We start from the raw sequence: 131,025 nt of genomic DNA on the forward strand, positions 1-131,025 counted from the left end.
ATCTTCAACCGCTTAGTCCAATCAAGGGTCACGGAGAGCTGGAGCCTATCCCAGCAGTCACAGAGCGTGAGGCAGAGTACACCAGGACAGGACGCTGGTCTGTCACAGGGCCACAAACAGACAAACAAACACAGACACACCCACTCACACACCTACAGACAATTTAAAGATACCAACCACTGAACCTGCATGTCTTTGGAGGTGGGAGGAAACCGGAGCACCCAGAGGAAACCCACGCAAACACGGGGAGAACATGCAAACTCCACACACAAAGGCCACAGGCGGGATTTGAACCCATGACCTTCTCACTGTGAGGCAACAGTGCTAACCACTAAGCCACCGTGCTGCACCAGCTGAAACCCATTTCACTGAAATAACACAGGACTCAGTTACACTTAGAAAAAAATGGATTTGTTGATTAAATCCAACAAAAAGATTCTTAAAAAAAAATTTGTTGCGCGTTCCACCAGATTTTGTTCATCAGGTGTTGCTCCTCATTACACTCAAAGCTTCTCATTTAAACCTTGTGTGACTGGAACATCTCTTTGCTTTTTCAGAATCAGAATCAGAATCACCTTTATTGTCATTGCACAGCAATCAACACAATGAAATTTGCTTGTGCATCCTCAGAAACAATGACCATCCTCAAACACACTCAGCCATACAGATACTTCAATAATATTAAAAAAAAACATCAGGAGATTGGGGGGGGGGGGGGGGGGCAAGCTCGGAGACAAACATAACTCATATTGCACTAATCCCACATTGTCATTATCCCATATTACACTTATCCCATGCTGCACCATGTCCCATATTGCACGTATCCCTCTAAAACATCAATTAACATTAATAATACCCAACTTAATAAAACCCCTTAAATAGCTTAAAAACAGTAATAAATATACCTAAAATTAAAATTAAAAATAGTTAAAAACAGTTATTGCACATGTCCGCCCTTGTTTTAATTAGAATAATGCAATTGTTCCAACTGGAGCTTGGGCGTGTCTAACCCTTTTTCAGCCTTGTGGTGGGGCTTTAAAGGTCCGATGATGCCTGCCGGATGGAAGCAAAGAAAAAAGGTGGTGTGAGGGGTGTGTTCCGTCCTGCAGAATACTGCTTTCTCGGCGGAGGCAGCGAGTCCTAAAAACATCATCCAATGAGGGCAGAGGGAGACCAGTGATCTTTTTGTGCCGTTCTTATGACTCGTCTGATGGATTTCTTGTCGTTTTCAGAGCACTTTGCAAACCATGCTGTAATGCAACAGGTTAAAACACTCTCGATGGAGCAATGATAAAAGGCCTTGAGCAGCTCAGCTGACAGGTTGTTCTTCTTCAATGCTCGTAGAAAATAAAGCCTCTGATGCGCCTTTTTGACCACAGCAGATGTGTTAACTTCCCATTTAAGATCCTTAGTGATCCAGGTGCCCTGAAATTTAAAACAAGAGACCCTCTCCCTTCATAAATAAATCCACCTTGATTATCCTCGTAACCCTGCGACAGACTAACGGCCTGTCCAGGGTGCACGCCGTCACTCAGCCAGTTGACCGCTAAGACAAGTGGACGCCTTCCTAACGGATTATTTACCAGTCCAACACAGATTCTGAAACATCCAGCAGAATAAAGGACTCAATGTTCAAAAATGCATTTATTATAGCAGCTGGCATTAAAAAAAACACTCGTCATGTGACATCAAGTGATCACTGCAGGTTCATAAATATTTCAAATTGTCGACATAGTAATAAAATTTCAACCCATCTGTCATTTGCTGCCCGTTCTTCCCTCACAAAGTGATGATGAGCGTCTTGATTTTACATCTTTTGCGTCCATCTTTAGTTTGTCCATTTTGACGCAGTCTGGTTTCTGGGACAGCTTGATATGTTTCCATGGCAACACAGTCTCACCTGTTACCTGTTGGGAGAGATTTTTAAAAAGAATCGCTGTTACTCAAGCACACAATCAATTTTGCAGCATTAATTTAACACTGCAGTGTTAATATCTCCACTACTGTGTAAGTCAACTCCATGAGTTGATCAGCTTGAGTTCATTTAACACTTCTTTGGAGCGGTATCACGGGTGGTCCTCTTCTACATAATGTTAAATAAACATAGGGCCGATTCACTCAATTATTACCTCCGCCAAGGAGGTTATGTTTTCGTTCGAGTTTGTTTGTTTGTTTGTCTGTCTGTTTGTCAGCAGGATAACTCAATAAGTTTTGAACGGATTTTGATGAAATTTTGTGGAGTGGTTGGAAATGACAAGAGGAACAAGTAATTAAATTTTAGTGGTGATCCAGATCACGATCCGGATCCAGGAAGTTTTTAAAGGATTCTTCACCATTGCGGGATAGTGGGAATTTTGACATTCTAGTTTCTAACTCCACAAAAAACAAGGCAGAAAGGCTTGAGAAAAATTAGGGTGTAACAAGTCAAATGTTCTATCAAACAACAAAGTTTGGTGATGATCGGATCCGGATTCCGGATCTGGTGATCCAGCATATGCAAAAACATAGGGAAAATAGAAAATGTGCCAGTGTGAGGTGACAAATGAAGCTAGAGATGCACAACTAACACCAAATTGTAGCTGAATCTGTACTGATTCAGTAAGGTGTCATCAGATTTGATGTAGCTTCAAATGTTATGGAGCTAGATCCAGAAGAAAACCGCCATTACCGAAAAATCGTTTTTATACAATAACTTATATTTATAGGTTATAAGGTGCAAGTTGCAATAAACTGTGATGCCAGGATACATGCTATCCAGTCACAGCAGATGAAACTTTTTTTACTACTGAGCAAACATCGTTAGACTTTTTTAGGTTCAGTGATTCCACGGCGTGTAGATGTTATGGCGTCAGTGACCCCATGGCCTTGGAGGAGGTTTGCACTCTCTGAGTGCTTCTAGTTTGTTTGATTTAATATGTAAATGTTTCTGTGGCCTGTTATTTGCCAGGAGCACAATTCACAATGGGCACTATATGAAACAATTAAATAAACCACAATTTAAAAATAAAGTTTGCTTTTTTTGGTCATCACTTGCTGTTTTCAATTCATTTTCGAATTGTGTACTTTTTTCTTATATTTTAGCCTGGTCTTTGAGCTTGGACAAAGATTAATATATAGATATGATCATTCATTCATTCATTCATTCATTTTCTATATCCAGTTCCTAATTAAAAGTCACAGGAGGCTGGAGATCTTATATTTAATTTCCTCATCAGAATTTTGGAACCGGGACAGAGCTGTGAACTTCACAGCTTCATGTGAGCCGGAAAAATGTTGCAGTCCTCAACATACATCAAACACGACTTCATCAAGCACAAACCATCAAGGAGTGTCAAAGTGTGTGTGAAGATGGCAGTGTGGAACAAACGGAACGGTCAGTATTCCACTGCCGGTGATCAGGTTTAAAGCAGTGCCAGACATTAGAATGCTCAACAGATTCAACTGTTTTGTCCCAAATAAATATCATTATGTTGAGATGCGTGATTACTCCACCATTGATAAACCGAGATGGATCATGCTTGAATGGATGGACTTTGTTGGACTTGCTGAAGGAGAAATCTCATCTCAGTTTGAGAGAAATATGGCTAATCTTGTTGTCCTGAAGCCACTCCTTTGATATCTTGGCTGTGTCTTTAGGGTCATTGTTCTGCTGAAAGATGAACCGTCACCCCAGTCTGAGGTCAATAGGGCGGATAGATGAAAACTTCATCTTCACCAGCAAAGCTATCACCTCCCACCTATCCCAGATTCCAGAGAAGTTTTAGGGTGCGAGTAAAGCTGCCTCAAGAACAGACGGCTCATTTACAGCAGTATTTATTATCACTGCAAGTTGTACAACAAAACTTTCTTGGAACAATCCAGATTGCAACATTGGAGTCAAAACTAAATAAAATATAAGATGTAAGATACGTACATGAGAGTCTGTTATTGCAGATTCTAATCCAATTACATCTTTTCCACAAATCTGATTGGTTAATCAGATTTATGGTCTGAGATTTCAGACTATAATATCAGGTGTAAGGACACAAAGTATTCGACCGTTTCACATTTAATGTATTACTCCGTGCCCTGACCGGTCACACGCGCTGCTATGCAGATGTCAATAATGGCGCTGTTAGCTGAGAGCAAGAGAAAGTTGCGTACTGATGACGATGTTGAAATGGGTGAATTTAAGCTGCCATACGAAAGTATTTATGTGGATTCTGATACAGAATTATCATTTCACATTTGATGGATTTGATCAATTTTCACATTTGTTGGATTACTCTGTGCCCTGACCGCTGTTGGAGCAGTGCTGCCTCGGCTCAACGGTAAACCTCGCTGACTGAATTACCTACAGAAAATAAACCATACAAGTGATGGAATTGGATTAAAATGGGAAAATGTGGCTGATGATTTGTGAACGTTCATGCTGGATTACAGTCACAAATATCCATTTTAAAGCTCAATTTGCAACCATATAAGCAGCATGAACGTCCACAAAGCATCAGACACAACAGGTTTATTAGAACTCCATTAATACACTATCTATGGTTGTGTATGTATATAAAAGTTTAATTTGCACATGTAATAAATAAATTTGTACAATAAAAACACTAAAAGTGTTGTGTGTTGGGGGGGTTTGGCTGGACATTTTGGTGTTCTTTTCTTTTCTTTGCTCTCCAGGTGGTATGCAAACTGATTTGTTGTCTGTGGAGAAGGTGCTGGCAGAAGAGTCCTTCACCCTCATCAACGTGATGTGCAGCACCTGTGGATGGTGCTCACGTGCAACCTTAAAGACTTTCAGCTGAAGCAGATAATGAGATGGCGTCCTGCATTTAAGCCATGTGTGATTCAAGCAGAATTGCCGGGAACTCGACCTTGTGATGTTCGTTTGTGAGACGCTGAGGACCGCGCCTGGGTTTGACACATCATGCTTGTGAAGGAGGACGGGTGAGGGACACATGCTGTCAGCACACATCAGAGGTGATTTGATTGTCTGAATAATTGTTAACAGTAATTTGGTATTTTGTTATGCAGTATATGTGAATATTGATGAGAATTGTGCAGCTCGCTTCTCACGGCCGTGGCATGCGGACTGATGATCCTCCACCTGTTGTGAGAAGCTGCTCATTTATATAAAGCTTAAATTCAGACCTGAATGTGTTGCTGATAGTGTGTGCCTTTTATATTAGTTGTAGCTGCTGACTTACCTCACCTTTTCTATCCTTCGCAGAGTCGGTTTGTCGTGTCCACCTGGGGGGTGTTTGGCGGTGAACATGGGTCCAGAAGCGCCGGGCTTCGATCCTTTTGGGCGCTGGAGAGCGCGCCGTCCTTCACTCCGCCAGAATGACGCATTTTACGTTTGTACACTTTGTATTGCACAGAAGGGGGAAAATAAAATTGTTTTGTTATTGGAACCGCTTTCTGGATGTTTTGGCGCTGGGTTCCGTCAGACGCAGGTCCGCTCCTCAACCCCCGTCGACACATAACAAAAAGCACAATATAACTATAACACATAAAACATTACATAATTAAAATATAAATAAACCATTTTTTCTAAAGCTGGCAGCAGAAATTATAGCAAGACCACTGTGTCACATTTTTAACCTTACATTGACTTCAAATGAAATACTCTGGATTGGAAATTGGCCCTTGTTATCCCTCTTCTAAAAGGGGGGGACCCTAGTATTTTAAACAACTATAGGCCGATATCTAAACTTTGTGTTTTATCAAAGATACTTGAATCACTAAAGTGAAGAATTTCTGAACAGCAACTCAATTTTGTCACAATTTCAATCAGGGTTCCAAAAAATCATAGTACTGTAACTGCTACGATGAAGGTTAGAAATGATATAACAGATGCTCTTGACAAGAAACAATGCTGTATGTCTTTGTTTATTGATTTTTCAAAAGCTTTTGACTGTGTTGATCATGCTATTCTCATCAGACCTCTCTTCATTGGCTTCCTGTTAATTCTAGAATAGAATTTAAAATTTTTCTTCTTACTTATAAGGTTTTGAATAATCAGGTCCCATCTTATCTTAGGGACCTCGTAGTACCATATCACCCCAATAGAGCGCTTCGCTCTCAGACTGCAGGCTTACTTGTAGTTCCTAGGGTTTGTAAGAGTAGAATGGGAGGCAGAGCCTTCAGCTTTCAGGCTCCTCTCCTGTGGAACCAGCTCCCAATTCAGATCAGGGAGACAGACACCCTCTCTACGTTTAAGATTAGGCTTAAAACTTTCCTTTTTGCTTAAGTTTATAGTTAGGGCTGGATCAGGTGACCCTGAACCATCCCTTAGTTATGCTGCTATAGACGTAGACTGCTGGGGGGTTCCCATGATGCACTGTTTCTTTCTCTTTTTGCTCTGTATGCACCACTCTGCATTTAATCATTAGTGATCGATCTCTGCTCCCCTCCACAGCATGTCTTTTTCTTGGTTCTCTCCCTCAGCCCCAACCAGTCCCAGCAGAAGACTGCCCCTCCCTGAGCCTGGTTCTGCTGGAGGTTTCTTCCTGTTAAAAGGGAGTTTTTCCTTCCCACTGTAGCCAAGTGCTTGCTCACAGGGGGTCGTTTTGACCGTTGGGGTTTTACATAATTATTGTATGGCCTTGCCTTACAATATAAAGCGCCTTGGGGCAACTGTTTGTTGTGATTTGGCGCTATATAAAAAAATTGATTGATTGATTGATTGATCAGACGCCTCTCAGCAAGAATTTTAACAAGAAAAGGTCAACACATTGACTTGGAGTCTGGTTTTAAATATTTAGGATTTTAAGGACCATATTCTTTATCTTACTAAAAAACTGAAACTTCTGTTATGATTTTATTACAGAAATAAGTGCTGTTTTTATTTTAGCACAAAAAGGAAATTGGTGGAATCAACCTTCTTGCCTGTAATTGATTATGGAGACTTGAAGGAGAGAGCATATCTCACCCATATTGGCCTCTCTTCATTGGCTTCCTGTTAATTCTAGAATAGAATTTAAAATTCTTCTTCTTACTTATAAGGTTTTGAATAATCAGGTCCCATCTTATCTTAGGGACCTCGTAGTACCATATCACCCCAATAGAGCGCTTCGCTCTCAGACTGCAGGCTTACTTGTAGTTCCTAGGGTTTGTAAGAGTAGAATGGGAGGCAGAGCCTTCAGCTTTCAGGCTCCTATCCTGTGGAACCAGCTCCCAATTCAGATCAGGGAGACAGACACCCTCTCTACGTTTAAGATTAGGCTTAAAACTTTCCTTTTTGCTAAAGCTTATAGTTAGGGCTGGATCAGGTGACCCTGAACCATCCCTTAGTTATGCTGCTATAGACGTAGACTGCTGGGGGGTTCCCATGATGCACTGTTTCTTTCTCTTTTTGCTCTGTATGCACCACTCTGCATTTAATCATTAGTGATCGATCTCTGCTCCCCTCCACAGCATGTCTTTTTCCTGGTTCTCTCCCTCAGCCCCAACCAGTCCCAGCAGAAGACTGCCCCTCCCTGAGCCTGGTTCTGCTGGAGGTTTCTTCCTGTTAAAAGGGAGTTTTTCCTTCCCACTGTCGCCAAGTGCTTGCTCACAGGGGGTCGTTTTGACCGTTGGGGTTTTACATAATTATTGTATGGCCTTGCCTTACAATATAAAGCGCCTTGGGGCAACTGTTTGTTGTGATTTGGTGCTATATAAAAAAAATTGATTGATTGATTGATTGTTGTACATGAATGCTTCTACTCACTGCCTCTCGAGGCTTGATAGTGGGTACCATGGGGCACTAAGATTTATTGCCAACTGTCGTCCACTTACCCACCATTGTGATCTTTACTCCAAAGTAAACTGGACCTCACTATCTGCCCGACGTCTGGTTCACTGGTATATCTTCATCTATAAAACCATTCTTGGTATTCTCCCATCATATTTGTCAAGTCTTTTAATAAGAAAGCAGGGAAGCTACAATCTCCGTTCTATGGATGTCCTACAATTTGTTGTCCCCAATGTACGAACTGAAATGGGCAAGAAAAGTTTTAGATTTTCAGCATCAAACACCTGGAACAAATTACAATCTGAACTTCAGCTTCAAGCTCTTGTGACACACACACACACACACACACACACACACACACCCTCCTCTCTACCATTTGGCGTCACACACACACAGACACACACACACACCCTCCTCTCTACTATTTGGCGTGACACACACACACACACACACACACACACACCCTCCACTCTACCATTTGGCGTGACACACACACACACCCACACACACACACACACACCCTCCTCTCTACCATTTGGGACACACACACACACACACACCCTCCTCTCTACCATTTGGGACACACACACACACCCTCCTCTCTACCATTTGGCGTGACACACACACACACACACACACACACACACACACACACACACACACACACACAGACACACACCCTCCTCTCTACCATTTGGCGTGACACACACACACACACACACACACACACACCCTCCACTCTACCATTTGGCGTGACACACCCACACACACACACACACACACACACACCCTCCTCTCTACCATTTGGCGTGACACACACACACACACACACACACACACACCCTCCTCTCTACCATTTGGGACACACACACACACACACACCCTCCTCTCTACCATTTGGCGTGACACACACACACACACACACACACACACACACACACACACACACACCCTCCTCTCTACCATTTGGCATGACACACACACACACACACACACACACACACACACCCTCCTCTCTACCATTTGGCGTGACACACACACACACACACACACACACACACACCCTCCTCTCTACCACTTGGCGTGACACACACACACACACACACACACACACACACACACCCTCCTCTCTACCATTTGGCGTGACACACACACACACACACACCCTCCTCTCTACCATTTGGCGTGACACACACACACACACACACACACACACACCCTCCTCTCTACCATTTGGCGTGACACACACACACACACACCACACCCTCCTCTCTACCATTTGGCGTGACACACACACACACACACACACACACACACACCCTCCTCTCTACCATGGGCGCCAATTTTTGTTGGGGCAAAAACAACCTTTTCTCAAAACACAGAAAATCTCAGGTTTCCCCTCGTGAGTCCGTGAACACAGAGCAGCAGTAATTTAAATTCAAGTTAATCCTACCAGGTTTATTAAAACAGCAGAGCAGGTCAGTCATCAAAAATCACTCATCTTTGTGCAAAAATGGGAATGGAAGTGCCCGGCTCAGCACTCGCTCCTCTGTCTCTCCTCCCCAGTCACGTCGACATCTGGGCTGCGGTTCCCCTGGTTCCCCCGCTGAGCGGGCCGGTCTCCACGCGGCTAGGTGGCCGCACACTTGACTCATTAACCTCAGCATTTGAACTCGTAAATAAATCTCTTTTCTGCTCCCTGCTTTTGGGTTCATCCTTCGTTCACGCCGAACCATAACACCTGTGGTGCTAACTTCAGTTATAATGAAATGTTTTGAAAGAATTGTGGTAAATATGCTCAAATCGGATGTCGCTGACAGCCTCCATCCCCTGCAGTTCCCCTATAGGCAGGACCGCGGGATAGAGGATGCTGCCATCACTGTCACACACGACTCACTAACACCTGGAGCACCCACAAGCCTATGTCACAGTGTTATTTGCAGACATTAGTTCTGCTTTTAACACAATGCAGCCTGACTTGATTATACAAAAACATGGTGAAATGGTTTTAGTCATTTTTGACTAGTCGGTCACAGCAGGTCACGGTTAACGGTTCACTTTCCACTGTTACAGGTGTGCCTCAGGGTTGCATGAGCTCTCCAATTCTTTTTACATTATATACAGACGAATGTAGGGGCTCTCACCCTTCTAATTATATAATCAAATTTTCTGATGACACCACTAATTCTCACACAAAATCTGATCCCAGTGTGTACTTCAGCGAGATCGACACCTTTAAATCCTGGTGTGATGATCACCATTTGGTACTTAACAAAACCAAAACCAAAGAGATGGTTTTTTGACCCTCGGGGGATCAGACTACATGACCCTGTGCCCATTAGCAACAGTGTCATAGAACAAGTGCCTTCATATAAATATCTTGGCCTGATGATGTCTAACAACTTGAGCCGGAGGTGAACACGTGGACTTTCTGAGCAGTCGATTAGCACAGAGACGACATTTCCTCAGAAGGCTGCGTCTTTGGTGTGAGCCCACGGATCAGGGCCATATGCTACAATGCAGTTTTTGCAAGTATTGTGAGATATGGCATGGCCGTGTGGTACGGCTCCCTCACTGTCCAGAATAAGACCAAAGTCCACAGAATGGTATCAACAGCATTAACACGAGTGGAAAAGACAGACCAGCAGCCGCTTCAGGCTCTGTACAAGGAGGTGTGTTAAAGAATTTTAAAGATACTTATCAGTTATTAATGTCTTTGATCCTGTCTTTGATTATGCTTTTCATATATACGAGGTCTGTTAGAAAAGTATCGGATCTTTTTATTTTTTTCAAAAACCTGATGGATTTGAATCATGTGTGCTTGCATGAGCAAACCTTGAACCTTTGTGCACATGCGTGATTCTTTTCACGCCTGTCGATTGCATCATTTGCTTGTAAGCAGCCTTTGTGTGAGGATGGGTGGAGTCTCTCGTCGTTTTTTCTTTGCAAGGAAAATGGCGGAACGACTGGAGCAGCGCGACTGGATCAGATTTTGCCAGAAACTGGGCGACAGCCAGATGGAAACCATTCAGATGATTCAGACGGCTTTCGGTGACAAACCTCTGGGCATCACACAGATTAAGGAGCGGTACAACCGGTTTAAAGACGTCCACACAACGGTGGAGAGCGAGCCATGCTCTGGTCGGCATCAACATGCTGAAATGAACAGATCATTTCCAAAGTGAACGCTGTGGTGATGTGGGACCGTCGTGTGACTATCCGAGAAATTGCACAAGAGGTGGACATCAGCACTTTTTCAGCACATTCCACTGTGACAGAAGATTTTGCCATGAAAAGAGTTGCAGCAAAATTCATGGTCACGAAGCTGATGGCGCAGCAAAAGCGCCACCGTGTTGAAGCCTCACAGGGCATGTTGGGACATGCCCACCTCGTCCACAATTTCTCGGATAATCACACGACTGAAAAGTCACTGAAAGCCGTCTGAATCTTCCGAATGGTGGAATATTATCAACTGTTCATTATTGATCAGCATAGTTCAAACATAAATGAACAAACCATTTGATTATAAACAGAGGCAACAATATTATTTGCAGTACACATCTTGACCTCATGACCTTTGAACATATCATGAAACATCATGTCAGGCATAAAAATGACTTAATTAAAATGGTCAATGTCTGACATGTTTTAAACCAACATGTTACACCCGACTTAAGCACATGTTATTTATGAAAACCTTAAACCAAAACACTTTACTGATTTGAGAGTCAACACTTCTGTCAGCAGTTCAACATCTTCAATACAATTCATCATAAGCACATATTTCAATCATTAATCAAACCGTATAATATTGTATCATTTCAAAACCATCATAAATCAGTTGAACACCCGTCAAAGCATAGATATACACATTTTCATTCATTTGACATAATGATAAAACCCTTAAACACATTATGGCACAAGTATACACTCTATTCAACTTCATTCATTCAATACAATATCTAGTTCATTTAAACCTGCATGATGTACATACTTCAAAACATTTATTACTTTTTGTAAATAATGAACACAAAACCTTTCATTCAGTTTGGTAACTTTTAGCATTGTTAGCATGCAAAGCTAATTATGAGTAAAATAGCATATATTTTCATTCATTCTTTCCAATGTAAATGCAGAGACAGTTCCTTAAAAACAGAAATATACTGTATTTAAAATGTGTTTAACATGTAAAAGAATAAAAGAAATGCATGATGCTGAAATTGTGTGTGTGTGTGTGTGTGTGTGCGTGTGTGTGTGTGCGTGTGTGTGTGTGTGTGTGTGTGTGTGTGTGTGTGTGTGTGTGTGTGTGTGTGTGTGTGTGTGTGTGTGTGTGTGTGTGGGCGGAGCAGCTATTCATTTGTTCTTTGGGTGGGGGGGGGTCACTCTCTCACCTTTGAAGACCCCTGCTTAATGGATGCTGCCCCTGCACCCCAAGACTTTGGACTGAACCCAGGAGACTACTCTTCCAAGACTAACCTATGCAACCTCCTGAAGATCCATGATGGACTGCTTGTTTTTATTTCAATTAAGACTCTGTTTTGTTGCTCTTCTGTTTTGTTTTGTTTTTGTTGTTGTTGTTGTTGTTTGTTTGTTTTATTAAACTGCCGCCCTCTCTGTGGTGCTGGTATAGCCTTTTGTGTAAAAGTTGCTTAGTCTCACCTATGTAGTGTTCGTTTCAGTTTTCCTGACATCTGATAGAATACACTACATTGCTCTGTTTGTAACTAGAAATCCTGTCTGTTGTGAAAGTGTAGTGACACGGACCCACAACAGGGGGCGCAAATGAACGGTCAATAGATGAGCCAAAAATTAACAATTTAATGTTGTGAAGGAGCACAACGAACATACAATCTCAGAATATGATTACAGTCAATCCACAAAGGTGACGTGTGGGCAGGCTCGAGGATAGAAGACGTCTGTCCTGAGAAGAGTCGGAACCACACGATTTCCGCTGCCATCGAACCTGGTGAATACTGGAGCCGCCAAATCCCGAATTCCCATGTGATCACCGTCCCCGACTGTCAGATCTGGTACTGCTGGCGAGAACAAAGACAGTCAAGTGTGGGTGTGTGTACACCCCATAACAACAACGGTGGGAATGCCACCTCCACCTCTCACTCAATATGTAGCAGAGTACCGCAGTGATTCCTCAGGGGAAAAGAGTGCAGTCCAGCACTCAATCAGCTCCCGCAGACAGAGGATAACAGGTACTCCTGCAAAGACTCACAATATACGAGGTCTGTCCATAAAGTATCGTACCTTTTTATTTTTTTCAAAAACTATATGGATTTCATTCATATGTTTTTGAACCCTCGTGCGCATGCGTGAGTTTTTCCACGCCTGTCGGTGACATCATTCGCCTGTGAGCACGCCTTGTGGAAGGAGTGGTCCCGCCCCCTCGTCGGATTTTCATTGTCTGGAAATGGCGGAATGAAAAGGACTTTTTTTTCCATCAGAATTTTTTCAGAAGCTGTTAGAGACTGGCACCTGGAAACCATTAGAAAAATTTATCTGGCTTTCAGTGAAAATTTTACGGGCTTCACAGAGAATAAGGACTTTAACTACAGGTTTAAGGACCCCTTTAAAGGACGGTCGGTGCGCCGCGCTGCGAGCTGCGACGATGCGGCACAAATCACTGGATCATTTCTAAGCTGATGGCTCTGTGGATACGAGACCATCGTGTGCTCTTTCTCTGGTTATCACAAGACCTGGACATCAGCCATTTTCCGGCAGATTTCACTTTTAACAAGAGATTTTGTCATGGAAAGGCGCGCGGAGGCTTCACGCGTCACGACCGATTCGCTGATGAAGCGAGACAAAGGAACACCTCCGTTTCGGAGTGTTAGAGGACAAGTTGGGACATGCCTATCTCGGCTATCAGTGCTTACCAGTCGAGTGAGTATAAAAGAACTTGTGGAGAGCTGGACATGTCCAAACTTGTCCTCTAACACTCCGAAACGGAGGTGTTCCTTTGTCTCGCTTCATCAGCGAATCGGTCGTGACGCGTGAAGCCTCCGCGCGGCTTTCCATGACAAAATCTCTTGTTAAAAGTGAAATCTGCCGGAAAATGGCTGATGTCCAGGTCTTGTGATAACCAGAGAAAGAGCACACGACGGTCTCATATCCACAGAGCCATCAGCTTAGAAATGATCCAGTGGTTTGTGCCGCATCATCGCAGCTCGCAGCGCGGCGCACCTACCGTCCTTTAAAAGGGTCCTTAAACCTGTAGTTAAAGTCCTTATTCTCTGTGAAGCCCGTAAAATTTTCACTGAAAGCCAGATAAATTTTTCGAATGGTTTCCAGGTGCCAGTCTCTAACAGCTTCTGAAAAAATTCTGATGGAAAAAAAGTCCTTTTCATTCCGCCATTTCCAGACAATGAAAATCCGACGAGGGGGCGGGACCACTCCTTCCACAAGGCGTGCTCACAGGTGAATGACGTCACCGACAAGCGTGGAAAAACTCACGCATGCGCACGAGGGTTCAAGCATGTCTGACGTAAAAACATATGAATGAAATCCATATAGTTTTTGAAAAAAATAAAAAGGTACGATACTTTACGGACAGACCTCGTACAGATCGATGTGTAAAACACAAACGGCTGAGTATATTACCTCCAATGAAGTATGATATCTCGGCAACGAGGTGGAGATGACGTCTGGTCTTTATGGAGTGGGATGATGTTGAGTAGATGGGTGACAGCTGTCAAGAGATAATAAGTGACAGCTGTCACCCCCGGCTGTGTCCGTGGCGGCAGCGCCATCTCGTGCCTGAAGCCCGCACTTCAGGCAGGGCGCCCACTGGTGGTGGGCCAGCAGTACCTCCTCTTCTGGCGGCCCACACAACACTGTCCTTAGGTTGAACTAATTTCTGTCTCAAGGTGTTAACCGGTTTAAAATAAACTGGGATTTGTGCTGTCTGAAAATCCTCTGTAGTTTTTTCCCCTACTCCTGCTAAATAAGGGAGAGACACTCCTCTTCTTCTTGTCTCCATCTCCTGTCTATCTGGTCTCTTTGTTCTCCATAATTAACTTTAGTCTGTGAAGAAGATTCCCCATTTACATGAACAAATTGTAATCTATTAGATAAATATGATTCAAACCACCGCAGCGCAGTGCCTTTAATACCTATGGCATGCTCTAATCTCTGTAATAAAATTTTATGGTCAACAGTATCAAAAGCAGCACTGAGGTCTAACAGAACAAGCACAGAGATGAGTCCACTGTCTGAGGCCATAAGAAGATCATTTGTAACCTTCACTAATGCTGTTTCTGTACTATGATGAATTCTAAAACCTGACTGAAACTCTTCAAATTCCTCTGCACATGATCAGTTAGCTGTTTTACAACTACCCTTTCAAGAATTTTTGAGAGAGAAGGAAGGTTGGAGATTGGCCTATAATTAGCTAAGATAGCTAATTATAAAACCGAACTAAGCTAAGAAAACAAGATGCTCAAAAGAAAACCGAAATGTTGACCAAAGCAAAATACAAGAAAAGAACTCAACAGAATCAAACTAAGGCTGGAGTGACTAAGTGAACATGAATGACCAATACGAGGATAGCAGAAACAAGACTGATAATGATAACATGACCTGACCAGACAAGGATAAAAATGCAGAAGGCAGAGATGCAGATGAAGATACAGGCAGACTAATGACAGATTGCCCTAAAGGGCCGGATCCTGACAGTCCGGGATGAAAATCAGCACCTCCAAATCTGAGGCCATGGTTCTCGACCGGAAAAAGGTGCCTTGCCCTCTTCAGGTCAGTGGAGTGTCCTTGGCTCAAGTGGAGGAGTTTAAGTATCTCAGGGTCTTCTTCATAAGTGAGGGACGGATGGAGTGTGAGATCGACAGATGGATCGGTGCAGCGTCTGCAGTGATGCGGTCACTGTATCGGACCGTCGTGGTGAAGAGAAAGCTGAGGCAGGGGACAAAGCGCTCATTTACTGATCTATCTACCTTCCAACCCTCACCTATGGTCATGAGATTTGGCTCATGACTGAAAGAACTAGATCGCGAGTACAAGCAGCCGAGATGAGTTTCCTCCAAAGGGTGGCTGGGCGCTCCCTTAGAGATAGGGTGAGGAGCTCGCCACTCGGAGGAGCTCGGAGTCGAGCCACTGCTCCTCCACATTGAAAAGACCCAGCTGAGGTGGCTCAGGCATCTTTGCCGGATGCCCCCTGGACGCCTCGCTGGAGAGGTATTCCGGGAACGTCCTATTGGTAGGAGGCCCCAGGGAAGACCCATGACATACTGGAGGGACTATGTCTCTCGGCTGGCTTGGGAAACGCCTCGGGGTTCCCCCGGAGGAGCTGGGGGAGGTGTGTGTGGATCGGGAGGGTCTAGGCGGCTTTGCTTGAGCTGCTGCCCCCGCGACCCAACTCCGGATGAAGCGGAAGGAAAATGGATGGATGGCATATCAGGAGAGTGGTTCCGGAGCCAAGGCTGTGCATGGAGGCGAGGCCCACCAGATCTAACTGTATCGCTTCACCTCCGCACAAGCTCCAGTTCCTTCCCCCACAGCGAGGTGAAGTTCCACACCCCAGAGCTAGCCCCTGCCGCCCGGGTCTGATCTGCTGAGGCCCTCAACTTTCACCGCCACCCATGGGACAGCCATAGCCGACGCCACGAGGGGGCATTTGGGGGGCGACGCCCCTCACGTCATCAACCTCGCCCCCTCGGATGTTAGAGTTATCAAAAAAATAAAAAGAAAGAAAAAGAAATACTGGAAAATATAGCAAAATATTAGTTATTCAATAATATCACGTATTTAACAAATAAACCAAATTAATTAACTAAAGTAATTAATTTTAAAACAAATGGATATGGCGTGTGTCTGTGTTCAAGGGATTTGATAGGTTGAGGGTGTTGTGAAAGTGTAGTGACATGGACCCACAACAGGGGGTGCAAAGGAACGGACAATAGAAGAAGTCAAATCTGAACACTTACTGTTGTGAATGCCACAACTACACACAGCAGATTCAGAATGAATACAAAGTCAATCAATCAAGATGTCGTGTGGGCAGGCTCGACGATAGGAGACATCCGTCTGGAGAAGAACCGGAACCACACGATTTCCTCCACCACCGAACTAGGAGAATACTGGAGCCGCCAAGTCACGAGTTCCCCCAGGTGGCCACCGTCTCCACGTGTCGGATCTGGTACTGCTGGCGAAGAGCAAAAACAGTCAGCAAGTCAGGTGGGAAGACACCTCCACCTTAACACCAGAAAGCTGGCACGTGCAGTAGTAAGTGTACTTATCAAAGGTTTGGAGTGAAGACGTCAGTCCAAACCCAGCCTCCAGCTGCAAGCACTCACAAACCCATTGCAAAAATAACACAAGCAAATACTGTCTGTGGTAGACAAAACAATGGCTGAGAACAAATTACCTCCTTGATAGGACGATATCTCAGCGACGTGGTGGAGGTGTCGTCCTGCTTTATCAGGGTGAGGTGTAGATGATTGGTGACACCTGTCATAGCCGATGAGTAACAGCTGTCACCTCGGCCGCTCTTGTGGGGCGGCAGCGCCCTCTCGTGCCTGAAGCCCGCACTTCAGGCAGGGCGCCCTCTGGTGGTGGGGTAGCAGTACCTCCTCTTCTGGCGGCCCACACAACAGAGGGTTGCGCTTGTCAGTGCGGCAGAGGGCGGTGCGTTTCTAACGCGTCGTGACGTCAGACGCGTCGCTTTGGAAGCAGCAAGGGGGCAGAGATTGCTACGTCACACTCTGGCTGTTTCCACAATCTGAAAAAAGTTCAGCGACCGCCGTCTTGAACTTCGGTCGCCTGAACCACAAAAAACCTTTAAAAAACAGCAGTAGAACAATTCTCCCATCACCCTGCTGGGAGAAGCTTATTTCAGCTACTTTTCTGAGTGACACCGACCAAGGGAGGACTGACGACTTGGTGGGATATCGATCGAACCGCGACAGCGGGCCGACCCGCACGGAGAAGCCGGCCTTCAGGCATCATCACTGGGCAGAGCGATCCAGGCCGCCGGGGTGATGGAGCAAACCCACTCACTCCGAAATCTCCCACTTTTTGGATATATGCGAAGTCCCAGTTTGCCCAACGGAGTTTAGTTCTGCAGCTTTACTGAGGTGAGAATAATATTAAAATAAAATGTGACGTTTACTGAACTGTGAAGGTTAAATGATCGGCTAACATTAGCTTAGTCTTTTAGCACAGTTGATCTGAGTGAACACTTTAATTTGTAGATGGTTCAGTCTTTTTTATTTTTACCAAATAAAGCTACAGCTTTTTTCAGACACCACAAAAGCTCAACTTTAAATAACTTATTTTTTCGGGCGTTTTTCCATCAGTTTTTTTTTTTTGCCGTTTTTCCCCCTTTTTTATGTATAAACTGTTTAGTGTTTCTTTATATTTAAAGAAATATTTTTATTTGTCCCAATCAGGAACATTTGCTTTGCAGACAACCAAACTTCCACTGATGAGCTGAACACCACGAAGTCCAGTCGAAAGAAAACATCTCTGCTTTTCAGCAACACCACCAGAGTTAAAAACTGCAGAAGAGACCTTCATCTGGTCCCAAGAATCCAGCAGAACATCACCTGCTTCTAAATAAAAGGCTCTTTGAACAGCAACTATTTTATTATTTTAAAAAGCTGTTTCATTTTATATTTTAACAATAAATGAACGGATCATTAAAAATGTCCACAAATCAAAGTCAAAAGACATTTGCACAAGTAGAAGCTCTCCACTTATTGTGCTCAAATTCATATTTTAGAAATGACTCTGTCCTGATAACATTAAAAGCAATTACATATTTTGACGAAATTACAACTTTAAATGACTATAAAAAATTCATCATGAGGTTTATGTCACAGAAATCCTACTTTACAATCACACTGCAGTCATTGTTAAATTATTTCCTTTTGCATTTATAATAAACATTTGTATTTATTTAGTGTTTGTTTTTCTGGTTGAAATAAGATATAAATAATCTACCAGACTTAAAAAATATACATAATATAAAGTTTCCATGTTATTTTATTTGTCTAAAAATAAATGTCTGAGGTTCCTTATGTTAAACAAGAAATTATGTAATATGAAATAACAGGTGGTTTTAATTTACAGATGAAAGGTTTCTAAAGAACCATTTATTGATTATTTAGCTATTTTAATTACAAGTGTTCTAAACTTTTTTAACAGTAATCAGAAATTTTGAGGTAACAACAACAATAAAACATTTCCAATGATTTTTCTTCAGAACACTGCTCTCTAAATGAGCAGTCCTGTCACACGTTAATGTTTTGTACAGATCAGTGGTTTCTGCACCAATCGGATTGGTCCAATCCATTTTGTACAGATCAGTGGTTTCTGCCACGAGTCTTCCGTGTTTTGACCCGACGCGTCATTCCTATTGGACAACACAAAGGTACGTCACAGCTCAGAGTGTCGAAAGTTGGCGCACCTCATCTCGACGGAACACCGGCTCTGTGTGGTATGCAGGAGATCACTTGACCGAGGGTCTATACGTTCAAATAATAATTAAAAAAAATACTGTCATCACTCTTTACTCTTACTCAATCAGTCTCTTACAACGGTGTAGCCTAAATACACGAGCTTTCCAGGAGCGCACCCAATTCATTCCGCACGCTCAGAGGCATGTCTCCTCCGGTGCGCACTTTTTTTTGGGGGGGGGGGGGGGGAGCGACCTCGCCCCCTGTGATAAACTCATCACCCCCTTAATATTTTTTTTCTGGTGCCGGGCCTGGGGACAGCGCATCTGACACCAGCATTTTCCCCTGCAGTTCATGTGCCCACAGGGTGGTGATAGAAGATCCATGTCGTCTTTTCAGGCTGTGCCCGACTGGGCTCCATGGCAAGCCCAGCCACCAGGCAATCACTGACGGGCCCTATATCGAGGCTTGGCTCCAGCCGGAGGCCCTGGGCTTCCTCCAGGCCAGGTCACATTTCCTCTGTCTCATTTTGTCATGGTGTCTTATGAACCATTTTTAGTCTGGCCTCTCGCCTGAGACCATTTTGGCATGGGAGACCCTACCAGGAGCACAAGGCTCCAGACAACACAACTCTCAGGTTCAAAGAGACACACAAACTACCACAATAAGGTGATGGTCCTGGAGAGGACCCTGAAAACTTGCAAAAACAAATATTCCAAATAATCCGTGACTGCTACGTTTAACCTGCGTGGATCTTCATAAACGCAAACTGTATTTAGACATTTTATATATATTACTCTGGAACAAACAGGACAAACAATGTTGGAAAGGACAATAAGCAAGACATTAAAGAACAAACTTCACTTTCCCCCAGAATGATATGAACAGGAAACGATTGTGATTCACAGCAATTTCCATTGAAAATAACAGAGAAATGGACTTCCGGTATGGCGGTGAGGCAAGAGGCTCCATAAATTACCACCTCCCAGTGGGTCTGACTCCTCTGTTTTATTTTACCTTAAAATTACTGTCAGAAAGTTGCAAAATATACGGGGTGCAGATAATGAGGAGAACAAGAGGAAACACACAGTCCAATGCCGAAGAGGACGTTTTATCCTCGTGCAAGAGCAAAGACAAAGCAGCATGCTAACCCAGCGTGTTAGCCTAGAAGCTATGAAAACTAGCATCATTGCTGAAATATAAGAGGTTTGTTCTGACGTGAGAAAAGAAGTCAGGGAACGCACGGGGCAAATTGAGAACTTTCAGACTTCAGAGAGGAGATAAATCAGACGCTGAGTGGTATTAACACGGACCTAAAAGCACTGGGAAACAGGAGGAGAGGAGACCGAGCGGAGAGTTTCTGACATGGAGGAATTGAGAGCTGAAATTAAAGAAGTGCTCTCCCACACACTTGAACTACAGGAGCAACTCCAGACCCACTATAGTAAAATATGAAATGGAGGGAAATGGAGCCTGATTATCACAAAATGGGGGAAAAATGTAACAAGATAGAGCAGACTGACCCAGACTGACTCCAAATATGATTATATATGATTCAATTAATTACTTTTATTTAATTATTATTCAGCAAAATGGGGCGAAATGGGGACTAATAACGAAATGGGGGTAAACTGTAACTAAAGAATGAGCAGACTGACCCACAGGCTGAAGTTTCATCTCTTGAACACCAGATGGTGCACCTGCCCCTACCAGGCCCCTACTACATGTACTGGGCACATCTCACGAAAAAACAAATGCCAAGCATGACATAAAAGTACTTATTTGGAGTCAGTCTGGTTCATTCTGCTCCATTTCGTTACATTTACCCCCATTTTGCGATTATCAGTCCCCATTTGCTCCATTTCATCATTTTGTATTGCAGTATGGCTCGCTCCAGACTTAACTCATGGATCTCAAGGCGTGTTCATGGAGAAACAACATCTGCAGCCACTGAATATTAGGAGAAGAAGGAGACAAACATCACAATTTTCATGGAGGGATTTATAAAAACTGATCTCAATCTCCCCAATGCCGTACTCGGAATACAGCAATGCCACCATTCGCTAAGGCCTAAGCCTCCGCAGAGCGGCAACCCCAGATCGGTAATAATCTGCTTCCTTGAGTTCAATCAATCAATCAATTTTTTTATATAGCGCCAAATCACAACACACAGTTGCCCCAAGGCGCCCTACACTGCAAGGCAAGGCCACACAACAACCATGCAAAACCCCAACGGTCAAAACGACCCCCCGTGAGCAAGCACCTGGCCACAGTGGGAAGGAAAAACCCCCTTCCAACAGGAAGAAACCTCCAGCAGAACCAGGCCCAGGGAGGGGCAGTCCTCCGCTGGGACCGGCCGGGGCTGAGGGAGAGAACCAGGAAAAAGACATGCCGCGGAGGGGAGCAGAGATCGACCACCAATGATCAAATGCAGAGCGGTGCACACAGAGCAAAAAGAGAAAGAAACAGTGCATCATGGGAACCCCCCAGCAGTCTACGTCTATAGCAGCATAACTAAGGGATGGTTCAGGGTCACCTGATCCAGCCCTAACTATAAGCTTTAGCAAAAAGGAAAGTTTTAAGCCTAATCTTAAAAGTAGAGAGGGTGTCTGTCTCCCTGATCTGAATTGGGAGCTGGTTCCACAGGAGAGGAGCCTGAAAGCTGAAGGCTCTGCCTCCCATTCTACTCTTACAAACCCTAGGAACTACAAGTAAGCCTGCAGTCTGAGAGCGAAGCGCTCTATTGGGGTGATATGGTACTACGAGGTCCCTAAGATAAGATGGGACCTGATTATTCAAAACCTTATAAGTAAGAAGAAGAATTTTAAATTCTATTCTAGAATTAACAGGAAGCCAATGAAGAGAGGCCAATATGGGTGAGATATGCTCTCTCCTTCTAGTCCCCGTCAGTACTCTAGCTGCAGCATTTTGAATTAACTGAAGGCTTTTTAGGGAACTTTTAGGACAACCTGATAATAATGAATTACAATAGTCCAGCCTAGAGGAAATAAATGCATGAATTAGTTTTTCAGCATCACTCTGAGACAAGACCTTTCTGATTTTAGAGATATTGCATAAATGCAAAAAAGCAGTCCTACATATTTGTTAATATGCGCTTTGAATGACATATCCTGATCAAAAATGACTCCAAGATTTCTCACAGTATTACTAGAGGTCAGGGTAATGCCATCCAGAGTAAGGATCTGGTTAGACACCATGTTTCTAAGATTTGTGGGGCCAAGTACAATAACTTCAGTTTTATCTGAGTTAAAAGCAGGAAATTAGAGGTCATCCATGTCTTTATGTCTGTAAGACAATCCTGCAGTTTAGCTAATTGGTGTGTGTCCTCTGGCTTCATGGATAGATAAAGCTGGGTATCATCTGCGTAACAATGAAAATTTAAGCATACTGTCTAATAATACTGCCTAAGGGAAGCATGTATAAAGTGAATAAAATTGGTCCTAGCACAGAACCTTGTGGAACTCCATAATTAACTTTAGTCTGTGAAGAAGATTCCCCATTTACATGAACAAATTGTAATCTATTAGACAAATATGATTCAAACCACCGCAGCACAGTGCCTTTAATACCTATGACATGCTCTAATCTCTGTAATAAAATTTTATGGTCAACAGTATCAAAAGCAGCACTGAGGTCTAACAGAACAAGCACAGAGATGAGTCCACCTGTCCGAGGCCATAAGAAGATCATTTGTAACCTTCACTAATGCTGTTTCTGTACTATGATGAATTCTAAAACCTGACTGAAACTCTTCAATAGACCATTCCTCTGCAGATGATCAGTTAGCTGTTTTACAACTACCCTTTCAAGAATTTTTGAGAGAAAAGGAAGGTTGGAGATTGGCCTATAATTAGCTAAGATAGCTGGGTCAAGTGATGGCTTTTTAAGTAATGGTTTAATTACTGCCACCTTAAAAGCCTGTGGTACATAGCCAACTAACAAAGATAGATTGATCATATTTAAGATCGAAGCATTAAATAATGGTAGGGCTTCCTTGAGCAGCCTGGTAGGAATGGGGTCTAATAAACATGTTGATGGTTTGGATGAAGTAACTAATGAAAATAACTCAGACAGAACAATCGGAGAGAAAGAGTCTAACCAAATACCGGCATCACTGAAAGCAGCCAAAGATAACGATACGTCTTTGGGATGGTTATGAGTAATTTTTCTCTAATAGTTAAAATTTTGTTAGCAAAGAAAGTCATGAAGTCATTACTAGTTAAAGTTAATGGAATACTCAGCTCAATAGAGCTCTGACTCTTTGTCAGCCTGGCTACAGTGCTGAAAAGAACCTGGGGTTGTTCTTATTTTCTTCAATTAGTGATGAGTAGAAAGATGTCCTAGCTTTACGGAGGGCTTTTTTATAGAGCAACAGACTCTTTTTCCAGGCTAAGTGAAGATCTTCTAAATTAGTGAGACGCCATTTCCTCTCCAACTTACGGGTATCTGCTTTAAGCTACGAGTTTGTGAGTTATACCACGGAGTCAGACACTTCTGATTTAAAGCTCTCTTTTTCAGAGGAGCTACAGCATCCAAAGTTGTCTTCAATGAGGATGTAAAACTATTGACGAGATACTCTATCTCCCTTACAGAGTTTAGGTAGCTACTCTGCACTGTGTTGGTATATGGCATTAGAGAACATAAAGAAGGAATCATATCCTTAAACCTAGTTACAGCGCTTTCTGAAAGACTTCTAGTGTAATGAAACTTATTCCCCACTGCTGGGTAGTCCATCAGAGTAAATGTAAATGTTATTAAGAAATGATCAGACAGAAGGGAGTTTTCAGGGAATACTGTTAAGTCTTCTATTTCCATACCATAAGTCAGAACAAGATCTAAGATATGATTAAAGTGGTGGGTGGACTCATTTACTTTTTGAGCAAAGCCAATAGAGTCTAATAATAGATTAAATGCAGTGTTGAGGCTGTCATTCTCAGCATCTGTGTGGATGTTAAAATCGCCCACTATAATTATCTTATCTGAGCTAAGCACTAAGTCAGACAAAAGGTCTGAAAATTCACAGAGAAACTCACAGTAACGACCAGGTGGACGATAGATAATAACAAATAAAACTGGTTTTTGGGACTTCCAATTTGGATGGACAAGACTAAGAGTCAAGCTTTCAAATGAATTAAAGCTCTGTCTGGGTTTTTGATTAATTAATAAGCTGGAATGGAAGATTGCTGCTAATCCTCCGCCCCGGCCCGTGCTACGAGCATTCTGACAGTTAGTGTGACTCGGGGGTGTTGACTCATTTAAACTAACATATTCATCCTGCTGTAACCAGGTTTCTGTTAGGCAGAATAAATCAATATGTTGATCAATTATTATATCATTTACCAACAGGGACTTAGAAGAGAGAGACCTAATGTTTAATAGACCACATTTAACTGTTTTAGTCTGTGGTGCAGTTGAAGGTGCTATATTATTTTTTCTTTTTGAATTTTTATGCTTAAATAGATTTTTGCTGGTTATTGGTAGTCTGGGAGCAGGCATCGTCTCTACGGGGATGGGGTAATGAGGGGATGGCAGGGGGAGAGAAGCTGCAGAGAGTTGTGTAAGACTACAACTCTGCTTCCTGGTCCCAACCCTGGATAGTCACGGTTTGGAGGATTTAAGAAAATTGGCCAGATTTCTAGAAATGAGAGCTGCTCCATCCAAAGTGGAATGGATGCCGTCTCTCCTAACAAGACCAGGTTTTCCCCAGAAGCTTTGCCAATTATCTATGAAGCCCACCTCATTTTTTGGACACCACTCAGAGAGCCAGCAATTCAAGGAGAACATGCGGCTAAACATGTCACTCCTGGTCCGATTTGGGAGGGGCCCAGAGAAAACTACAGAGTCCGACATTGTTTTTGCAAGACGAAAGAGCTAGTGCTCCGGTCAACCTGGAGTAAAAGGGATATCCAGCACAACGGGAGACATGTCTCCTTTGAACAGGATAACAGGAGTGACACTAGCTTGGCCAAAACAAAAGTCTATACCCCGGTAAGAAAAGCACTGAAAGAAAAAGAAAGCCCGAGGCGCCAGCGCACATCCACCGGCGCGGCTCCACCTGAAGCCCGAGGCGTCAGCGCAGTTCCACCGGCGCGGCTTTACCGAGGCCCGAGGCGTCAGCGCACATCCACCGGAGCGGCTCCACCTGAAGCCCGAGGCGCCAGCGCAGTTCCACCGGCGCGGCTTTACCGAGGCCCGAGGCGCCAGCGCGGAGTTATCTGACCATGGGTCCGAAGAAGGCACTGACGGCGGAGGAGGGAGACGATATCAAGAAGTCCCTGGACTTTTTGTCTGAGGAAATCTCTGTGGTTAAAATGCAGCAGAAATCCATTATGGAGCTGGTGGAAGAAGTGAAGGCTCTCCGGATCCAGAATGCCGAGAAAGACCGGCGTCTGGTGTACCTGGAGAACCGTGTTGCGGAGTTGGAACAGTACACAAGGATGAACGACGTTATTATTACAGGAATTCATATCAAACCTCGATCCTACGCACGGGCGGTGTCAGAAGACAGCGGAGGGGAGGCCAGTGAGCAGGAGGCCAGCTCAGTGGAACAACAGGTGGCTGACTTCCTCCAATCTAAAGGTATTCAAATGGACTGTAATAACGTTGAAGCATGCCACCCCCTGCCCAGTAGAGAGGATGGAGACAAGCGAGCAGTTATAATGAGGTTTGTCAACAGAAAACATAAAATGGCATTGTTAAAACAGGGACGGAAACTCAAAGGAACAAACGTATTCATCAATGAACATCTGACCAAAAGAAATGCAGACATCGCCAGGAAAGCTCGTTTCTTAAAAAAGCAGGGAAAAATTCAACAGACATGGACCAACTGCAAAACATTTATCAAATTGAATGGAACACCAGAACAAGCGAAGGTTATGGTAATCAGGAACATCGAGGATCTGGACAAATACGACCAATAAGGTATGAGGACACAAACACATCACAACACCATGACACAGACCAGAGGAACCTATTCATCTACTACATCATCTACATCTGGAGACAAGAAGGATATAACTCAAAGGATTGCGGATCATGGAAAAGTAGAACTGAGAACATTTAAATACACAGACCACAATGTACTGGACTTGGAGCACGATATAGACCCGGACAATAATTTCTTCTCAAATATCAATGACAGTTGTTGCTATTATACAGATGAACAGTTTAATCAGATCATTAAAACGGATAACAAATTATCAATAATCCATTTCAACAGCAGAAGTCTATATGCAAACTTTAACAACATTAAAGAATATTTAAGTCAGTTTAAAAAAATATTTAACATAATTGCTATATCAGAAACATGGATCAATGAAGATAAAGGAATGGATTTTGAACTGGATGGATATGAATTTAATTGTGTAAACAGAAAGAATAAGAGTGGAGGAGGAGTGGCTGTGTATGTGGATAAGAACATGGATTATAAAATAGTAGACAATATGACAACTGTGATTGATAACTTATTAGAATGTATAACTATTGAAATATGTGAAGAAAAAAGCAAAAATGTATTAGTCAGCTGTATATATAGAGCACCAGGATCTAGTATTGAAACATTCACTGACTGTATGGGAAAAATGTTCTCAAAAACTAATCAAAAAACTGTGTTCATTTGTGGTGACTTAAATATTGATCTGCTCAATCCAAATAAGCATAAAATACAGATGAATTTATCAGTATAATGTACAGTATGAGTTTATATCCAAAATCACCAGGCCAAGCAGAATTACATCCCATAGTGCCACCTTAATTGATAATATATTCAGCAATGATATTGAGAATAACACTGTGAGTGGATTATTAATCAATGACATTAGTGATCATCTACCAGTTTTCATTGTTTATAATAGAAACCATCGGCGGAATCAGCCAGAGGAGAAAATAAAATACAGGCGAGTGCGGACAGAGGAAAACATGAACACACTAAAGAAGGATTTACAGGAGCAAAACTGGGAAAAGGTATACAGTGAAAGTGATGTTGATAGTGCATATGAAACTTTTTTACAAATATTTACATCATTATATGATAAAAATTGTCCAATTAAACAAGACTACAGAAAACAAAAAATCCAAGCTCGACCATGGATGACGAAAGGGTTACGAAATGCATGTAATAAGAAAAATACACTGTATAGAGAATTCATAAAACTAAAGACTAAAGAGGCAGAAAATAGATATAAGAAATACAAAAATAGATTAACTAATATTATACGGGTATGTAGGAAGGAATATTATAGTAACATATTATATAATAACAAAAACAATATTAAAGGAATATGGGATATATTAAATAGCATTATCAAAAATGGTAATAAAAAACAGAGTTACCTTCAGTATTTCATTGATAATAATGTCAAGAAGGAAAATAAGGATGAGGTAGTCAACGGTTTTAATAATTTTTTTGTAAATATTGGACCAAGCTTGGCAGAAAAAATTCCCGATTCCCAACCTGAGGATTCGGATAATAATCTCATAGAAAGAAATCCCTGTTCAATGTTCCTCACAGCAGTGGATGGAAAAGAAATTATAGACATTGTGAATAATTGTAAATATAAAACATCTACCGATTTAAATGAAATTGATATGGTGGTGGTAAAACAGGTCATTGAATGGATTGTAGAACCATTAACATACATCTGTAACTTATCATTTCAAACCGGTAAATTTCCCAATCAAATGAAAATAGCTAAGGTTGTGCCGCTGTATAAGACTGGGGATAGACACCACTTCACAAATTATAGACCTGTTTCTTTGCTTCCACAATTTTCCAAATTATTAGAAAAGTTATTCAATAATAGATTAGACAAATTCATAAATAAACATAAATTACTTACTGATAGTCAATATGGATTCAGAGCACATAGTTCATCACTTGCATTAATAGAATCAGTTGAGGAGATTACAAACGCCATAGACCACAAATTACATTCAGTTGGAATATTTATAGACCTTAAAAAGGCTTTTGATACAATCAATCATGACATATTAATCAATAAACGTGAACAGTATGGGATTAGGGGGTTGGTGTTGCACTGGGTGAGAAGCTACTTAAGTAACAGAAAACAGTTTGTGAAGTTGGGGGAATCTACATCATCATGCTTGGACAATGCTTGTGGCGTCCCACAGGGGTCAGTATTGGGTCCAAAACTGTTTCTAATTTATATAAATGATATTGTCAATGTTTCCAAAATATTAAAATTAGTATTATTTGCAGATGACACAAGCATTTTTTGTTCAGGGGGGGATTTGCAGGAGTTACTGAGGAGGATCAGTATAGAAATGGGAAAATTGAAAATATGGTTTGACAGAAACAAATTATCATTAAACTTAAGTAAAACAAAATACATGTTTTTTGGCTATTGTAATACAGACATACAGGTTCAGTTACAAGTCGAGGGGGTAGATATTGAAAGGGTACATGAAAATAAGTTTCTGGGGGTGATAATAGATGATAAGATAAACTGGAAGACTCATATAAAACATATACAAAGTAAACTGTCAAGAAGCATTTCAGTTCTAAACAAGCGAACATATTCTGGACCACAACTCACTCCGCATTCTTTACTGCTCACTGGTTTTACCATATTTACAGTACTGTGCAGAGGTATGGGGTAATACTTATAAAGGTACAACACAATCACTATCAGTAATGCAGAAAAGAGCTATAAGAATTATTCATAATACTGGCTATAGAGATCATACAAATCCACTATTTTTACAATCCAAATTCTTAAATTCACAGACTTGGTTCATTTTCAAACAGTACAAATTGTGTATAAAGCAATAAACAATTTACTTCCAGCAAATATTAAAAATATGTTTTTTAACAGATCAGGGGATTACAGTCTGAGGGGGAAATTTAATTTAAAGCATCAGTGGGCACGAACAACATTAAAAGGTTTCTGTATTTCTGTCTGTGGGGTGAGGATGTGGAACAGATTGGGAGTGGGGCTCAAGCAATGTCCAAGCATGAACCAGTTCAAACAGCGGTACAAAAATATGTTTTTTTCTAGGTATAGGGAGGAGGAAGGGTAATGAGGGTTAGGGTGTTTTTGTTTTTTGCTTCGGCTTGTAAATATATAGTATTTTGTATGTAAGTAGGTATGTGTAGGTGTATATTTATGTTTGTGTATATATATGTGTATATATGTGTGTATATGTGTATGTATATGTGTATGTATGTTGATATATATATGTATATATATATATATATATATATATATATATATATATATATATATATATATATATATATATATATATATATATCCACAGAACAGAACAAATTATATATAATGAACAGAACAGGTGACAAAGGGCCACCCTTACTACCAGCAGTGCGAACCAAGCTCCTGCTGCTGTCGTACAGGGACCGGATAGCCCTTAGCAAAAGACCCCGGACCCCGTACTCCTGGAGCACCCCCCACAGGGTACCTCGAGGGACACGGTCAAGCGCCTTCTCCAGATCCACAAAACACATGTGGACTGGTTGGGCGAACTCCCATGAACCTTCGAGCACCCGATGGAGTGTGTAGAGCTGGTCCAGTGTGCTGCGACCAGGATGAAAACCACACTGCTCCTCCTGAATCTGAGGTTTGACCATCGGTCGAATTCTCCTCTCCAGTACTCTGGAATAGACCTTACCGGGGAGGCTGAGGAGTGTGATCCCCCTATAGTTGGAACACACCCTCTGGTCCCCCTTCTTAAACAGAGGGACCACCACCCCGGTTTGCCAATCCAGAGGCACTGTCCCCGATCTCCAAGCGATGTTGCAGAGGCATGTCAGCCAAGACAGTCCCACAACTAGGGCTGTCACAATTAGGAATTTCTGGAGACGATTAATTGTCAGACAAATAATTGAGATTGATGATGAATATATTGTCTATTTTTTTCTTTTTTTTCCCCTTCTTTATGCTCTACTATTGTAATATAATTACACAACTCTGAAAGAACGTTTGGCTTCTGTGAGTGGAGAAACTGGGAATGGTGCAACATTTTTATTTTTAATCTTCATTTTACATACAGTCCCAACTTTTTCTGAATTGTGGTTGTTTCTGTTGCATTTCTGAAATTGTTTCTCCTCATCAGTCACGTTTTGTGCTTAAACACTGCATTAAGCTCAAGATTGAACAAATAAATATATTTGCAAAGTAACAGCTGTTAAAGTTCAGAGTTCTCACCTGCTTTTTGTGATCTGTGCGTCTGAACATCACCACAGCTTCTCCATGTCAGGGGTTTTTATTTATTTATTTATTTTTTGTGGCTCAGTTCATTCATATATTCTCATTTTTTAAATATGTTTTTAAAGCTATTTGACCGTTTATTTCATCTCATGATCTCATAAATTCAGCATACGACGCGCACATGGTGTGAACAGGACGGTAACGGCAGAATCACACCTTTAGAGAAAGTTCAGAGAGAAGTAAAAGCAGCTTCTCGTTTTTTTTTTTTTTTTAACGTTCACTCAGGTTAAAATCCTCTCTCTGCTCCGCGCTCGTTGTGCACTGATGGTTCTCAGACTGTAAAGTGTCGTGCCTGCATTCAGGAATCTCCCTCACGCACCCCCTCCCTCGCAGTCTGCAGCCTGTTGACTCCGCGCGCGCGCGCACACACAGACAGCTCCGCATTTTAGACGGCTTTTGAAGAAGACGGCTAATGTTTTAATCGGCCGTCTTATCCAAACGGCAGGACGGATCGCTCTTCAGCCTCCATGTTATTGTCCCGCCTTAAGACGAGAGCGAGGCTGCAGCACAATGACGTCAGATTCTGAGTCGTTTTATGCTTTGTGGATAAAATAAATAATTCACGGTAATCGCGAATATGAAAAATAATCACGATTGACGAATGTTGTAATAATTGTGACAGCCCTACCCACAACATCCAGAGACTGAAGGTACTCAGGACGGATTTCATCCACCCCAGGAGCCTTGCCACCGAGGAGCTTTCTAACCACCTCGGTGACTTCGGCCTGGGTAATGGATGAGTCCGCCTCTGAGTCCCCACTCTCTGCTTCCTCTTCGGAAGACGTGACGATGGGATTGAGGAGATCCTCGAAGTATTCCTTCCACCACCCAACAACATCCCCAGTCAGGGTCAACAGCTCCCCACCCACACCATAAACAGTGCTGGTGGAGAGCTGCTTCCACCTCCTGAGGCGCCGGACAGTTTGCCAGAATCTCTTCGAGGCCGACCGATAGTCCTCCTCCATGGCCTCCCCAAACTCCTCCCAGACCCGCGTTTTTGCCTCTGCGACCGCACGGCTGCGGCACGCTTGGCCTGCCGGTACCTGTCAGCTGCCTCCGGCGTCCCACCTACCAACAAAGATAAGTAGGACTCCTTCTTCAGCTTGATGGCATCCCTTACTTCCGGCCACCACCAGGTTCGGGGATTGTCGCCGTGACAGGCACCAGAGACCTTGTGACCAGAGCTACGAGCGGCCACATCGACAATGGAGGTGGAGAACATGGTCCACTCGGACTCCGTATCTCCAACCTCCCCTGGGATCTGGGAGAAGCTCTCCTGGAGGTGGGAGTTGAAAACCTCGCTGACAGAGGGTTCCGCCAGTCGTTCCCAGGAGACCCAAACAATACGTTTGGGCCTGCCAGGTCTGACCGGCTTCCTCCCCTCCCAGCGGATCCAACTCACCACCAGGTGGTGATCGGTCGACAGCTCTGCCCCTCTCTTCACTCGATTATCTGAGACACGTGGCCAAAGGTCAGATGATACGACTACAAAGTCGATCATCGACTTCCGGCTCAGGGTGTCCTGGTGCCACGTGCACTTATGGACACCCTTGTGCTCGAACATGGTGTTCGTGATGGACAAACTGTGACTAGCACAGAAGTCCAACAACTGAACACCACTCGGGTTCAGATCGGGGAAGCCGTGCTTCCCGATCACCCCCCTCCAGTTTCTCACTGTCACCGCCCACGTGGGCGTTGAAATCCCCCAGGAGAACAATGGAGTCCCCTGTCGGAGCACTATCTAGTACCCCTCCCAGGGACTCCAGGAAGGTCGGGTACTCTGCACTGCTGCTCGGCCCATAGGCTGTGAGAGACAGAAACTAAAAAAAATAAAATAAAAAATAAAAAAAATCACCTTGCATGATTTTTAAATAATTAATTTGCAGTATTTGACCCCCTACCAACCAGCAAGAATTCTGTCTCTCACAGACCTGCTAGTCTTTAAGAAGCCCTCTTATTCTGCACTCTTTACTTGTATTAATTGCACCTGTTTGAACTCGTTACCTGTATAAAAGACACCTGTTCGCACACTCAGCCAATTACACTCCAACCTCTCCACCATAGCCAAGACCAAAGGTCTGTCTAAGGACACCAGGGACAAAACTGTAGACCTGCACCAGGCTGGGATGGACTACAGGACAACAGGCAAGCAGCTTGGTGAGAAGACAACAACTGTTGATGTAATTATTAGAAAATGGAAGAAACACAAGATGACTGTCAATCTTCCTCGGTCTGGGGCTTCATGCAAGATCTCACCTCGTGGGATAAGAATGATTCTGAGAACGTTCAGAACTACACAGGAGGACCTGGTCAATGACCTGAAGAGAGCTGGGACCACAGTCACAAAGATTACATTAGTAACACATGATGCTGTCATGGTTTAAAATCCTGCAGGGCAGCAAGGTCCCCCTGCTCAAGCCAGCACATGTCCAGGCCCGTTTGAAATTCACCAGTGACCATCTGGATGATCCAGAGGAGGCATGGGAGAAGATCATGTGGTCAGATGAGACCAAAATAGATCTTTTTGGTATCAACTCCACTCGCCATGTTTGAAAGATGGGAACAACCCCAAGAAAACCATCCCAACTGTGAAGCATGGGTGTGGAAACATCATATTCTGGGGGTGCTATTCTGCAAAGGGGACAGGACGACTGCACCGTATTGAAGGGAGGATGGACGTTCTATTTGTACATCCCACTGAACTTGGAATTGAACGTGGAACCAAAATCCTCCCTGGCCACGCCCCATTTAAATATGTAATTTCATGTAAATAGGTCCTTTGAGCAGAGATTCCCCATGACGTCACATCAGACAACATGAACACAGAAAAGAAATGATACCAAAGGATGACTGGAAATGACATGGAGACACACTGGGACAGTTTATTCAGTACACTGTTAAACGGATTAATCATGAAACTGGAACAATGTTTGTGGGAGTTACAGAGCGTGTGTGTGTGTGTGTGTGTGTGTGTGTGTGTGTGTGTGTGTGTGTGTGTGTGTGTGTGTGTGTGTGTGTGTGTGTGTGTGTGTGTGTGGCCGACATGCAGAACAGTGCGCACATACTGACGTTAAAAAGGTGAGGCATGCCTCCGCTGACAGTGTGACATCACAATTTACACACGCGTTTATGGACAAATACTGAACACAGGAAGTCTGTTAAGAAGCTCTGCAGCTCACCATCAAGCAAAAATAAAAAAAGACATAAATAATAATAAAAACATATTTGAATGCGCACATACACAAATGTGTCCGTGCTGTTTTTTGTTTGGAACAATTACACAAACTATTTAAACGCAGTCACTGTTGGCGCCATTTTACGCATCACTTTGCACGTGCTTTTATGTCCATCCATATAATTGCAAACGCGTGGGTGTGTTAAATTATTTGAACATTGATGGAATGAAAATGTTTCTTATTAACAGAAACAAATTCATCATGTGGTGGCGCCTTTATAGCAACATGTGTGCAGTTAACAGCTCAAATTACATTCTGGAAACCGGCTCTCGCTGCAAAATGTGCTGTAATGTTGGAATGTACCTGATCACATTCAGATGATTGTGTTCCACACAGTTGGTGGCTACTCAGAGTTGACTGGCACACTCCTGACTTATCAGCCAGCTCACACTTGAATGCCCTGTTGCCAGGATGCCCAGTGTGGTCAGCACCTGTGTGGGCACAGACGACCCTGGCTCCTTGCTGTATTGCGCTCTGGGCTGACCGCAGTTCTGTGCGCAACTCCAGTCACAGTGTCCTTGGTAATCAAAATCAGTTTATGAGCCAATTATCCTCATTTGCAAGTAAATCCTTGCATTCCCTGAATACACGCTCACGTTGGACTGCAGCATTTGTAAGGTCCTCTAACAATACTAACGCAGCCACTGTTAGCGCGATTTTACGCATCACTTTGCACGTGCTTTTATATCCACATATATAATTGCAAACACGTGGGTGTGTTAATTGTTCATCAGTGTGTCTCTGATGTTCCTCATCACTCTGATGATGTCTTGTTTTCACACTATTAACGGTTCCCTGCATCACCTCTACATATCCACAGTGGAACAACAGCTGTAGAAACGTACGTATGCCACCCTGGATTTTTGCATGATGCACCGCACATGTCCGTGCTCACCTCACTTTTGATACATCTGCATGTAGGCGTGGAGACGGACGTACGCCAGGTTTTTATGCGTAAGCACGTTTTGTACATGAGGCCCCAGCTCTATACCATTATTAAAATCCTGTTTTAACTATGTATGTTCTGGAGGGCGGAGAACCACCACCATCTTGGAAACATGCTCTTATCTCCATAATACCAAAGGCAGGAAAGGATGTGACTGAATGCAGTACATACAGACCTATTTCAGTGTTAAATACGGACTATAAGATATTCACAACTATATTGGCAAAAAGATTGGAGAAGATTATCCCTGAGCTCATAGATACAGACAGACAGGATTTGTTAAAAATAGACAAACACAGGATAATAACACAATAACATGCTTTTGGAGGGCGGTATGCATTTTCAGAGGCCTGATGTCCATACCCAGTCGTCGAATATCTGTCATTCTGGGCGACAGCATGGACGGAGGGACTCAGAAAATGCATACCGCATGACAAATGCATGTTATTGTATTATTATCACTTACTGAGATACACAACATGTAACGCATACATAAAAAGTTGGCTCACTTTAACTTTTGTCGTGTCGGCTGGCGTACGCTGCTCTCCAAATTCTACAGTGCGTCCTCATCAAGCTGGCTGCTTTGGCTGCAGTTCATTGTCGTACTATCATCCGGAATCTCCATATTGGGACCAACACACACTTCTCGCTTTTTTATCTTTTCCTCTGCGGACAGTTTTTCCCCCCCCCCCTTTGCGGACAGTTCTTGGGCTGTGCGCTATGATGTCATTTGTTTACGCACAGTGGGCGGGTATAGCCAGGTAGCGTCGATGTAAATCTACACTACTGGCCTAGCAACGCCTCGGCAAAGTGATAATAATGTACGACGGTCGCTCCATATCATTAACCAAGACTGTGAAGTCCATCGCTCTCAGTCTTAATGCAGAAAAGGCATTTGACTCAGTCAGATGGGAGTTTTATATCTGATTTTAAAATGGTTTGGGTTTAATACTCAGGTAATAAAGTGGCTCACATCCCTGTATGATTCACCTATAGCCAGGATAAAAGTGAATGGTGATTTATCAGACTCCATGTGCCTGAAACGTGGCTGTCAACAGGGCTGCCTGCTCAGCCCGGCACTGTTTGCCATTGTTTATTGAGCCGCTCACACAGGCTCTAAGAGAGCATGAGCATGTAACGGATATTACCTTACACGGCTCAGAACATAAGATCTGTCTATATGCAGACGATGTGTTGTAGCCCTCACTAAACAGGGTAGTAGTTTGCCAATATTAATAACTCTGTTGAACACATTTGGCTCATATTCAGGTTATAAACTAAATCTTCATAAAACACAAATCCTTACATTTAACTATGAACCAAGTAAAAATATTCTTAAACTTCTAAAGGGTAACTGGTGTAACAATATAATTAAATACTTAGGGGTCCAAATACCCAAGGGTATAGAAAACATATATGTCCATAACTACACTCCACTAACAACAAATATTAAAACCGATCTGAACCTCTGGTCACTTCTGCCAATGAACATGTACAACAGAATTGAGCTGCCCAAACTACTTTACCTATTCTCTGCATTACCTATTGAAGTGCCCATGAAACAGTTCACTGAACGGAATAGAATGATCTCAGTTTTTATTTGGGGAAAACAGAGACCAAGAGTAAAATATGAAACACTACAAATAGCAAGAAATGAAGGTGGTGTGGTTCTACCTCATCTAGAGAGTTATTGTAAAGCTGCACAGCTCAGAGTGCCGATCGCATGGTAGTGTGACCCAACATGTGACGCCAAGTGGAAAGAGACAGACCAGGCTGAAGTCCAAGTGCCTCTTCCCTCTGTTATCCCGTGTTATTATGGTTACTCTTACCTAAGGTGTCTAGCCTGAATAAAACACCACTGAACATCTGGTTTAAAGAACTCAGAGATAAAACAACTGAAGAGGATGCTAAAATATTCTGGTTGCCAGCATATGACTCAGAATTTATCCCTGTCAACATGGATGGAAGGTTCAAACTCTGGTGCAAGAAGGGCATAACTGCTTACTAGGAAATATCCTCTGAAAAAGGTCTTGACACTTTCCAACAACTATTGAAAAAGTACAGTTTAGGAAAAGATTATTTTTTAAGGTACCTCCAAGTAAGACACCACTTTAATACAAATATTATCTCTAAAAGACAGGATAGAAAACCTGTAATTAGCATTTGTTTGGAAATGTGTAAAGGAACACTGACAAAGAAGCAGATTTCAAAAACTTACATAGCACTACAAAGGGGAAAAAAAAAACCTGTCCGCTACCTACATTAAACTTAGATGGGAGAAAGAAGCAAAAATAAAACTAAGCGAAGCTGACCGAATATTTGTAAGACGATGGCAACCACCTCCAGCTCTGATCAGTGGAGGGAATTCTCATGGAAAAATGCTGTGAGTTTTTTTTAATTATTACTCCCAGAGTGAAGGAACAACAAACTAGAGACTGAACAGAGCAAATGTTGGAGGAAGTGTGGACATACATCAGCAGGCCACGTCCACATTTTTTGGAAGTGGCCAAACATCTCCCCCTACTGGACAGATGTCATTAAAACTGCAACAAATCATGGGGCAACACCTGGAGGAGACTTTCACTGTGTTTTATTTGGGCAACATTCCAACTGGACTGGGAAAAAAAGACAAATACCTCTTGCAAAAAGGCTATAACACGGAAATGGCTGGAGCTTGAAGCACCAAAGTGGATAACCTGCTCTCAGACATTCCCCTGAAAAATGTGAGAAGTACTGGGAAAAATGGAAATGTTTTCTTGACTTGTAACGACATCTGATTTGGCTTAAAAAACACCTTGTGGAATATGTGTAACTTTCATTTCATTTTCACTGACCGTTACTACTAGATGGCTCTTCCTATTTTTGTTGGTTTGTCAAATGTTTGGTTGATTTATTTGTTGTTTATTTTCCATGTAAAACTGAAAAATATAATAAAAATGTAAGTAAGTAAGTCCCTTCGGCTGCTCCCTTGTTTTCACTCGGGGTCGCCACAGCAAATCCAAGGTGGATCTGCGTGTAGATTTGGCACAAGTTTTACGCCGGATGCCCTTCCTGACGCAACTCCACAGTACATGGAGAAACGTGGCAGGGGTGGGATTTGAACCGGGAACCTTCTGCACTGAAACCAAGTGGACTAACCACTTGGCCACCACACCCCTGCCAAAAATATAATAAACTTAAAAAAAGAAAATAATGGAGAAACAACCTGAGCTTCTCACATGTTTACAAACAAACACAATAACAACGTCTAAAAACCCAGCTCATATATTCACCAGAGTTTTAGGCACAATATACAAAGAGTTTTATGGTGTGATGTTCATGCTGTTGTCCGTGAGCAGCGGTTAAAGTGCAGCCTGATCAGAGCGACTCTGACATCTCACAGAGCCGTGAACTTGATGAGATTTTGTGGGATTTAAAACCTCAATAAGGCGAATACATGAAAATAAAAAATAAAAAAACAAAAGGATATAAGGGGCTTATTGTGTATTATTTCCCAATAATAAAAGAAAAGTAAAATATAGCGCAACCAAGAGGAAGAAGTTTGTCACTTCAACTGGTTGAGTTCTTTTCCAATCCGAGTGGTGGCGCTAATGCAACATCAGCTACTTTACCAAACACTAATTGGAGAAACAAAGAGAAGGTGCCATATTGTGACAGTAGGAGGAACTATGGGGCTTCAAAAGGACACAGCCGTGGGGTTAAGGTGGCCTTCAGTGCCATTCTGGTGCCTGCCTGAGCCCGAGGTAAATGTAGAGTTGATGGGCACAGATAAAGGAGCTGCTGCTGGCACCTTGAAATGTATTTACGTGAGTAGGAGGATTCTATTCTAATTTATATTGATGGGTCTAAAGAGGGACAGTCACAAAAAACTGACTTTGGGATGTTCATTGCTGAACCACAAGTTAGGCAGAGTGTGCGTGTGACTGATAACCTTTCTGTGTTCTCTGCTGAGCTTCTTGCGATCTTGTGGGCGGTGCAGTGGATAGAAGAGCATTGGCCCACACACTCCATTATCCTCTCTGATTCTGCAGCTGCATTGTTGGCCCTTAGACACAGGACATCTGAGGTGCGCCCGACTTACTGTTTTAGATTTTGTGCCGTCTCCGACAAATTGAGAACAGGGACTGCAGTGTCCTGTTTGTTTGGGTCCCTGGGCATTCTGGTGTGGTAGGGAATGAAACAGCTGATGCACTGGCCATAGAATCACTCTGCAGAGGCACTGACCTTCACCTCGCACTGGGGAAGCACAAGTGTTATAGCATGCGAGGTCTGTCCATAAAGTATTGTATCTTTTTTTTTTTTTTAACTATATGGATTTGATTCATATGTTTTCACGTCAGACAAGCTTGAACCCTTGTGCGCATGCGTGAGTTTTTCCACGCCTGTCGGTGACATCATTCGCCTGTGAGCACGCCTTGTGGAAGGAGTGGTCCCGCCCCGTCGTCGGATTTTCATTGTCTGGAAATGGCGGAATGATTTGGGGGTTTTTTCCATCAAAATTTTCAATGCTTACCAGTCCAGTAAGTATCAGTGAAATTGTGGAGAGCTGGACATGTCCAAACTTGTCCTCTGACACACCGAAACGGAGGTGTTCCTTTGTCTTGCTTCCAAAGCGAATCGGTCGTGACGCGCGAAGCCTCCGCGCGACTTTCCATGAGAAAATCTCTTGCTAAAAGTGAAATCTGCCAGAAAATGGCTGATGTCCAGCTCTTGTGATAACCAGAGAAAGAGCACACGACGGTCTCGTATCCACAGAGCCATCAGCTCAGAAATGGTCCGGTGGCTTGTGCCGTGTCATCGCAGCTCGGAGCGCGGCGCGCTGAGCGTCCTTAAAGGGGTCCTTAAAGCTGTACTAACAGACCTTATTCTCTGTGAAGCCCGTAAAATTTTCACCGAAAGCCAGATAAATTTTTCAAATAGTTTCCAGGTGCCAGTCTCTAACAGGTTCTGAAAAAATTCTGATGGAAAAAAACCCCAAATCATTCCGCCATTTCCAGACAATGAAAATCCGACGACGGGGCGGGACCACTCCTTCCACAAGGCGTGCTCACAGGCGAATGACGTCACCGACAGGCATGGAAAAACTCACGCATGCGCACAACGGTTCAAGCTTGCCTGACGTGAAAACATATGAATCAAATCCATATAGTTTAAAAAAATAAATAAAAAGGTACAATACTTTATGGACAGACCTCGTATGCAGCAGGTATTTCCAAAATCAGTGGCAGGAAGAATGGGAGGGGGAGCACAGGGGGAGACTTTATTTTTCTTGTCAGCCATCAGTTCAGGTCAGTAAGCAGCTCCGGGTGCTGGTATAGTCTTTTCAGCACCACAGAGAGGGTGCCAGTGGACCTCAGTGTGCAGTTCATCTCCACCTTAAAGACACTAACCACACGTTTGAGGACAAGGAAGTTAAAATATTAGCCAGAGAGAAGAAATGGTTTGAGAGAGGGGTCAAGGAGGCATTCTTTGTGAAACGTTTGAAACCCAGCCTTAACCGGGGAGGGGGTCTGAGACACGCTTTATCCCCTGTTTACAATGGGGTACTCAGGTCAAAGGAGCTTCAGTCTTTTGTTCATGGTAATGAGTCATCCACGTCATCAGGAGAGTCTTCAAGGGAGCCATCAAGAAAGGCATCCATCCCATCATTAGGAGGGACAGCTGCCCTGTCATTAGGAGAGTGCTAACTAGAGCACAATAGTTGCTAATTAGAGCTATTGTTTAGTCACTAGCCCAGGGGTGCCCAAGTTCGGTCCTCAAGTTCTACCTTCCTGACACTCTTAGTCGTCTCCCTGCTCCAACACACCTGAATCCAATGAAAGGCTCATTAAAAGTCTGCTAACGAGTCTTTCATTGGATTCAGGTGTGTTGGAGCAGGGAGACGACTAAGAGTGTCAGGAATGTGGCTCTCGAGGACCGAACTTGGCCACCTCTGCACTAGCCTATAGCAGTCTGCCTCTCAGTAGGAGGGGTCTGGTTAGGTTTAAAACTCCAGCTTTTGTTGGCTTCTGTTCATTTGTCTCTACAAGAGTCAGACAGAAGTCAGACTTCCAGAGCAAGAATTTTAGCTGAGGAAGCTTCTGCGATTTGAAGCGAAACGTCCTCGCGTCAAGCATCCCAGTCCAGTCGAAGATTCAAGCTTCTCTACTATGGAAACCACCTGGACAACTGAGAGCCTACACAGAAATAGTGCAACAACGGAATTATAACAGAGGGCAGCATTGCGCACGCCAGCGTATAGCCTGCCGGAATTCCACTAGAAGAAGAAGAAGAAGAAGAAGAAGAAAGGGGGAGATGATGACGTCTGACGCATGAATGTGCGTCATTATGCTCACTGCAGTTTTCCCTCTTCGGTGTCGTCGATCTGAAGCTGGAGAAAGAAAAAAAAACTTTTAAAGCTGACCACTTTGAAGTCGGTCCAGAGCAGAAGTTGATTAACGACAAAGTTCTGTATTGAGGTATCATGAACACTTGATCTTTGCTGCCACTGCTGTGCTGAAGTCTCCGCTAACAACGTGCAGTCATGAACATGCTAACGTTAGCTTGAAACGCGTCGCTGTGACTCTGCATTAAGTTCATTTTTCTGCAGAAACCTTCGTCTTTCTTCGAATTTTGAGAATACTACCGACCCTCGGCGGGAGTGAGGCCACTGGTTGGTTTTGTTTTTGTTTGCTGTCGCTTCACTGAGCTAACATATTAGCATGGTTAGCTCAGGCGGAGAAATGATCCGAAGTGGCTCGTCGATCGACAGAAAGAACTAACTTTATTAGTAAAAGCTTTAATGTGTTATGAAGTTAATTCATTACTTTGACTGTTAATTTAAATGATTCAGAGGCTGTCTGGACTCCGGAACCCGCGTCACGCCGTGTTTCAAAAACAAAATACTAAAACAGGATGAAAAAATGAGAATTTAACTTATCGGAAGAAACTGATAAAGGAAGCCGGGATTGAGTTTTTGGGAAAAAAAAAAATCAAAAGACCACATCCGTCTACAAGAAAATAATTCGTAATTCATTTTATTGTGTAAAATAAGTATGCATAATTGTATACAATGAGGCATCATAACAATCATAAAATATATTAAGAACCATTGTTAAAACCTGGTGATCTTACTATAATACAAATAACCTCTCTATATATATATACTCAAAATATAAATGCAACACTTTTGGTTTTGCTCCCATTTTGTATGAGATGAACTCAAAGATCTAAAACTTTTTCCACATACAAAATATCACCATTTCCCTCAAATATTGTTCACAAACCAGTCTAAATCTGTGATAGTGAGCACTTCTCCTTTGCTGAGATAATCCATCCCACCTCACGGGTGTGCCATATCAAGATGCTGATTAGACACCATGATTAGTGCATAGGTGTGCCTTAGACTGCCCACAATAAAAGGCCACTCTGAAAGGTGCAGTTTTATCACACAGCACAATGCCACATATGTCACAAGATTTGAGGGAGCGTGCAATTGGCATGCTGACAGCAGGAATGTCAACCAGAGCTGTTGCTCGTGTATTGAATGTTCATTTCTCTACCATAAGCCGTCTCCAAAGGCAGTACATCCAACCAGCCTCACAACCGCAGACCACGTGTAACCACACCAGCCCAGGACCTCCACATCCAGCATGTTCACCTCCAAGATCGTCTGAGACCAGCCACTCGGACAGCTGCTGAAACAATCAGTTTGCATAACCAAAGATTTTCTGCACAAACTGTCAGAAACCGTCTCAGGGAAGCTCATCTGCATGCTCGTCGTCCTCATTGGGGTCTCGACCTGACTCCAGTTCGTCGTCGTAACCGACTTGAGTGGGCAAATGCTCACATTCGCTGGCATTTGGCACGTTGGAGAGGTGTTCTCTTCAATCAATCAATCAATCAATCAATTTTTTTATATAGCGCCAAATCACAACAAACAGTTGCCCCAAGGCGCTTTATATTGTAAGGCAAGGCCATACAATAATTATGTAAAACCCCAACGGTCAAAACGACCCCCTGTGAGCAAGCACTTGGCTACAGTGGGAAGGAAAAACTCCCTTTTAACAGGAAGAAACCTCCAGCAGAACCAGGCTCAGGGAGGGGCAGTCTTCTGCTGGGACTGGTTGGGGCTGAGGGAGAGAACCAGGAAAAAGACATGCTGTGGAGGGGAGCAGAGATCGATCACTAATGATTAAATGCAGAGTGGTGCATACAGAGCAAAAGAAAAAGAAACAGTGCATCATGGGAACCCCCCAGCAGTCTACGTCTATAGCAGCATAACTAAGGGATGGTTCAGGGTCACCTGATCCAGCCCTAACTATAAGCTTTAGCAAAAGGAAAGTTTTAAGCCTAATCTTAAAAGTAGAGAGGGTGTCTGTCTCCCTGATCTGAATTGGGAGCTGGTTCCACAGGAGAGGAGCCTGAAAGCTGAAGGCTCTGCCTCCCATTCTACTCTTACAAACCCTAGGAACTACAAGTAAGCCTGCAGTCTGAGAGCGAAGCGCTCTATTGGGGTAATATGGTACTACGAGGTCCCTAAGATAAGATGGGACCTGATTATTCAAAACCTTATAAGTAAGAAGAAGAATTTTAAATTCTATTCTAGAATTAACAGGAAGCCAATGAAGAGAGGCCAATATGGGTGAGATATGCTCTCTCCTTCTAGTCCCCGTCAGTACTCTAGCTGCAGCATTTTGAATTAACTGAAGGCTTTTTAGGGAACTTTTAGGACAACCTGATAATAATGAATTACAATAGTCCAGCCTAGAGGAAATAAATGCATGAATTAGTTTTTCAGCATCACTCTGAGACAAGACCTTTCTGATTTTAGAGATATTGCGTAAATGCAAAAAAGCAGTCCTACATATTTGTTTAATATGCACTTTGAATGACATATCCTGATCAAAAATGACTCCAAGATTTCTCACAGTATTACTAGAGGTCAGGGTAATGCCATCCAGAGTAAGGATCTGGTTAGACACCATGTTTCTAAGATTTGTGGGGCCAAGTACAATAACTTCAGTTTTATCTGAGTTTAAAAGCAGGAAATTAGAGGTCATCCATGTCTTTATGTCTGTAAGACAATCCTGCAGTTTAGCTAATTGGTGTGTGTCCTCTGGCTTCATGGATAGATAAAGCTGGGTATCATCTGCGTAACAATGAAAATTTAAGCAATACCGTCTAATAATACTGCCTAAGGGAAGCATGTATAAAGTGAATAAAATTGGTCCTAGCACAGAACCTTGTGGAACTCCATAATTAACTTTAGTCTGTGAAGAAGATTCCCCATTTACATGAACAAATTGTAATCTATTAGACAAATATGATTCAAACCACCGCAGCGCAGTGCCTTTAATACCTATGGCATGCTCTAATCTCTGTAATAAAATTTTATGGTCAACAGTATCAAAAGCAGCACTGAGATCTAACAGAACAAGCACAGAGATGAGTCCACTGTCCGAGGCCATAAGAAGATCATTTGTAACCTTCACTAATGCTGTTTCTGTACTATGATGAATTCTAAAACCTGACTGAAACTCTTCAAATAGACCATTCCTCTGCAGATGATCAGTTAGCTGTTTTACAACTACCCTTTCAAGAATTTTTGAGAGAAAAGGAAGGTTGGAGATTGGCCTATAATTAGCTAAGATAGCTGGGTCAAGTGATGGCTTTTAAGTAATGGTTTAATTACTGCCACCTTAAAAGCCTGTGGTACATAGCCAACTAACAAAGATAGATTGATCATATTTAAGATCGAAGCATTAAATAATGGTAGGGCTTCCTTGAGCAGCCTGGTAGGAATGGGGTCTAATAAACATGTTGATGGTTTGGATGAAGTAACTAATGAGAATAACTCAGACAGAACAATCGGAGAGAAAGAGTCTAACCAAATACCGGCATCACTGAAAGCAGCCAAAGATAACGATACGTCTTTGGGATGGTTATGAGTAATTTTTTCTCTAATAGTTAAATTTTGTTAGCAAAGAAAGTCATGAAGTCATTACTAGTTAAAGTTAATGGAATACTCAGCTCAATAGAGCTCTGACTCTTTGTCAGCCTGGCTACAGTGCTGAAAAGAAACCTGGGGTTGTTCTTATTTTCTTCAATTAGTGATGAGTAGAAAGATGTCCTAGCTTTACGAAGGGCTTTTTTATAGAGCAACAGACTCTTTTTCCAGGCTAAGTGAAGATCTTCTAAATTAGTGAGACGCCATTTCCTCTCCAACTTACGGGTTATCTGCTTTAAGCTACGAGTTTGTGAGTTATACCACGGAGTCAGACACTTCTGATTTAAAGCTCTCTTTTTCAGAGGAGCTACAGCATCCAAAGTTGTCTTCAATGAGGATGTAAAACTATTAACGAGATACTCTATCTCCCTTACAGAGTTTAGGTAGCTACTCTGCACTGTGTTGGTATATGGCATTAGAGAACATAAAGAAGGAATCATATCCTTAAACCTAGTTACAGCGCTTTCTGAAAGACTTCTAGTGTAATGAAACTTATTCCCCACTGCTGGGTAGTCCATCAGAGTAAATGTAAATGTTATTAAGAAATGATCAGACAGAAGGGAGTTATCAGGGAATACTGTTAAGTCTTCTATTTCCATACCATAAGTCAGAACAAGATCTAAGATATGATTAAAGTGGTGGGTGGACTCATTTACTTTTTGAGCAAAGCCAATAGAGTCTAATAATAGATTAAATGCAGTGTTGAGGCTGTCATTCTCAGCATCTGTGTGGATGTTAAAATCGCCCACTATAATTATCTTATCTGAGCTAAGCACTAAGTCAGACAAAAGGTCTGAAAATTCACAGAGAAACTCACAGTAACGACCAGGTGGACGATAGATAATAACAAATAAAACTGGTTTTTGGGACTTCCAATTTGGATGGACAAGACTAAGAGACAAGCTTTCAAATGAATTAAAGCTCTGTCTGGGTTTTGGATTAATTAATAAGCTGGAATGGAAGATTGCTGCTAATCCTCCACCCCGGCCCGTGCTACGAGCATTCTGACAGTTAGTGTGACTCGGGGGTGTTGACTCATTTAAACTAACATATTCATCCTGCTGTAACCAGGTTTCTGTTAGGCAGAATAAATCAATATGTTGATCAATTATTATATCATTTACCAACAGGGACTTAGAAGAGAGAGACCTAATGTTTAATAGACCACATTTAACTGTTTTAGTCTGTGGTGCAGTTGAAGGTGCTATATTATTTTTTCTTTTTGAATTTTTATGCTTAAATAGATTTTTGCTGGTTATTGGTAGTCTGGGAGCAGGCACCGTCTCTACGGGGATGGGGTAATGAGGGGATGGCAGGGGAGAGAAGCTGCAGAGAGGTGTGTAAGACTACAACTCTGCTTCCTGGTCCCAACCCTGGATAGTCACGGTTTGGAGGATTTAAGAAAATTGGCCAGATTTCTAGAAATGAGAGCTGCTCCATCCAAAGTGGGATGGCTGCCGTCTCTCCTAACAAGACCAGGTTTTCCCCAGAAGCTTTGCCAATTATCTATGAAGCCCACCTCATTTTTTGGACACCACTCAGACAGCCAGCAATTCAAGGAGAACATGCGGCTAAACATGTCACTCCCGGTCTGATTGGGGAGGGGCCCAGAGAAAACTACAGAGTCCGACATTGTTTTTGCAAAGTTACACACCGATTCAATGTTAATTTTAGTGACCTCCGATTGGCGTAACCGGGTGTCATTACTGCCGACGTGAATTACAATCTTACCAAATTTACGCTTAGCCTTAGCCAGCAGTTTCAAATTTCCTTCAATGTCGCCTGCTCTGGCCCCCGGAAGACAATTGACTATGGTTGCTGGTGTCGCTAACTTCACATTTCTCAAAACAGAGTCGCCAATAACCAGAGTTTGATCCTCGGCGGGTGTATCGTCGAGTGGGGAAAAACGGTTAAAGATGTGAACGGGTTGGCGGTGTACACGGGGCTTCTGTTTAGGGCTACGCTTCCTCCTCACAGTCACCCAGTCGGCCTGCTTTCCCGGCTGCTCGGGATCTGCCAGGGGGGAACTAACGGCGGCTAAGCTACCTTGGTCCGCACCGACTACAGGGGCCTTGCTAGCTGTAGAATTTTCCACGGTGCGGAGCCGAGTCTCCAATTCGCCCAGCCTGGCCTCCAAAGCTACGAATAAGCTACACTTATTACAAGTACCATTACTGCTAAAGGAGGCCGAGGAATAACTAAACATTTCACACCCAGAGCAGAAAAGTGCGGGAGAGACAGGAGAAGCCGCCATGCTAAATCGGCTAAGAGCTAGTAGCTACGCTAAGCTAGCGGATTCCTAAAAACACGCAAAGCGAATAATGTGTAAATAATTTAGAGGTGATTCAGCAGAAGGAGTGCTTTAGTTAAGGCACGTAAAGATTACACTGGGAAACAAATCGTAATCTAGATAACTAGATCAATCTAACTGCGCAGATCAAACAGCTAACAGATACAGAAAAACACCGCTGTGCTCCGGAACAAGAAGTGATACAATACCGCAGTGAGAGCCGACCACCAGTAGAGTCAAGTAAAAAAGTAAAAAAAAAAAAAAAAAAAAAAAAAAAAAAATAAAAAGGTAAAAAAGTAAAAAAGTCTTGAAAAAGACTATTAGTTCAAAGTCCAAAGCAGCAGGTAGCAGTCTCTGTGTAAACAGTCCCAACAGAGAGCCAAAATTCTGATGCAATCTCACCAGGTACCAGGTGACAAAGACCCTCTTCACGGATGAATCCCGGTTCACACTGTCCAGGGCAGATGGCAGACAGCGTGTGTGGTGTCGTGTGGGTGAGCGGTTTTCTGATGTCAGTGTTGTGGATCGAGTGGCCCATGGTGGCGGTGGGGTAGGGGCAGGCGTCTGTTATGGACGAAGAACACAGGTGCATTTTATTGATGGCATTTTGAATGCACAGAGATACCGTGACAAGATCCTGAGGCCCATTGTTGTGCCATACATCCAAGAACATCACCTCATGTTGCAGCAGGATAATGCACAGCCCCATGTTGCAAGGATCTGTACACAATTCTTGGAAGCTGAAAATGTTCCAGTTCTTGCATGGCCGGCATACTCACCGGACATGTCACCCATTGAGCATGTTTTGGATGTTCTGGACCAGCGTATACGACAGCGTGTACCAGTTCCTGACATTATCCAGCAACTTTGCACAGCCATTGAAGAGGAGTGGACCAACATTCCACAGGCCACAATTGACAACCTGATCAACTCTATGCGAAGGAGATGTGTTGCACTGCATGAGGCAAATGGTGGTCACACCAGATACTGACTGGTATCCCCCCCCCCAATAAAACAAAACTGCACCTTTCAGAGTGGCCTTTTATTGTGGGCAGTCTAAGGCACACCTGTGCACTAATCATGGTGTCTAATCAGCATCTTGATATGGCACACCTGTGAGGTGGGATGGATTATCTCAGCAAAGGAGAAGTGCTCACTATCACAGATTTAGACTGGTTTGTGCACAGTATTTGAGGGAAATGGTGATATTGTGTATGTGGAAAAAGTTTTAGATCGTTGAGTTAATCTCATAAAAAATGGGAGCAAAACCAAAAGTGTTGCGTTTATATTTTTGTTGAGTATATATATATGTATATATATGTGTGTGTGTATATATATATATATATATATATATATATATATATATATATATATAACCCAGTCCAGTCGAAGATTCAAGCTTCTCTACTATGGAAACCACCTGGACAACTGAGAGCCTACACAGAAATCATTCAATCAATCAATCAACTTTTTTCTTATATAGCGCCAAATCACAACAAACAGTTGCCCCAAGGCGCTCCACATTGCAAGGCAAGGCCATACAATAATTCTGAAAAACCCCAACGGTCAAAACGACCCCCTATGAGCAAGCACTTGGCCACAGTGGGAAGGAAAAACTCCCTTTCAACAGGAAGAAACCTCCAGCAGAACCAGGCCCAGGGAGGGGCAGTCCTCCGCTGAGACTGGCTGGGGCCGAGGGAAAGAACCAGGAAAAAGAGATCGATCACTAATGATTAAATGCAGAGTGATGCATACGGAGCAAAAAGAGAAAGAAACAGTGCATCATGGGAACCCCCCCACAGTCTACGTCTAAAGCAACATAACCAAGGGATGGTCCAGGGTCACCCGATCCAGCCCTAACTATAAGCCTTAGCGAAAAGGAAAGTTTTAAGCCTAATCTTAAAAGTAGAGAGGGTATCTGTCTCCCTGATCTGAATTGGGAGCTGGTTCCACAGGAGAGGAGCCTGAAAGCTGAAGGCTCTGCCTCCCATTCTACTCTTACAAACCCTAGGAACCCTAGGAAATATAATACAAATCATAATTCATTTTGAATGCGTTAACACTTGGTTAGAGAACCACTTCGTTTGGCAAACTAATCCATAATACAGTTGCTCTATTGGTAAAGAAATCTTTTCTAAGGTTCAGTCTTCACCTTTTGACCTCAAGGTTTGGCTTCTAGGGCCATATCTTCTCATTTCAAAGAAGATTTCATAATTTACATTTTCATAGCAATGCAAAATTTTGTTCATTACTGTTAAATCACCTCTGGTACTTCTATCATCTAAAGTAGTTAAACCTAGTGCGGCAAGTATGTCCTCGTATAGTGCAGCAGATAAGAGACTATTTACAGAGGAATGCTTCAAATGGTGAAACAAGCACGAAAGTCGGCACAAATAGTCCTTAGACGTTACTGTTTTGGGGGGGGGGGAAAACGCAAAAACGACTAGCCACTAGTGTTTTCAGTAGGCAGCCAGGTAGGGGTTAATTGATGAAGTACGCAGGAGTCAAAATCTTAAAATGTTCCAGTCATATTAAAAGCTATACCACATTTGCTCGAGCAAAAATATTCAAAAAGGTATAGTTTGGACTATCTATGACTGAATGTTCAGCAAGAATGGTGACAAAGGTCAGTTTCAGTTTGTACAGGGGTCAAAATTTAAAGTTGCTCTAATTATTGTAAAATGTGATGCAAATTATTGGATGAGTTAAGGGGTTTTTAAAAGGAATAGTTTGCACCATGTGTCATGCTTAGTTAGTAGATAATTATCAAAGCTAAGATGTTTTTGCTAGCAGATTAGCTTTTCAGATATGTTTTAAAACCATCATCAGACCAATTATCTTCCGATAAATTTAGTTCGGATAACTTTCAGTCTGATATTTTTTTGCTAGTAAAGTGAGCAAAGTTTAACAGTCAAAAACATTTGGATAATTTAAACAAATTTTTGTTTGTTAAATTTTTGCTTGCGTCCGATTTGCTTTGTCCTTTGCACCCCTCGTGCTGTTGTGGCGCTGAGCTGCATCGTCTCGGCGCCACAGGTTGCTTCTACTTGGCGTCATGACGACACGATGCAACTGGGCCTGCTTGGAGTTGCTTCATGTGGCGTCGTGACGATGCAGGAATGTCTGCGCCATGTGCACACAGCAAGGGGGGCAGAGAGGAGGTGATGACGCAGAGGAGGATCTGCAGGCAGTTTGGCTGCAGCCACACTGTGCACTCTGATTTCTCTTCTAGTTTATATTTGTCTTTGTGCTGAGCTGCAGGTGTGCGCTCTGAGCTCTGTTATAGTTTATCTGTCTTATTTTGACCACGAGCTGCATGTGCATGCGAAAGTACTGTCCGTGAGTAAATGTGGAGATGTCTGGAGTTATACTTGATGTGGACATGTCCTGTTTCTGACAGTCAGTCTGTGAGCAGGACTTATGTCCTTTTTTGTCCTTATTTGTTTTTTGTTTTTTTTTATTGTTCACGTGTACATGCGAATGAATCATCCATAAGTGGACTGGAGATGTCAGGACGTTTACTTTATGTGGACATGTCCCAGGGCTAGAAATAGTATGCGCATGTGCTAGTTTGTGCATGTATTATTCGAGCGGTGCACATAAATTTATACTGCACTAGCACTGGTAGAAGTAACTTTATCCAAGTTTTATCAACTATAAGCACCAGTAGAATGAACCAGTAAAGGAATACATAAGGAAAAAAACTATTTCCAGTGTGTTGTCTTCATTTTCCCTGCGTTTTATGACTCTCACACATGGAGCGAGTTGCTGTGCTCTATTTGTTGTTTGCGAGCGCACATGTAAACAAAGAAAATAAAAATAAAAACTTTATGGCTGCGGTTCTCTCTCTGTCTCTGCCCTCAAACTCTGTCATCATTGTGTGATAAACCAGTTACCATTTGTTTTATTATACATCTGTGTAGTTAACAGTGATGCCGGTAACGTTACTCTAATCTGACCACTTTTTTTAGTAACGAGTAATCTAACGCGTTAATCTTTCCAAATCAGTAATCAGATTAAAGTTACTTCTCCATGTCACTGTGCGTTACTATTATTTTTCATTGTGGGTCGATAGCAGCATTAAACTTGGTCTGTGGGCAGGAGGTCGGGGTTCGACTGAACTGCCCACTTTAAGCGAGCTGTGAGCTTTTCATCCACGTTTTTTTGCAGCTGCTCGACTCGTCGTCTCCTCTTAAGGCACGGTGATCAGCACACCTGCACTGAGCTTTACAAAGACATTTTTATACTTTTTTCCTCCTTTATTTAGAGCTGAGCTGAGCCGCTCCGTATCGTCTCGTTAAAAACAGCTGATCCTCCGCGACGCGTCAACAACTAAAACTATTTTCCACTCAAATGCACCTAAACTCTCTTTCTGAGGACCACATGATGTGAAAACACAAAACTTTCTTACCTGTAAATCTGGTCACGTTTTCTGCATAAATAAATGTTATCCATTCTTTGTGCTCAAACGCCAAAGTAGGGGCGAATCCAGATGGAATGGGGGCGTGGGGGAGGGATGTGCCCCCCTCACAACACCCCTAGATTAAAGGTCCAGTTTTGAAGCCTTTTTTTTACTACTAATACTACTTAAAATAATATTAATTTCGACAAGTAAAATATTTAGAGAGAATTTAAATGTTAGAAAAATGCTAGAATGAATTTAATAGTTACATTTATAAACAATGTAGGTTCGAAATTGCAAGTTTTACTGTTACAGTGCTGTTAAATAAAAAAAACAGTTAAATATGAGGTCAAGAAAGAGGTCTTTATTTTACTTTTTATAAAACAAGTATTTATTTTCATTGAAGTCAAGAAAGGGTGACTATAAAGTAAGTTTTGGCAAAACAGGTATCATTGTCATGTTGAGGTGGCAGAGGGTTGTTGTCGGCAGCTGGGAAAAGTAACTAAAAAAGTAACTAGTAATCTAACTTAGTTACTTTTACAATTGAGTAATCAGTAAAGTAACTAAGTTACTTTTTCAAGGAGTAATCAGTAATTGGATTACTTTTTCAAAGTAACTGTGGCAACACTGGTAGTTAATAAATAAAATAATCTTCATGGATGATTTGTTCACGCGCATGTGGGAAAAAAAAAACTGAGGGGCCAGCAGCAGCAGAAAACTCTCCCCAGAGAGGAAGAGTCTGACACATTAGAGGAGGAGTTTTAAGGTTGATATAAGACTGACTTTTGGTTGTGCAAGTAACTTTTTTTGGTGCAAGTAAGTTTAAAAAATGTATTTCGACCCCTGTATCCTCTCTCTGGCAATCAGTCTGTGAGCAGGACTTTTATGGACTTTATTTAAACACAGTTGTGAGAGAATTTAAGAGTGAGGATCTGCAGCAGCATCCAGGATGAGCTTTTTTTTCTGTGCTCTTTTTAAGTGTGTAGTTTTACTGCATTGTCTACACGGTATAAAAACAATCCTGCGTGATTTATACTTTGAGAACAATGGAACACAGCAGGAATCATAGATTGGCGTTGGGTAACGATGTGTTGTGAGGGTGTGGCTTCCAGTCACGTTGAGTACCATTGCTTTGACTTGTGTTGAAACCACTTGCTTTCTGCGTCCTGTGCTCAACGCAGAAAAAATTTAACGTATTTAATTTTTGGCGTCCGAGTCGCTTCATCCTTTGCGTCCGTCATGGTGTTGTGGCATTGAGCTACATCGTCTCAGCATTAGGTTGCATCCATGTGGCGTCGTCATGATGCAGCACGACGCCACTCGAAGTGGGCCTGGTGTGAAAGGGGCTTTACCACTGTCCCCTGTGTTCTTGCTCTGGGGGTTAGTAAGGTTAGATCTTACTTGTGTGAAGCGCCTTGAGGCAACTTTGTTGTGATTTGGTGCTATATAAATGAAATGAATTGAATTGACAATGACCCTAAGCCATGGGTTAAAGTTCTCCGTCACCACGACGGATTTCCGTCATTTGGAAAATTTAACCACATACGCGTGCGCACGTGGTGTCACATGTGTTTTGGGGCTGAAATATGATACTCTCATTGTCAAAGAAACATCCCATTCTGCGCTAATCAAAGCAGCAGCAATGTCTGCGTGGACTGCGGAGGAAGGGACTGTGTGAATTTTCCTTCCTCTCCGCTCTGTTTACTGCTTGCCATGAGCCACTACCTTTCTCCTCCCTGTCTTCGTGAGAACACTGACAGACACTCCCCAAGTAGAGCGGGGTGTGGCTTTGCTTTGAACCAATGAAGCATTGATCCGGCTCACTGCTTCGATGGTTTGTTGTATTATTTCGCTTTATCTTAATTTTCCCCCGCTAAAACCCTAAAGAGCATATGTCTGTGAGTAATATTTACCTTTTTTATGTTAAACCATCCTGTTATGGTCTTCTAAAACAGTTGATGGATATATTTTATAACTTAAAAACGGGACCGATGCTAACACATTAGCATGTCTATGGCGTTTTCAATGATAAGTTAGCATTAAGCTGTTCGCATCTCAGCACAGTTTGTGCATTTGTTTTCTGTATAATAAATAATTAATGGCTTAGCGTTGTCGTAAAAGAGTAAAATGTATTATGAATTGTAATTTTTTTAATTTTTATTTATATATTAATAATAATAATAATAGCAACAACAACAAAAGTAAACTAATATTGCTACAATACACTTTTAGAGAAACAGACAAAAAGAACATGATAAAACACAACAGAAAAGGTAAAACCAGTTAACGACGACCATAAAATAACTGTTTCCTGTGAACGCCTAGTGACTCTTAAACCTCCACTTCATCCCTATTTTATTTAAGTTTAATGACAATTTGTTTTGGTCAAACCACATCTAAGCTGTGTACACAAGAAAAAAATAAAATACAGTAAACTGCACATTTGTGTCTTTTTCATGAAAATAACTTATTAAAGATCACATATTACATTTTAGTCAGGCCTTTAAAATACTTTTGTGGACTCTTGCTGTAATATGTTGTCAGTGGTTGACATAGTTGCTGTAGGCATCTAAAAATGCTCATAATCAGGTTAAGCCTGATGGAAATCTTTTTGTGATGTGTCGGTGATGTATTTATGTGCAAAATAAAACAAAACGCTACTCCAGGTATGTTTTTGATGAGAATAGAACATCATAACTTTATTACAAGCTCAAACATTGATGTTGCGTGATAAAGGCCTTTTAATAACTCACTTCAAGAAATAATGGCACAACTCACATGTAAGTAAAAAAAAAAACAACAAACAACAACAAAAAATGATTAATCAATTACTAAAATAATCGTTAGTTGCAGCCCTAGTTTGTTTTAGGAGTGAGAGCATTTTACCTATTAAATGTGAATAAGCCAGTTTTGAGTTTCTCAGGGTGCATGCGTTTTCAAAACTGGTGACAGTGTTACTTTGTGCACAGCAGAACAACGTTGTCAATTGCTTTAGGCCCTAATTTTGTATTTTATTGAACGTACAGCCAGCAACACAGCGCCCATTTGGTGCATTCACCGGATTAGAACTGATCAAAATACTACAGAAGACAAAGAATTTTACTTGACAGTTTGAAGTGAGTTTTCTTTGTTTCAAAGGGCTTCATACCCATTAAAATTCACCAAAATGTACAAAATTTGACTTGCTGTTTTTAAAAAATTTCTGTGGGAGATCCCCAGACCCCTATAGTTTGAAGTGAGTTTTCTTTGTTTCAGAGGGCTTCATACCCATTAAAATTCACCAAAATATACAAAATTTGACTTGCTCTTTTAAAAAAATTTGTGTGGTAGATCCCCCAAACCCCCATAGTTTGAAGTGAGTTTTCTTTGTTTCAGAGGGCTTCATACCCATTAAAATTCACCAAAATATACAAAATTTGACTTGCTCTTTTAAAAAATTTCTGGGGGAGATCCCCCAGACCCCTCATAATCAATACTGTGTTTTTACTTCACAGATTGAAGTGAGTTTTATTTGTTTCAGAGGGCTTCATACCTGTTGAAATTCACCAGAATACACAAAATTTGACTTGGTCTTTAAAAAATGTTCTGGGGGGCACCCCCAGAATCAAGACTACACCCCACCCCCAACACCCTTTTATGTACCTTTATGTTCAAGTTTTGCATTCGTTTTATGCTTTATCTGTCTCTCCTTAGAGGCTATTTAGAATAGATTTGTATACTGTATAATGTGTTTATTGTATTTATTGAGGAAAAAAGAGTGTGTGCCCCCACTACACCACATTTTAGGGAATTGCTGGCATTGATTTTTGCCAGGAAAAATGTCAGATGAAAATTTATTGCTTTAACCCATGCCCTAAGCACACAGCCAACATATCAAAAACTGTCCAAAGATAGGTGCACCACTTGGAGGGAGGGAGAGAGAGAGAGATATCCTTTACTTCTTCCAGAATTATTTTTTCTTTTTATTATTGTTGTTTATGCACCAGTGGCACCAGATCAAATTACTTGTATGTGAGAACTTACTTGGCAATAAATTTGACTTTGATTTGACAATCAAATCGGTCCAGATTTAGCTCTTGTTCAAACAAGACAATTAGGGGTTATATTGCTGTTTTTTGTTTTTTTGTTTTGTTTTTTAATAAGTATGCAATTCCACTCAAAAGGTCATGGGTGGTGGCCAAGTGGTTAATGCGCTTGGTGTCAGTTCAGAAGATTCCGGGTTCAAATCCCACCCCTGCCACATTTCTGCATGTAATATGTAGTTGCATTAGGAAGGGCATCTGGTGTAAAACTTGTGCCAATTCAACATGCAGATCCACCTTGGATTTGTTGTGGCGACCCCGAGTGCAAACAAGGGAGCAACCGAAAGGACATAACACTCAAAAATGTAAAAAAAAATAAAATAAAAAAAAAACAGCTAAACTGTCAGCATGACAGAAAAACTCTGCCTGTCTTACTGGATTCTAAAGCTACAGTGTGTCATTTTTAAAGAAGAGAGCAAATGTTGTGTCCATCAAACAATGTGTTTTTAAACTTTTCAGTGTTATTTATTTTCTTAACATAGACATAAAAATACATAAAAGAACTTTGATATTACAACATAAGTGTAATTTTTTTGTCTATTATTCTTGCTTTCAATGCATCTAAAACCATTGAAATTTGAATTTTACCACCCACACAGGAGAGAAGCAATTTATGAAAAAGTGTAATTTCAGGACTTCCACAGTAGCATACCCCTGGACGCCCCTAGGTCACACGCGCCATTGGTGCGTGTATCGCGTGCCTGTGGCAAGCTTCACACGGCGCTCCCTTGTCCAGTCAACCAGCTTTTCTTATAGGACAAGTAAACTGCCAGGGTTACTTGTCCTATGGACAAGTACACTAAAAAGCTTAATGTCAGTGCCTGTTTTTGAATGGAATTACTGAAATAAATCAACTTTTTCATGATATTCTAATTATATGACCAGCACCTGTATTTATTTATTTTTTTCACATTAAGAGTGTTGGAGCTTTCCGAACCATAAGCCCAGGCAGTGTGTGGAATCTTATGTCTGTGGACAGGACATTCTTTATGTTTTCCTTTAATGCCCATTTTATTTTACTTGGATATTTCATTTGCACATGTTATTACTGTGATTTATTCAGTGTTTAGTGTGTATTATACATTCTATTCAAAGAGAGTTCAGCTCAAACCAAAGTCATATTCCTTGTTTTATGTGGATACTTAGCGAATAAAGCTATTCTGCATGTGAAGGTGAACACAGCCTGTGAAAAAACGGCTGTGGAGTGCAGCGTTTCCCGAAAAGCTGCACTGATAAATCGGCTGTGCCTCCTGTTGATTAAAAACTCTTATTAAATCCTAATAAAAGCATTTTTTAAAATAGGAATCATGATTCACTTAAGGTGTGCGTCCTTTCACTTCATCTGTGGAGGTGGAGAGCAGCCAGTGGACCAAACTGTTTTTTTTTTTTAAAATATACAAAAACACTGATTAACTTTAAATGCGCAATAAGTCCGCTTCAGATGACCCTTTTTCTCTAACGCCGCGTTCACACTGCACGCGATGTGACGCCACAAATTCGCTTCCTTCGCCTGGCCATGGACACACCACCATCACCCGGTGTGTCGCTCTGCTTGGGCGGAAACTTTCACTGCGAAAATTCGCTTGCATCATCAAATAGGAGGAGCTTTCATTCCGCTCGCCGTCGAGTCAACATGGCAGACCTTGATCACATGGAGCGAGTTGCGTGCTGTATTTATTGTGGAAAGCCGACAAGCGTCACCAGCGGCACCGTTGCTGAGTTCACAACATCCTCATGAGATGTTCCCAATTCGGGGAGTTTCATCATTTGCTGCAGGAGCTGCGTCTGGATGACGGCTGCTTTCAGTGGTACTTCTGCCTCTCCAGGACCCAGTTTGAGGATCTCCTGTCCCATTCGTGGGCGTACATACGAACAAAGAAAAAAAAAACTGGCTGCCGCTGCAGTTCCTCGCTCTCTCTCTCCCCTCAAACTCTGTCATCTTGTTATAAACCAGTCACCATTCATTTTATTATACATCTGTGCAGTTAATAAAATGATCTTCACGGACGTTTCGTTCACGCGCGCACGTGAAATATACAGGCCTGGCGTAGGTACCCAAACGTTTTTCTGTAATCGAATTGTTCGAGTTACGCAATTAATTGTTTCAGTCCTAACAAAGACATTAATAAAACCAGCTGCTTGTCTCCATTGTTTGTAGCTAATATGATGTAGCATCACACTTTGCTGAAAAAAATTCAGCAGTTGATAAAAGTGTTTGTCTTTCAGCGGACTTATGCAGTCCTCCTAACGGGTCAACATGTTCAACAAGTCGTTTGGCACACCCTTTGGAGGAGGCACTGGAGGGTTTGGAACATCGTCCACTTTTGGACAACAAAGTGAGTTCCCTTGTTTATATGATGATGGATACCCAAATAAAGCACTCAGTGATTTATTCTAATATCAGGACATATAATGTTAATGATCTCAAAGTATCAGCTGTCTCATTACGGTGACTATTTGTCCTTACACCCCATTAAAGTATTGGACCTACCACACTCCCGCATTTCATTTATCTGGTATGGATTTGACACTTGGTCCACGCTGTCATGAAGAAATGTACAGAGTGTTTTTTGGATTGGAGGAGTGGCAGAAACGGTTGGCACTGCTTGTTGGATGAGTCACTTTCTGGTGAAGGTTTGTGGTTCAGCTTGACAGTTTTCTGTACTACGATGAAGACTGGTGGTTTCTGTTGCTGCAGGCAGTGAAGTGTAATGTGTAAAGCTGCTGCTGGCGGTAATTTTTCTGAACCTGCTTCACTATAAAAGTATTTTAATGTCAACCTGGAGCAGCTTCACAGTCCAGACTTATTTTGAAAGTCAGTATCAGAGAAGCAAGCTGATGTTTTTTTCTTAAAAAAAAAAAAAAAAAAAAAAAAAAAAGTAATCATTAATTTACTTTAAGATGTATCAAAACTGTTGAGAGGCAAGAAATGAAACTGCGCGGTGATTCACTGCTGTCTGTGCCGTACGCAGTTTGTATGCTTTTCACTCCTCATATGACAGTGGCTGCGCAAAGCACCGAAATTAACCGTTAGTGTTTAAAACGGACAAAAAAAAATAACAAATAGATTCACGATCAGAACCAACAGCGACACCTCACGACTTGAAGAAATAAAAGGGAAAACTTTACCATATTATTGAAGGTACATTTCTGTCTAGGCCAAGACCAGACCACGGACCCTGAACCTTTAGAGTTGATCCACCATCATCAGAAAAGTTTGCTCGTGGTCTGGTGTCATGTGAAATACATGTATTGCTAAAGTTCATTCATTCATTCATCTTCTACCGCTTAGTCCAATTAAGGGTCGCGGGGGGCTGGAGCCTATCCCAGCAGTCATAGAGCGTGAGGCGGGGTACACCCAGGACAGGACGCCAGTCTGTCGCAGGGCCACAAATAGACAAACAAACACAGACACACCCACACACACACCTACAGACAATTTTAAAGAGTCCAATCCACCTAACCCGCATGTCTTTGGATGTGGGAGGAAACCGGAGCACCCGGAGGAAACCCACGCAAACACGGGGAGAACATGCAAACTCCACAGAAATGTCGCCTTTTTAATTTGACCCACTTCATCATTTCTGCATTTTTTATTTTTTTAATTGTTGTTTGGGGTGTGTTCCTGTTGCTCTGAAGCTTTTAGGTCCTTTGTGCAAGTTTAACAGTGATTACATTTGTACTTGATTTCTTTTTTTGTTATTTGGGACATTGCAGCCAATTTGTCTTGATGTAAACTGTCTCTGCAGACACTGGCTTTGGAACAACAGGGGGATTTGGGACCTCGGCATTTGGCACGACCACCACCACTGGAGGCCTCTTTGGTTCCACTCAGAATAAACCTGGTTCGTTGGCTCTTGTTTCATCCTTTCACTGCTGCTCATCATGTGTGCAGATTATTCAAACATTAGCCTCAAACAGGCTCCAGAACAGACTGAGAGGATTCAGAGTTTCACTCCTGGTTTGACAGAAAGGGGGCACAGTCTGTATGATGATGCGTAAATGTCATCATTATAACATGTGCACTGTTTGAGAAATGATGTAGTTCTGATTTGTTTTCTGTTGTCGTGTCAGGGGGACTGTTTGGATCGCCTGCCACGTCCTCCACCAGCACTGGGTTTGGGTTCGGTGCCACCAGCGGCACTTCGACCAGCTTGTTTGGTGGCACGTCTACAGGAACCAGCGGCGGTCTGTTCTCCCAGCCCAACAATGCTTTCAGCACCAACAAACCCACCACATTTGGCAGTAAGTGTTTATCATATTCACAGGCCTGTGTTTAGGTTTCATATATATATATAAGTATTCGGCCCCTTGGTATTTCACGCATTTTAATTTATGGCATTTTAAATACAGAAAGTAAATCAGGCTTCTCAATATAAACATTTCTAAAATTATCTTCCTTAGGCTCAAACTGAAAGTAAATTTCTACAACTTGATATAAATTAATTAAAAATATAAAAGCCAAGATGATGGGTTGCATAAGTAATCAGCCCCTTTGGTGTAATACCTGTAAATAATCAGTTTAATTGCCAGTTTTCTTCATACAAGTCAGGGGATGGATACATGAACATTTCCAAGTCACTGAATATGTCTTGAACTTTATTTACACCAGTTATGTAGAAATACAGACAGTATGCACTCTATGGTAAATCTGTGTGGAGTAGACAGTTCTCAAAAACTGAGTGACTGTGCAAGAAGGAGAAGAGTGAAGAAAGCCACCAAGACACCCAGACAACCCAGAAGAAGTTACAGGCTTCTGTGGCTGTGAAAGTTCACCTACAATTTGCCAGAAGGTACATCTGAGATGCAAGCCTAGATTTGATGTTTTAGTGAAAGAAGATGGTTGAGACTTTGAGGATGCTTCTTTTACACCCGATCATGTGTTCTCAGTTCTCAAATGCTTATTGAGTGTTGTTAGAAGGAAAGGTGATGTAACACAGTGGTAAACATACCACTGTCCCAGCTTTTTTTGAAACGTGTTGCAGGCATCCATTTCAAAATGAGCAAATATTTGCACAAAACAGTAAAGTTTATCAGTGTGAACATTAAATATCTTGTCTTTCTGGTGTATTAAATTGAATATAGGTTGAAGAGGATTTGCAAATCATTGTATTCTGTTTTATTTACATTTTCCACAACGTCCCAACTTCATTGCAATTGGGGTCGTATCTTTGTCCACCTGTGATGTGCCCTCTGGCTGAAAATGTGCAAGGGTTATTCTGCTTTACAAAGGGGGTGACCATAGTGATTTAAACAACTACAGACCAATATCAATTATTCACAGCATTGTTAAAGTTTTTGACAAAATCAGTTTTAATCAACTATTAACAAAAGCTTGGGACTCCAGCAAGGGCAGTTGCATTCCTCTCCTCCTTTTTCTGTTCTCTATCTCTGCTCCGACCTTCAAAGTCTCAGCTTCACCAGACTGAATTCTTCAAACTAAAATTTGGATTAACTATGGAATTGATCAGCTGGTCTCTCAACGCTATTGACACCTTTTTTTCTTTTTTTTTTTCTCTCTCCCCCCGACAAGAAAATCAGGGTTGGGGGACCCTGCGTGCCATGATGGAACCTACCCAGTGGGCTATACTCTCGACGCCTGAGAGAGCCAGAGTGTGGCGTGCTTGGCTCCACTTTCTGTGGAAGATGTTGAGGATTTATTTTTATTCTCTTTGTGGTGGGAGGTTTGGCGCTGATTGGTTTGTGCGCTGACCTGACCCACAGGAATATTGGCAAGATGGCTGCTTCCAGAATCTCGTTCCCTCATAAGTCCGTCATGATTACTGAGTTGGGCAATGCTGTGTAATCTCAGACTGCGTGAACTCTTGAACTCAAACGCAAAATGAAGACTATCTCGGAGCATATGGCTGCATTGCAAAGGAATGTGCTGCTGAGGACCGGAGAATATTCTTCGTAAATTTGGACTCTAGATGGTCAAAGGTGCAGTAAATGGAATTCTGTATCTTTCCGCCTAACATCAACATGGCAGCCTTATCAGCTCCTGAAAGCCAAATACCCTGCTCTTTCCTCAGAAGGATCTACAGCCTTGGTGAAGGAATTCAGCTCCCCCTTCTCATGCCCCCCCCCCAGCCTGCTGTTGCCTAGCAACATCTGACTTTATACACACACACACTCTGACAGAAACTTAACTCATCTGCACACGACACGTCTCCCTCCTTCCATCCCTATTGCCCCCCCCCACCCTGGCTTCATCACAGCCACCTCAAAGGCAGTGCTGTTTTTACTGCTGCAGCTTTCAATCCCCCAAGCTGGGCGGCGCGGGCCCCTCCTGCTGCGGCCTTCACCCACTTTACCTCAATTCGGATGATGGACTGCTTCAAGTTTAGTGCACATAAACAATGTCAAATGTATATGTGTTGTCTTTAATTCTGATGTGTGCCATTATTACGGTAAACAAGTAATAATTGTGGATTAATTGCTGTATCTTGTCTGAGGTAATTGGAGTGTAAACGTGATTTTGTTGTTGTTGCACTCGTGTAATGACAATGACAATAAATCTCATTTCATCTATTAGATTATTTAGCTGACAATGGTCTTTTATCTCCATTTCAATCTGGATTTAGACAATATTTGTCAACGTCTGTTTTATTGAAGTTCACTAATGATGATTTTACTGGTTTTGATAATAATTTACCTACTGGTGCCTTATTTATTGACCTTATCAAGGCATTTGACATGGTTGATCACTATCAACCATGGATGGCAGCATGTTGGACAAATTACATTCGATTGGTCTTGATAGTTCTTCTCTGGTTCAACTCTTATCTCCGTCACCGTCAACAGTGTGGTTTTTTTCAAAAATTGTCACTGTGAATTTCAAACTATTGATAAAGGTGTGCCTCAGGGTTCTTCACTTTGGCCCTCTTTTATTTGCAATTTTTCCTCTCACCTGCAAGACTTTCAACTCTATGCGGATGACACTATTATTTATTGCTCTAAACCTAATATTACTGATATTCAGCGCTTGCTTCAACATGATTTTAACTCAGTTCAATTATGGCTTCAACCAAACAAATTGCCTCTTAACCATAAAAAAGTCTTGCTCAGTGTTATTCAAGAAAAGCTCTATATCAGTAGGTGAGCTCATTCTTACTACTTTGGATGATACCCTAATTGTTCCTGTTGAGCAGTTTAAATATTTAGGTCTTTCACTTGATCCTTCTTTCTTTTACGAACCATATTCTCTTACAAATAAAATTATATATCAATTGGATATGTTTGTGTATGCTCCTTTATCAGTCAGTTGTCTTAATTTTTCTGTAAGAAAGAGGATTGTCATACAGTTATTACTTCCCATTCTTGATTATAGTGATATAGTTTATCAAAATACTTAATCTTCTCATCTTAAACCACTTAATGTAGTTTACAACAGTTTGTGTAGGTTTATTCTCCGTTGCCCCTTTATGACTCACCATTGTGACCTTTATAACCAGTTGTCCTGGCTCCCTCCAGATGACAATTTCACTGGTAGATATTTATTTTTAAATGCATTAATTGTAGTTATCCAGAATATTTAAAACAATATTTGACTCCTTTTGGTTCTTCTTATAGTCTGAGACATGCATCTCAATTGTTTTGTTGTCCCACAAATTAATAAGGAAACTGGAAAATTTTCGTTTAGACATAAAGCACAATATGATTGGAACAGCCTTCCTTTCTCTATCTGCTTCTACAACCCCTTGGACAACACCTTAAAAACATATGTAACTGTTTTTGATTCCGCTTGTCCATAACAATTCATTTTATTCATTTTGTATGGTAGTACTAATGGGAGAGTGTTGGAGAGCTTTGTGTGTGTGTGGTGTGATTGGGTGTGTGCGTGTAGACGTTTGTGTGTATTTAATTATTTTTGTAGCTGTTTTGTTGCCTCTGTTTGTATATTTTATGTATGTGCTGTTGCATGTCTTGCCCATTGGATGTTTTTGTTCTTATTGAGGATCCCCTTGAAAACGAGATTATAAATCTCAAGGGGTTTATCCTTTCAAGTTAAATACATTTTTATATATAAATATAAATAAATAAGGTGTGTATGTGTGTAGTCTAAGCATCATTTAAAAAGTCAACTTTTGATGTGAAAAATATTACAACACCACTGTCAAGTTTTTCACACCACATACGAGTAATAAGTTTCCCATCAGATGATTCTTAAATGTCAACATGGGTCAGTTAACACTGTACTGACGTGGGTAAGCAAAGATGGTGCTCAAACAACAAAATTCAGAGCAGAGAACATCCAGCTGTGCAGTAGGAATATGGACTATATGCCAAACAGGATCAGGAAGCCAGACTGAGCGTGTAACTCCTCAAGGCAGAGAGGGGACGACTTTCCAAAATTACTGTCTGAGAAAGACTCTCTGGACCCTGAAATTCACCATGGTGACACTGCTGGGTGAAATGGTTCAGTAGCAAGTTTTAAAAATATCAAAACGACAGTAATAAAACATAGTCCTCAGGACCGATACAGGACGACGATTTCTTTTCTTCTTCTTTAATTCTTCTTTTTCTTTCTTCTTTAATTTTTTTATATAGTGCCAAATCACAACAAACAGTTGCCCCAAGGCGCTTTATATTGTAAGGCAAGGCCATACAATAATTATGTAAAACCCCAACGGTCAAAACGACCCCCTGTGAGCAAGCACTTGGCTACAGTGCTTTTTAATCTTTAACTTTTGCTGTCTTTGCCTTTTGATTCACTGATATGATGAAACGTGTACTTTGTTTTTTCAGGCTTTGGAACGAGCACCAGCGGCGGGGGATTGTTTGGGACGGCCAACACTGCCTCCAATCCATTCGGGGGGGCTTCAAACTCCCTGTTTGGGGGTTCTGGGTTCTCCACTGCTCAGCAGCCAGGAACAACAATCAAATTCAATGTGAGTAAAGTTCAAAGCACACGGCACACCACATCAGGTTCGTTTGTGGTCAGACACAAAACCCCAACTCACAGGATGTTTGTACGCAGCCGCCATCAGGAACTGACACGATGGTGAAAGGAGGCTCCACCACGAGCATCAACACCAAGCATCAGTGCATCACAGCCATGAAGGAGTACGAGAACAAATCTCTGGAGGTGAGACTGAGGCACCAGCTGGACCAGTCAGAGCTCCAAATGTCATTACGTCCTTCATGATGTGGTTCTTGTTGAAATGGGGTGGTTTAGGGCAGGACATAGTCCGAAGTCTAAAACAGTGGAATCTCAAGTAAAGTCAGAAAGTCTGTTTAAGACGCCCTGTAATGGCGGTGCTTCACAGCAAACATGCTGATGGCTTAATGGTTTGATTTTACACCTGCAACAACATGATGTGGTGTTCCCATTCATCTTTCAGTTTTTCTTGTGGTTTCTCTCTTGTAGGAGCTGAGGCTGGAAGATTACCAGGCAGGACGGAAAGGCCCGTCCAACCTCATGGCTGCTGGGACCGGCGGTCTGTTTGGTTCTACGGCCGCCACGTCCAGCGCAACCACCGGACTGTTTGGCTCATCGGCCGCAAATACCAGCTTCTCCTTCGGCCAGAATAAGAATACCTTCGGAGCAAGTAAGTTGTAGAAATGCCACAAGCTTGGTGCACTTATCTTTGGGCAGTTTGGTCCATTCCTCCTTGCAGCACCTCTCAAGCTCCATCAGGTTGGATGGGGAGTGTTGATGAACAGACATTTTTAGATCTCTCTAAAGCTGTTCAAGCAGATTCAGGTATGGGCTCTGGCTGGGTCACTCAAGGATGTTCACAGAGTTGTCTAGAAGCCACTCTTTTGATACCTTGGCTGTGTGCTTAGGGTCATTGTTAGGGATGCACTGATCCTGATACCAGATTGCGTATTGACCCAGTCCCGTATTCATTTACGTGTACTTCTAATCATGAAACTTCTCCGATACTATGTGACCTGATACCCCTTCACCTCTCAATGGGGGATTTTCACGCACACGTAATTTCCAGACTATAAGCCACTACTTTTTTCATACGACTTGAACACTGCAGCTTAAACAATAATGCAGCTAATTTATGGATTTTTACGTCCATCAATGCTGTCCATTGATTGGCTGAAAGCGGAGTAAATTCACACTGAGTAAATAATAGTCTGACCTGTTCATTTTAGTGGGATTCATCAATACACGATCCTGAAGAAAAATAATCCACATAAAGCCTCCTGAGTTTGGAAAACAACATCTGAAAATACTTTATTCCTTGTCGTGGCTGAAAAAAAAGTTTCTCTGTAACTTTGACACTTTGCGCCACAGTTCCTCCGTCAGAACTCAGATCACGGTTTCAGCAGCGGAGGTTGTCTTTCGGGTTTGGCTTGGTCCGCTACAGGTGTAATCCATTTGTTGGATGTCTGTGGTGCTGCGTTCAGTCCCTCCGCTCCTCCTCCGTGGGCCGTAATTTATGCCACAAGTTGGAACGAAGTTGAAGTTAACGGCTCATTTACCACAGGCAATGGGCTGTTCTGTCTGAACGTGATGAAATTATCCCATGATCCACAAAGAAAAAATAAAATAATGTAATGTTAAAATTACTTTGTTTTGCCTCCATGTGGTACACAGATGCCGCGAGACAGTGTGTGCACGCTGTTCTCATCAATGTTTACATGTTCCACCTTTGGGGGGAAAAACACACTTAATGGTTTCTATATGTTACCTGTACGTATTTAATTAAAAGTTTAAACAAATAGTGTGGAGTGACACTGTTTAGCTCAGTGTTACACATTGTAGATAAAAACAAACAATGTAGAGAAGCTTTTGGTCATCAAAAAGATTCTGTCCCTCACTTTTTCAATAAGGCTTTTAGTCCTCACAGATGTAAGGTGAAGTTATAGACAGTTTCAGTTCTGTTCCTGGTATTGTATATTTTGTAGTGCTGAAGTCCACAGGTTCGTCAAGAAACACACAATTAATGTTAAAGGACAGTTTGTTGGAGCCAAAAAGTTAAGTTACATGATTTAAGTTAATTTTTTGTAAATAAAAACAAATCTAATGATATTGGTAGCAGTTAGTCAAAACGTAAGGAACAGCTGATGAATAAAACATGTTTTCAAAGTCATCATAAAACTGTAATAGTATCATTAAGTATTTTTATCAGTACTCGATATCGACGAGTACCCAAATGTATGTACTCAGTCTGGAAAAAAGTGGTATTGGTGCATCCCTAGTCATTGTCCTGCTGAAAGATGAACAGTTGCCCCAGTCTGAGGTCAAGAGTGCTCTGGAGCAGGTTTTCATCCAGGATGACTCTGTACATTGCTGCATTCATCTTTCCCTCAATCCTGACTAGTCTCCTAGTTCCTGCTGCTGAAAAACATCCCCACAGCATGATGCTGCCACCACCATGCTTCACTGTAGGGTAGGTGCCTTTTGGCAAACTCCAGGCCAGTGATGTGCGGTGAGGTTGATGGCTGGTAAGGCACTGACTTCATCACAATTAGATTTACAAAATGTGAATCCCACAGAGCAGCTTATTCACCGTTTGATTGGCAACAGTTAAGGGGTTATGTCAGCATTCTTCACACATACAAACTGTAGCACACAAAAAAGCACATTTAATAATAATTAAAAAAAAACATTATTATGGTCTTACATTTACATTTTATTTAAGTCCATGTGCCGCTCCTTCTGAACAAAAGCATCAGTGACTTGTTTGTAGAAGTCTTCCTTATCTTCCTTCAGTTTCAGAAGTCTCTATGTGTCAATGGAGATCACTGCCAGGGAAGAAAGTCGTCCGTCAGTAAAGTTCCAACTCTGTTTTCAGCTTTTTCTGCCTTTGAATGTGAGTGGTTGACTGATCATTTGTGATGACACTTCTTTGGAAACTCTACAGGTCACAATATCCCATCTGAGTCCAGACATTGTCACAATTTGAGAAAATAAGGCAGGAAAAGCAGAAAAGGAATTTTCTTGCTGGACATCCACACAGCGAGAATAATCCGCTAACCATCAAAGCTAATGTTTTCATTATCAGATTAGCTTTTCGGATAACTTTGAAAACCATCAGTGGACCAGTTAACTTCTGATAAATTTAGGCAGTGGTGGGCACAGCTAACCAAGAAGTTAGCTTCGATAACAGCCAATCAGCTATCTGAAAAGCTATCTTTTATAAAGCTAAACCAATAAACCACCCAAAAATTTTTCAGAAGCTACAGCTAACTGATAACTTTGAGTATTTCTTCCAATACACTTGGAACTACTAACAAGCTGATTTTAAGTTTTAACACCACAGTCACTTCTGGTAGCATCAAAGGCGACCACAGACGCAAACATTGAGTCAGCACTTCTGTCTTTGTGCCCACTGCTCCTGTAATCCTGTTTACTACATATTTTGCAGCAGTGAAGAGGTTGAGAGGAGCACTGAAGCTCAACTCTTTACACACAAAACAAGCCATTATTCCTTAACAGAATACAGCCGTGCCACAGTGAGGCAGAGGTCTTGGAAAATAAAGCAGTTTTGAGTTGTGGTTTTGATTTAACATCATCAAATTATTCCAGATAGAATAACTCCATTAATGTCAATTCTGTGACTTGTACAAAGTTAAAATATAACAAATATCTTTTAATTTTAAATAATGCACTAATTCTGAAGTTTTGTAACAAACACAGACAGATGCCAAAGGGATTATGGGTAAATGAGCCTCTGCTAACACTGATTGGCCGACTCATTCATTCTATGCAAAAACCAACACGTTAATGTGAGGTGTTGGTGTTTACATATAAATGTGCTTTTGTAAAATATGCCTTTTTTATTTGTGTAAAAAAAAAAAAAAAAAAGCCAAGTTGACAGCTGTCTGATATAACCAGGGTCAAAATAAATACAACACTGCCATCTACTGGCGCCCAGATGTTCATACTGCCATGAGCACTACTGGCCAGTAGATGGCAGTAGAGACTAAAAAAACTTGCCAAAACAAAATTCCACATAATCCGTGTCTATGTTTAAGATGTGTGAAATTTAATAAACGCAAACTGAATTTCAGACATATATATTACTCTGGAACAAAGACGACAGACAGTGTTTGACATAAACAGGACTCTAGACTAAAGAGTAAACAGGAATCAGTTGCAATGATTCCAATTGAAAATGATGGAGAAGCAACCTGGGCTGTCTCTGGCAATTTTACATAAAACAAACACAATAACAACATCTATAAACCCAGAGAATACAGAGTGGGCCAAGAAAATGTTACCACTTTTTGATCGTACACAAGTTTTGGAAATGAGAACTTACTCGAAAATTTTATTTACAGACTCGTAACAGAAGCATCAAATTAACATTTGATACCAAAAGGTTTCCCACTTTCTCTTGTTTTTCACACACTTCAATAATTGATGACATGTTCAGTCCACGCTCCTCTTCTTTGGATTACAGCTGCAACATTCACATTGAAGTTAGTGATGACATTGCCACACATCTCAAGAGGGATGAAAAAGAAATTTGGAGAATTCCTCTTGATGTGATATTCACGAGAGTTTTAGGCACAATGTACAAAAGGTTTAATGCTGTTGTCTGTGCGGAGCCTGATCAGAGCATTTCTTCTGTCGTGAATGTACTGAGATTACCCATAATGCACCTGGACACAGCATGTCCACACTAAAACCTTCAAAATTGGTGCATTACTTTAAAACTAAAACATATCTGATATTTTCACTTTATAAAACTTCAGACGTGACGTTAATTTAAATAACTTGTACGAAATTAGTTTGGTTAAAATTTTAATCATAAGTTAAAACTGTATGCCTCTGGATGATATTGCCAGCGTATTAGCATGGGGTCAAAAGAAATGAGCTTTTTTCTTTTCTTTGGCCATTTCTCCTTTGCATGCAGAGGATAGAGCGGTTTCTTTTGGAACCAGCTCTCCTCTGTTTGCAGAGGATAGAACTACACATCGGGGGGCTGTGGACATGTCCTCCTGTGAGGAGTGGACATGTCCTCTGAACATTTAAACTTGGTTCACGTCTTCTTCCGTGGTTCCGGGTGCAAACAGGATATGAGGGGGCGCCGGTGCGTGCTATTGCACACAGAGAATTTTGAAATGTTCAAAAATACTTCACGCATAAATGTCGTGTTATGTGGCATGCTCTAATCACTAACACGACATGCATCTCATCAAGTGGGCTAAAGAAGAAGTGAACGGAGTGCAGCTCCTCTGAACAATTATAACAAGAAGTTAAATCTCTCATAAACATACTTTAACACTGCACACAAGAACGAAAGAACACAAATGCTTTCTGCAGCCTTTTAGGCACATAACATGACTTGATGCACGCACGTCGTCGTGATGATCCCACCCACTGTGATCCAAGCTGGATGCTGTTCTTTGTGCTACCACCTGTTCTGTGCTGGAGCTGTACCTGGTTCACTACAGCAATCCACCTCAAATTGGAGCAACCAAAAGAGAGAAAAAAAAATGACTGTATGGAAATAAAGTTGGTAATAGGCCGATCTGACGTAAACCTGCTGAGGATTCAAGCGATGACATCATGGACAGAGGACAGTGTCTGTGTTCTGGGCCCGAAACGTCTTTTTGTTCCCCCTACAGGTACCGGTGGCTTTGGTGTAGCCACCAGCAGCCTGTTTGGGCAGCAGAACCAGCAGCAGACGAGCAGCCTCTTCAAGCCTTTTGGACAGACCACCACCACGCAGAGCACCGGGTTCTCCTTCGGTGGCACCAATACCATGGGTCAGGCCAACAGCAGCAGCATGGTGAGACTGCCGGTCCTGCATTCTGTCTGTTAGCACAGGACAGTATCCAGCCAGACACTTAATTGACGTCCACGTGTCAAATTCAATCGCGGTTGGTTATCTAGTTGAATCATTGTTTTCTTCTCACCTTCAGGGCTTGTTTGGAAACACGGCGCCGACACACACTGGCAGCCTGTTCGGCACAGCGCAGACCAACACAGCCCCGGCGTTCGGAACGGGCACCGGGCTCTTCGGACAGACAAACACTGCATTTGGAAACGTCGGCACTCAGGTAGTGAGCGTTTATAACAATGGAGAGAGCTTCTTTGGATGGGCCACGATCAGTCAGCGAGGTTCAGTTTGTCCATTTGTCTCTGATCTGGTTCAAGCAGAGTTTATTTGGTAATAAGACAACTGGTTTTGGCACGACGACCACCAGTGCCCCTTCATTTGGCACTGGCACGGGAATCTTTGGCAACAAGCCCACACTCACTCTGGGAGCAGGAACCAACCCGTCCACCTTTGGTAAGTTCCTCCCCTGTACCGATACCCTGACTAGATCAGGTTACTTAATTGAATGTGTCCGGTCAGCGAGGATCGTTAGCAGAACTTTGAATCCACATGACAAAATGTGTTCACTGAGTTATTGTATTGTTTTGTTTTGTTTTTCCCCCCACGATTCTCTAACATGTTGTCGTCATAGTACCAATTATTATTATTGTTATTATTATTATTATTATTTTAATTTTAACACAAAGTGTCAATTTTAGATGTTCTTTTCACAAATTTCTGTTGAACATTTGAAGTAGACACCGCTGCTATCTGTTCTTTTGTTTTTTTTTTTTTTGTTTTTTTTGGGGGGGTCTTCTCCCCTTCCTCTGGTTCAAGGTTTTGGTACAAATCCTGCTGCCGGGAGTCTGTTTGGGAACAAACCTGCCACTGGAGGACTAGGAACTGGACTGGGAACTAGCTTTGGAACAGGTATGAACCTCATTACCTGACGTTTATAAGCGATCATTTTAAATGTCAGATTGAAGCTGTGTTTGTGCGTGTGGTGTGAAGGAAAGCGTTGCACATCATACATTTCGCTTAAACCCAAATACATTTTTTGCACCCATAAATAATGAGTACGAGGTCTGTCCAAAAAGTAACAGACCTTTTTATTTTTTTCAAAAACTATATGGATTTGAATCATGTGCGCTTGCATCAGCCAAACTTGAACCTTCGTGCGCATGCGTGAGTTTTTTCACGCCTGTCGGTTGCGTCATTCGCCTGTGGGCAGGCTTTGAGTGAGCACTGGTCCAGCCCCCTCGTCGGATTTTCATTGTCAGGGAAATGGCAGAGCGACTGCCGCTTTGCTCCGTGAAATTTTTTTCAGAAACTGTTAGGGACAGCCAGTTGGAAACCATTCGAAAGATTCAGATGGCTTTCGGTGAAGATTCTGTTGGCGTCACACGGATTAAGGAGTGTTAAAACCTTTTTAAAGACGGCCCACAGCGGCGGAGGGCGCGCGACGCACCGAGCGGCCATCGACAGGCTGGGACGACCAGATCATTTCCAAACTGAACGCTGTGTTGATCCGGGACATCGTGTGACTACCACAGAAATGGCAAGAGAGCTGGACATAGCACTTTTGTGGCACATTCCACTGTTACAGGAGATTTTGTAATGAAAGACGTGCGGAGGAATTCGCGCGTCGGCACGGAGCCGCTCATGGAGCACAAAAAAAAAACAAAAAACACCTGCGTGTTGGAAACCATTCGGAAGATTCAGACGGCTTTCGATGGCTTTTCAGTCGAGTGAGTATCCAAGAAATTGTGTAACAGCTGGACATGCTGTTAATCCGTGTGACGCCGACAGAATCTTCACCAAAAGCCATCTGAATCTTTCGAATGGTTTCCAACTGGCTGTCAGTTGGACAGTTTCTGAAAAAAATTTCATGGAGCAAAGCGGCAGTCGCTCTGCCATTTCCCTGACAATAAAAATCCGACGAGGGGGCTGGACCAGTGTTCACTCAAAGCCTGCCCACAGGCGAATGACGCAACCGACAGGCGTAAAAAAACTCCCGCATGCGCATGAAGGTTCAAGCTTGGCTGATGGTGAATAAACATCAAAAGATGCTACGCTACAAACAACTACAGACTACGTAGGCTGGATCCTTATTCCCATTCCTCGCCTCACCTCTTCTGTTGGAAAATCCTTCTGCATCATCAGCAGGTATCTCAGGGTCACAGGTGTTTCGCCCCTTAATCTGTACACCTCGCCTGAGTGGGCTGCGGAGGCTGACTAGCCTTCGCCTGCAGAAGGGTTCCAACTTTGGGCCCTCATCAGCCACAGCCACCTTGCTTCAACTGTTTCGACTCCAGACCCACTCTCTGGAGGAAGTAGCACACCGATTTTGCTGGAAATCCATGGCAGCCTACTTCAATTGGGAAAAAAATTGTATGCCACCCCTTTAATGCTGCTTCGTCCACCAAGTCCTGATACTTGGTCTTTTTTAGATGGTGGGACGTGGCTAGCCTCTCCTCCCAAGGCACAGTCAGCTCTGCCACGATAATGGTTTTTGTTCTCCTGGACAGGAGGACCATATCTGGTCGAAGGGTAGTTACCACCACGTCCTGAGGGAAGACAAGTTTCCTCTTCACGTCCACGCTTAACTCCCAATCGGAAGCCTTCTGCAGGATGCAAGATAGGTTTTTGACTGCTGTTCTGCTCTTAGGGACCTTGCCGCCCTCTCTTAGGAATTTTACGCCAATGGATGGCGGACTATGGTTGTTGTTTGTCTTAAACCTCTGGTTTTCCACCCACTTGGCGATCTCCATGAGAACCCTGCCATGTCTCCACCTGTAGCGTCCTTCCGCTAATGCTTTAGGACAACCAGTCAAAATGTGGTTCAGAGTACAATAGGCCGCCCCACATTGCTTGCAAGAGGGGTCCTCCTCTGCACCGCAGATCTTTAGCTTGCTTGGGGTTGTCAGCAGATCAGACACTGCTCGTAGGAGGAAAGACAGCTTCCCCTGGTCAGTTTGCCATAGCTTCTTACAGGACAGTTGACGCTCCAGTGCCTGGTCCCACTGGGTGCACCGTCCTTGGGAGGCTAGCCCTACTGCCTTCACCTGGCGATCCTCCTCTACTGCCTGCCGGACCCTCTGCACCACCAGTCCTCCTCTTTTGGCATTCACATTAACTTTACTCCATCTCTTGCCATCGTAGTTCCCAAGACCCAAACGGCCTTGACATACTACACCGACGATCTCCTGATGTCTCAGGTGTGCTTCTGCCTCAGTAACTGCCTGCTGAGGCCTCCATTTTCTGCCACACTTGATGTTCTTACTTGTGTACCTCACTTTCCCATTCTCACATGAGCGGAGTGTACTGACTGCTCTCACCTTGGCGGCTTTAAACTCTTCAGCCACCGATGTTACTGGTCGGGAGAGCTTTGAGGTCTTGCTATAGAGATTGACCGAGGTGAAAGATGGAAGGACGCCCAGCCATCTCCACAGGAACTTGCTGCAGAGCCTTTCCATCCCCTCTACTTGGGACATGGGGAAGTCATAGAGCGAAAAGGGCCACTGTAGTCGTGGTATGATCCCATATTGGAAGCACCACACCTTAAACCTCCCAGGCAGTTGGCTATTGTTAACCGCCTTCAGCCATGTGCACAGCTGGACTTTGGTGCTAATGAGGTTATCGCCGTCCTTAAGGGAACTGTCATAGGCCTTTCCAAGGCACCTGATTCCCTGCTCCTGAATCCTTGGGATATCCACACCTTGAATGCTAAAGGTATTTCCTTTCGGCTTCCCTTTCAGGATAGTAAGGCTCCTCGACTTCTTAGGCTTAAACTGCAGCCCGGCCCATGTCGCCATCCTTTCCAGTGCACTTAGGATCCATTGTGTTCCTTGGATTGATGGAGTCATGACTGTAACGTCGTCCATAAAGGCCCGGCAGGCAATCACACGTGATTCAAATCCATATAGTTTTTGAAAAAAATAAAAAGGTCTGTTACTTTTTGGACAGACCTCGTACATCGCGTAACTTTAGCTTTTGGGTTTCTGAACGTCTCTCTTCTTGCCCAACATGTGTGACCGTCGCCGTGGTGAGAGTATGATTACAGTTGGTACTGTAGTATTCATGCAGCCGTGTCTTTCATAGTGGGCACCGGGCAGACGTCTCTGTTTGGAAACAACCAGAACAAACTTGGAACCACTCTGGGAACCATGGGTGGATTCGGGACCACTGCATTCAACAGTGGAACCAACAACCTGGTTTTCGGGGCAGCGCAGCAGCCTGTTGGTGAGACGCCAAATGGTGTTTGTATGCACTAAACTGGTTTTTCCTTGGAGGTCTGTGAAGTTAAATTTGTCCCGTTAATATCTGTAAATGCAGAGAGGCTGAGCTACAAATATTATGGATTTGCACGTTTTGCGATCCATAAACACAAATTTCTGATTTCTAATTGTGTGCTGGTTTTTACAAAGTGCTACAGAGAAATAAATAAATAAATAAAAAAAGCTTGGGATAAACGAGATTAAAAACAGAAAATCTTAATGATAAAAACAGTCAAGAGAATAGAATAAAGTGCTACAGGGGAAAAAAAAATTAACAAATAAAATAAAGCTTGGGATAAACAAGAGATTAAAAACAGAAAATCTTATGATAAACAGTCAAGAGAATAGAATAAAACCAAAATAAAATGGAATAAAAAGACTCAAGATGCAACAGTGTGATAGGCCTGTCTAAACAGGTAGGTCTTAAGGCTATTTTTAAAAGCTTCAGCAGTCTGTGGAGCCCTCACATGGTCAGACAGGGCGTTCCAAATATGAGGGGCAGCTGAACAGAAGGCCCTGTTTCCATGGTGTGAAGTTTGGTGCAAGGCGGATGGAGATGATGTGTTGTATGCACGGAGGGAACGGGAGGACGTGTGGGGAGTGAGGAGGTTTGAGGTATCTGGGGGCATTGCCATGGATGCATCGGTGGGTGATGAAAGTAATATTAAACTGGATTCTGTAGGTGATGGTTATGGAGTATAGGAGTAATGTGTTCCTGTTACTTTCTAAATGCATAGAACAACACTGCCTTCTGTTGGATGACAGTGTTGCTTTGTGTGAATCGTGAGCTGTTGGTGGATTTGTGCCATTTTGGGCTCAAAATGTCTCAAAATTGTGTAATTGAGCAAAGCGATGAATGCGTGTGATGGCTGATCCACAAATACTGAATCATACTTCACAAACAGAATTTTCAGTTTTGTAAATGCCCTTTTTTTTTTGTTAATAAAAAAAAGATATATTTACAAATATACATTTATTTGTAAAAAACCAACACAAGTTATAAATCAGAAATTTGTGTTTGTTTGTAAACGTGTGCAAATTGGGGAATATGTGTAACATTTACAGGTGTTAATGAGACAAATTAATCTCCAGAGAGATTTCAGGTCTTGTTTTATGGCAGATCTCCATTGAGAGATGAAGAAATGTTTTTGTGGGTTTTTTGTTTTGTTTTTGTTTGTTTTTGTTTTTTATTTGCCTCCAGCGCTCACGGACCCAAATGCTGCAGCCGCTCAACAGGCCATGCTTCAGCAGCAGCTCAACATCTTGGCTTACTCGCCATACGGAGAATCGTCGCTCTTTCGAAACCCTCTCTCTGACCCCAAGAAGAAAGAGGAGGTGAAAGTCTCTCTCTTTCTTTCTCTCACTGACTCACTCACACACACAGAGCAGCTGTATGGATTCTGTCACCGTGTGTGTTCAAAGGGTTTCTTTAGTGCAGCAGATAACTGAAACAATCGTGCAAATGGTGATACAAGTGCCAAAGTTGGCACAAATACTCCTTAGACATTACTCTTTTTAAAAAAAACTGACTAGCCACTTGAATTTTCAGTAGGCGGCCAGATAGGGGTCAATTGAAGAATTACACTGGGGTCAAAATTAAAAATGCTCAAATCATTTTGAAAACTACACCACATTATTTGTCTGATCATAAAGATTCCAAAAAGGTATAGTTCGGACAATCTATGACTGAATGATCAGGAGTTATGGGGTAAAAACAGCAAAAATGGTGACAAAGGTCAGTTTCAGTTTGTACAGGGGTCAAAAGTTAGTTCCTTCAATTTTGGTAAAAAGTGATGCAAATTATTGGTTGAGCTAATAGGATTAATAAATGGGATAGTTTTGACAGTGTTGAATGTTTGGTCTTCAAAGTAAAGGTCAAACAAGGTCAACGTCCATTGGATTCTGTGACATACGAGGGCTGTCCATAAAGTATAGGTCCTTTTTATTTTTTTCAAAAACTATGGATTTCATTCATATGTTTTTACATCAGACATGCTTGAACCCTCGTGCGCATGCGTGAGTTTTTCCACGGCTGTCGGTGACGTCATTCGCCTGTGAGCACTCCTTGTGGGAGGAGTCGTCCAGCCCCTCGTCGGAATTCCTTTGTCTGAGAAGTTGCTGAGAGACTGGCGCTTTGTTTGATCAAACGTTTTTCTAAACCTGTGAGGCACATCGAAGTGGACACGGTTCGAAAAATTAAGCTGGTTTTCAGTGAAAATTTTAATGGCTGATGAGAGATTTTGAGGTGATACTGTCGCTTTAAGGACTTCACACGGAGCGAGACATCGTGCAGCGCTCCCAGGCGCCGTCGTCAGCCTGTTTCAAGCTGATAACCTCTACATTTCAGGCTCTATTGATCCAGGACATCGTGAGAGAACAGAGAAGTTTCAGAAGAAGTCGGTTTCAGCATTTTATCCGGATATTCCACTGTTAAAGGAGATTTTTTTTAAATGAAAGACGTGCGGGCGGGTCCGCGCGTCAGGACGCAGCCGCCATGACGCTCCGCCACAGGAAAAACACCTCCGTTGGAAGCCTTAAGGACAAGTTGGAACATGTCCAGCTGTTAAACAATTTCTCATATACTCACTCCACTGAAAGCCATCAAAAGCCGCCTGGATTTTACAAATGGTTATCAACACGGAGGTGTTTTTCCTGTGCCGCTGCACCGCGCCGGCTGCGTCCCGACGCGCAGACCCGTCCGCACGTCTTTCATTAAAAAAAATCTCCTTTAACAGTGGAATATCCGGATAAAATGCTGAAACCGACTTCTTCTGAAACTTCTCTGTTCTCTCACGACGTCCTGGATCAATAGAGCCTGAAATGTGGAGGTTATCAGCTTGAAACAGGCTGACGACGGCGCCTGGGAGCGCTGCACGACGTCTCGCTCCGTGGGAAGTCCTTAAAGCGACAGTATCACCTCAAAATCTCTCATCAGCCGTTAAAATTTTCACTGAAAACCAGCTTAATTTTTCGAACCGTGTCCACTTCGATGTGCCTCACAGGTTTAGAAAAAAGTTTGATCAAACAAAGCGCCAGTCTCTCAGCAACTTCTCAGACAAAGGAATTCCGACGAGGGGCTGGACGACTCCTCCCACAAGGAGTGCTCACAGGCGAATGACGTCACCGACAGCCGTGGAAAAACTCACGCATGCGCACGAGGGTTCAAGCATGTCTGTAAAAACATATGAATGAAATCCATATAGTTTTTGAAAAAAATAAAAAGGACCTATACTTTATGGACAGCCCTCGTATGTTACCCTGTAATATGATAACTAAGCATGATACATGATGCAAACTATTCCTTTTTCAAACCCTGTTAACTCAGCTAATTTGGCACGACAACCACCAGCACCCCTTCATTTGGCACCGGCACGGGAATCTTTGGCAACAAGCCCACACTCACTCTGGGAGCAGGAACATTGATTTGCTCTAAATATTCTCTTAGCTGCTGCACTACTTCAGAAGACAAAAGTTTACTTTCTGTTCATAACCAGGAAGTGACAGAAGTCACAGCAAATGTCAGTTTGCTCTGCAGCACTTTGGGTCCACAGAGTGAACAAACCTGAAGGTTCATTACAAAAAGCTTCATGCTTCACTGATCCTGGTACCTGGCACTGAAGTCTGTGTCCTGCAAAATGTCTGTATTCAAACAGACCAGAACATTGTTGCAGGTTGTGTAATTTTGAGTATGTTCTGTTCAGACTTACTGGTTTCGCCTGCACTCAGGATCCTGTGTTAGTTACGTGAACGCTGCGATACAGCGCATGATTCTGTGTGACCTAATGTTAGAATGTTTTGTTTTAAATATCTAATCACGGCTGTGTGTGTTGACAGCGTCTGCAACCAACCAATCCCACCGCCCAGAAGGCTCTGACCACGCCCACCCACTACAAGCTGACTCCCAGACCCGCCACCCGTGTCCGCCCAAAGGCTTTGACATCATCGGGAGGCGCCAAGTCCCAGCTTTTTGACAGCCTGGACGATGATGAACCCTCGCTCACCAACGGAGCCTTCATACCCAGGTACTCGTCATGACAACGTCCTCAGCCCGGAGTTTCTGCTGGATACGAACTGATTTAAAGGAACTGAAGACGGGCTTCACACAGAAGCTGCTACCAGCTTGTTTTGACTTCAGTTGTTCACATTATGGTCAATCGTTCTTTGACTCTTCATGTGATCACTTGATCTGTGCTGACATTGTTTTGTTGCAGTGTGAGTGCTCGTTTGAGAGTGTGGTCATAGAAAGCGGAAGCCACTGCAGCCTTTTCCTTATCCCAGACGACTCTGCTTGTCAATCCAAGGTTCCAGTCAGATAATCTAAACAGGACAGACTCCTGAGGAGTTCACAATGATCTAAACGAGACGGACTCCCGAGGAGTCCACGACGCTGATCTAAACGTGGACTCCTGAGGAGTCCACGATGAACACAGCTGTGCTTTCAGAACACAGCTGTGCTTTCAGAGTCACAAAAGAACCTCCTGGCTGTGCTGAAGGGGTGTGTCATTATAAAATACACACGGCGTGCAGTGGAGATGTTGTGGTAGAATTCCTGGTCAGACTAACCCTGGAGCCACGCCCCCTTTCAGTCCAACTTTCAAAGTTGTCTCTGAGGAATTGACAAGTATTTGTTGTTGTTTTCTTGTAAGGACACGAGCAGTCACAATTGAGCTTTGTATCATTTTTGTTACAGACCATACAGAAATTAGTTCACCCTAAGGACAGGATCCCTAGTTACAAGCAAAGTAGCGTATTCTATCAGATGTCAGGAAAACTGTAACGAACAGTACATCGGTGAGACTAAGCAACCTTTACACAAAAGGCTCTACCAGCACCGCAGAGAGGGCGCCGGTGGACCTCAGTCTGCAGTTCATCTCCACCTTAAAGACAATAACCACATGGTTTGAGAGAGGTGTGAAGGAGGCATTCTATGTGAAACAGTTGAAACCCAGCCTTAACCAGGGAGGGGGTCTGAGACACGCTTTGTCCCCTGTTTACAATGGGGTACTCAGGTCAAAGCAGTTTCAGTCTTTTGTTCATGGTAAAGAGTCATTCACGCCATCAGGAGAAGCAGCAGTCCCATCGTTAGGAGGGACAGCTACCCTGTCATTAGGAGGGTGCTAACTAGAGTACAATAGGTGCTAATTAAAGCAATTGTTTAGTCACTAGCCACAGCGGTCTGCCTCTCGGTAGGAGGCGTCTAGTTAGGTTTACAACTCCAGCTTTTGTGGCTTCTGTTTGTTCTTGACAAGGGTCAAACAGAAGTCAGACTACTACTGGTGGTTGGCTCTCACTGCGGTATTGTATCACTTCCTGTTCTGGAGCACAGCGGTGTTTTTCTGTATCTGTTAGCTGTTTAATCTGCGCAGTTAGATTGATCTAGTTATCTAGATTACGATTTGTTTCCCAGTGTAATCTTTACGTGCCTTAACTAAAGCACTCCTTCTGCTGAATCACCTCTAAATTATTCACTTTGTGTGTTTTTAGGAATCCGCTAGGTTAGCGTAGCTACTAGCTCTTAGCCGATTTAGCATGGCGGCTTCTCCTGTCCCTCCCACACTTTTCTGCTCGGGGTGTGAAATGTTTAGTTATTCCTCGGCCTCCTTTAGCAGTAATGGTACTTGTAATAAGTGTAGCTTATTCGTAGCTTTGGAGGCCAGGCTGGGCGAATTGGAGACTCGGCTCCGCACCGTGGAAAATTCTACAGCTAGCCAGGCCCCTGTAGTCGGTGCGGACCAAGGTAGCTTAGCCGCCGTTAGTTCCCCCCTGGCAGATCCCAAGCAGGCTGACTGGGTGACTGTGAGGAGGAAGCGTAGTTCTAAACAGAAGCCCCGTGTACACCGCCAACCCGTTCACATTTCTAACCGTTTTTCCCCACTCGACGACACACCCGCCGAGGATCAAACTCTGGTTATTGGCGACTCTATTTTGAGAAATGTGAAGTTAGCGACACCAGCAACCATAGTCAATTGTCTTCCGGGGGCCAGAGCAGGCGACATTGAAAGAAATTTGAAACTGCTGGCTAAGGCTAAGCGTAAATTTGGTAAGATTGTAATTCACGTCGGCAGTAATGACACCCGGTTACGCCAATCGGAGGTCACTAAAATTAACATTAAATCGGTGTGTAACTTTGCAAAAACAATGTCGGACTCTGTAGTTTTCTCTGGGCCCCTCCCCAATCGGACCGGGAGTGACATGTTTAGCCGCATGTGCAAAGCTTCTGGGGAAAACCTGGTCTTGTTAGGAGAGACGGCATCCATCCCACTTTGGATGGAGCAGCTCTCATTTCTAGAAATCTGGCCAATTTTCTTAATCCTCCAAACCGTGACTATCCAGGGTTGGGACCAGGAAGCAGAGTTGTAGTCTTACACACCTCTCTGCAGCTTCTCTCCCCCTGCCATCCCCTCATTACCCCATCCCCGTAGAGACGGTGCCTGCTCCCAGACCACCAACAACCAGCAAAAATCTATTTAAGCATAAAAATTAAAAAAGAAAAAATAATATAGCACCTTCAACTGCACCACAGACTAAAACAGTTAAATGTGGTCTATTAAACATTAGGTCTCTCTCTTCTAAGTCCCTGTTGGTAAATGATATAATAATTGGTCAACATATTGATTTATTCTGCCTAACAGAAACCTGGTTACAGCAGGATGAATATGTTAGTTTAAATGAGTCAACACCCCCGAGTCACACTAACTGTCAGAATGCTCGTAGCACGGGCCGAGGAGGAGGATTAGCAGCAATCTTCCATTCCAGCTTATTAATTAATCAAAAACCCAGACAGCGCTTTAATTCATTTCAAAGCTTGTCTCTTAGTCTTGTCCATCCAAATTGGAAGTCCCAAAAACCAGTTTTATTTGTTATTATCTATCGTCCACCTGGTCGTTACTGTGAGTTTCTCTGTGAATTTTTAGACCTTTTGTCTGACTTAGTGCTTAGCTCAGATAAGATAATTATAGTGGGCGATTTTAACATCCACACAGATGCTGAGAATGACAGCCTCAACACTGCATTTAATCTATTATTAGACTCTATTGGCTTTGCTCAAAAAGTAAATGAGTCCACCCACCACTTTAATCATATCTTAGATCTTGTTCTGACTTATGGTATGGAAATAGAAGACTTAACAGTATTCCCTGAAAACTCCCTTCTGTCTGATCATTTCTTAATAACATTTACATTTACTCTGATGGACTACCCAGCAGTGGGGAATACGTTTCATTACACTAGAAGTCTTTCAGAAAGCGCTGTAACTAGGTTTAAGGATATGATTCCTTCTTTATGTTCTCTAATGCCATATACCAACACAGTGCAGAGTAGCTACCTAAACTCTGTAAGGGAGATAAAGTATCTCGTCAATAGTTTTACATCCTCATTGAAGACAACTTTGGATGCTGTAGCTCCTCTGAAAAAGAGAGCTTTAAATCAGAAGTGCCTGACTCCGTGGTATAACTCACAAACTCGCAGCTTAAAGCAGATAACCCGTAAGTTGGAGAGGAAATGGCGTCTCACTAATTTAGAAGATCTTCACTTAGCCTGGAAAAAGAGTCTGTTACTCTATAAAAAAAAGCCCTCCGTAAAGCTAGGACATCTTTCCTCTCATCACTAATTGAAGAAAATAAGAACAACCCCAGGTTTCTTTTCAGCACTGTAGCCAGGCTGACAAAGAGTCAGAGCTCTATTGAGCTGAGTATTCCATTAACTTTAACTAGTAATGACTTCATGACTTTCTTTGCTAACAAAATTTTAACTATTAGAGAAAAAATTACTCATAACCATCCCAAAGACGTATCGTTATCTTTGGCTGCTTTCAGTGATGCCGGTATTTGGTTAGACTCTTTCTCTCTGATTGTTCTGAGTTATTTTCATTAGTTACTTCATCCAAACCATCAACATGTTTATTAGACCCCATTCCTACCAGGTTGCTCAAGGAAGCCCTACCATTATTTAATGCTTCGATCTTAAATATGATCAATCTATCTTTGTTAGTTGGCTATGTACCACAGGCTTTTAAGGTGGCAGTAATTAAACCATTACTTAAAAAGCCATCACTTGACCCAGCTATCTTAGCTAATTATAGGCCAATCTCCAACCTTCCTTTTCTCTCAAAAATTCTTGAAAGGGTAGTTGTAAAACAGCTAACTGATCATCTGCAGAGGAATGGTCTATTTGAAGAGTTTCAGTCAGGTTTTAGAATTCATCATAGTACAGAAACAGCATTAGTGAAGGTTACAAATGATCTTCTTATGGCCTCGGACAGTGGACTCGTCTCTGTGCTTGTTCTGTTGGACCTCAGTGCTGCTTTTGATACTGTTGACCATAAAATTTTATTACAGAGATTAGAGCATGCCATAGGTATTAAAGGCACTGCGCTGCGGTGGTTTGAATCATATTTGTCTAATAGATTACAATTTGTTCATGTAAATGGGGAATCTTCTTCACAGACTAAAGTTAATTATGGAGTTCCACAAGGTTCTGTGCTAGGACCAATTTTATTCACTTTATACATGCTTCCCTTAGGCAGTATTATTAGACGGTATTGCTTAAATTTTCATTGTTACGCAGATGATACCCAGCTTTATCTATCCATGAAGCCAGAGGACACACACCAATTAGCTAAACTGCAGGATTGTCTTACAGACATAAAGACATGGATGACCTCTAATTTCCTGCTTTTAAACTCAGATAAAACTGAAGTTATTGTACTTGGCCCCACAAATCTTAGAAACATGGTGTCTAACCAGATCCTTACTCTGGATGGCATTACCCTGACCTCTAGTAATACTGTGAGAAATCTTGGAGTCATTTTTGATCAGGATATGTCATTCAAAGCGCATATTAAACAAATATGTAGGACTGCTTTTTTGCATTTACGCAATATCTCTAAAATCAGAAAGGTCTTGTCTCAGAGTGATGCTGAAAAACTAATTCATGCATTTATTTCCTCTAGGCTGGACTATTGTAATTCATTATTATCAGGTTGTCCTAAAAGTTCCCTAAAAAGCCTTCAGTTAATTCAAAATGCTGCAGCTAGAGTACTGACGGGGACTAGAAGGAGAGAGCATATCTCACCCATATTGGCCTCTCTTCATTGGCTTCCTGTTAATTCTAGAATAGAATTTAAAATTCTTCTTCTTACTTATAAGGTTTTGAATAATCAGGTCCCATCTTATCTTAGGGACCTCGTAGTACCATATCACCCCAATAGAGCGCTTCGCTCTCAGACTGCAGGCTTACTTGTAGTTCCTAGGGTTTGTAAGAGTAGAATGGGAGGCAGAGCCTTCAGCTTTCAGGCTCCTCTCCTGTGGAACCAGCTCCCAATTCAGATCAGGGAGACAGACACCCTCTCTACTTTTAAGATTAGGCTTAAAACTTTCCTTTTTGCTAAAGCTTATAGTTAGGGCTGGATCAGGTGACCCTGAACCATCCCTTAGTTATGCTGCTATAGACGTAGACTGCTGGGGGGTTCCCATGATGCACTGTTTCTTTCTCTTTTTGCTCTGTATGCACCACTCTGCATTTAATCATTAGTGATCGATCTCTGCTCCCCTCCACAGCATGTCTTTTTCCTGGTTCTCTCCCTCAGCCCCAACCAGTCCCAGCAGAAGACTGCCCCTCCCTGAGCCTGGTTCTGCTGGAGGTTTCTTCCTGTTAAAAGGGAGTTTTTCCTTCCCACTGTAGCCAAGTGCTTGCTCACAGGGGGTCGTTTTGACCGTTGGGGTTTTACATAATTATTGTATGGCCTTGCCTTACAATATAAAGCGCCTTGGGGCAACTGTTTGTTGTGATTTGGCGCTATATAAAAAAAATTGATTGATTGATTGATTGACTACCAGAGCAAGAATTTTAGCTGAGGAAGCTTCTGTGTTTTGAAGCGAAATGTCCTCACATCAAGCAACCCAGTCCAGTCGAAGATTCAAGCTTCTCTACTACAGACCAGGTTAAATATGCAGCTGTGACTTTTCTCCAGCAGAGGGCGCACTCATGTCATTTTGAGGGTCTTTGTTGATTCACTGTGCGTCTGTTGGCAGGAAGAACATCAAGAAGTTGGTGCTACGGAACCTGAACAGCAGCCAGCTCAGCAGTCAAGGTGGCAAAGAGACGGACGACTTGTCCTCACCATCAGAGTACCCTCAGAATGGCCACAGGTAGGCGTGTCACACATCATAGAAGCTGCCGTTTGGATTGGATCAGGGAAAAAAGCTACTTGAGGAGCAAATAAGGAGATTTTTGCCTGTGGTGCTGAATGAGAAAGTGTCCAGTGTCCTAAATAATATTTTAAAATAAAAATACTTCATTGTTGTACTAAACTGGGAATAAAAAGATGAGCCTGTGTCAAAATCATGAGGAAATGGAGCAGAGCTGGTCTGAGTTTGAACTGTCAGATTTTTTTCAAAAACATGAAGATAACCACATTGTCTGGTGGGAGGGGAACAACAACATTATTAAAAACCTTTTCAGGATAAATACTTTGTCCTACCACATGATCCCAGAGCACTTGTCAGACAGTACACACGTAGCTTCATTAAAACTGCAGATTCTTTTTCATAAATGAAGCTGAAGCTTATTTACAGTAATACTTGAAGAAACTACAGCACACACACACACACTCACTCATCTTCAATTGCTTAGTCCAATAAAGGTCGCGGGGGGCTGGAGTCTATCCCAGCTATCATAGGGCGTGAGGTGGGGTTCACCCTGGACAGGGCCACATACAGACAGACAAACACACACCTACGAACAATTTAAAGTTTCCAGTCCATCTAACCTGCGTGTCTTTGGATGTGGGAGGAAGCCAGAAGACCCGGCGGGAACCCACACAAACACGGGGAGAACATGCAAACTCCACACTGAAAGGCCACAGGTGGGAATTGAACCCATGACCTCCTCACTGTGAGGCAGCAGTGCTAACCACTAAGCCACCGTGCTGTCCAGAAACTGCAGCATTGATTTCAGATGAAGTAATACTTTGTTTCTGTCAATGTCAGAAAAGCAGTTTTTAAAGGAATGAAAATGGTCTTCACGCTACTGCATTTAATTCTGAATACTGGAAACAAGAACAACTGAAATTGATGATAAACTGCAGTTTTGTTGTTTAGATAAATGGTATTTATTTGAGTTTATTTTCCTGCCTCCATCCTTGTCTGCACAGACCCATGAAATCAGACTCTTCAGATTTCAGGTTTAAATTTAAGATTAAGATTATTGAGGTCTGAACCGAATGTTCTGATAATCCCACACAGATGATCATGTATAAACGCAAGAGGCATCACTCTGGGGGGGTTTTTCTGCACAGGAGGAATAAAAACAAACGATTCTCATTGCCTGCTAAACAGCCTTTTATTTTTCTAACATGACCACATAAAAACATTAATGTGATTCATTGTGATGTGAAAAGTATTGGGGAAATGACTTTTTAAACATTCTGAGCTTCAGCCGTGAAAACAAGAGATTGTTTTATTGCAAGTTCTATATTTTCATGTGTGCGTGCGTGTATAATTACCCGTCATCTGTTGGTAACTGTGCAGCCAGCTGTTGGTGGAGGAGGGTGGAGAGATGCAGGGCTCTAGCAGGAATGTGGACGACAACCCCGAGGTCACACACTTCTATGTCAACCCCATCAGCAAACCGATCCCACAGGGCCGGCCTCAGACCAACCTGCAGGACACCATCGTGGAGCTAAACATGCACAAACCGTCCAGAAACGTACTGGAGGTCCGTATCCTGGCTTATTTCTCGTGTTTTTGTGATGCGAGTGCAGTTAGTGTTGTCAGCTGGTGGTCTGTTGGTGCCTCTTGCTGCACTGCTGAAAAAAAAATCTCAAAATTACAATATCTTTTTTTTCCAGTCATTTCAGAATAGAATAAACTAAAATGTTTCAAGCTTGTATGTATTTATTTATTTATTTGAATTTAAATTCTGATATAATTACACGACCGGGTCTGTGTGTGGTGGATCTTCATACATGGACTCCAGTCTCAGTCGCTCCTTGTGAAGTTCCCCAGGTTCTGGAATCAGCTTTGTTCGTCCCTGTTGCTTGTGTATCTTTTCCGACCACAGTTTTTGCTCCCAGTCTGCTTTCCATGAACGTGCTTTCATCCAGCACTCTGTGAACATCTTCACTTTGTGAAATAACTGACAGAAATATTGAATGTTTTCAGGATATTCTATTCTTTTAGATGTACGTACACGTGATCTGTCCTGACGGGTTCTGAGCTGTTTTTAACATCAAATTCTCTGGAGCCATCTCTTGATGATCTCTCAGAAACTTGGTGATGGCGTTCAGGCTGTGATGGTAATTAAGAAGAGGTCAGAGGGGTTCTACAGCTTTAGCAGAGAGTATCTGTTGGTGTCATGTGACCAGCATAACTCCTCGCCTAGTTCTCCTTGGAGTCAATAAAGCTGAACGTTTTCTTGCATCTTCTGGCACTCTTCCTGAGCTGGTTTTCCTTCAACCGTAACATTTTTAGGATCAGGTGACCTTTCTGTCCCTGTGACTTTTTTTCTCCTCCTTTCGTCCTCAGCTGAGCAGCGAGGAGGCGTCGACGTCTCTGTGCGAGGAGTCGCTGCAGGAGGACAAAGAGAACGAGCAGCAGATGTCTCAGCACTCGCCGCACCCAGCAGGTCAGGATCCACCAAACCCGAGCACGCCGTCAGCTCGATTTATTTAAAAAAAAAAAAACCAAAAAAAAAACCAACCAGTTTCATTGGGAATAAGGTGTGTTCTGTGTGCAGGATTGGTTCTCACTCGTTTGGGTTATTACACAATTCCCTCCATGGCTGAGTTGGCGAAGGCGGTGGATGAGGATGGACGGTGTGTGGTGGAGAACTTCACCGTTGGCAGGAAAGGTAACAAAGTTCACATGTTCAGTCATGAGTTCTCACCTTTAGTGTCGCTTTAAAAGAAAACTGAATTAAGATGATGCTGTTTTTGTTATTTCTGTCATTTGTCTTGATTGGAGGCTTGATCCCCGTTAATTACGGGGGCCGTGTGACTCTGTGCTGTGATTGGTCCTCACAGGCTACGGTTCAGTGTTTTTCCCCGGTGAGTTGAACGTCACCGGACTGAACCTGGACGACATCGTCCACTTCAGACGAAAGGAGGTCGTCATCTACCCTGACGACAAGCAGAAGCCGCAGCAGGGGGAGGGGCTTAACAGGTGACTGACAGTTCTCTGTGCATAGGCCATTTTTGGAAAAAATGTATTTTAATTTCCACCTTTATGTTGATTCTACTGCCTAATGATAAAATTGTTCCTCCTTAAAAATTAATTGGAAAATGATGTAGGTAAGAACATTTGTTTTTCTCTTTGAAAGAAACCATTTTAAACAGGAGTTTTTCTTTTTCTCCCCTTTGATTTTTTTTTTGTTGGTTTTTGTTGTTTTTTTTTCTTTTTTTTGTAGTAGTAGTAGTAATAGTTTTAATGTTTTTGGACGTCTGCGCAGTTTGAGCATTTTATTTTCGCGTGCGGCTGCAGGCAGGCCGAGGTGACCCTGGATGGAGTTTGGCCGACCGATAAGACGACCTGCACTCAGATCCGGAGTCCCGAGCGGCTGGCAGAGATAAACTACGAGGGTCGCCTTGAGAAGGCGTCGCGGAAACAAGGAGCACGTTTCCTGGAGTACCGGCCTGAGACCGGGTCCTGGGTCTTCGAAGTGAGTCTGTCTCTCAGACGAGGTTTTTGTACATTCCACGTTCACAGATCCACTGCTTTATTTATTTCTTTATTTACATTTGTTGTTGGCTCCAGTAATCAGTGAGCCTGTTTTCAGTGTAGAAGTTAAAGTTTAACTGGACCGACTGACCGGTTTGTTTTGGTCACTATCACACTGCCGAAGGTCAAATCCACCATCGTTCTCGTCTAAAATGGAATGCAGCAGCGAGACCATCATTGGCTCCGCCCACTGTCTTTCAGGTATCTCATTTCTCCAAGTACGGCCTCCAAGACTCAGATGAGGAGGAGGAGGACACACCGCCTGAAGCTGGCTCCAAGAAGCAGAAGACCGTGATGCCGCTTCCTCCTGGGCTGCAGTTAACCCGATCGCAGCAGGTGGCGCCACAGGCTCAGGTAGAGAGCTACAAACCCGCCATCACTGTTCTTTCATGTAGTTCTCAGGAGGCACATGGGCGCACACAGAGGTGGTGTCACCCAGCGAGCAGCTCTGCGCTTTAAGTACGTTACTGTCCCAGCATCCTGCTCTGTGCTACAAACTGCTTTTTGTCTTTTAAATCCTTTGCGTACCGCTGTGAACAAATTAAAATGGGTGCATTTGTGCTCATTACAATTAGCTAGCCTGCTGCCGTCTGACGGCGGTGCATTGTCGTCCCATGTGAGGCAGCACCATGTTTTATTACAGTGACATAAAAACTGCTCCGTCTCTTGCAGCTTTCAGACAAATCAACATTTTTAAGTCTGGCAACCATGCTGGCGAGATATCATTAAGCTAACTGCCTAAGCTTGTAGCGCTCACCATGCTAGTTTATGCCAGTAGCTGAAGTTCTCATTTTAAACATTCAGAGGTAAAAGCAGTGCTTTTTCGGGTCTACTTTTAATTCCAATAAAACTCCAAGATCCATCGGAATTGTTGACCCACTTAGATGTGGCTCATCTGGATTCAGCGACATCACGTCGCGGTGCTTCATTGAGACTTTGTGTGTTTCCAGCCCACTGTGGGAGGTGAGGTTCCGGTCACGGGGTCAGAGGTGGACAGTGACATGGCAGACATCACGCAGAGCTTCCCGACAGAGAGCATGCTGGGAGCAGGAGAGGACGGAGAGCTTGGCGGAGAGATGGACGCAGCCAGCTTCAAGCTCAGAGGTTCCATCCACACGGAACCCGAGTCTTTCTCAGCGTCCAGCCAGATGGTGTCCTCGATGGGGATCAACGCACACACGCTTCAGGTGGCGCCAATGTCCTGCCATAGAGCAGGTTTATGCCTATTCACTGAGACTAAAGCTGACCTGTCCTTGGTGTTGACAGATCATGAAGGCGTCTCTGTTGGCTGTGGATGAAGATGAGGTCGACCTGTTCCAGGATCAGGGAGCAACTTGGGTTTCAGCTGGTCTGGCCTCGCCTCATCCGGTCGCCCCCGGAGCTCAGAGCCGAGTGTCCAGTAAGAACGTCGTCTGACCCCCAAAACATGAATCTGCTGCAAATCATGACTTATCCCCCGGGCGCCTAATGGCGACTTCTGCTCCTACTGGCAATTAGGATGGGTTAAATGCAGTAGACATATTTCATTGTGCAGGAAACATGTTCTTCTGTGCATATGACAATAAAATTCCTTTGAATCCTTTGAATCCGCAAACCGTTAATAATTTACTGTAAACCGTGAATAAAATATCCCACTAAAAACGTGAACGCAGGTCTCACAAAACATCTATCATTCATGAAATTGTTTTTTGGTTGAAGTTGTTTTTGGGTCAATTACTTCAGTAAATCTTGATTGTAAACCCTATCTCTGGAAAATATATATATACATATATAGAAAATTGGGGGGGGGGTCACTACCAAAAGATCTGTGTCAAGGTGATCTTAATGTTTACACTTATTATTGTATGTATATTTTTAAACATTTTCATGGGGGAAAAAATGGTACAGTTTGCAAAATATAATTATTTTCCTCTTAATCATACTATTTATATGGTGGTCGTTTCTATAATTTGTAACATATTGGAAGGCTTAAATTCACTACGTAATCATTGCAAGCAATAACTGCACAAAATAATTTAAATTTATTTTCATTTATATAGCACCAAATCACAACAGAGTTGCCTCAAGGTGCTTCACACAGGTAAGGTCTAACCTTACTAACCCCCAGAGCAACAGTGGTAAGAAAAACTCCCTCTGAGGAAGAAACCTCAAGCAGACCAGACTCAAATGCTACAGATATAAATTACAGAACAATTCACAGACAAATATACAAGAAATGCTGTTGGTGCACAGGACAACACAAATACAATTATTACTTTTTATATAAAATATAATTGTTTTTTAGGGTCACATGTGCATTATATTTATTTAATGTGAATTTTACTCACTCATCTTCAACCGCTTATCCAAGATTGGGTCTGGGGGATCCTGAGGCGTTCCCAGGCCAGTGTGGAAATATTATCTCTCCACCTAGTCCTGGGTCTTCCCCGGGGTCTCCTCCCAGATGGACGTGTCTGGAACACCTCCCTGTGGAGGTGCATAATTCATGATTTAGGGGTTAACAGGATGATATTCACGATATTGTGATATTTGATTTTGCAGAGTAGGTTTTTTTTGGGGGGGGTTGTGTGTTTTTTTTTTTTTTTTTTTTTTTTTGTGGGGGGGGGGGGGGAGAAGCGGTGATGATGACTTAAAGGGGCGCTGTCCAGAGAGTGTAGAAATTAAAAACTCTGTTCCCTGCGTGATGCGATGTGGCACACATCACAGTAAACCAAATAATGAGACGTTACCCACAAATAATGAAAAACTTAGCCACTGTTCCTGCAGCCAAGTCTGGAGTTAAAGATATGTGGGAAGGAAGTTTACTTCAAATAGTGTTGAATTGCCAAATACAACGTCCGGTTCTCTTGAGAAAAACAAAAGCTTAAAAATGTGATTTTTGTGTTGGATAGTTGTTAAACATGTCTTCTTTGACTCTTCTCTGTGATCTCATGTCACAAAAAGCAAACAAATCACAAGTTGGCAAAATTTTCTCAATTATCAGCACCCATGGATGATGCGTATCGCGATGATTGTCGTAATGGGAGTCCAGTGTACATCCCAGCCCCAGAATGTCGGTGAAAATGTTAGCATGCTGATCTGTAGATATGTAGTGAACAGGCCAACATAAAAAGCAGTTTTTTATTTTCCAAAAGAAGAAGTTTTTTTACTTTTTCTTTTGCAGGTAGGTTGGTTGTCAGTCCATCTCTGTGCTCGATTAGTAACGTCGTTACCCAGCAGTGACGTCTGTCTGTGGATTGGTGAAGTTGATGCTGGGAATAGAACTACTGTAAATCCCCCCCCCCCCAACTTCTAATTTTTGTCATGAGCTGCTGTGGTGTCTTGTTATTCTGTTGTTGTATCAGCTTTTCTAAAAGTGTTTTTTGCAGTGAAATTGCAGGATCAATTGAAAATGGCAAAATATTTATATTATGTATAATACATTAAAATTAAAGGGAAGTTGTTGCAGTGAGACATCTTATTTATCTCTATAATCAGTATAGTAAAAATAATTTACTCCTTAATACCAGCATTTGTTGGTTGGGCTCTGCCAGGGCACTCGACTAGGGCAGAAAAAAAACACAAAGTTTGCTACCGTGTTTTACAGTTTAATGGCTGAGAAACAATCACAAAATAATATTTTGTTTGTCTCATTAACTTTTAATCAGTTGATCACTTTAAAATTAGTTAAGTTGCTGTTGGTATTTGCCTGGCTGTTCATCACAATAAAAACATCCACCTCAGGATGGCGCTCTGCCTAATGTTGGACAACTCACTTCCATCCTTGGTCTCTGCTCATATTCACACCCCCTCCAACAGAGGTTTGGGGGTGTGGCCACACTGTCCAAACGACAGTTTATCTGTCAGACTTGTAAAGTAACACTCCCCCTAAAGCGTCTGGCAGAACCTGCACCGTACAAAGATGTGGAAGTGAAGTCTGTGAGAGGTTACTGTTGACCGCTGCTGGCTGTAGGCCTGAAGGGGGATTATGTTGCAGCTCCATCCATTAGTAGTGCACATATTATTATATCCTTTGAAATGAGCCTATTTTACCAGCATTTTGGGCCTTCATTAACAACCCTCGACTCTGTCAGTATCACGAGTTGGTGTCTGCATTCTGAAATCAGCTGTCACTACCTTGAAATGTTATCAGGATGTAGCAGCACTTATTACTAAGTGAGTAAGTAAGTAAGTAAACTTTATTTATATAGCACTTTTCACAGACCAGGGTCACAAAGTGCTTCACATGATAAAATCAATAAATACAAAATAACACATGCAAACATTTAAAAGAAAATCAAGCTAAAATGCAATTTTAAAAAGGTAAGTCTTTTAAAAACATCGACAGAGTCTATCGAGCGAAGGGAGCAGGGAAGCTCATTCCAAAGGTGCGGCGCCACAGCTTTAAAAGATCTGTCCCCTCGAGTTTTAAAACAGGTATGGGAAACCATCAGCAGGTCCAGGTTGGAGGACCTCAGGCCCCTGGTGGACACATATGGTTGGATCAGTTCCTTGATGTATTCCGGAGCCTGCCCATGCAGAGCTCTAAATGTAAGCACCAGGATTTTATAATTTGTCCTAAACGAGACAGGGAGCCAATGCAGGGACTTGAGTATTGGGCTAATATGGGCTCTCCTGTGGGTGCAGGTCAGAAGCCGTGCAGCGGAATTTTGCACAACCTGCAAACGAGCCAGTTCTTTCTTATTAAGACACGTGAACAGGCTGTTACAGTAATCCAGTCGCGAAGATATAAAAGCATGTACAATCATCTCTAACTCTTCAGAAGACACCATTTTTCGAAGTTTAGAGATATTCCGGATCTGGAAAAAACAATTCCTAACTAACTGTTTCGTATGATGTTCCAGAGACATCCCTTTATCCAAGATAATGCCAAGATTGCGCAGGCTGCCCTTAACTGAACTATTCAGTTCACCAAGGTGCAGCCTGATAGCAGGCACGGCACTCTCCGGAGCAACAATCAATGTTTCAGTCTTATCAGAGTTCAGCTGCAAGCTGTTTTCACTGAGCCATTACTTAACTTTGGAGAGACAATTGGTTAAAGAATTGAGTTTCTGGGTCTCAGTTGTTTTAAAGGAGCAGTACAGCTGCAGGTCATCAGCATAGAGATGATAGGATACGTCACAAAACTGCTGGATCAACTTGCCAAGAGGGATGATATACAAAAGAAATAAAATAGGTCCCAGAACCGAGCCCTGCAGCACACCCCACAAAAGGTCAGCAGACTCAGACATCACATTATCAACAGACACACTAAAAGTTCTACCAACCAGGTAGGAGCTAAACCACTCTAATACAGGACCCGGCATCCCCACCAGATCCTGTAGTCTCCTGATCAGGATGCCATGGTCAACTGTGTCAAATGCAGACGAACCTGAATGCTTGAAAACCTGTTCATTCTCTTAGACGTCCGTCCTGTGACTTTGGGTTTTGTTTATCTTTGCAGGCGGGGGTCTCCTTCAGGCTCGTTTTACCTCCAGCCTCCTCCCTCAGCTTCCAGACTCTCCCAAAGCTCCGCCCCCTCCTCCTTTATCCTGGGCGTCTCCATCTGCGGCCGATACCTCCTGCCTGACAAACTGGATGGGGACGGCACCGTCCAACTTCCTGCAGCCTCCCCGAGATCCTGAGCCGAGCATCCGGACGGTGGGCATCTGTCGTCTGGGTGGCCTCGTGTCTCAGGAAGACTCGGTCACTCAAGGAAAGGTTTGGCCATTTCTGCTTCTTCACAGGAAATCTTAAAAACGGCAAAAAATGTCAGGTATTGAGCTCAAGTAAAAGTCACAACCAAAGAAAACGTTTTGGAATGCAGCTGTACAAACTCCGACAGGTTAGATTTTATTTCTTTTGAGGGTTGTTAAAACATTGATACTAGGGTTAGACATTGAGTTGCAGTGAAATTGATGCCACCAGCGGCAAGTTGTTCATGTCCTCACTCAGAACTGCTGTGTGAGTCCACATGTGCTCATACAGACATGCGCTCCCACAAAGCAGGTAAAGATCCGGTTTTAGCACTTTGCTAGCAGTGGAGTCAGCGCACTGTGCCACAACGTTACCACAGCAAAGACGGAGAGAATAATCACGGAGCGTTGTTTGAGATTACACCATGTGTTTTTAGTGTTAAATCAGTCCGCTCGGCACAGGAGGCACAGTGAGTGTCACGTGCTAATGTTGTCTGAGATGGAAAACCAGTGTTGCCATGTTTGTGGAAATACAGGCAAAGCAGCCCCTGAAAAGTAACAGAAAAACCAGTTAAAAATATGCCCGCACAAAACCATAATTACAACTCTGATCATCCAATAGCTTTGCTATCGTTTCAAAATGTGCTAAAACATCGACAAAATAACGGTGTTGAGTGGGTCAACATTCAAACAGGTCTACGGATGTGGACCACTGGAAACGTCTGCTTTCATCAACTCTGAAAACATCATGGGGGGTGTGTTTGTGTTGTACAGTAATCATCATCGCCACTGAGTTTTTAAAATGCCTATCACAAAGCTTTATTTTTTTTTATGACATTGTGCAAGTTTTATAAGTCCGCGGACACTGATTTATGTGTTACAGATACAAATCTGTGTCCTCGGATTCGAGGAAGTGTGTCACATAACGATGTCGGAGAGGGGGAAGATGGCAGGCAACACGGTTTGAAAAAGTTTAATAAGGACAAGAATCCATGGAATTGACGCTGAGTTGAATTTAAAGTTTGTCGTCATGAACACAGATAAAAGAAACTGGAAAAGCTCACTGCATCTTGTGCCCTCAAGAAACACAGTAAGAATCTTTTTGTCTCTGGAAAATAAACATTGTGCTGTTCAAACAGGATGTCAGACAAGATTAGGTGACTTTTTTTTAAATGAATCTAGACTTTCTTTCATTGGAAAAAAGACACTGGCTTTGAGAAGACATAAATAAGTCAGGTTGTTTTGGGAGAATTTTCACATCATTTACACACACACGCATTTCAGTTATATTCTTATATATTACCTCAGACAACCTAAAAATTGTCATTGATAATGTTTGTTATTCTAACTTTCATAAAAAAAATGCTAGTAATAATTATTCAGATGTATCAAGTATCTGAATTGAATTTTTTCTCGTATTGTGATGACCCTAAAACAGATTATCCAGACGATTTAGGTGACAGTCGTTCACTGTGTGTAAGGGGTGGCAACTGTCCACATGCTTTACTGGGACAGGCCCGTTTGTTTTTATGAGTGGGATTTTTACACTCACTGCTGCCCCAAGTGGTGGTCAGCAGGAGTGACAGGATCATGACCTTTTCCTTTTTTCTTTCAGGGACGTCTGTTGATGGATGCTGGGTTGTTTGCAGGCCGTTCGTTTCGGGTCGGCTGGGGTCCAGGCTGGACGCTGGCACACTGCGGCCGCCAGCTGAGCGCGCCGCCGTCCAAACTGCTCGACCAAGAAGATCGGTCAGCCGGCACGGACTTCAGCTTCCTGCCGAAACCTGCCAGGAGGAAAACGTGAGTTAAAACACTGGAGAAAAATGTTGGAACCGATCAGATTTGTTTTCCCTTAACCACAGAGTTAAACGGTGAACTCTTCTTGTTCAATCCTCTTCCTGCAGACTGACCGAAACCCCCTTTAAGGTGTTTGTGGAGCAGCTGGTGGGTCTGCATCCTCCAGGATGGAAGTGCAGCATTGAGGAGGATGTAGATGATCACCAGGAAGTGCTGCAGCGCCCTCTGGAGATCTGCCTGAAGCACAGCACCGTCAGCATCTCGCCAGCTTCTGCCTGCCCCGTCATCCGACCGCAGGCCGGTGTGGCGGCACTGCACGAGTACGCTGAGTGGGTCACCGAGCTGTGCACCAAGCAGGATGGTGCAGACCGTAAGTTATTTGGTACCAGCAATCCATGGGGGGGGGGTCTGAGTCCCTGTCAGCCCCAAGAAGGGCAAAAGATGACATGTTTCACTCTGATCAAATTATAGCTGAAAAAACTGCTGGGTTCATTGATCCTGAATCCTTGATGCCACTTTGCCCATTTTGGTCAAAAAGCTTCAGATTAAGATGATGTCACATGGAGACGGGTTTCCTCAGAGAGGCTGCAAACGGAGCATTTGGGTTTGCTTTGCTGACTCTGTGCTTTTCTCCCTCCAGCTGTGGTCAGTTACTGGGCCGAGGTCTGGACCCTGTGCGAGGCCCTGTGGGGGCGTTTGAGCCCCGTGGACCAGGAACTCCACCCCGAATCGTCAAGCGACTATCAGCAGCAGCTGGAGAGACGGCGGGCTTTCTCTGCCTGGCTGTCCCGCGGCGCCACCTGTAAAGTGGACGAGGAAGTGACCATGGCGCGAAAGGGTCGCCACGTGGAGGCCATATTCAGCTACCTGACTGGCAACCGGATCAGTGAGGCGTGCCGCCTGGCCCAGAAAGAAGGTTAGACATTCTGCAGCATTGCAAACTTGGTATTTTCTTTATGTTCAAGTTGCTCCAAACGTCTGTCTCTCCGTCCTCAGGAGACCACTGTCTGTCCCTGTTGCTGTCCCAGGCCATCGGCTCACAATTCTGCCGGGACCTGCTGGACCTTCAACTGGCCGACTGGAACCGAATGCAGACCGACTGCTACGTGACGGAGGAGCGACTCCGGATCTTCAGCCTGCTCGCTGGCAAACCGGTACAGGGTTCGAGTCGTAGAACAGGAAGTTCAAAACGTCTCTCTTTTCAGATTTGAATTTTATTTTATTTTATTCTGCGTCAGGTTTGGCAGTCGTCTCAGTTGGTGGTGAACGTTTGTTCTGAGTTGGACTGGAAACGCTGCCTCGCTGTCCACCTTTGGTTCGTGCTGCCGCCGACGGCCTCAGTGGCCGACGCCCTCGCCAACTACGAAGCTGCCTTCCAGGTGTGAATTTGTTTTCTGCTTCTCTTCCTTTAAAGCGACGCTGCTGCAGAATGAAAGACTTCCTGTTTTCCTGCTGCAGGGTTTGAGTGACGGGGGAAAGTACGCGTGCGCTCCGCTGCCTCCGTACCTGGAGGCGGAGCCTCTGGACATGGAGAGTGATGGGGAGGCGGAGTCTAAGCATCCGCTGTATGACATGTGCTTCCACCTGCTCAAACTCTACAGTGACAGGTAGACGATCAGCCAATTAAAAAAAAAAACTGAAACTTTAACAGGAAGTGAGCGCACAGATAACAAAATAAAAGTTTACTTTAAAGACCGGAAGTAGTTATTAAATGTTTGTTTTAAGAACTTGTAAAGATGAATTAAAATGTAAACGTTCGTCTGCAGTCTGCTTTAGTTTTAGGTTTTCATTAGTTGTTTTTTTTTTTTTTTTTTTTTGGTGGTTGTTTTTGTGTACGTTTGTCAATAAAGCTTCATGTAGCAGCCATGCGTTTGGCATCAGGTGATGTTCACAATGACCGCCTGGTGGGGGCGCTGGCACAGCGTTGGTCTGACCGTGGTGTTGTGTTCACAGACACTACAGCCTCCAGCAGCTGTTGGACCCTCTGACGGTCACCTGGCAGCGTCTGGACTACAGGCTGAGCTGGCACCTGTGGGGGGCGCTGCAGGCGCTGCACTACAGTCACCTGAGTGTCTCACGGCAAGGCCTCCTCCACACCGGCTACGCAGCCCAGCTGGAGAGCGCCGGCCTGTGGCACTTAGCCATCTTCATCCTGCTGCATATCCCGGATCACATGTAGGTCCACAGTATTGGATCCAGGACCAACAGTTCCCCTCTAGTAGTCTGAGACATGATAACGGTAAAAACTCATCGTAGCAGTTTGAAAATGGCTGAAAACCTTAAGCTCTGTCTGTAACCACGCCCACATACCTGACCATGATTAATGCTACATAAAACGCACAAAACACCATAAAATTTAAATAGAATTTCAAAGAACATCTCATTCTGAAACGGTTTGAACCAAAGATGAGACGTGGAAACTGAGTTTTTGACCTAACCTGGTACAAACCAGTTAAGATCAAAACTCCTACTTCTGAGCGCATTTGTATCACAGGGATGAGAATTTTCTACGGATTTCAGAGTTTTTCTGGGTTTCTGGGCCATTTTTGAGATCAGTACATCCATTGAGAAAAATGTTGGGTGTGTGGTGCAGCATGGGATCATCCGTGTGCGTTAAATCTTTCCTCATACACATGTGAACCATAATAGCGCTGCGGAAAGTGCACGCTAATGTCATTGGTTACTTTTTCTACAACAGCGAACTTTCAGCCAGTCAGAATCTGTGTAAATCTAAAGTCACTGAAAGCTCCCGGACGTGGACATTTTGAGTCTCTACAAGTTTGATCAGTCGAGCTGCGTCTGTAACATCGCGAGGGACGATGAAGACCACGTTAAAGACCTCGATAGTGGTGTTAAGAAGAAAGGTTTAGTGGACATGTTTGGAGCGTGACATGGACAAAGGCAAGACTGTATTTGTCCGTAAGGTTGAGCTCCCCGGTTAAGCCCTGTGCACGTTATCTTCGGATTTCATCAATCAATCAATCAATCAACTTTTTTCTTGTATAGCGCCAAATCACAACAAACAGTTGCCCCAAGGCGCTCATCAACGAAACCTTGAAAGAATACTGCAAGATGAAGAAACGTGTGATAAAGTTAAGATTAAACGGACTAATCTGCTGGGGTTCAGAAGAGGCCCAGTGAGCCCCAAAGCCCACAGCATTTGTACCGCTCAGCGACATCCAGTACGCCAAAATTCATGCGATTAAAATGTGTTGACATTCACTGAAATTTCTAAGTGTGGTGCAGTTACTGTGCACGTTCAGTGCTTCAAAACCAGCATTTGTATACGGATTTTTGTCAAAAATTTGTTTCCGTGTTTTGTTTATTTCGTCATATAAAACCCTTCTTCATCTGTGGTGTGTATGGCAGCCAGCATCCTTGTTGTTGTTACAGTGCTGCCACCTGCTGCATCAGTCTGTTATAGCAGCACTAAATCCTCTCCATGAGTCCAGTGTTTTTAAAGTATTTAAAAAAGTTAACACTTCCCCTCTGACTTGACCTTATGGCTAAAATACTTCTAACAGAAACTTCTTTCAAGCTTTACAATTGATTTCCTTCAGTTTTTACTCTTTAACAGATAAACCATTCAAAAATGACAAAATATATTTTGCCTGCATGTTGAAATCATCCTGCATCAGTTTTATTTATTTATTTTTTTTGGTACAGCTGGTGCTCAGGGTGTGTGTGTGTGTGTGTGTGTGTGTGTGTGTGTGTGTGTGTGTTTTTTTTTTGTGTTTTTTTTTTTTTATGATACTATGCTTTTTGTGCCTGTGTGGTTTCCTGCTGACTGACATCAGTAGTCGGGCTGCAAACTCGCATTCTGTGAATTAGGAATTTATTATGGGACAGTAATTTGTAAGCAAACATTTTACATGTAAATTTTTAAATTAATAAAGTCACTGTTTTATCCCACAAATGTTGCTTTGACAGGTTTTAATCTCTTTAAATGATGTATACATACTTGCATGAAGTTTCATTATATTTCAGAGCTCAGTGCAGGTTAAAGACACTTGAAGTTCAGTGATATCTGTCCAACGCTGTGGTGTTTATAGTAAGAACGTGCTGCAGCACGAGGCAGGTATCACTGAAAGAAAGTCTACACAGACAGATTCTGTTATCTCCACAAACTCCAACATACAAAATAATGTAACATGGACATTCTTGAAATGCCTCTAAAATGCTAAAAACCTGTGGGCCACCGCTGATTTTCAGTTTTTTTTTTTTTTTTTTTTTTTCTTCCTTTGCCCATTCTCATCCCTGGTACTGATGACTGGGGGCGGGGCCAACGTCACGTACTGTGAATCACGATTACTCAAAGTGACAACAGACCAAATTTATTCACTGTTATCACAAAAATAAAATGAGCTCAAACTTAGTTTTCTTTTCAAATGTTTGGTATGAAATACGGGCAGATATAGAGATCTGCACATCTAGGGTTGGGTATCAGTAACCGGTTCTTTTGGGTATCGTTAAGAAATGATTCAATCCACTGACACAGCTTTTTGCTTAACGATTCCCTTATTGGTCCTTCAGAGGGGCCATTGTTTTTGGGGGTATTTGTCAGGAAAATGATCATTTCTCTACGTTGATTATAGACCCTGCAGCGGGTCTGTAATCAACTGTTTCTGCAGCATGGCTTCGCTTTGAACCTTGAACCAATTGAAGCAGTGCTTCGATCTGCTGCTTCGTTGGTTCTTTATTTCATTTCGCTTTATCTTAATTTTCCCCCGCTAAAACCCTAAAGAGCATATATCTGAGAGTAATATTTACCTTTATGTTGAACCGACCTGTTATGGTCTTCTGAAACAGTTGATAGATGTATTTTAGAACTTAAAAACGGGGTCGATGCTAACACGTTAACATGTCTATGGCGTTTTCAATGTTATAGTTAGCATTAAGCTGTTCGCATCTCAGCACGTTTTGTACATTTGTTTTCTGTATAATAATTAATGGCTCAGCGTTTGTCATAAGAGTCAGATGTATTAAAAATTGTAATATATTTAAAATGTATTTGTTTATATATGTTTAATAGCAACATCAATAATAGTAATAACTAATAAAACCAACTAACAATGAACATAAACAAAATAAATATAGAAATAAATAAGTGCTTCCTGTGAACACCTAGTGACTCAGGGATAAAGTGACACCTCCACTTCATCCCTGTTTTATTTAAGTTTAATGACAATTTGTTTTTTTTTCATATTTTCAATGTGTTAATTTCTTCAGTGATTTCCTCCAGAACTATCTGCCGAGCTAGAAAACTGCTGCATCCTAGTAAGAGCAGAATACTACTGGAATGAATTTGAATAAGGAAAATTGGGGTTTTTTTTCTCACCTAAATGGATGCTGCACTCACTGCAGTTTATTGTCTGGAATAGTCCCAGATTGGATTTCAGAGCTTCTAGAATTCAAACATTTTCACGTGGGTGGTGTTGAGGGGGTAATTTTGGGTTTCAGCTTTTTTGTTTTTCAACCACTTTCATCCCTGAATGTCAATTGTGAGTCACTTTTGTGCGGATTAAAGTTGCTACTGGGACCTCCTGTCTTATTACGAGAAAGAAACGAGAATTGTCCTCTCTTCTGTTCACACAGCTCCAAACGCTGCGCGGCTCTCTGCCGAATCAAGTTAGAACGATAGAGTCCAGTCGGAATTAATAAATTCAAAGTGAAACACCATTTAAATCAAATGACGCCTCTTTCCAAATGTGATACAAACAAACTGCAATAGATCAAAACGTTTTTTTCTTAGTATGTTATGTGTATGTTCAGTTAAATGTGAAAATTGGAAAATAGTGTTCAAAACTCCCCCCCCCCCCCCCCCCCGCCCTCCCAAAATGAGACGTCCTGCGTTGACAGGCAGCAGCCGGCTCAGCTCAGAGGTACGGAGAGACATTTATGCCAAAAATGTCTGAAAGGAAATGCTTTTGACAAAAACTAGAGTTTATTTTTATTTATGTCCAGAGATCAAGGATCCAGTGACCAATTTAAAATGTTGACATAGAAACCTGTAAAGTCTACTTTTAGTACACAGAAAATTTACAAGAGGTATCGATAAGGAATCGGATTGATAAGCCGAAGCGATAATGGCATCGATATCGATAAACTCTTATCAATACCCATCCATAATGTCATCCATCTGTTTTCACTTGTTAGCGCAATATCTCAAGAACCAGTTTCCTAATTACTTTCACATTCATCATAAGTGTGTACGTGGGTGATCCCCGACACTTTGTGTTACTGATTTGTGGGGACCAGGGACTTGTTCTTGATGACATCACTTCTGGGGTGGGCTTTAATTTGAACGTCTTACTGTAATTCCACGGCAAGACAGGATTGACAGGACTGTGGTCCAGTCAGCTTTTGTTTAAGCCTGGCAACAGGTGCAAAATATGACGTGACGTGATTATCAGTTTGACTGATTAGTTACTGATAGAAAAATTAATCATTGGCGTCTTTTGTTTCAGACAGCGGGAGCGAGCAGTCAGAGAGATGTTGACCCTCTACTGCCCCCTGCTGGAAACTGATGAGTCTGTCCAGAGGGAGCGTTTCCTGACAGAAAAGCTGCTCATCCCGGAGCAGTGGATCCACCAGGCCAAAGCCACACGAGCTCGCCGTGACGCTGACAGACACCAGGAGGCGCTGCACCTGTTCCGGGCCGGATACTGGAACCAGTGTCACCGGCTGTTGATCCGACAGCTGGCCTCAGGTACGCACCATTAGGAAGAAAGGATTTTAGTCCCAGTTCCACATCAGGGTGTGTGTGTGTGTGTGTGTTGTGTGTGTGTGTGTGTGTGTGTGTGTGTGTGTGTGTGTGTGTGTGTGTGTGTGTGTGTGTGTGGTTTTTAACCCTAAAGTGTCCAAACTTCACTTCTCAAAGAGAAATGGAGAAGAAAAAAAACAAGCATTTGATCTAAAATCCTGAAATAAAGAACATTTGTCTATGTGTTGTAGAATTAGATTCTTCAGACTTTAAACTAATGGCTTGTTTTTGGGACTAAAGTCTGGGGTCCAATGTGTCCACCCTGTGGTTTTTGTAGATTGCATCATTAACGACAACCACGACTACCTGCTGGAGTTCCTGGAGGGACTCGCGCTTCCTGAACACTGTGCCAGCATCCAGGACTGGGACTGTGCGGGTCGGGTTTTTCTAGACTACATCAGGGTCATCAAGAGTCTTCAGAACATCCAGCAGGTTCTTTCTCAAACTACATTCCAGTACAAACTTTACGAAGTGCAGAGTGACTGGCAGCTCGTCTTGGTTTGGTCACTGTGGCAACATGAGCCCAAGAGTAAATTCAAAGTGAAAGTGAAAGTGCAGCTTGTAGGACATCTGTATTCCTCTAGAGAATTAATTAAAAAATACCATCAGCAGAATGCAGCACTTTTAAATGCCGCTAGTTATAATATAAATTATAAAAATCGTAACCAGTTAATATACCTGCACAGTGCTTTAAGTTTACCTGAAAATGTTTTATTTTACAAAATATATCTTGCCATTTTTGAATGGTTTATCTATTAGAGTACAAACTATAGGAAATCAATTGTAAAGGCTGAAAGAAGTTTCAGTAGGAAGTATTTTAGCCATAAGGTCAAGAAAATACTTGGACACCGGACTCGGGAGGGTTTAGTACTGCTGTAACGGACTGATGCAGCAGGTGGCAGCACTGCAACAGTAAAGGATGCCGGCTGCTGATAAACACCACAGAGGAAGAAGGGGGTCATTTGTTTTTCTCCACAGGGTCATGTTTTGAGGAAAAAGTGCGTTTCATGTCAAAATAAAGCCATAAAATATATATTTAATTTTTTTAAGTTAGCGGTTTTATATTATGAAATAAATGGGACATGGAAACTAATTTTGATGGAAATCCGTATGCAAACGGACAGAAACACCAGAGGGTGCCATCTTGGAAGTACTAATGTTATGATGTCAAAATAAAGGTTTTGAAAATGAATCTCAAAAAATTTCAGAATAAAGGAGGCACACCATCGTGCCATGTGCATAGACGTTTTTCTTTAGATGGTTGATGTGTTACCATGGTTACTGAGCGGATCCACTTTTGTCTCACTTAAAACAGAATTTGTGAAACCATTTTTCGCTAAAAAGATCTCAAATGGAATCTTGGGCGTAGAATCCACATGGCCTGCTGGTGACACCGCTGCCCCTTCATGGTCTTGGTTGTCATGGTGACAGTGTAATGTGTTTGTGTCGTTGTCAGACTGAGAACGCCGATACGAACTGGGAGCAGCTTTACACTGAGGTCACATCTCTGTGCAGCAGAATCGACCTGCTGCCGTGCGCTTTTGCCAGAGACCGGCTCGCCCAATCAGGTAAGAGAACGATGAAGTCATGCCAAGATGCCAGAAGTGATGCATGGTCCAACCGTGGGCGGGCCCACGCCAGTTTCAGGAGTGTTTACCAGAATTATAATCTGCATTTTTCCACAAATATCACAAGGGAGCCTCTGGGCTACAACAGCCCCCTCCCATATGTGACATAATCTCCTGGTGATGTCACAAAGGTTTGAAATTTCAGGCAGATTGTCATCGTAAAATGTCAAAGGTTCAAATGTTTTTCAGTCAGACTTTTTTTTTTTATGAACACTTTCTTGTTTGGAAAATCCACTTCTAACTAAACCCCACCCCCGGCCCCTCCTCCCTCCTTGTAGAGATGGCAAAGCGTGTGGCGAACATCCTGCGCGTGGTGCTCAGCCTGCAGCATGGCGAGGCGGCGGCGGACTCGTTCAGCATCCCGCTGGCTCAGCTGGCGCCGCACGTCACCCGCCTGCCGATGCCGGAGGACTACATGCTGGAGAGCTCCGCGGCCTGACCCAGTCCCTACCTGCATCAGCTGATCATCAGCCAATGAGAGCGCAGAACAGCGGCAGGGAAATCTGCTCAGGAATCTGACCCTGCCCACCACAGGAAAATGTGTATCCGTAGGGCTTCTGGGCGAGTCGTGTTCGGCGCTGACCTGAACGTTTTGGTTTTGAGCGATATTATTACACGCTCGCCACAAATCAAGAGTTTGGCCTCTGACCCTATGAACACATTCATGAACGATTTATCTTTATATTAAAGAAGAGCGCCACCTGATGGGGGAGGGGATAAAAACACAAAACTCATAAAATGGATCTTGTTCTATTCTTTAAAAGCTTTTTTTGTTTTGTTTTTTAATGTTTGTGTGTAACAAGTGTTTTTTACAGCACTTTGTTTTTTTTGTTTTTTTTTTTTTGTTGTTTTTTTTTGTTTTGTTTTTTTGTCTAATTAAAGTCTGGTGTTTGGATTTCAGAAGCACAACATGCACAATGTGCACGTTAAAAATTATTTTTGTAAAGTCAAATGAAATGTATTTTTAATCATCTGTCAGCAGACACAAACTGATCTTGGATCAGACATCGTGTGATTGGCTCGTCTAATTAACAGCTCAGGTTTTTGTTTTTTTCCTCTCAGCTTGTTGAAGGTCTTTGTGTCGGACTCGACGCGCGTGTGCATGTTTGATTTGTCAGATTTTGAAATAAAGTTTACAGTAGAGCAAAAGCGTCCATCAGGATCAAATTTATTGCCAAGAAAGTTCTCACATACAAGGAATTTGATCTGGTGTTTTTGTTGGTGTGTAAACAATAATAATAATAAAAAAAGGAAAAAATACTTCTGTAACAAAAGCCAAACTGGCAAAACTATGTTCACTGTTAAATATAACGGGTGGGACTGCAAAAGCATGTGATTGGTGTGTGCACATGTACAGAACCTTACAGTACAGGGACACCCAGTCTGGGGGGAGGGGGGTTTGAAGCGGGGTAAATGGGGTCTCTGGCATTATTTATATTTCTAGCTGCAGATGGAAATGTGTTTTTGTGTCTTAAGGTTTTGGTCCTGATGGACCTCAGCTGCCTGCCAGGGGGGAGGGTGACAAAAGGTTGGTGTCCTGGGTAGGGATGGGTATTGAGAACCCGTTCCTTTCGGGTATCGTTAAGAAATGTTTCGATCCATCGACATCAACAAGCTTTTTGCTTAACGATTCTCATTGTTCCTTCAGGGTGGCTGTTGTTTTGGGGGTGTTTGTCAGGAAAATAATTTCTCTACATTGATTACACACCCTGCAGTGGGTCTGTAATCAGCTTTTCTGCAGCTTGGCTTTGCTTTGAACCTTGAACCAATCGAAGCAATGATTCACAGATCAAAGCAATGCTTCGATCTACAATTCGTGGATTCATTGTTTTATTTCGCTTCATTCTAATTTTTCCCCGCTGAAACCCTGAAGAGCAACCTGTTCTGGTCTTCTGAAACAGTTCAGATGTGTTTTAGAACTTAAAAATGGGACCGATGCTAACACGGTAGCATGTCTATGGAGTTTTCAATGTTAGTTAGCATTAAGATGTTTGCATCTCAGCACATTTGTGTTGATTTTTCTGTATAATTAATGGCTCAGTGTTGCCCTAAGAGTCAAATTGTAATTTTTTTATTTATATATATATATATATATATATATATATATATATATATATGCAACAACAATAGTCTACATAATAGACTAATAATGTTACAATACAATTTTAGAAAAAGACAAAAAGAACCTAATGAAGCAAAACACAGAAAAGATAAAAACCATCTAACAATGAACATAAATACATATAGAAATGTTTAATGACTTTCAGTCAAACCATATTTTCAGTTTAATTTCTTAAGTGATTTCCTCCAGAACTATCTGCCAAACAAGAAAACTGCTGCATCCTAGTAAGAGCAGAATACTACTGGAATGAATTTGAATAAGGAAAGCTGGGTTTTTTCTCACTAAATGGATGCTGCACTCACTGCAGTTTATTGTCTGGAATAGTCCCAGGTTGCATTTCAGAGCTTCTAGAATTCATTTTTGTGTGGGTGGTGTTGGGGGTAGTTTTGGGTTTCAGCTTTTTTGTTTTTCACCACTTTCATCCCTGAATATGTCAATCGTGAGTAACTCCTCTGTTCTGTTCACGCAGCTCAAAACACTACGTAGCTCTCTGCCGAGTCAAGTTCATACATGTCAACCTATACGGATTGTCCGTAAATTATACGGATTTTTCCGACTTTCAGAGTCATACGGACGTACAAATAAAGTCTTATGGATATTCAGGGTTTGGTCTGCAGTAGGTCTGCAATCAACCGTTTCTGCAGCGAGACGCCACTTTGAAGCATGAACCATTGAAGCAGTGCTTCGATCCACTAGCTCATTGGTTCTTTGATTCGCTGCACTTCAGAAACGGCAAGTCCGCTTCTTAATCCCTCTCAAAGCCATTAAAATACCGTGAGTCACTTGTGTCTGGATTAAAGTCACTAACTGGGACTCTTGTTGCAGTCAAGAAAAGAGAATCGTCCTCTGTTATGTTGGTACAGCTTCAAATGCTGCGCGGCTCTCTGCTGAGACAGAGTCCGCTCAGAATTAATAACTTCAAAACGATTCACCGTTTTAAATAAAATGACACCTCTTACAAACGTTGTAATACAGACAACTACAATCCACTAAAATGTTTTTTTTTTCCCTCCCAAAATGAGAGTGCTGCATTCTTTATGAATTACATCCTGACATGCAGCACAGCCAGCTGTACAAGCTCAGCTCAGACATATGGAAAGATATTTATGCCAATAATGTCTGAAAGGAAATGCTTTTGACAAAAACTACAGATTTTGTTTATTCCTATTTATGTCCCGAGTTCAAGGATCCACCATGTAGGGTTTATTGTGTCCAAAGTTTAAGGATCCAGTGACCAATTTCATATTTATTTAAGACTCAATAAAATGTTCAATTCAATTTCAATTTAATCAGTTTATAAAGTGCCAAATCACAACAAAAGCCGTCTCAAGGTGCCTCAGAACAGTTCAACATAAAAAATTTAAATAAAAAAATTCAAATAATTAACTGATTTAAAAAAATTAAAACTATTCATGAAGAGAATAAAAATAGGCTTTAAGCCGACTGTCTCACGGTCACAGCAAGACTGTTCCACAGAGCGGGTGCACAATAAGAAAAAGCTCTTTGACCTGCTGACATACAACCCCTGGCAAAAATTATGGAATCACCGGCCTCGGAGGATGTTCATTCAGTTGTTTAATTTTGTAGAAAAAAAGCAGATCACAGACATGACACAAAACTAAAGTCATTTCAAATGGCAACTTTCTGGCTTTAAGAAACTATAAGAAATTAGGAAAAAAAATTGTGGCAGTCAGTAACGGTTACTTTTTTAGACCAAGCAGAGGAAAAAAATATGGATCACTCAATTCTGAGGAAAAAATTATGGAATCGTGAAAAACAAAGGAACGCTCCAACACATCCCTAGTATTTTGTTGCACCACCTCTGGCTTTTATAACAGCTTGCAGTCTCTGAGGCATGGACTTAATGAGTGACAAACAGTACTCTTCATCAATCTGGCTCCAACTTTCTCTGATTGCTGTTGCCAGATCAGCTTTTCAGGTTGGAGCCTTGTCATGGACCATTTTCTTCAACTTCCACCAAAGATTTTCAATTGGATTAAGATCCGGACTATTTGCAGGCCATGACATTGACCCTATGTGTCTTTTGCAAGGAATGTTTTCACAGTTTTTGCTCTATGGCAAGATGCAATCATCTTGAAAAATGATTTCATCATCCCCAAACATCCTTTCAATTGATGGGATAAGAAAAGTGTCCAAATATCAACGTAAACTTGTGCATTTATTGATGATGTAATGACAGCCATCTCCCCAGTGCCTTTACCTGACATGCAGCCCCATATCATCAATGACTGTGGAAATTTACATGTTCTCTTCAGGCAGTCATCTTTATAAATCTCATTGGAACGGCACCAAACAAAAGTTCCAGCATCATCACCTTGCCCAATGCAGATTCGAGATTCATCACTGAATATGACTTTCATCCAGTCAACCACAGTCCACGATTGCTTTTCCTTAGCCATTGTAACCTTGTTTTTTTCTGTTTAGGTGTTAATGATGGCTTTTGTTTAGCTTTTCTGTATGTAAATCCCATTTCCTTTAGGCGGTTTCTTACAGTTCCGTTACAGACGTTGACTCCAGTTTCCTCCCATTCGTTCCTCATGATGTGTTGGGGCGTTCTTTTGTTTTTCATGATTCCATAATTTTTTCCTCAGAATTGAGTGATTCCATATATTTTTTCCCTCTGCTTGGTCTAAAAAAGTAACCGTTACTGACTGCCACAATTTTTTTTTCCTGATTTCTTATAGTGTTTCTTAAAGCCAGAAAGTTGCCATTTGAAATGACTTTAGTTTTGTGTCATGTCTGTGATCTGCTTTTTTTCTACAAAATTAAACAACTGAATGAACATCCTCCGAGGCTGGTGATTACATAATTTTTGCCAGGGGTTGTAGATTCGACTACTACAATGTTCTATTTTCTGGTTTACCGTAGTCCAGCATTAGGGGTCTCCAGTTGGTTCAAAATGCTGCAGCCAGACTTTTGACACGAAGCAGAAAGTTTGACCACATTACACCCATTTTGGCGTCTCTTCACTGGCTTCCTGTCTCAGTGAGATCAGATTTTAAGGTTCTGCTACTAGTCTATAAAATTGTTCATGGACTGGCACCTCCCTAACTACCTGACCTAATTAAACCTTACATACTGGCCCAGGCTTTGCGTTCTCAGGGTGCAGGACTACTTTGTGTCCCTAGGGTGAATAAGAAGTCATCAGGTCATAGAGCTTTCTATTATCGTGCCCCTGTTCTGTGGAATGATCTCCCTGCATCAATAAAACAGATTATGTGGAGACTTTCAAGTCCAGACTTAAGACGCACTTTTTTTCCCTTTCGTATGGCTAGCATACTGGCATAGTATAGGGTGACCAAACGTCCATATTTCCCGGGACATGTCCGTATTTCACGTCCTGTCCCAGGCGTCCCGGGTTTTTTTTTTAAAGTGAGGAAATGTCCTGGTTTTTAAATTACCTTCATTGGACCATTAAATTTACATGCACTAGGGCACTGCGCACGGCGTTGCGTGTGACGTAATCCCTGAGCCTCGTCAGTGAGGGCAGCCCTGTTCTTAATCAGAATGTAGACAGTGTGACTGTCAGTACGCAAGCAACATGCCGAAGCGCAAGTGTATGTTTACCGATGATTTACAAAAGAGTTTCCCCGCTTTCAGACCGGGTCGAGACAAATGGGAAGCCTTGTGCACAGTGTGCAAAGCAGGCACACATGTCTCGGTGTCCAATGGAGGTGCAAGGAATCTGAAAAGACACCTGGACACCGAGAAGCATAAAACTGCTGTCCGAGGCGAGAGTAGTGCTAGCTCGATCACACAGTACTTGTCAAACCAGGGAACGAGGATGCAGTGAATGCAGCGGAGGCTGCATGGTCATTTCACACAGTGAACCATCACAACAGTTATCGATCTATGGACTGCACAAGTTCATTGTTGAAAAAGACCCTCCCGATTCAGACACAGCCAAAAGTTTAGTTGTGCCCGAACTAAGACCGAGGCTATTGTCGACGGTGTTCTGGCACCTCATTCTGTAGAAGTGGCGCACGAAGCGATCAAAACATCCCATTTTGTGGTGTAAGCACTGATGGGAGTAATCACAGTGCGGTGAAAATCTTCCCCATAATTATTCAGTACATTGATTGGAAGGAGGGTGGTGTGCAGAGTAAACTAATTCAAGTGCAAGATACACCAAACGAGACTGCAACCACCATCGCCAATTACCTAATGGAAACAATGGCAAATAAACAATTTGGCTTCCAAATGCGTCGCATTTACCGGCGACAATTGCAACACTAATTTTGGTGGAACCCGGCGTGACGAAGGGAGAAATAATGTATTTGCAAATTTGAAGAGAATGCTACAAAACAAAACATTGATTGGCGTGGGTTGCCCAGCGCATATTCTTAACAACTGTCCATCACGGGGCAGACAGACTTGATGTGGACATTGAGAATATAATTTTTAAAATCTACCAGTACTTCCACATTTACACTGTGCGCACAGAGTCCCTCAAAGAGTACTGCGATTTTGTGGATGTTGAATACAGGAGGATGCTGTCACACAGCAAGACCAGGTGGCTCTCTCTGTTCCCAGGCATAGAGAGGATGCTGCAGATGTTCCCTGCTTTAAAAGCATTCTTTTCGTCTCAGGAAAAGCCACCCATGATGATCAAGGGATTTTTTGAAAACCCATTTAGTAAGATATACTTGTGGCACATGCACTCACTCATGTCCGTCTTCCACAATCACATTCAAGAAATGGAAAGGGAGAACAACTCCATCATGGAGGTTAAGAAAATATTGAGCAGCATCCACAACATTCTTATTGAACGGAAGAACAACATTTTCATGTCCCTCAAAGTTAAAGGGGATAGAGAATCAAAATCATCTTTTTCATGCTTTTGGTGTTAGTTCAGAGTCTCCCGCTGTGGGGAAAACACAAAGTGCCAGCAAGTTTCAGAACCTCTGTTTCAATTATTTCTCCTTTTTTGAATTGCCCCTAGAAAACAGGCCAATCCGTTTTTGAGAGAAAACTTACGTCACTTTTTCACCAATAGCCCCCCCACACACACACACCCTTTCACACACGCCCCTTCGAAATTAATTATTCATAAGGTCGTGTCCACCCATTCGTAACACTCGAAGAGAAGTAATGGCGAGCTACAGGTTTGCTTTCCCAGGCTGTTTTAGCGGACTACGATCTTCCCACGGAGAGCAGTGTACGCGATCACTGGCTTTTATTCATTTTTAACCGCATCCCCAGTACATACAACCGCCGACTATTTCTTTGTTCTGCACATTTCACGGAGGACTGTTTCACAAACCTTGCACGATTTCGAGCTGGCTTCAGTCGGCATTTAATACTCAGTAGAGGGTCAGTTCAGACTCTGCGACAAAATCAACCCCAGCAATCAGTACAGCCTGTGAGTATCACATTTTCTTTTGTTTTAAATTTGTGTTGCACCATATTCCTGTTGTAAGAATTGCACGTTAGAATGGCACGTTAGCTCTGGTTTGTTCATCTAAAGGGAATGAGCTAACCCCTTAGCAGCTAGGGATGTGTATCGAGAACCGGTTCCTTTTGGGTATCGTTAAGAAATGACTCGATCCACCGACATCAATAAGCTTTGTGCTTAACGATAATGTTATCGGCCTTCAGAGTGGCCCTTGTTTTGGGGGGTGTTTGTCAGGAAAATGATCATTTCTGTATTGATTACAGACCCTGCAGCGGGTCCGTAAACAACTGCAGCGCGGCTTTGCTTTGAACCTTGAACCAATCGAAGCAGTGCTTCGCAGATTGAAGCAATACTTCGATTATTCTTTCTTTCTTTTGCTTAATTTTTCTCCTGCTAAAACCCTAAAGAGCATACGTCTGAGTATATTTACCTTTTCTATGTTAAACCGACCTGTTATGTTCTTTTGAAACAGTTGATGTATTTTATAAACTTAAAAACGGGAGCAATGCTAACGCGTTAGCATGTCTGGCATTTTCAATGTTAAAAGTTAGCACTGCAGCTGTCATCACGTTCGGGTGCATTTGTTTTGAAGTGTAATATTTCTTAAATTTATTTTTGTTATATTAATAATCTAATGATTATTAATACAATTTAGAGAAAGAGGCAAAAAAAAAACCCCAAATAGAAACAACAGAAAATATAAAAGCAATGAAAATAAATAAATAACGCTTTCTTTTCAAGGGCAGCCAAACAAACAACGGCAACCGATCAGCGGCACCTACTTGCATTTCATAATGAGGTTGCCAAATAAGCTCCGAAACGACACCATTAAAGGCAAACGAGGCATTCTAAACCCAGCATAGTAACATAGCTGTTTCAGAGAGCTTTTTAGGAAGGTTCTGAGCCATTATAGACCCAACCAATTTTTTGGGGGGCTACATATCACATCACAGAACAAGGATTAATGCCCCATTCAATCTCTCTCTATCACCTTTAAGGGACTGCTAGCCGAAAATCGGAGAGAGAGGACTGAAGAGGGCTGTAAGTTCATAGCTGATGTGCTTGGCATGTACAGTTCATGTTTGCAGTATCTGGAGAACTGGATGACACCTATGGAAGAGTTCTCACCATTCATGTGGATGGACATGAGTGAGCCACCAAAGTGGAATGATGTGGAGGCCTGCATCAAGTACCTTGGAGAAAAGGGGGTGCCAATTGATGTTAAATGCTTTGACCAAGTTGCTATTCTGAAGAAATTCATAGAAAGCTGCAGTGATGATGACACATTCATGGGCCTGCAGGTGCACCAGAAGTGACCAAATACTTTGAGAAGGCCAAAAGCATCGGATGCTACTCAGAACTGCTGAAGATGGCACAGTTTGTTTTGCACTTCCTCCTCACAATGCAAATGTGGAGAGAGTTTTTTCACTGATGCAGATCCCTTACCAAAAAATAGTATACTTTAACTGCATTTTTATAAGATACTTAAGTATAGAAAAGTACATTTCCTCAAGTGTACTTTTATTGCCCAAGTACACTTTTACAGATATATTAGCAGGTTACTTACAAGTATACTTCTTGGGACTAAATTGGGACTAAACTGGCCCAATTTAAGTTTATAAAAGTACACTTTGAAGTATACTTTAAGTTAACTTCAGGGTATACTATTAGTTTACTCGTTATAAGTTATAGTTCATGAAAGTAACCTTCAATGTATACTATATTAATTTACTACAAGCAAACTCATCAAGACCATATAGTTCATCAAAGTACACTTTGAAGTATACTGAAGGTAACCTTCAATGTATACTATTAATTTACTACAAATAAACTCATCAAGACCATATAGTTCATCAAAGTACACTTTGAAGTATACTGAAGGTAACCTTCAATGTACTATTAATTTACTACAAGATCAAGGCCATATAGTTCATCAAAGTACACTCTGAAGTATACTGAAAGTAACCTTCAATGTATACTATTAATTTACTACAAATAAACTCATCAAGACCATATAGTTCATCAAAGTACACTTTGAAGTATACTGAAGGTAACCTTCAATGTATACTATTAATTTACTACAAGATCAAGGCCATATAGTTCATCAAAGTACACTTGAAGTATACTGAAGTAACCTTCAATGTATACTATTAATTTACTACAAATAAACTCATCAAGACCATATAGTTCATCAAAGTACACTTTGAAGTATACTGAAGGTAACCTTCAATGTATACTATTAATTTACTACAAGATCAAGGCCATATAGTTCATCAAAGTGCACTCTGAAGTATACTGAAAGTAACCTTCAATGTATACTATAATTTACTAAAATAAACTCATCAAGACCATATAGTTCATCAAAGTACACTTGAAGTATACTGAAGGTAACCTTCAATGTATACTATTAATTTACTACAAGATCAAGGCCATATAGTTCATCAAAGTACACTCTGAAGTATACTGAAAGTAACCTTCATTGTATACTATTAATTTACTACAAGTAAACTCATCAAGGCCATATAGTTCATCAAAGTAAACTTTGAAGTATACTGAAGGTAACCTTCAATGTATACTATTAATTTACTACAAGATCAAGGCCATATAGTTCATCAAAGTACACTCTGAAGTATACTGAAAGTAACCTTCAATGTATACTATTAATTTAACAAAAAACTCATCAAGACCATATAGTTCATCAAAGTACACTTTGAAGTATACTGAAGGTAACCTTCAATGTATACTATTAATTTACTACAAGATCAAGGCCATATAGTTCATCAAAGTGCACTCTGAAGTATACTGAAAGTAACCTTCAATGTATACTATTAATTTACTATAAATAAACTCATCAAGACCATATAGTTCATCAAAGTACACTTTGAAGTATACTGAAGGTAACCTTCAATGTATACTATTAATTTACTACAAGATCAAGGCCATATAGTTCATCAAAGTACACTCTGAAGTATACTGAAAGTAACCTTCATTGTATACTATTAATTTACTACAAGTAAACTCATCAAGGCCATATAGTTCATCAAAGTACACTTTGAAGTATACTGAAGGTAACCTTCAATGTATACTATTAATTTACTACAAGATCAAGGCCATATAGTTCATCAAAGTACACTCTGAAGTATACTGAAAGTAACCTTCAATGTATACTATTAATTTACTACAAATAAACTCATCAAGACCATATAGTTCATCAAAGTACACTTTGAAGTATACTGAAGGTAACCTTCAGTGTATACATTTACTACAAGATCAAGGCCATATAGTTCATCAAAGTGCACTCTGAAGTATACTGAAAGTAACCTTCAATGTATACTATTAATTTACTACAAATAAACTCATCAAGACCATATAGTTCATCAAAGTACACTTTGAAGTATACTGAAGGTAACCTTCAATGTATACTATTAATTTACTACAAGATCAAGGCCATATAGTTCATCAAAGTACACTCTGAAGTATACTGAAAGTAACCTTCAATGTATACTATTAATTTACTACAAATAAACTCAAGACCATATAGTTCATCAAAGTACACTTTGAAGTATACTGAAGGTAACCTTCAATGTATACTATTAATTTACTACAAGATCAAGGCCATATAGTTCATCAAAGTACACTCTGAAGTATACTGAAAGTAACCTTCAATGTATACTATAATTTACTATAAAAACTCATCAAGACCATATAGTTCATCAAAGTACACTTTGAAGTATACTGAAGGTAACCTTCAATGTATACTATAATTTACTACAAGATCAAGGCCATATAGTTCATCAAAGTACACTCTGAAGTATACTGAAAGTAACCTTCAATGTATACTATTAATTTACTACAAGTAAACTCATCAAGGCCATATAGTTCATCAAAGTACACTCTGAAGTATACTGAAAGTAACCTTCAATGTATACTATTAATTTACTATAAATAAACTCATCAAGACCATATAGTTCATCAAAGTACACTTTGAAGTATACTGAAGGTAACCTTCAATGTATACTATTAATTTACTACAAGATCAAGGCCATAGTACACTTTGAAGTATACTGAAGGTAACCTTCAATGATACTATTAATTTACTACAAGATCAAGGCCATATAGTTCATCAAAGTACACTCTGAAGTATACTGAAAGTAACCTTCAATGTATACTATTAATTTACTACAAGTAAACTCATCAAGGCCATATAGTTCATCAAAGTACACTCTGAAGTATACTGAAAGTAACCTTCAATGTATACTATTAATTTACTACAAGTAAACTCATCAAGGCCATTTAGTTCATCAATGTCCACGTGAGTTTAACTCTTTTATACTTTGCTCTGTGTATATTCCACCAAGCGCGGACGTGCACGAGGCCGAGCGCGCACTCGCGGATCAGATTATGAGCGTGGAGAGAGACTTTCCGGACTCTCTTGTATAATTCTCGGTGATTTTAACAAAGGGAATCTCAGTCAGGAATTACCAAAATACAAACAGTTTGTTAAATGCCCGACCAGAGAAGGGAGCACGTTAGATCATTGTTACACGACAGTGAGCGGCGCCTACTGCGCGGTGGCCCGTGCAGCTTTGGGACTCTCAGATCACGTGATGGTCCACTTGATCCCCACGTACAGACAGAGACTTAAACTCTCTAAACCTGTTGTGAGGACGTCTAAAGTGTGGAGCAATGAAGTGAGGAGCTACGGGCGTGCTGGCCACCACATATTGGGATATGTTTGAGGCTTCAACAGACAGTCTAGATGACTACACGGACGCTGTGACGTAATATATTCATTTCTGTGAAGACAGCATCATCCCACAGCGTACCAGGGTGAGATATAACAATGACAATGACTATTGAGCTGAGTATTCCATTAACTTTAACTAGTAATGACTTCATGACTTTCTTTGCTAACAAAATTTTGACTATTAGAGAAAAAATTACTCATAACCATCCCAAAGATGTATCGTTATCTTTGGCTGCTTTCAGTGATGCCGGTATTTGGTTAGACTCTTTCTCTCCGATTGTTCTGTCTGAGTTATTTTCATTAGTTACTTCATCCAAACCATCAAATGTTTATTAGACCCCATTCCTGCCAGGCTGCTCAAGGAAGTCCTACCATTATTTAATGCTTCAATCTTAATATGATCAATCTATCTTTGTTAGTTGGTTATGTACCACAGGCTTTTAAGGGCAGTAATTAAAACCATTACTTAAAAAGCCATCACTTGACCCAGCTATCTTAGCTAATTAAGGCCAATCTCCAACCTTCCTTTTCTCTCAAAGATTCTTGAAAGGGTAGTTGTAAAACAGTTAACTGATCATCTGCAGAGGAATGGTCTATTTGAAGAGTTTCAGTCAGGTTTTAGAATTCATCATAGTACAGAAACAGCATTAGTGAAGGTTACAAATGATCTTCTTATGGCTTCGGACAGTGGACTTATCTCTGTGCTTGTTCTGTTAGACTCAGTGCTGCTTTTGATACTGTTGACCATAAATTTTATTACAGAGATTAGAGCATGTCATAGGTATTAAGGGCACTGCGCTGCGGTGGTTTGAATCATATTTGTCTAATAGATTACAGTTTGTTCATGTAAATGGGGAATCTTCTTCACAGACTGAAGTTAATTATGGAGTTCCACAAGGTTCTGTGCTAGGACCAATTTTGTTCACTTTGTACATGCTTCCCTTGGGCAGTATAGACGGTATTGCTTAAATTTTCATTGTTACCCAGATGATACCCAGCTTTATCTATCCATGAAGCCAGAGGATACACACCAATTAGCTAAACTGCAGGATTGTCTTACAGACATAAAGACATGGATGACCTCTAATTTCCTGCTTTTAAACTCAGATAAAACTGAAGTTATTGTACTTGGCCCCACAAATCTTAGAAGCATGGTGTCTAACCAGATTGTTACTCTGGATGGCATTTCCCTGATCTCTAGTAATACTGTGAGAAATGAAAGTATGAAAGAAGTCATTTTTGATCAGGATGTCATTCAAAGCGCATATTAAACAAATATGTAGGACTGCCTTTTTGCATTTACGCAATATCTCTAAAATCAGAAAGGTCTTGTCTCAGAGTTATGCTGAAAAAACATTCATGCATTTATTTCCTCCAGGCTGGACTATTGTAATTCATTATATCAGGTTGTCCTAAAAGTTCCCTAAAAAGCCTTCAGTTGGTTCAGAATGCTGCAGCTAGAGTACTGACGGGGACTAGCAGAGAGAGCATATCTCACCCGTGTTGGCCTCTCTTCATTGGCTTCCTGTAATTCTAGAATAGAATTTAAAATCTCTTCTTACTTATAAGGTTTTGAATAATCAGGTCCCATCTTATCTTAGGGACCTCGTAGTACCTCGTAGTACATATTACCCCATTAGAGCGCTTCGCTCTCACACTGCGGCGTACTTGTGGTTCCTAGGGTTTGTAAGAGTAGAATGGGAGGCAGAGCCTTCAGCTTTCAGGCTCCCTCCTGTGGAACCAGCTCCCAATTCAGATCAGGGAGACAGATACCCTCTCTACTTTTAAGATTAGGCTTAAAACTTTCCTTTTCACTAAGGCTTATAGTTAGGGCTGGATCGGGTGACCCTGGACCATCCTTGGTTATGTTGCTTTAGACGTAGACTGTGGGGGTTCCCATGATGCACTGTTTCTTTCTCTTTTTGCTCCGTATGCATCACTCTGCATTTAATCATTAGTGATCGATCTCTGCCCCCTTCTCGGCATGTCTTTTTCCTGGTTCTTTCCCTCAGCCCCAACCAGTCTCAGCAGAAGACTGCCCCTCCCTGAGCCTGGTTCTGCTGGAGGTTTCTTCCTGTTAAAAGGGAGTTTTTCCTTCCCACTGTGGCCAAGTGCTTGCTCATAGGGGGTCGTTTTGACCGTTGGGGTTTTTCATATTTATTGTATGGCCTTGCCTTACAATGTGGAGCACCTTGGGGCAACTGTTTGTTGTGATTTGGCGCTATATAAGAAAAAAGTTGATTGATTGATTGATGACAAGCCCTGGTTCACACCTAAACTCCGGCAGCTCCATCAGCAGAAAGAGGTGGCTTTCAGAGAAGGAGACAGAGACAGCTATAGAGGTGCAAAGTACAGATTTAGCAAGGAGGTGGCAAAGGCTAAATCCATGTTCAGTTCACGTCTGCAGCAAAGGTTCTCTGCCAACGACTCGGCCTCTGTGTGGAGGGGGCTGAAAGAGATCACCAACTACAAGCCCAAAGCACCTCGTTCTATTGACGACCTGAAGCTGGACAACGACCTGAACGTCTTCTATTCACGCTTTGAAGACAAGGACTCACACCTCCCCACCCCCCCCCCCAACTGGATATTCAAACACTCTGGACCTCCCCCCTCTCACTGCTGCCCTCCCCACTCCCCCTGTTGCCCTCTCGGTCCAAGAGGATGACGTGAGGAGACATTTCAAAAGGCTGAATCCACGTAAGGCCCCGGGCCCAGACTGTGTCTCTCCTGCCACCCTGAGACACTGCGCTGATGAGCTGGCCCCAGTCTTCACGGGGATCTTCAACACCTCCCTAGAGTCATGCCATGTTCCAGTCTGTTTCAAGTCCTCAATCATAGTTCCAGTCCCCAAGAAACCACGCGTCACTGGACTTAATGACTACAGGCCTGTGGCTCTCACGTCTGTAGTCATGAAGACCTTCGAACGCCGGTTTTATCCCACCTGAAGTCCATCACCGACCCCCTCCTGGACCCCCTGCAGTTTGCCTACAGAGCCAACAGGTCTGTAGATGACGCCATAAACCTGGCCCTGCACTCCATCCTGCAGCATCTGGACTCCCCAGGAACCTACGCTAGGATCCTGTTTGTGGACTTCAGCTCTGCATTCAACACCATCCTTCCAGCTTTGCTCCAGGACAAGCTTTCTCTGCTCCACGTGCCCAACTCCACCTGCAGGTGGATCACAGACTTCCTGACAGACCAGAGTCAGCGTGTGAGGCTGGGAAAAAAATGTCTCGAACACTCAGGCTCTCAGCACAGGATCTCCACAGGGCTGTGTCCTTTCCCCTCTGCTCTTCTCCCTCTACACTAACTGCTGCACCTCCAGCCACGACTCTGTAAAGCTCATCAAGTTTGCGGACGACACCACCCTCATCGGACTCTTCGGATGGGGATGAGTCTGCCTACAGGAGGGAGGTGGACCGGCTGGTGACCTGGTGCAGCAGCAGCAACAACTTGGAGCTCAACGCCCAGAAAACAGTGGAGATGATCGTGGACTTCAGGAAAGCTACAGCCCCCCGCCCTCCCTCGCCCTCACCAACAGCCCCATCACCACTGTGGTCTGTCACTGCTTCCTTGGCACCACCATCACCCAGGACCTCAAGTGGGAGTCAGTCATCAGCTCCCTCATCAAGAAGGCCCAGCAGAGGATGTATTCCTGCGGCAGCTGAAGAAGGCCAAGCTGCCTGTCCAGCTGATGGTGCAGTTTACACGGCCATCATCGAGTCCATCCTCTGCTCCTCCATCACGGTGTGGTACGCCGGGGCCACAGCCAGGGACAGACACAGACTGCAGCGCATTGTGGCCTCTGCTCAGAAGGTGATCGGCTGTAGCCTTCCATTCTCCACGACCTACACGTCTCCAGGACTCTGGGCCGAGCAGGTCGGATCACAGCTGACCTTTCTCACCCTGCACACGGTCTATTCAAACCACTCCCCTCGGGCAGGAGGCTACGGTCCATCCGGACCAGAACCTCCCGCCATAAGAACAGTTTCTTCCCCTCTGCCGTTAGACTCATGAACACCTCATAACTCAGTCACCTTAAGCTTAACTCTGTCACTTATCATTTATCACGGGTCACTTTAGACAATGTACTTTGGTTTTTAATTGCACTCCTCCCACTGCACTGTTTTTTCTGTTTTTCTGTTGCACACAGCCTATTTCTTTTTTTTATTATATTTATATTTGACACGTTATATTTATCTCTTCTTAATGTTGCACCATTGTACCGAAGCAAAATTCCTAGTCTGTGAATCCTATTCACTGGCAATGGCAATAAACTTCTGAAGTATACTGAAAGTAACCTTCAATGTATACTATTAATTTACTACAAGTAAACTCAAGACCATATAGTTCATAAAAGTAGTTTGAAGTATACTGAAAGTAACCTTCAATGTATACTATTAATTTACTATAGGTAAACTCATCATGACCATATAGTTCATCAAAGTACACTTTGAAGTATACTGAAAGTACTCTTTTAGTTTCCCTTTTAAGTATACTAATAGTACACATTTTATCTACTGGTCAGTGTATAAAAATCCAAACATACAAATAACTTCCATGTTATCGGAAAACAGTTGATTTTATTTGAACCTTTCTGTTAAAAACATACAGAAGAAGTGAACATTTTTTTAATTGATGCATTTGTAAGTCACCAATGCAGAAAGTTGAGTACAACGTCTTCTTTGCAGTTTGCTTGAAGCTTTCGTTGTTGCATTTTTTTTCTAATGATTCTCCTGACATCCTGTACACTTGTGCCAGGGAACTTGGCCAGAGCATGACCTGTGAATTAAACAGATAAAAACAGAAGAAACATTACTTACTTTCTACTCAACAGTTAATTTATAGTTGAAATTTAAAGATTGAGTGCTGTGATGTGTCCCTTTGATTATAGTAAAGTATGTTTATTCTAACCCCCAATATCAAATGAAAACACTGTACCAGAATAGTTACTCACAGCATTCTGAATACATGTATTCTGTTATGGGCCTTTCACACTGAAAGCTTCATAACGCCTCCCAACGCTTTAATGCGTCCGACGCGTGACATCAGACGCTTTGCTTCGGAAGCAGCAAGGGGGCGGAGATTGCTACATCACACTCTGGCTGTTTCCACAACCTGAAAAAAGTTCAGTGATCGCCATCTTGAATTTGCATTGCCTGAACCACAAAAAAGCTTTAAAAACAGCAGCAGAACGATTCTCCCATCACCCTGCTGGGAGAAGCTTTTTTTCAGCTACTTTTTGGACTGACACCAACCGAGGGAGGACTGACGACTTGGTGGGATATCCATCGAACCGCAACAGCGGGCCGACCCGCACAGAGAAGCCGGCCTTCAGGCATCATCAATGGGTTAGAGCGATCCAGGCCGCCCGGGGTGATGGAGCAAACCACTCAGTCTGAAAATCTCCCACTTTTTGGATATATGCGAAGTCCCAGTTTGCCCACGAGTTTAGTTCTGCAGCTTTATCAGGGTGAGGATAATATTAAAATAAAAATGTGACATTTGCACTGCTGTGAAGGTTATTGATCGGCTAATGTCAACATAGCCTTTTAGCACAGTTTGATCTGAGTGAACGTTTTAATTGTAAATGGTTCAGTCTTTTTTACTTTTTACCCAATAAAGCTACAGCTTTTTTCAGGACACCACAAAAGCTCAACTTTAAATAACTTTTTTTGGGGCGTTTTTTTTCAATTGTTTTTCCTTTTTATATATAAACTGTTTAGTGTTTCTTGATATTAAAGAAATATTTTATTTGTCCCAATCAGGAACATTTGCTGTGCAGACAACCAAACTTCCATTGATGAGCTGACACCACGAAGTCCAGTCGAAACAAAACATCTCTGCTCTCAGCAAACACCACCAGGAGGTCAAAGCTGCAGAAGAGAACCTTCATCTGGTCCTGAGAATCCAGCAGAACATCAACCTGCATCTAAATAAAAGGCTCTTTAAACATCAACTATTTCAATATTTTTTAAAAAGCTGTTTCATTTTATATTTTAACAATAAATGAACGGATCATTAAAAATGTCCACAAATCAAAGTCCAAAGACATTTGCACAAGTAGAAGCTCTCCACTTATTGGCTCAAATTCATATTTTAGAAATGACTCTGTCCCTGATAACATTAAAGGTAATTACATATTTTGATTGTAATTACAAGATGAAATGACCATTAAAAAAAATTCATCATGAGGTTTATGTCACAGAAATCCTACTTTTACAATCACACTGCAGTCATTGTTAATTATTAGCTGTTGCATTTATAATAACCATTTGTATTATTTAGTGTCTGTTTTTTCTGGTTGAAATGAAATATAAATAATCTACCAGACTTAAAAATGCAGTTTAGAACTAGAAATTGGGGGGTACAAAGTGCGAGGCCCGCAGGGCCGAAGCCCAAGAGCCGTGGGTCTGGGGGCCGCTTTAGGCCCCCAGAAGCCAACGGTTTCTAGATAAGCTCAGATGTATTCTGAGCATCCAGAACTGTAATTTTAATGTTTTGAGAAGACCATAAAGTGGACACCATTTGACTAAGCAATTTGAAACTGTGGATATAAGTACTTTATTCTGAGAATAGCCAGCATTGATTTTATTAACATCCTGGTGTAAATAAGGTATCACCACATGTGTATGAACTCAAAAGAATATGTTGAGTTTTCATTAAAAAACAACTGCTATGTGGTAAAATGTATTCATAATATGAAAGAATAGGCTCTTAATTATTAACTATTGCATACTGTATTTTTTTTCCTCAAGATTTGTTTTTGCATAAGTTTGAAAAAACAACAGATCATAAGTTTAAGATAAATTACTTATGAATTTAATTTTCGAAGTAGTACTAATGACAGCACTCATACTGAACATAATTTCACTTGCATAGACTGATTTTGGAGATCAAACAATAATTGCAGATGGGCTTTCTGAGGTTCCAGATAGCTTTTCTGATTTCCTTTTTTAACTTTCAGAATTTAGTAAATTAGCATATTGATCGCATATGTCACTGTGGAATTGTTTTGTATATCAGTTTTTGTTGTTGGCGAGTTGTGTGCCAAATAAATAAGTTCAAGTTCATGCATATGGTCCATTGATACTTATGTGTAGACACTAGTCCCTAGAGGCAACTATTTTGGTTTCAAATCTGGGCAAATGCAGTCCCTTAAATTTTGAATGTGACAAACAAGAAACAGGTGTTGTAAACAAGTCAATGCTGCTAAAAATACAAACTTGCAGAAACAAAGATACTATTCTGACATGGTTTTGCACATAAGACTGACATAGCATGTTTCAAGTACACACATATATGTTAGAAGGTGGGGGAGACCTACCATATTCTGTCCCCCCTGGTTGAAAAGGTGGGGGGCAATGAGCGCTCCTGTCAGAAGCGTCAGTTTAGCTCGGCTTTTGACGCGATGCTTCTGACGCATCTAAAAAGCATGTGTCTCATTGAAAATAATGCTTTTTAGACCGATTTTTGATGCGTTTGACGCTTCCGACGTTTTCAATTTGAAAGGCCTATTACTCCCCAACAATGTGTATCAAGAACATGCAGTTTTTAGCACTCACAGGCACTGTAGCACTATTTTTTACATCTAAAATACATCATTTTTATAAAAAGGTAAAAAGTGTAATAATTAATTGAGAAAAATAATACTCACCAATAATAGCATCAAGTTTTGGTTTGGATTCCACATCTTTGTGTGCTCCTGACTGTCTCCCTGTTAAACTTGAGCAAGACAGTGTTTCCCTGCCGTAGACAAGCACTGCAAGGTCCCCAATATAACAGACAAATTTGAATTTCGCAGAGTGCTTAGCTTCTGCCTGGGGACTTTGACATCAGGACTCTGGCACAAGAGACACCTGCAAAACAATAATCAGTTATTTGCAAATGGCTATTTATTATTGTTACCAAGACTACGGGCAAAATGTTATCCAAGAGCACAAAAAAAGTTCTGCCCATTGTTTGGTGCTGTCCTATAAACAGTCTCATGGAAACAATGAAAGGGATTCTGCCTTGACAGAAAAATGAAAAAGTTCTCACAAACAAATACCGTATATTCCGGACTACAAGCCGCTACTTTTATCCTTATATTTGGAGCCCGCGACTAATAATGCGGTGCAGCTAATATAAGGATTTTTACTGGGGCCAGGCAGTAAGTAAGTGATTTTTGAACAGGCATGCAAGGACAGCCCTGTCTGCCTGGAATGTTTTGCTGATAGAAGGACCAGACAGAGCAGTCAACAACTGTTTAGCTGCTCTCTCGTAGTACAACCCCTGGCAAAAATTATGGAATCACCGGCCTCGGAGGATGTTCATTCAGTTGTTTAATTTTGTAGAAAAAAAGCAGATCACAGACATGACACAAAACTAAAGTCATTTCAAATGGCAACTTTCTGGCTTTAAGAAACACTATAAGAAATCAAGAAAAAAAATATTATGGCAGTCAGTAACGGTTACTTTTTTAGACCAAGCAGAGGAAAAAAATATGGAATCACTCAATTCTGAGGAAAAAATTATGGAATCACCCTGTAAATTTTCATCCTCAAAACTAACACCTGCATCAAATCAGATCTGCTCGTTGACACTGACCCTATGCCATGACATTGACCCTATGTGTCTTCTTGCAAGGAATGTTTTTGCAGTTTTTGCATTATCATCTTGAAAAATGATTTCATCGTCCCCAAACATCCTTTCAATTGTCCAAAATATCAACGTAAACTTGTGCATTTATTGATGATGTAATGACAGATGATGTAATCTCCCCAGTTCCTTTACCTGACATGCAGCCCCATATCATCAATGACTGCGGAAATTTACATGTTCTCTTCAGGTAGTCATCTTTATAAATCTCATTGGAACGGCACCAAACAAAAGTTCCAGCATCATCACCTTGCCCAATGCAGATTCGAGATTCATCACTGAATATGACTTTCATCCAGTCATCCACAGTCCACGATTGCTTTTCCTTAGCCCATTGTAACCTTGTTTTTTTTTCTGTTTAGGTGTTAATGATGGCTTTCATTTAGCTTTTCTGTATGTAAATCCCATTTCCATTAGGCGGTTTCTTACAGTTCGGTCACAGACATTGACTCCAGTTTCCTCTCATTCGTTCCTCATTTGTTTTGTTGTGCATTTTTCGATTTTTGAGACATATTGCTTTAAGTTTTCTGTCTTGATGCTTTGATGTCTTCCTTGGTCTACCAGTATGTTTGCCTTTAACAACCTTCTCATGTTGTTTAGACACAGCTGACTGTGAACAACCAACATCTTTTGCACCATTGCATGATGATTTACTCTCTTTTAAGAGTTTGATAGTCCTCTCCTTTGTTTCAACTGACATATCTTGTGTTGGAGCCATGATTCATGTCAGTCCACTTGGCGCAACAGCTCTCCAAGGTGTGTTCACTCCTTTTTAGATGCAGACTAACGAGCAGATCTGATATGATGCAGGTGTTAGTTTTGGGGATGAAAATTTACAGGGTGATTCCACAATTTTTTCCTCAGAATTGAGTGATTCCATATTTTTTTCCTCTGCTTGGTCTAAAAAAGTAACCGTTACTGATTGCCACAATCTTTTTTTCTTGATTTCTTATAGTGTTTCTTAAAGCCAGAAAGTTGCCATTTGAAATGACTTTAGTTTTGTGTCATGTCTGTGATCTGCTTTTTTTCTACAAAATTAAACAACTGAATGAACATCCTCCGAGGTCGGTGATTCCATAATTTTTGCCAGGGGTTGTACATGCATCAGAAAACTGAATAAACTACGACGGTGTCGAAAATGAGAAAAGTGGACTCTGAAAAGCGCATCTTTCCAGACGTGTGGACTGAAGCCTTTACTTTCATTATCAATCAATTTCAATCAATTTTATTTATATAGCGCCAAAGCACAACAAACAGTTGCCCCCAAGGTGCTTTATATTGTAAGGCAAGGCCATACAATAATTACGTAAAAACCCCAATGGTCAAAACGACCCCCTGTGAGCAAGCACTTGGCGACAGTGGGAAGGAAAAACAACCTTTTAACAGGAAGAAACCTCCAGCAGAACCAGGCTCAGGGAGGGGCAGTCTTCTGCTGGGACTGGTTGGGGCTGAGGGAGAGAACCAGGAAAAAGACATGCTGTGGAGGGGAGCAGAGATCAATCACTAATGATTAAATGCAGAGTGGTGCATACAGAGCAAAAAGAGAAAGAAACACTCAGTGCATCATGGGAACCCCCCAGCAGTCTAAGTCTATAGCAGCATAACTAAGGGATGGTTCAGGGTCACCCGATCCAGCCCTAACTATAAGCTTTAGCAAAAAAGGAAAGTTTTAAGCCTAATCTTAAAAGTAGAGAGGGTGTCTGTCTCCCTGATCCGAATTGGGAGCTGGTTCCACAGGAGAGGAGCCTGAAAGCTGAAGGCTCTGCCTCCCATTCTACTCTTACAAACCCTAGGAACTACAAGTAAGCCTGCAGTCTGAGAGTGAAGCGCTCTATTGGGGTGATATGGTACTATGAGGTCCCTAAGATAAGATGGGACCTGATTATTCAAAACTTATAAGTAAGAAGAAGAATTTTAAATTCTATTCTAGAATTAACAGGAAGCCAATGAAGAGAGGCCAATATGGGTGAGATATGCTCTCTCCTTCTACTCCCCGTCAGTACTCTAGCTGCAGCATTTTGAATTAACTGAAGGCTTTTCAGGGAACTTTTAGGACAACCTGATAATAATGAATTACAATAGTCCAGCCTAGAGGAAATAAATGCATGAATTAGTTTTTCAGCATCACTCTGAGACAGACCTTTCTAATTTTAGAGATATTGCGTAAATGCAAAAAAAGCAGTCTTACATATTTGTTTAATATGCGCTTTGAATGACATATCCTGATCAAAAATGACTCCAAGATTTCTCACAGTATTACTAGAGGTCAGGGTAATGCCATCCAGAGTAAGGATCTGGTTAGACACCATGTTTCTAAGATTTGTGGGGCCAAGTACAATAACTTCAGTTTTATCTGAGTTTAAAAGCAGGAAATTAGAGGTCATCCATGTCCTTATGTCTGTAAGACAATCCTGCAGTTTAGCTAATTGGTGTGTGTCCTCTGGCTTCATGGATAGATAAAGCTGGGTATCATCTGCGTAACAATGAAAATTTAAGCAATGCCGTCTAATAATACTGCCTAAGGGAAGCATGTATAAAGTCAATAAAATTGGTCCTAGCACAGAACCTTGTGGAACTCAATTAACCTTAGTCTGTGAAGAAGATTCCCCATTTACATGAACAAATTGTAATCTATTAGATAAATATGATTCAAACCACCGCAGCGCAGTGCCTTTAATACCTATGGCATGCTCTAATCTCTGTAATAAAATTTTATGGTCAACAGTATCAAAAGCAGCACTGAGGTCTAACAGAACAAGCACAGAGATGAGTCCACTGTCTGAGGCCATAAGAAGATCATTTGTAACCTTCACTAATGCTGTTTCTGTACTATGATGAATTCTAAAACCTGACTGAAACTCTTCAAATAGACCATTCCTCTGCAGATGATCAGTTAGCTGTTTTACAACTACCCTTTCAAGAATTTTTGAGAGAAAAGGAAGGTTGGAGATTGGCCTATAATTAGCTAAGATAGCTGGGTCAAGTGATGGCTTTTTAAGTAATGGTTTAATTACTGCCACCTTAAAAGCCTGTGGTACATAGCCAACTAATAAAGATAGATTGATCATATTTAAGATCGAAGCATTAAATAATGGTAGGGCTTCCTTGAGCAGCCTGGTAGGAATGGGGTCTAATAGACATGTTGATGGTTTGGATGAAGTAACTAATGAAAATAATTCAGACAGAACAATCTGAGAGAAAGAGTCTAACCAAATACCGGCATCACTGAAAGCAGCCAAAGATAACGATACGTCTTTGGGATGGTTTTGAGTAATTTTTTCTCTAATAGTTAAAATTTTATTAGCAAAGAAAGTCATGAAGTCATTACTAGTTAAAGTTAAAGGAATACTCGGCTGAATAGAGCTCTGACTCTTTGTCAGCCTGGCTACAGTGCTGAAAAGAAACCTGGGGTTGTTCTTATATTCTTCAATTAGTGATGAGTAGTAAGATGTCCTAGCTTTACGGAGGGCTTTTTTTATAGAGCAACAGACTCTTTTTCCAGGCTAAGTGAAGATCTTCTAAATTAGTGAGACGCCATTTCCTCTCCAACTTACGGGTTATCTGCTTTAAGCTGCGAGTTTGTGAGTTATACCACGGAGTCAGGCACTTCTGATTTAAAGCTCTCTTTTTCAGAGGAGCTACAGCATCCAAAGTTGTCTTCAATGAGGATGTAAAACTATTGACGAGATACTCTATCTCACTTACAGAGTTTAGGTAGCTACTCTGCACTGTGTTGGTATATGGCATTAGAGAACATAAAGAAGGAATCATATCCTTAAACCTAGTTACAGCGCTTTCTGAAAGACTTCTAGTGTAATGAAACTTATTCCCCACTGCTGGGTAGTCCATCAGAGTAAATGTAAACGTTATTAAGAAATGATCAGACATAAGGGAGTTTTCAGGGAATACTGTTAAGTCTTCAATTTCCATACCATAAGTCAGAACAAGATCTAGGATATGATTAAAGTGGTGGGTGGACTCATTTACATTTTGAGCAAAGCCAATTGAGTCTAATAATAGATTAAATGCAGTGTTGAGGCTGTCATTCTCAGCATCTGTGTGGATGTTAAAATCGCCCACTATAATTATCTTATCTGAGCTAAGCACTAAGTCAGACAAAAGTTCTGAAAATTCACAGAGAAACTCACAGTAACGACCAGCAGGACGATAGATAACAACAAATAAAACTAGTTTTTGGGACTTCCAATTTGGATGGACAAGACTAAGAGTCAAGCTTTCAAATGAATTAAAGCTCTGTCTGGGTTTTTGATTAATTAATAAGCTGGAATGGAAGATTGCTGCTAATCCTCTGCCTCGGCCCGTGCTACAAGCATTCTGGCAGTTAGTGTGACTCGGGGGTGTTGACTCATTTAAACTAACATATTCATCCTGCTGTAACCAGGTTTCTGTAAGGCAGAATAAATCAAGATGTTGATCAATTATTATATCATTTACTAACAGGGACTTAGAAGAGAGAGACCTAATGTTTAATAGACCACATTTAACTGTTTTAGTCTGTGGCGCAGTTGAAGGTGCTATATTATTTTTTCTTTTTGAATTTTTATGCTTAAATAGATTTTTGCTGGTTATTGGTGGTCTGGGAGCAGGCACCGTCTCTACGGGGATGGGGTAATGAGGGGATGGCAGGGGGAGAGAAGCTGCAGAGAGGTGTGTAAGACTACAACTCTGCTTCCCGGTCCCAACCCTGGATAGTCACGGTTTGGAGGATTTAAGAAAATTGGCCAGATTTCTAGAAATGAGAGCTGCTCCATCCAAAGTGGGATGGATGCCGTCTCTCCTAACAAGACCAGGTTTTCCCCAGAAGCTTTGCCAATTATCTATGAAGCCCACCTCATTTTTTGGACACCACTCAGACAGCCAGCAATTCAAGGAGAACATGCGGCTAAACATGTCACTCCCGGTCCGACTGGGGAGGGGCCCAGAGAAAACTACAGAGTCCGACATTGTTTTTGCAAAGTTACACACCGATTCAATGTTAATTTTAGTGACCTCCGATTGGCGTAACCGGGTGTCATTACTGCTGACGTGAATTACAATCTTACCAAATTTACGCTTAGCCTTAGCCAGCAGTTTCAAATTTCCTTCAATGTCACCTGCTCTGGCCCCCGGAAGACAATTGACTATGGTTGCTGGTGTCGCTAACTTCACATTTCTCAAAACAGAGTCGCCAATAACCAGAGTTTGATCCTCGGCGGGTGTGTCGTCGAGTGGGGAAAAACGGTTAGAAATGTGAACGGGTTGGCGGTGTACACGGGGCTTCTGTTTAGGGCTACGCTTCCTCCTCACAGTCACCCAGTCGGCCTGCTTTTCCGGCTGCTCGGGATCTGCCAGAGGGAAACTAACGGTGGCTAAGCTACCTTGGTCCGCACCGACTACAGGGGCCTGGCTAGCTGTAGAATTTTCCACGGTGCGGAGCCGAGTCTCCAATTTGCCCAGCCTGGCCTCCAAAGCTACGAATAAGCTACACTTATTACAAGTACCATTACTGCTAAAGGAGGCCGAGGAATAACTAAACATTTCACACCCAGAGCAGAAAAGTGCGGGAGAGACAGGAGAAGCCGCCATGCTAAACCAGCTAAGAGCTAGTAGCTGCGCTAAGCTAGCGGATTACTAAAAACACAGTGAATAATGTGTAAATAATTTAGAGGTGATTCAGCAGAGGGAGTGCTTTAGTTAAGGCAAGTGAAGATTACACTGTGAAACAAATCGTTATCTAGTTAACTAGATCAATCTAACTGCGCAGATTTAACAGATACAGAAAAACACCGCTGTGCTCCGGAACAGGAAGTGATACAATACCGCAGTGACAGCCAACCACCAGTAGAGGCAAGCAAGAGCAAAAAAGCTCCATTATGTCAGCAACAAGGCCAGTGTGTCTTATTTATACAGTCTGTAGCTCTTGTTAAAATGCAAATATTAAGCAGCATTTTGAGAAAAAGCTAAATTACCTTCAAGATTAGGTAACATTATGAGAACAAGGAATTTACAAGGAAAACAACACTATGAGCGGCTACACGGGACAGGAGCGCTGCAACAGCCTGAAGTCTCTGTTTAAACAGACGAAATGTATCACTAAACATAATCAGACCATGGCAAACGTTTACCTCGTGAGGTTTTTGCTGGTCTCTCACGTCCTCT

The 131,025-nt window shown here is 42.1% G+C and overlaps 1 protein-coding gene across 3 annotated transcripts; it reads left to right on the forward strand.

Annotated features, from left to right (window-relative positions):
- Window positions 1-40,889: 40,889 nt before the first annotated feature.
- Window positions 40,890-105,082, forward strand: nup98 (nucleoporin 98 and 96 precursor). 3 transcript variants are annotated; one of them, XM_034177597.1, is made up of 35 exons: window positions 40,890-41,050; window positions 57,581-57,690; window positions 59,104-59,199; window positions 59,429-59,599; window positions 64,103-64,245; window positions 64,335-64,442; window positions 64,725-64,905; window positions 69,893-70,056; window positions 70,190-70,327; window positions 70,425-70,560; window positions 70,924-71,016; window positions 74,188-74,328; window positions 75,565-75,698; window positions 78,198-78,385; window positions 84,395-84,511; window positions 85,892-86,078; window positions 86,888-86,987; window positions 87,099-87,212; window positions 87,385-87,523; window positions 87,842-88,019; window positions 88,280-88,432; window positions 89,029-89,265; window positions 89,345-89,477; window positions 93,522-93,778; window positions 95,369-95,553; window positions 95,658-95,920; window positions 96,191-96,466; window positions 96,547-96,704; window positions 96,789-96,929; window positions 97,009-97,157; window positions 97,504-97,725; window positions 102,018-102,259; window positions 102,591-102,745; window positions 103,770-103,881; window positions 104,220-105,082. In XM_034177597.1, the coding sequence occupies exons 2-35, from the start codon at window positions 57,612-57,614 to the stop codon at window positions 104,378-104,380; spliced, it is 5,451 nt and encodes a 1,816-aa protein (XP_034033488.1). In that variant the 5' UTR covers window positions 40,890-41,050; window positions 57,581-57,611; the 3' UTR covers window positions 104,381-105,082. The 3 variants fall into 3 exon arrangements, with proteins under 3 accessions (XP_034033488.1, XP_034033490.1, XP_034033491.1); XM_034177599.1 differs by having other exon boundaries at window positions 70,428-70,560; XM_034177600.1 differs by lacking the exon at window positions 59,104-59,199.
- The last annotated feature ends 25,943 nt before the right edge of the window (window positions 105,083-131,025 follow it).

This window comes from Thalassophryne amazonica, chromosome 9 (assembly GCF_902500255.1).
Source record: "Thalassophryne amazonica chromosome 9, fThaAma1.1, whole genome shotgun sequence".
Classification (NCBI taxonomy): Eukaryota; Metazoa; Chordata; class Actinopteri; order Batrachoidiformes; family Batrachoididae; genus Thalassophryne; species Thalassophryne amazonica.

Coding starts and splice junctions, on each gene's coding strand:
- nup98 (XM_034177597.1), top strand. CDS start 57,612: ATGTTCAACAAGTCGTTTGGCACACCCTTTGGAGGAGGCACTGGAGGG. Junction 88,020..88,279: donor CCGGGTCCTGGGTCTTCGAA/GTGAGTCTGTCT, acceptor ACTGTCTTTCAG/GTATCTCATTTCTCCAAGTA. Junction 103,882..104,219: donor AGACCGGCTCGCCCAATCAG/GTAAGAGAACGA, acceptor CCCTCCTTGTAG/AGATGGCAAAGCGTGTGGCG.